The 121,896-nt window shown below is 33.5% G+C and overlaps 17 protein-coding genes and 1 long non-coding RNA gene across 28 annotated transcripts; 12 read left to right on the forward strand and 6 right to left on the reverse strand.

Annotated features, from left to right (window-relative positions):
* The first annotated feature begins 22,776 nt into the window (after positions 1–22,776).
* Positions 22,777–25,290, forward strand: RPS1 (ribosomal protein S1). The gene is made up of 7 exons (XM_012987140.2): positions 22,777–23,202; positions 23,657–23,932; positions 24,032–24,112; positions 24,203–24,484; positions 24,575–24,685; positions 24,838–24,924; positions 25,042–25,290. The coding sequence occupies exons 1-7, from the start codon at positions 22,894–22,896 to the stop codon at positions 25,141–25,143; spliced, it is 1,248 nt and encodes a 415-aa protein (XP_012842594.1). The 5' UTR covers positions 22,777–22,893; the 3' UTR covers positions 25,144–25,290.
* A 95-nt stretch (positions 25,291–25,385) lies between these two features.
* Positions 25,386–39,504, reverse strand: UPL6 (ubiquitin protein ligase 6). 4 transcript variants are annotated; one of them, XM_088820445.1, is made up of 26 exons: positions 39,126–39,504; positions 37,808–37,905; positions 37,491–37,618; positions 36,168–36,279; positions 35,702–35,882; positions 34,768–34,944; positions 34,370–34,549; positions 33,738–33,810; positions 33,467–33,585; positions 33,058–33,362; positions 32,858–32,954; positions 32,165–32,308; positions 31,933–32,016; positions 31,765–31,851; positions 31,475–31,615; positions 31,202–31,327; positions 30,961–31,059; positions 30,448–30,515; positions 29,907–29,973; positions 28,822–28,992; positions 28,395–28,484; positions 27,116–27,196; positions 26,801–26,874; positions 26,377–26,448; positions 26,193–26,282; positions 25,386–26,001 (listed from the first exon to the last, which is right to left on the reverse strand). In XM_088820445.1, exons 1-26 carry the CDS (start codon positions 39,282–39,284, stop codon positions 25,935–25,937), a joined length of 3,090 nt encoding a protein of 1,029 aa, XP_088676571.1. In that variant the 5' UTR covers positions 39,285–39,504; the 3' UTR covers positions 25,386–25,934. The 4 variants fall into 4 exon arrangements, with proteins under 4 accessions (XP_088676571.1, XP_012842592.1, XP_012842593.1 ...); XM_012987138.2 differs by having other exon boundaries at positions 33,732–33,810; XM_012987139.2 differs by having other exon boundaries at positions 36,168–36,282.
* Positions 39,505–51,441: 11,937 nt separating this feature from the next.
* LOC105962811 (transcription factor MYB78) lies at positions 51,442–53,493 on the forward strand. Its single transcript, XM_012987141.2, has 3 exons — positions 51,442–51,751; positions 52,235–52,364; positions 52,490–53,493. The coding sequence occupies exons 1-3, from the start codon at positions 51,586–51,588 to the stop codon at positions 53,196–53,198; spliced, it is 1,005 nt and encodes a 334-aa protein (XP_012842595.2). The 5' UTR covers positions 51,442–51,585; the 3' UTR covers positions 53,199–53,493.
* Positions 53,494–56,553: 3,060 nt separating this feature from the next.
* On the reverse strand, positions 56,554–60,216 carry LOC105962824 (gibberellin 2-beta-dioxygenase 2). The gene is made up of 3 exons (XM_012987160.2): positions 59,702–60,216; positions 57,784–58,123; positions 56,554–57,015 (listed from the first exon to the last, which is right to left on the reverse strand). The coding sequence occupies exons 1-3, from the start codon at positions 60,082–60,084 to the stop codon at positions 56,764–56,766; spliced, it is 975 nt and encodes a 324-aa protein (XP_012842614.2). The 5' UTR covers positions 60,085–60,216; the 3' UTR covers positions 56,554–56,763.
* A 3,539-nt stretch (positions 60,217–63,755) lies between these two features.
* Positions 63,756–64,959, reverse strand: LOC148768936 (uncharacterized). Its single transcript, XR_016032073.1, has 2 exons — positions 64,823–64,959; positions 63,756–64,476 (listed from the first exon to the last, which is right to left on the reverse strand). It is a non-coding gene; the product is annotated as an uncharacterized LOC148768936 (long non-coding RNA).
* A 3,807-nt stretch (positions 64,960–68,766) lies between these two features.
* On the forward strand, positions 68,767–70,277 carry LOC148768937 (uncharacterized). The gene has a single exon (XM_088820378.1). It carries the CDS (start codon positions 68,898–68,900, stop codon positions 70,071–70,073), a length of 1,176 nt encoding a protein of 391 aa, XP_088676504.1. The 5' UTR covers positions 68,767–68,897; the 3' UTR covers positions 70,074–70,277.
* A 2,338-nt stretch (positions 70,278–72,615) lies between these two features.
* SFR2 (Glycosyl hydrolase superfamily protein) lies at positions 72,616–76,431 on the forward strand. The gene is made up of 10 exons (XM_012987135.2): positions 72,616–72,921; positions 73,175–73,559; positions 73,638–73,776; positions 74,458–74,624; positions 74,717–74,938; positions 75,020–75,188; positions 75,286–75,519; positions 75,628–75,777; positions 75,841–75,970; positions 76,050–76,431. Exons 1-10 carry the CDS (start codon positions 72,741–72,743, stop codon positions 76,235–76,237), a joined length of 1,965 nt encoding a protein of 654 aa, XP_012842589.2. The 5' UTR covers positions 72,616–72,740; the 3' UTR covers positions 76,238–76,431.
* Positions 76,432–76,635: 204 nt separating this feature from the next.
* SCPL33 (serine carboxypeptidase-like 33) lies at positions 76,636–79,359 on the forward strand. Its single transcript, XM_088820446.1, has 10 exons — positions 76,636–77,117; positions 77,217–77,324; positions 77,406–77,501; positions 77,582–77,674; positions 77,761–77,849; positions 77,936–78,220; positions 78,350–78,501; positions 78,595–78,690; positions 78,775–78,880; positions 78,989–79,359. The coding sequence occupies exons 1-10, from the start codon at positions 76,865–76,867 to the stop codon at positions 79,133–79,135; spliced, it is 1,425 nt and encodes a 474-aa protein (XP_088676572.1). The 5' UTR covers positions 76,636–76,864; the 3' UTR covers positions 79,136–79,359.
* A 352-nt stretch (positions 79,360–79,711) lies between these two features.
* Positions 79,712–82,400, forward strand: LOC105962803 (agenet domain-containing protein). 2 transcript variants are annotated; one of them, XM_012987131.2, is made up of 4 exons: positions 79,712–80,307; positions 80,649–81,134; positions 81,581–82,063; positions 82,166–82,400. In XM_012987131.2, exons 1-4 carry the CDS (start codon positions 79,858–79,860, stop codon positions 82,205–82,207), a joined length of 1,461 nt encoding a protein of 486 aa, XP_012842585.2. In that variant the 5' UTR covers positions 79,712–79,857; the 3' UTR covers positions 82,208–82,400. The 2 variants fall into 2 exon arrangements, with proteins under 2 accessions (XP_012842585.2, XP_088676578.1); XM_088820452.1 differs by having other exon boundaries at positions 79,743–80,307; positions 82,147–82,400.
* Positions 82,401–82,720: 320 nt separating this feature from the next.
* Positions 82,721–83,972, forward strand: LOC105962800 (F-box family protein). The gene has a single exon (XM_012987126.2). The coding sequence runs from the start codon at positions 82,766–82,768 to the stop codon at positions 83,867–83,869; it is 1,104 nt and encodes a 367-aa protein (XP_012842580.2). The 5' UTR covers positions 82,721–82,765; the 3' UTR covers positions 83,870–83,972.
* Positions 83,973–84,167: 195 nt separating this feature from the next.
* On the forward strand, positions 84,168–90,498 carry LOC105962801 (uncharacterized). Of its 4 annotated transcripts, none has more exons than XM_088820455.1 (17): positions 84,168–84,557; positions 85,259–85,413; positions 87,226–87,497; positions 87,777–87,881; positions 87,998–88,027; positions 88,120–88,166; positions 88,233–88,254; positions 88,332–88,394; positions 88,501–88,551; positions 88,640–88,693; positions 88,801–88,830; positions 88,922–88,968; positions 89,682–89,703; positions 89,842–89,895; positions 90,001–90,030; positions 90,121–90,172; positions 90,262–90,498. In XM_088820455.1, the coding sequence occupies exons 3-17, from the start codon at positions 87,333–87,335 to the stop codon at positions 90,288–90,290; spliced, it is 801 nt and encodes a 266-aa protein (XP_088676581.1). In that variant the 5' UTR covers positions 84,168–84,557; positions 85,259–85,413; positions 87,226–87,332; the 3' UTR covers positions 90,291–90,498. The 4 variants fall into 4 exon arrangements, with proteins under 4 accessions (XP_088676581.1, XP_088676579.1, XP_088676580.1 ...); XM_088820456.1 differs by having other exon boundaries at positions 84,323–84,491; positions 85,208–85,413; XM_088820453.1 differs by lacking the exon at positions 89,682–89,703.
* On the forward strand, positions 84,363–98,764 carry LOC105962798 (Chaperone DnaJ-domain superfamily protein). Of its 3 annotated transcripts, none has more exons than XM_088820447.1 (10): positions 84,363–84,481; positions 94,966–95,853; positions 96,311–96,440; positions 96,559–97,004; positions 97,106–97,186; positions 97,268–97,366; positions 97,591–97,749; positions 97,894–97,980; positions 98,171–98,242; positions 98,326–98,764. In XM_088820447.1, the coding sequence occupies exons 2-10, from the start codon at positions 95,041–95,043 to the stop codon at positions 98,614–98,616; spliced, it is 2,178 nt and encodes a 725-aa protein (XP_088676573.1). In that variant the 5' UTR covers positions 84,363–84,481; positions 94,966–95,040; the 3' UTR covers positions 98,617–98,764. The 3 variants fall into 3 exon arrangements, with proteins under 3 accessions (XP_088676573.1, XP_088676575.1, XP_088676574.1); XM_088820449.1 differs by lacking the exon at positions 84,363–84,481 and adding an exon at positions 93,825–94,153; XM_088820448.1 differs by lacking the exon at positions 84,363–84,481 and adding an exon at positions 93,828–94,167.
* LOC105962802 (beta-mannosyltransferase-like protein) lies at positions 90,731–93,408 on the forward strand. Its single transcript, XM_088820457.1, has 3 exons — positions 90,731–90,966; positions 91,334–91,619; positions 93,013–93,408. Exons 2-3 carry the CDS (start codon positions 91,440–91,442, stop codon positions 93,184–93,186), a joined length of 354 nt encoding a protein of 117 aa, XP_088676583.1. The 5' UTR covers positions 90,731–90,966; positions 91,334–91,439; the 3' UTR covers positions 93,187–93,408.
* A 213-nt stretch (positions 98,765–98,977) lies between the features above and the next one.
* LOC105962799 (Pentatricopeptide repeat (PPR) superfamily protein) lies at positions 98,978–101,730 on the reverse strand. The gene is made up of 2 exons (XM_012987125.2): positions 99,320–101,730; positions 98,978–99,178 (listed from the first exon to the last, which is right to left on the reverse strand). Exon 1 carries the CDS (start codon positions 101,397–101,399, stop codon positions 99,378–99,380), a length of 2,022 nt encoding a protein of 673 aa, XP_012842579.2. The 5' UTR covers positions 101,400–101,730; the 3' UTR covers positions 98,978–99,178; positions 99,320–99,377.
* Positions 101,687–104,124, forward strand: LOC105962796 (Rab5-interacting family protein). Its single transcript, XM_012987119.2, has 5 exons — positions 101,687–101,979; positions 102,441–102,562; positions 102,690–102,885; positions 103,461–103,480; positions 103,839–104,124. The coding sequence occupies exons 2-5, from the start codon at positions 102,471–102,473 to the stop codon at positions 103,867–103,869; spliced, it is 339 nt and encodes a 112-aa protein (XP_012842573.1). The 5' UTR covers positions 101,687–101,979; positions 102,441–102,470; the 3' UTR covers positions 103,870–104,124.
* A 117-nt stretch (positions 104,125–104,241) lies between these two features.
* Positions 104,242–108,670, reverse strand: RWA2 (O-acetyltransferase family protein). Its single transcript, XM_088820450.1, has 16 exons — positions 108,330–108,670; positions 107,890–107,981; positions 107,561–107,701; positions 107,430–107,486; positions 107,272–107,344; positions 106,840–106,998; positions 106,494–106,643; positions 106,153–106,408; positions 105,952–106,070; positions 105,768–105,854; positions 105,606–105,694; positions 105,429–105,491; positions 105,254–105,310; positions 104,962–105,058; positions 104,687–104,845; positions 104,242–104,569 (listed from the first exon to the last, which is right to left on the reverse strand). Exons 1-16 carry the CDS (start codon positions 108,360–108,362, stop codon positions 104,564–104,566), a joined length of 1,638 nt encoding a protein of 545 aa, XP_088676576.1. The 5' UTR covers positions 108,363–108,670; the 3' UTR covers positions 104,242–104,563.
* A 1,000-nt stretch (positions 108,671–109,670) lies between these two features.
* LOC105962784 (uncharacterized) lies at positions 109,671–110,818 on the reverse strand. The gene is made up of 2 exons (XM_088820460.1): positions 110,238–110,818; positions 109,671–110,138 (listed from the first exon to the last, which is right to left on the reverse strand). The coding sequence occupies exons 1-2, from the start codon at positions 110,653–110,655 to the stop codon at positions 110,116–110,118; spliced, it is 441 nt and encodes a 146-aa protein (XP_088676586.1). The 5' UTR covers positions 110,656–110,818; the 3' UTR covers positions 109,671–110,115.
* Positions 110,819–111,156: 338 nt separating this feature from the next.
* FCA (flowering time control protein FCA) lies at positions 111,157–121,576 on the forward strand. 2 transcript variants are annotated; one of them, XM_088820458.1, is made up of 19 exons: positions 111,157–112,254; positions 112,878–112,945; positions 113,410–113,488; positions 116,725–116,807; positions 116,884–116,935; positions 117,038–117,105; positions 117,419–117,485; positions 117,758–117,837; positions 117,954–118,018; positions 118,374–118,433; positions 118,560–118,722; positions 119,123–119,197; positions 119,295–119,813; positions 120,035–120,232; positions 120,306–120,500; positions 120,585–120,623; positions 120,962–121,015; positions 121,124–121,172; positions 121,262–121,576. In XM_088820458.1, exons 1-18 carry the CDS (start codon positions 111,516–111,518, stop codon positions 121,169–121,171), a joined length of 2,652 nt encoding a protein of 883 aa, XP_088676584.1. In that variant the 5' UTR covers positions 111,157–111,515; the 3' UTR covers position 121,172; positions 121,262–121,576. The 2 variants fall into 2 exon arrangements, with proteins under 2 accessions (XP_088676584.1, XP_088676585.1); XM_088820459.1 differs by having other exon boundaries at positions 111,321–112,254; positions 120,591–120,623.
* Positions 121,577–121,896: the final 320 nt, after the last annotated feature.

A 121,896-nucleotide genomic window follows, 5' to 3' on the forward strand; every position in this document is an offset into this window, starting at 1 on the left:
TAATTAAAATTCTGTGGACTATAGTATACAGTTTTTGGTGAATATGTTCGTGAATTTTTTTTTTGGACATTCCACCAATTTTACCAAAAATATGTGTACTATAGTATACATTTTTGGTGACTTTGATCGTGAAAAAGTTTTTTGGTCGTTCCACCAGTTTTACCCAAAATTTGTGTACTATAGCATACAGATTTTGGTGATTTTGATCGTGAAATAGTTTTTGGACAATCCACCAATTTCACCCAAAATATGTGTATTATGGTATACACTTATGGTTATTTTGATCGTGAAATAGTTTTTTGGACGCTGCACCAATTTTAACTAAAATCTGTGGACTATGGCATACACTTTTACACAAAATCAGTGTACTATAACATTCAATTTTTGGTGATTTTGATCGTGAAAAAGTTTTTTGGACTTGTCACCAATTTTACCATAATCTCTGTACTATAATAGTATACAGTTTTTGGTGATTTTGATCGTGAAATAATTTTTTGGGCGCTCCACCAATTTTACACAAAATCTGTATGTTCTGTTTTTGGTGATTTTAATTGTGAAATGTTTTTTGGACGTTCCACCAATTTTACCCAAAATCTGTGTACTACATATAGTATAAAGTATTTGGTGATTTTTTTCGTGAAATAGTTTGTTGGACGCTCCACCAATTTTACCCAAAATATGTGTACTAGCATATTGTTTTTTGTGATTTAGATTGTGAAATAATTTTTTGCACGTTCCACCAATTTTACCCAAAATCTGTGTACAATAAGCATATATTTTTTTGTGCTTTAGATCGTGAAATAGTTCTTTGCATGCTCCAGCATTTTTTTCCAAAATCTGTGTACTGTAGCATACAATTTTCGGTAATTTTGATCGTGAAATAGTTTTATGGACGCTCCACCCATTTTACCAAAAATCTGTGTACTAAAAGCATACAAGTTTTTATGATTTTGACCGTGAAAAAGTTTTTTGGACGTTCCAGGAGTTTTGCCCAAAATATCTGTAATTGTATACAGTTTTTTGTGATTTTGGCCGTGAATTAATTTTTTGGACGTTTCACTACTTTTACCCAAAATATGTGTACTATTATAGCATACATTTTTTTGTGATTTTGATCGTGAAATAATTTTTTGGACGTTCGACGAATTTTACCCAAAATCTGTGTACTATAGCATACAGTTTTTGCTAATTTTGATCGTGAAAAAGTTTTTTGGACGTTCAACCAATTTTACCTAAAATTAGTGTACTATAGTATACGGTTTTTGGTGATTCTGATCGTGAAAAAGTTTTTAGGACGCTCACCAATTTCGTCCAAAACATGTGTACTATAATATACGGTCTTTGGTGATGTCAATCGTGAAATAGCTTTTTAGACATTCAACCAATTTTATCAAAAATATGTGTACTATAGCATACAATTTTTGGTTATTTTGATCGTGAAATAATTTTTTGGACGCTCTACCAATTTTATACAAAATCTGTATACTATAGCATTAAGTATTTGGTGAGTTTGATAGTGAAAAAGTTTTTTAGGCGTTCCACCAATTTTACCCAAAACTTTTGTACAATATAGCATACAACTTTTGGTAATTTTGATAGTGAAAATGTTTTTTGGACGTTCCACCAATTTTACCCAAAATATGTGTACTATAGCATACAGTTTTATGTGATATGGATCGTGAAATAATTTTTTGCATGTTCCTCCAATTTTACCCAAAATCTGTGTACAGTTTTTGTGATTTAGATCGTGAAATAGTTCTTTGCGTGTTCAACCATTTTTTTCCAAAATTTGTTTACTATAGCATACATATTTCGGTAATTTTGATCGTGAAATAGTTTTTTGGACGTTCCACAAATTTAATTTTATCCAAAATCTATGTACAAAAAGTATACAATTTTTGATGATTTTGTCAAAAAAAAAATTTCACGATCAAAATCACCAAAAACTGTATACTATATTGTACACAGATTTTTGGTAAATTGGTGGAATGTCCAAAAAACTTTTTCACGTTCAAAATCACCAAAAATTGAATACTATATTCCACAGATTTTATTTAAATTAGGTGGAACGTCCAAAAAACTTTTTCACAATCAAATAATCAAAAACTGTATGTTATTGCACACAGATTGTGGATGCAATTGGTGGAACATTCAAAAAATTATTTTACAATCAAAATCACAAAAAACTGTATATTATAGTACACATATTTTGGGTCACATTTGTGGAAAGTCCAATAAACTATTTATCGATCAAAATCAACAAAAACTGTATGTTATGGTACACAAATTTTGGACACAATTGGTGGAACGTCCAAAAAACTATTTCACGGTCAAAATTACCAAAACTTGTATGCTATAGTACACAAAGTGTTGGTAAGATAGGTGGAACGTCCAAAAAAAAATTTAACGATCAAAATGACCAACAACTGTATACTAGTACACATATTTTAGATAAAACTGGTGGAACGTCCAAAAAACTATTTCACGATCAAAATCACCAAACATTATATGCTATAGTACACATATTTAGGGTAAAATTGGTGGAACATCTAAAAAAAATCACAATCAACATCACCAAAAATTGTATGCTATAGTATACTGATTTTGGGTAAAATTGATGGAATGTGCAAAAAACTATTTCACGATCAAAATTACCGAAAACTGTATGCTGTAGTACACGGATTATGGGTAAAATTGGTGGAACATACAAAAAATTATTTCACGATCAAAATCACAAAATATTCTTTGCTAGTACACATATTTTGGGTTAAATAGGTGAAACATGCAAAAAAATATTTCACGATCAAAATCACAAAAAAATATATGCTACAGTACACATATTTTGGGTAAAATTGATGGAACGTCCAAAAACTATTTCACGACCAAAATCACCAAAAACTGTATATAGTACACAGATTCATGGTAAAATTGGTGGAATGCCCAGAAAACTTTTTCACACTCAAAATCACAAAAAACTGTATGCTATACAGTACACGGGTTTTGGGTAAAATTGGTGGAACGCCGAAAAAACTTTTTCACGAGCAAAATCACCAAATACTGTATGCAATATAGTACACAGATTTTGGACAAAACTGTTGAACGTCCAAAAAATTATTTCATGATCAGAATCACCAAAAAATGTATACTATAATACATATATTTTGGGTAAAATTGGTGGAAAGTTCAAAAAACTTTTTCATGATCAAAATCACATAAAACTGAATGCTCAAGAACACGTATTTTGTGTAAAATTGGTGGAGCGTCCAAAAAATTATTTCACGATCAAACTCACCAAAAAAAGTATGGTTTAGTACACATGTTTTAGGTAAAATTGGTTGAACGTCTGACAAAAGAATTTCACGATTAAAATCACCAAAGACTATATATTATAGTACATATATTTTAGGCAAAATTGGTGGAACGTCCAAAAAACTTTTTCATGATGAAAATAACCAAAAACCGTATGCTATATAGTACACATATTTTAGGGAAAATTGGTGGAACGTCCAAAAAACTTTTTCACGTTCAAAATTAGCAAAAGTTGTATGCTATAGTACACAGATTTTGGGTAAAATTCGTCGAACGACCAAAAAATTATTCCACGGTCAAAATCACAATAAACTATATACTATAGTACACATATTTAGGGTAAAATTAGTGAAACATCCAAAAAACTATTTCATAGCCAAAATCACCAAAAACTATATTCTATTACACATATTTTGGGCAAAACTCATGGAATGTCCAAAAAAAAAATTCACTGTCAAAATTACCAAAAACTGTATGCTTTTAGTACACAGATTTTGTGTAAAATTGGTGGAAAGTCCAAAAAACTATTTCACGATCAAAATTACCGAAAATTGTATGCTGTAGTACACATATTTTTTATAAAATTGGTGGAACATACAAAAAATTATTTCACGAAAATCACAAAAAACTGTATGCTATAGTACACATATTTTAGGTAAAAATGGTGGAACGTCCAAAAAACTATTTCACGACCAAAATCACCAAAAGTTGTAGACTATAGTACACAGATTTAGGGTAAAATTGATGGAGTGTCCAAAAACAAATTTCACACTCAAAATCACCAAAAACTGTATGCCATAGTACACATGTTATGGGTAAAATTGGTGGAACGCCCAAAAAAAAAATTCACAATCAAACTCATTAAATAGTGTATGCTATAGTACACAGATTTCAGAAAAAAAACTGGTGGAACGTCCAAAAAATTATTTCACGACCAAAATCACCAAAAACTGTATACTATAGTACACATATTTTGGGTAAAATTGGTGAAACGTCTAAAAACATTTTCACGATCAAAATAACCAAAAGCTGTATTCTATATTACACAGATTATGGGTAAAATTGGTGGAAAGTCCAAAAATCTTTTTCACGATCAAAATCACCAAAAACTGAAGGCAATAGTACATAAATTTTGTGTAAAATTTCTCGAATGTCCAAAAACTTATTTCATGATCAAAATCACAAAAAACTGTATGCTAGTACACAGAGTTTGGATAAAATTAGTGAAACGTCCAAAAAACTATTTCATTGCCAAAATAACCAAAATTGTATACTATAGTTCACAAAGTGTGGGCAAAACTCCTGGAACATCCAAAAAACTTTTTCACGGTCACAATCACCAAAAACTTTATGCTTTTAGTACACAGATTTTGGGTAAATTTTGTGGAACGTCCAAAAAACTATTTCACGACAAAATTACCGAAAACTGTATGCTGTAGTACACAGATTTTTGATAAAATTGGTGTAACGTCCAAAAATCTTTTTCAGGATCAAAATCACCAAACATTGTCTGCTATAGTACACATATTTTGGGTAAAATTGGTGGAACGTCCAAAAAAAAAATTCACAATCAAAATCACCTAACATTGTATGCTATATAGTACACAAATTTTGGGTAAAATTGGTGGAACGTCCAAAAAACTATTTCACGATCAAAATTACCGAAAACTGTATGCTATAGTACACATATTTTGGATACAATTGGTGGAAAAAAATTATTTCACGATCTAAATAACAAAAAAATGTATGGTATAGTACATAGATTTTGGGTAAAATTGATGGAACATGCAAAAAATTATTTCACGATCAAAATATAAAAAACTGTATGCTATTATAGTACACATATTTTGGGTAAAACTGGTCGAACGTCCAAATTGGTGGAACTGTATATTACACAAATTTATGGTAAAATTGGCGGAATGTCCAAAAAACTTTTTCACAATCAAAATTACCAAAACCTGTATGCTATATAGTACACAGGTTTTGGGTAAAATTGGTGTAATGCCCATAAAACTTTCTCACGGTCAAAATCTCCAAATACTGAATGCAATAGTGCACAAATTTTATGTAAAATTGGTGGAGCGTCCAAAAAATTATTTCACAATCAAACTCACCAAAAACTGTACGCTATAGTACACAGGTTTTGGGTAAAATTGGTCGAACGTCTAAAAAACTATTTCGCGATCAAAAGTAGCAAAAACTTTATGCTATAGTACACAGATTTTGGGTCAAAATTCATCGAACGTCCAAAAAATTATTTCACGATTAAAATCACAAAAAACTATATGCTATAGTACACATATTATGGGTAAAATTAGTGATACGTCCAAAAATATTTTTCACAATCAAAATTACCAAAATATGTATGCTATAGTACAAAAGTTTTGGGTAAAATTGGTGGGACGCCGAAAAAACTTTTTAACGATCAAACTCACTAAATACTTAATGCTATAGTATATAGATTTTGTGTAAAATTGGTGGAGCGTCAAAAAAATTATTTCACGATCAAAATCACCAAAAACTGTATGATATAGTACACATATTTTGGATAAAATTGGTTGAATATCTTAAAAAACTATTTCACGATTAAAATCACCAAAGACCGTATATTAGTACACATATTTTAGACGAAATTGGTGAACGTCCTAAAAACTTTTTCACAATTAAAATCACCTAAAACCGTATGCTATAGTACACATATTTTAGGTAAAATTGGTTGTACGTCCAAAAAACGTTTTCACAATGAAAATCAGCAAAAAGCGTATGCTATAGTACACAAATTTTGGGTAAAAGTAGTGAAACGTCCAAAAAACTAATTCACGGCCAAAATCACAAAAAACTGTATACTATTACAAATATATTGGGCAAAACTCTTGGAACGTCCAAAAAAATTTTTAACGGTCAAAATCATAAAAACTTGTATGCTTTTAGTACATAGATTTTGGGTAAAATGGGTGGAACGTCCATAAAACTATTATACGATCAAAATTACCGAAAATTGTATGCTATAGTACAGATTTTGGAAAAAGATGGTGGAGCATGCCAAGAACTATTTCACGATCTAAATCACAAAAAAACTATATGGTATTGTACACAGATTTTGGGCAAAATTGGTGGAACCTACAAAAAATTATTTCACGATCTAAATCACAAAAAAACTGGATGCTAGTACACATATTTTGGGTAAAATTGGTGGAACGTCCAAAAAACTATTTCACGACAAAAATCACAAAAAACTTTGTACTATAGTACACAGATTTTGGATAAAATTGGTGGAATGTCCAAAAAATAATTTCACAATCAAAAACACCAAAAACGGAATGTTATAGTATACAAATTTTGTGTAAAATTGGTGGAACGTCCAAAAACCTATTTCACAATGAATTTTGTATAAAATTCGTCGAACGTTCAAAAAATTATTTCACAATCAAAATCACAAAAAATTGTATGCTATAGTAGTACTCAGATTTTGGGTAAAAGTAGTGAAACGTCCAAAAAATTACTTCACGGCCAAAATCACAAAAAACAGTATACTATTACAAATATTTTCGACAAAACTCCTGGAATGTCCAAAAAACTTTTTCACGGTCAAAATCATCAAAAATTGTGTACTTTTAGTACAAAGATTTTGGGGAAAATTGGTGGAACGTCCAAAAAACTATTTCAAGATAAAAATTACAAAAAACTGTATGCTATAGTACACAGATTTTGGAAAAAAAAAAGGGTGGAACATGCAAAGAACTATTTCACGATCAAAATTCCAAAAAACTGCTTCATAATGTACACGGATTTTGGGTAAAATTAGTGAAACGTCCAAAAAACTATTTCACGACCAAAATCACCAAAAAGTGTATACTATATAGTACACAAATTTATGGTAAAATTTGTGGAATGTCAAAAAAACTTTTTCACAATCAAAATCACCAAAAACTGTATTCTATAGTACACAGGTTTTGGTCAAAATTGGTGCAACGTCCAAAAAACTATTTCACAATCAAAATCGCCAAAACTTTTATGCTATAGTTCACAGATTTAGGGTAAAATTGGTGGAAAGTCCAAAAAACTTGATCACCATCAAAATCACAAAAAACAGTATACTATAGTACACATACTTTGAGTAAAATTGGTGAAACGTCTAAAGAATGATTTCACGATCAAAATCACCAAAAAATGTATGCTATAGTAAACAAATTCTAAGCAAAATTGGTGGAAAGTCCAAAAAAACTTTTTCACGATCAAAATCACCAAAAACTGTATGTTATAGTACACAGATTTTAGGCAAGATTGGTGGAACGTCCTAAAACCTTTTCACGATGAAAATCAGCAAAAAGTGTATGCTATAATAGTACAAAGATTTTGGGAAAAATTCGTCGAACGTCCTAGAAAATATTTCACGATCAAAATCACAAAAAACTGTATGATATAGAACACAGATTTTGGGTAAACTTAGTGAAACATCCAAAAAACTATTTCACGGCCAAAATCACCAAAAACTGTATACTATAGTACACAAATTTAGGGTAAGATTAGTGGAATGTCCAAAAAAAAAAATTCACAATCAAAATCACCAAAAACTGTATGCATAATACACAGGTTTTTGACAAAATTGGTGGAACGTCCAAAAAACTATTTCACGATCAAAATCGCCAAAAAAATTATGCTATAGTTCACAAATTTAGGGTAAAATTGGTGGAGAATCCAAAAAACTTTTTCACGATCAAAATCACCAAAAACCGTATCCTTTAGTACACATATTTTGGGTAAAATTGGTGAAACGTCTAAAAAATAACGTCACGATCAAAATCACCAAAAACTGTATGCTAGTAAACAGATTCTAAGTAAAATTGGTAGAAAAACCAAAAAACTTTTTCACGATCATAATCACCGAAAACTCAAGGCTATGGTATATAGATTTTGTGTAAAATTGGTGGAGCCTCCAAAAACTTTTTCACGATCAAACTCACCTAAAACTGTATGGTATAGTACACATATTTTAGATAAAATTCGTTGAACAACTAAAAAACTATTTCACGATTAAAATCACCAAAAATCGTATGCTTATATAGTACACAGATTTTAGGTAAAATTGGTGGAACGTCCCAAAACCTTTTTCACGATGAATTTTGTATAAAATTCGTCGAACGTCCAAAAAATTATTTCACGATCAAAATCACAAAAAAAAAAAAAAAAAAAAAAAAACTGTATGCTACACAGATTATGGGTAAAAGTAGTGAAACGTTCGAAAAACTAATTCACGGCCAAAATCATAAAAAATTGTATACCATTACATATATTTTGGGCAAAACTCCTGGAACGTCCAAAAAACATATTCACGGTCAAAATCATCAAAATTATATACTTTTAGTACAAAGATTTTAGGTAAAATTGGTGAAGCGTCCAAAAAACTATTTCACGATCAAAATTACCGAAAACTATACGTTATAGGACACAGATTTTGGAAACAAATGGTGAAACGTGCAAAGAACTATTTCACGATCTAAATCAAAAAAAATTGTATGCTATAGTACACGAATTTTGGGTAAAATTGGAGGAACATGCAAAAAATTATTTCACGATCCAAATCACAAACAGCTGTATGCTATAGTACACATATTTTGGGTAAAATTGGTGGAACGTCCAAAAAAACTTTTTCACAATCAAAATTACCAAAATCTATATGCTATAGTACAAAAGTTTTGGGTAAAATTGGAGGAACGCCGAAAAAACTTTTTCACGATCAAACTCACTAAATACTTAATGCTATAGTATACAGATTTTGTGTAAAATTGGTGGAGCATCCAAACAATTATTTCACGATCAAAATCACCAAAAGTTGTATGCTATAGTACATATTTTGGATAAAATTGATTCAATGTCTAAAAAACTATTTCACGATTACAATCACCGAAGACCGTATATTATAGTACACATTATTTGGACGAAATTGGTGAACGTCCTAAAAACTTTTTCACGATTAAAATCACCAAAAACCGTATGCTATAGTACACAAATGTTAGGTAAAACTGGTTGAACGTTCAAAAAACTTTTTCACGATGAAAATCAGCAAAAATTGTATGCTATATTACACAGAATTTGGGTAAAATTCGTCGAACGTCCAAAGAATTATTTCACGATCAAAATCACAAAAAACTGCATGCTATATCCCACAGATTTTTGGTAAATTGGTGGAATGTCCAAAAAACCTTTTCACGACCAAAATCACCAAAAGTCGTATACTATATTCCACAGATTTTATTTAAATTAGGTGGAACGTCCAAAAAACCTTTTCACGATCAAATCATCAAAAACTGTATGTTATAGTACACAGATTGTGGATGCAATTGGTGGAACATTCTAAAAATTTATTTTACAATCAAAACCACCAAAAAAGTGTATATTATAGTACACAGATTTTGGGTCACATTTATGGAACGTCCAATAAACTATTTATCGATCAAAATCAACAAAACTTGTATGCTATGATACACAAATTTTGGACAAAATTGGTGGAACGTCCAAAAAACTATTTCACGATCAAAATTACCAAAACTTGTATGCTATAGTACACAAAGTGTTGGTAAGATAGGTGGAACGTCCAAAAAAAAATTCACGATCAAAATCACCAAAACATGTATGCTAGTACACAGATTTTATATAGAACTGGTGGAACGTCCAAAAAACTATTTCACGATCAAAATCACCAAACATTGTATGCTATAGTACTCATATTTAGGGTAAAATTGGTGGAACGTCCAAAAAAAAATTCACAATCAACATCACCAAAAATTGTATGCTATAATACACAGATTTTGGGTAAAATTGGAGGAATGTACAAAAAACTACTTCACGGTTAAAATTACCGAAAACTGTATGCTATAGTACACAGATTATGGGTAAAATTGGTGGAACATAAAAATAATTATTTCACGATCAAAATCACAAAAAAACTCTATGCTATACATATTTTGGGTTAAATTGGTGAAACATGCAAAAAAATATTTCACGATCAAAATCACAAAAAACTGTATGCTACAGTACACATATTTTGGGTAAAATTGGTGGAACGTCCAAAAAACTATTTCACGACCAAAATCACCAAAAACTGTATACTATAGTACATAGATTTATGGTAAAATAGGTCGAATACCCAGAAAACTTTTTCACACTCAAAATCACCAAAAACTGTATGCTATAGTACACAGTTTTTGGGTAAAATTGGTGGAACGCCGAAAAAACTTTTTCACGAGCAAAATCACCAATATAGTACACAGATTTTGGACAAAACTGTTGAACGTCCAAAAAATTATTTCGTGATCAGAATCACCAAAAATTGTATATTATAGTACACATATTTTGGGTAAAATTGGTGAAATGTCTAAAAACATATTTCAAGATCAAAAAATTGATTTCACGATCTACATGACATAACACTGTATGCTATAGTACTTGTATTTTGGGTAAAATTGGTGGAAAGTTCAAAAAACTATTTCCCGGCCAAAATCACCCAAAAGTGTATACTATATAGTACACATATTTAGGGTAAAATTGGCGGAATGTCCAAAAAACTTTTTCACAATCAAAATTACCAAAAATTGTATGCTATATAATACAATATACAGTTTTTGGTTATTTTGATCCTGAAAACGTTTTTTGGTCATTCCACCAGTTTTACCCAAAATCTGTGTACTAAGGCATACAGATTTTGGTGATATTGATCGTAAATTAGTTTTTTGGACGTTCCGCCAATTTCACCCAAAATCTGTGTACCATGGCATACAGTTTTGGTGATTTTGATCGAGAAATAGTTTTTTGGACGTTGCACCAATTTTAACTAAAATATGTGGATTATAGTATACAGTTTTTTGTGATTCTGATCGTGAAAAAGTTTTTGGACATTTCACCAATTTAACAAATAATATGTGTACTATAGTATACAGTTTTTTGTGATTTTGATCGTTAAAAGGGTTTTTTGGTCGTTCCACCAGTTTTACCCAAAATCTGTGTACTGATATACCGTTTTGGTGATTTTGATCGTGAAACAGTTTTTTGGATGTTGCACCAATTTTAAATAAAATATGTGGAATATATTATACAATTTTTGGTGATTTTGACCGTGAAAAATTCTTTTAGACATTCCATCAATTTACCAAAAATCTGTGTAATATAGTATCTAGTTTTTGGTGATATTGATCGTGAAAAAGTTTTTTTGTCGTTCCACCAGTTTTACCTAAAATCTGTGTACTAAAGCATACAGATTTTGGTGATTTTGATCGTGAAATAGTTTTTTGGCCGTTCCACCAATTTCACCCAAAATCTGGGTACTATGGTATACAGTTTTGGTGATTTTGATCGTGAAATAGCTTTTTGGACGTTGCACCAATTTTAACTAAAATTTGTGGACTATAGTATACAGTTTTTGGTGCTTTTGATCGTGAAAAAGTTTTTTGATATTCCACAAATTTTACCAATAATATGCATTATAGTATACAGTTTTTTGTGATTTTAATCGTTAAAAGGGTTTTTTGGTCGTTCCACCAGTTTTACCCAAAATTTGTGTACTATAGCATACAGATTTTGGTGATTTTAACCGTGAAATATTTTTGTCGGCGTTACACCAATTTCACCCAAAATATGTGTACTATGGTATACCGTTTTGGTGATTTTGACCGTGAAATAGTTTTTTCAACTTTGCAACGATTTTAATTAAAAATCTGTAGACTATAGTATATAGTTCGTGGTGATTTTGTTCGTGAAAAACTTTTTTTGACATTCCACCAATTTCCACCAAAAATTTGTGTACTATAGTATACAGATTTTGCTGATTTTGATAGGGAAAAAGTTTTTTGGACATTCCACCAATTTTACCAAAAATATGTATACTGTAGTACACAATTTTTTGTGACTTTGATCGTTAAAAGGGTTTTTTGGTCGTTCCACCAGTTTTACCCAAAATCTGTGTACTATAGCATACATATTTTGGTGATTTTGATCGTGAAATAGTTTTTGGACAATCCACCAATTTCACCCAAAATATGTGTATTATGGTATACACTTATGGTTATTTTGATCGTGAAATAGTTTTTTCGACGTTGCACCAATTTTAACTAAAAACTGTGGACTATGGTACACATTTTTTGTGATTTTGATCGTGAAAAAGCTTTTTAGACATTCCATCAAATTATTTACCGTAAAATGTGTAGATTAGTATATAGTATAGCATACAGATTTTAGTGATTTTGACCGTGAAATAGGTTTTTGAACGTTTCACCAATAATATGTGTACTATAGTATACAGTTATTTGTTATTTTGATCGTTAAAAGGGTTTTTTTGTCGATCCACCAGTTTTACCCAATATCTGTGTACTATTATAGCATACAGATTTTGGTGATTTTAACCGTGAAATTGGTTTGTAGAACGTTTCACCAATTTCATCCAAAATTTGTGTACCACATTGTATACAGTTTTGGTAATTTAGATCGTGAAATAGTTTTTCGGACGTTGCACCAATTTTAATTAAAAATCTGTGGACTATAGTATACATTTTGTGGTGAATATGTTCCTGAAATTTTTTTTTGGACATTCCACCAATTTTACCAAAAATATGTGTACTGTAGTATACAGTTTTTTGTGACTTTGATCGTGAAAAAGTTTTTTGGTCGTTCCACCAGTTTTACCCAAAATTTGTGTACTATAGCATACATATTTTGATGATTTTGATCGTGAAATAGTTTTTGGACAATCCACCAATTTCACCCAAAATATGTGTATTATGGTATACACTTATGGTTATTTTGATCGTGAAATAGTTTTTTGGACGTTGCACCAATTTTAACTAAAATATGTGGACTATGGCATACATTTTTGTGATTTTGATCGTGAAAAAGCTTTTTAGACATTCCACCAAATTTACCATAAAATGTGTAGATTAGTATATAGTATAGCATACAGATTTTAGTGATTTTGACCGTGAAATATGTTTTTGAACGTTTCACCAATAATATGTGTACTATAGTATACAGTTATTTGTTATTTTGATCGGTAAAAGGGTTTTTTTGTCGATCCACCAGTTTTACCCAATATCTGTGTACTATAGCATACAGATTTTGGTGATTTTAACCGGGAAATTGGTTTTTGAACGTTTCACCAATTTCATCCAAAATTTGTGAACCACATTGTATACAGTTTTGGTGATTTAGATCGTGAAATAGTTTTTCGGACGTTGCACCAATTTTAATTAAAAATTTGTGGACTATAGTATACAGTTTTTGGTGAATATGTTCGTAAAAATTTTTTTTGGACATTCCACCAATTTTACCAAAAATCTATGTACTGTAGTATACAATTTTTGGTGACTTTGATCTTGAAAAAGTTTTTTGGTCGTTCCACCAGTTTTACCCAAAATCTGTGTACTATAGCATACAGATTTTGGTGATTTTGATCGTGAAATAGTTTTTGGATAATCCACCAATTTCGCCCAAAATATATGTATTATGGTATACACTTATGGTTATTTTGATCGTGAAATAGTTTTTTGGACGTTGCACCAATTTTAACTAAAATATTTGGACTATGGCATACATTTTTTGTGATTTTGATCGTGAAAAAGCTTTTTAGACATTCCACCAAATTTACCATAAAATGTATAGATTAGTATATAGTATAGCATACAAATTTTAGTGATTTTGACCGTGAAATAGGTTTTTGAACGTTTCACTAATAATATGTGTACTAATAGTATACAGTTATTTGTTATGTTGATCGTCAAAAGGGTTTTTTTGTCGACCCACCAGTTTTACCCAATATATGTATACTATAGCATACAGATTTTGGTGATTTTAACCGTGAAATTGGTTTTTGAACGTTTCACCAATTTCATCCAAAATTTGTGTACCACATTGTATACAGTTTTGATGATCTTGATCGTGAAATAGTTTTTCAGACGTTGCACCTATTTTAATTAAAAACCTGTTGACTATAGTATACAGTTTTTGGTGAATATGTTCGTGAAAATGTTTTTTGCTCATTCCACCAATTTTACCAAAAATCTATGTACTGTAGTATACAATTTTTGGTGACTTTGATCGTGAAAAAGTTTTTTTGGTCGTTCCACCAGTTTTACCCAAAATCTGTATACTATAGCATACAGATTTTGATGATTTTGATCGTGAAATAATTTTTGGATAATCCACCAATTTCACCCAAAATATGTGTATTATGGTATACACTTATGGTTATTTTGATCGTGAAATAGTTTTTTGGACGTTGCACCAATTTTAACTAAAATATGTGGACTATGGCATACATTTTTTGTGATTTTGATCGTGAAAAAGCTTTTTAGACATTCCACCAAATTTACCATAAAATGTGTAGATTAGTATATAGTATAGCATACAGATTTTAGTGATTTTGACCGTGAAATAGGTTTTTGATCGTTTCGCCAATAATATGTGTACTATAGTATATAGTTATTTGTTATTTTGATCCTTAAAGGGGTTTTTTTTGTCGATTCACCAGTTTTACCCAATATCTGTGTACTATAGCATACAGATTTTGGTGATTTTAACCGGGAAATTGGTTTTTGAACATTTCATCCTAAATTTGTGTACCACATTGTATACAGTTTTGATGATTTTTATCGTGAAATAGCTTTTCGGATGTTGCACCAATTTTAATTAAAAATCTGTGGACTATAGTATACAGTTTTTGGTGAATATGTTCGTAAAAATTGTTTTTGGACATTCCACCAATTTTACCAAAAATATGTGTATTGTAGTATACAATTTTTGGTGACATTGATCGTGAAAAAAAATTTTGGTCGTTCCACCAGTTTTACCCAAAATCCGTGTACTATAGCATACAGATTTTGGTGATTTTGATCGTGAAATAGTTTTTGGACAATCCACCAATATCACCCAAAATATGTGTATTATGGTATACAATTATGGTTATTTTGATCGTGAAATAGTTTTTTGGACATTGCACCAATTTTAACTAAAATCTGTGGACTGTGGCATACATTTTTTGCGATTTTGATCGTGAAAAAGCTTTTTAGACATTCCACCAAATTTACCATAAAATGTGTAGATTAGTATATAGTATAGCATACAGATTTTAGTGATTTTGACCGTGAAATAGGTTTTTGATCGTTTCGCCAATAATATGTGTACTATAGTATACACTTATTTGTTATTTTAATCGTTAAAAGGGTTTTTTTGTCGATCCACCAGTTTTACCCAGTATCTGTATACTATAGCATACAGATTTTGGTGATTTTAACCGTGAAATTGGTTTTTGAACGTTTCACCAATTTCATCCAAAATTTGTATACCACATTGTATACAGTTTTGGTGATTTAGATCGTGAAATAGTTTTTCGGACGTTGCACCAATTTTAATTAAAACTTTGTGGACTATAGTATACAGTTTTTGGTGAATATGTTCGTGAAAATTTTTTTTGGACATTCCACCAATTTTGCCAAAAATCTGTGTACTGTAGTATACAATTTTTGGTGACTTTGATCGTGAAAAAGTTTTTTAGTCGTTCCACTAGTTTTAACCAAAATCTGTGTACTATAAGCATACAGATTTTGGTGATTTTGATCGTGAAATAGTTTTTGGACAATCCACCAATTTCACCCAAAATATGTGTATTATGGTATACACTTATGGTTATTTTGATCGTGAAATAGTTTTTTGGACGTTGCACCAATTTTAACTAAAATATTTGGACTATGGCATACATTTTTTGTGATTTTGATCGTGAAAAAGCTTTTTAGACATTCCACCAAATTTACAATAAAATGTGTAGATTAGTATATAGTATAGCATACAGATTTTAGTGATTTTGACCGTGAAATAGGTTTTTGAATGTTTCACCAATAATATGTGTACTATAGTATACAGTTATTTGTTATTTTGATCGTTAAAGGGGTTTTTTGTCGATCCACCAGTTTTACCCAATATCTGTGTACTATAGCATACAGATTTTGGTGATTTTAACCGGGAAATTGGTTTTTGAACATTTCATTCTAAATTTGTGTACCACATTGTATACAGTTTTGATGATTTTTATCGTGAAATAAATTTTCGGATGTTGCACCAATTTTAATTAAAAATCTGTGGACTATATAGTATACAGTTTTTGGTGAATATGTTCGTAAAAAATTTTTTTGGACATTCCACCAATTTGACCAAAAATATGTGTACTGTAGTATACAATTTTTGGTGACTTTGAACGTGAAAACGTTTTTTGGTCGTTCCACCAGTTTTACCCAAAATATGTGTACTATAAGTATACAGATTTTGGTGATTTTGATCGTGAAATAGTTTTTGGACAATCCACCAATTTCACCCAAAATATGTGTATTATGGTATACACTTATGGTTATTTTGATCGTGAAATAGTTTTTTGGACGTTGCACCAATTTTAACTAAAATATGTGGACTATTGCATACATTTTTTGTGATTTTGATAGTGAAAAAGCTTTTTAGACATTCCACCAAATTTACCATAAAATGTATAGATTAGTATATAGTATAGCATACAGATTTTAGTGATTTTGACCGTGAAATAGGTTTTTGAACGTTTCACCAATAATATGTGTACTAATAGTATACAGTTATTTGTTATTTTGATCGTCAAAAGGGTTTTTTTGTCGACCAACCAGTTTTACCCAATATCTGTATACTATGGCATACAGATTTTGGTGATTTTAACCGTGAAATTGGTTTTTGAACGTTTCACCAATTTCATCCAAAATTTGTGTACCACATTGTATACAGTTTTCATGATTTTGATCGTGAAATAGTTTTTCGGACGTTGCACCTATTTTAATTAAAAACCTGTTGACTATAGTATACAGTTTTTGGTGAATATGTTCGTGAAAATGTTTTTTGGACATTCCACCAATTTTACCAAAAATCTATGTACTGTAGAATACAATTTTTGGTGACTTTGATCGTGAAAAAGTTTTTTTGGTCGTTCCACCAGTTTTACCCAAAATCTGTGTACTATAGCATACAGATTTTGATGATTTTGATCGTGAAATAGTTTTTGGATAATCCACTAATTTCACCCAAAATATGTGTATTATGGTATACACTTATGGTTATTTTGATCGTGAAATAGTTTTTTGGACGTTGCACCAATTTTAACTAAAATATATGGACTATGGCATACATTTTTTGTGATTTTGATCGTGAAAAAGCTTTTTAGACATTCCACCAAATTTACCATAAAATGTGTAGATTAGTATATAGTATAGCATACAGATTTTAGTGATTTTGACCGTGAAATAGGTTTTTGATCGTTTCGCCAATAATATGTGTACTATAGTATACAGTTATTTGTTATTTTGATCGTTAAAGGGGTTTTTTTGTCGATCCACCAGTTTTACCCAATATCTGTGTACTATAGCATACAGATTTTGGTGATTTTAACCGGGAAATTGGTTTTTGAACATTTCATCCTAAATTTGTGTACCACATTGTATACAGTTTTGATGATTTTTATCGTGAAATAGTTTTTCGGATGTTGCACCAATTTTAACTAAAATCTGTGGACTGTGGCATACATTTTTTGCGATTTTGATCGTGAAAAAGCTTTTTAGACATTCCACCAAATTTACCATAAAATGTGTAGATCAGTATATAGTATAGCATACAGATTTTAGTGATTTTGACCGTGAAATAGGTTTTTGATCGTTTCGCCAATAATATGTGTACTATATAGTATACAGTTATTTGTTATTTTAATCGTTAAAAGGGTTTTTTTGTCGATCCACCAGTTTTACCCAGTATCTGTATACTATAGCATACAGATTTTGGTGATTTTAACCGTGAAATTGGTTTTTGAACGTTTCACCAATTTCATCCAAAATTTGTATACCACATTGTATACAGTTTTGGTGATTTAGATCGTGAAATAGTTTTTCGGACGTTGCACCAATTTTAATTAAAACTTTGTGGACTATAGTATACAGTTTTTGGTGAATATGTTCGTGAAATTTTTTTTTGGACATTCCACCAATTTTGCCAAAAATCTATGTACTGTAGTATACAAATTTTGGTGACTTTGATCGTGAAAAAGTTTTTTAGTCGTTCCACCAGTTTTACCCAAAATATGTGTACTATAAGCATACAGATTTTGGTGATTTTGATCGTGAAATAGTTTTTGGACAATCCACCAATTTCACCCAAAATATGTGTATTATGGTATACACTTATGGTTATTTTGATCGTGAAATAGTTTTTTGGACGTTGCACCAATTTTAACTAAAATATGTGGACTATGGCATACATTTTTTGTGATTTTTATCGTGAAAAAGCTTTTTAGACATTCCACCAAATTTACCTAAAAAAGTGTAGAATAGTATACAGTATTTTGTTATTTTGATTGTTAAAAGGTTTTTTTGGTCGTTTCACCAGTTTTACCCAAAATCTGTGTACTATAGCATACAGATTTTGGTGGTTTTGATCGTGAAATAGTTTTGTGGACGTTCTACGAATAGCACCCAAATATGTGTACGATAGTATACGCTTTTTTGTTGAATTTCATCGTGAAAAAAAATTTTGGTCGTTCCACCAGTTTTACCCAAAATCTGTGTACTATATAGCATACACATTTTGGTGATTTTAATTGTGAAAAAGGTTTTTGGACATTCCACCAATTTTAACAAAAATATGTGTACTATAGTACACATTTTTTTGTCATTTTGATCGTGAGTTTTTTTTTTTTTTTTTTTTTTTGTCGTTCCACCAGTTTTACCCAAAATCTTTGTCATATAATATACAGGTTTTTGTGATTTTGATCGTGAAAAAGTTTTTTGGACAATCCACCAATTTTACCAAAATTTTGTGTACTATATAGTATACATTTTTTGGTGATTTTGATTGTGAAAAAGTTTTTTGGTCGTTCCACCAGTTTTACCCGAAATCTGTGTACTAAAGCATACATTTTTTTGTGATTTCGACCATGAATTAGTTTTTTGGACATTCCACAAATTTTAACAAAAATATGTGTACCATAGTATACAGTTTACATGATTTTGATCGTGAAATAGGTTTTTGGAGGTTGCACCACTTTTAACTAAAATTTGTTGAATATTGTATACAATTGTTTGTGATCTTGATCGTGAAAAAGTTTTTTGGGCATTCCACCAATTTTACCAAAAATATGTGTACTATAGTATACAGTTTTTGGTGATTTTTGATCGTTAAAGGGGTTTTTTGGTCGTTCCACCAGTTTTACCCAAACTCGGTGTATTATATAGCATACAGATTTTGACCGTATAATAGTTTTTTGGACGTTTCACCAATTTCACACAAAATTGTGTACTATGGTATACAGTTTTGGTAATTTTGATCGTGAAATAGATTTTTGGACGTTCCACCAATTTCATCCAAAACCTGTGTACTATGGTATACAGTTTCGGTAATTTTGATTGTGAAACAGGTTTTTGGACGTTGCAGTAATTTTAACTAAAATCTGTGGACTATAGTATAATGTTTTTGGTGATTTTGATAGTGAAAACAAAATTTTGGACATTTCACCAATTTTACCAATAATCTGTGTACTATAGTATAAAGTTTTTTGTTATTTTGATCGTTAAAAGGGTTTTTTTGTCGATCCTCCAGTTTTACCCAATAACTGAGTACTATAGCATACAGATTTTGGTGATTTTGACCGTGAAATAGGTTTTTAAACGTTTCACCAATTTCACCCAAAATCTGTGTACCACATTGTATACAGTTTTGATGATTTGATCGTGAAATAGTTTTTCGGATGTTGCACCAATTTTAGTTAAAAATTTGTGGACTATAGTATACAGTTTTTGGTGATTATGTTTGTGAAAATTTTTTTTGGACATTTCACTAATTTTACCAAAAATTTGTGTACTGTACTATACAACTTTTGGTGACTTTGATCGCCAAAAAGTCGTTCCACGAGTTTTACCCAAAATCTATGTACTATAGCATTCAGATTTTGGTGATTTTGATCGTGAAATAGTTTTTTGGACAATCCACCTACTTCACCGAAAATCTGTTTATTGTGGTATACACTTTTGGTTATTTTGATCGTGAAATAGTTTTTTGGACGTTGCACCAATTTTAACTAAAATCTGTGGACTATAGTATACATTTTTTGTGATTTTGATCGTGAAATAGTTTTTTGTACATTCCACCAATTCTACCCAGAATCAGTGTACTTATAGCATACATTTTTTTTGATTTTGATTGTGAAATAGTTTTTTGGACGTTCCACCAGTTTTATCAAAAATATGTGTACTAGTATACAGTTTTTGGTCATTTTGATCGTTAAAATCTTTTTTGGACGTTCCATCGATTTTATCTAAAATCTGTGTACTATAGCATACATGTTTTGGTGATTTTGATCGTGAAATTTTTTTTTGCACGTTCCACCTATTTTACCAACACTTTGTGTACTATAGCGTACAAGTTTTGTTGATTTTGATCGTGAAATAGTTTTTTGGACATTCCACCAACTTTGTCCGAAATATGTGTACCATAGTATACAGTTTTGTTGATTTTGATCGATATTGGACGTTCCACAAACGTGACCCAAAATCTGTGTACTATAATTTACAGTTTGTTGTGATTTTGATTGTGAAATAATTTTTTGAACGTTCCACCAATTGCATCCACAATCTGTGTACTATAACATACAGTTTTTTGTGATTTGATCGTGAAATTTTTTTTTTCACGTTCCACCTATTTTACCCAAAATACGTGTACTATAACATATACAGTTTTTTGGTGAAATTGCTCCTGAAATATTTTTTTTTTTGACGTTCCACCAATTTTACCCAAAATATGTGTACTATATAACATACAGTTTTTTGTGATTTTGATCGTCTAATAGTTTTTTAGACGTTCCACCAATTTTACCCAAAATTTGTGTACCACACCCTAATGTTTTTGGTGATTTAGATCGTGAAAACTGTTTTTGGACGATCCACCAATTTTACCCAAAATATGTGTACTATAGCATATATTGTTTGGTGATCTTGATCGTGAAATAAGTTTTTTGACGTTCCACCAATTTTACCCAAAATTTGTGTACTATATAGCATACTATTTTTTGTGATTTTGATCGTCAAAAAGTTTTTTGACGTTCCACCAATTTTGCCTAAAATATTTGTACTATAGCATATAGTTTTTAGTAATTTTGATCGTGGAATAATTTTTTGGACGTTCCACCAATTTTGTCCACAGTCTGTGCACCATAGCATACATTTTTTGGTGATTTTGATCGTGAATAAGTTTTTTGGATGTTCCTCATAGTTTCCCCAAAATATATGTACTATATCATACATTCTTTTGTTATTTTGATCGTGACAAAATTTTTTTTTTTTTGACGTTCTACTAATTTTAAAAAAAAATTATACTATAGCATACAATTTTCGGTGATTTTGCTCGTGAAGTAATTATTTGGACGTTCCACCAATTTTACCCAAAATTTGTTTACTATATAGTATACAGTTTTTTGTGATTTTGATCGTGAAATAAATTTTTGCATGTTCCACCAATTTAATCCAAAATCGGTGTACTATGGCATATAGTTTTTTGGGATTTTGATCGTGAAATAATTTTTTGCATGTTCCACCAATTTTACCCAAAATATATGTACTATAGCATACAATTTTCGGAAATTTTGATCGTTAAATAGTTTTTCGAACATTCCACCAATTTTAACCAAACTTTATTTACTAAAAGCATACAGTTTTTTGTAACTTTGACCGTGAAAATTTTTTTGGAACGGTCATGGAATTTTGCGCAAAATATGAGTAATAGTATACATTTTTTGGTGATTTGGCCGTGAAATAGTTTTTTGGACGTTTCACTATTTTTTTCCCAAAATATGTGTACTATAGCATAAAGTTTTTTTGTGATTTTGATCGTAAAATAATTTTTTGGAAGTTCCACGAATTTTACCCAAAATCTGTGTACTATATATTAGCATACAGTTTTTTTGTGATTTTGATCGTGAAATTTTTTTTTTTGGACGTTCCATCAATTTACCTAAAATTTGTGTACTATTGCCTACGGTTTTTTGTGATTTTGATCGTGAAAATTTGTTTTGGACGTTTCACCTATTTTACCCAAAATATGTGTACTATAGCATACAGTTTTTTGTGATTTTGATCGTGAAATAATTTTTTGGACGTTCCACCAATTTAACCAAAAAATTGTGTACTATAGTATACAGTTTTGATGATTTTGATCGTGAAATAATCTTTTGGACGTTCCACCAATTTTTTGATGACTTTGATCATGAAATAGTATTTTGCACATTCCACTAACTTTACCGAAAAACTTACATTATTTAATCCACAAAAGGGGCATAATACACCGTTTGTATGTTAATGGGCCTTAAGGTAATGCCCGTTAAGAGAATGATATGGGCCCAATAAATATGTATAAGAAAGCCCATCAAATCCCCAATTATCAAGTGGGGCCCTCTCTCTTCTCTCTCTTCTCTCTCTCTCTCTCTCTCTCCCTCACCTTATCTAACCCGATTGATTCTTCTCAACCAAATCTTCTCAACCCAGAAAGAAAGAAAAAATGGCGTCCTTAGCACAGCAATTTGGTGGGCTAAAGTGTCCGCCATTATCAACTGTGGAAAACAACAAATTCTCGACTGCTTCAAAGAACCATTGCTACACGGTGCTGCCGAGAAAGAGAAGTGTAATATCAGCAGCAGCTGTTGTTATTGCAAATGCACAAACAAGAGAGAGAATGAAGCTGAAGGAGATGTTTGAGGACGCGTACGAGAGGTGCCGCACTCTCCCCTTGGAAGGTGTCGCCTTCACCATTGATGACTTCCACGATGCCCTTGAGAAATACGATTTCAATTCCGAAATTGGTACCAAGGTCAGATGCCTCTATGAATTAGATTTGCCATTTTTTATCTGTTATTATATTTTATTTTTTTTTATGATTGAGGTGAATTGGATTTCATATGTTGGATTGGCACCGGCGAATTTGGAAAAATCATGAAAAAAATGAGGGGGTGAAATACAAGTAGGGATTCTATAGCTTTTATAATCTAGGTTTGATGGATAATGCGTTTTGTGGCTTGTGATATAGCTGAAAATATAATGAGCAAATATGCATTAGATCTCTCTAAAGGTTGGTGAGTTAGATTTTATGATGAAGGTTGGCTGTTTGATTATGCTACTCATGAAGTAGTATCTGCAAACGTTTACAGTTTCTTGGTGGGGCCGGAATTTCTCTTTTTATGCTTTTTCTCGGCTATGACAGAGAAAGAAAGACCAGTGAAGGGAGTTGTATGAGTCTGATTGTCTGTTTAATTTTTTTGTTTCAGGTAAAAGGAACAGTTTTTAACGTAGATGCAAACGGTGCATTAGTTGACATAACCGCAAAGTCATCAGCATACTTGCCTCTGAGAGAGGCATCAATCCACGGCCTTAAACACGTGGAAGAGGCAGGCATAGTTCCTGGTTTACGTGAAGAATTTGTAATAATTGGAGTGAACGAGGCCGATGATAGTTTAATCCTGAGCCTTCGTAATATTCAGTACGACCTTGCCTGGGAAAGGTGTAGACAACTTCAAGCTGAAGATGTTGTTGTCAAGGGTAAGGTAGGTTTTTTTACCGGAACTAAACTCTTAACTTTATCCCATTTTATCACTATCCAAATTTGCAAGTTTAACGCGAAGTTTAATTGTATAAACGAGCAGGTAGTTGGAGCTAACAAAGGTGGAGTGGTGGCAGTGGTGGAAGGTCTTCGTGGTTTTGTTCCATTTTCACAAGTCTCCACTGTTAGTTCTTTGTTCTCGCATGCGTTTAGCTCATGTTACAGTTTAATTAGATGTAGTAACTAAGAGAGTTGTTTTGTGAATTGAAATCAGAAATCAACTGCAGAGGAACTTCTGGAAAAAGAACTTCCTCTAAAGTTTGTAGAAGTTGACGAGGAACAGTCGAGGCTAGTCCTCAGTAACCGTAAGGCCATGGCTGATAGTCAAGCACAGCTTGGAATTGGTTCTGTAGTTATCGGAACTGTTCAGAGCTTGAAACCTTATGGTGCTTTCATAGACATTGGTGGAATTAACGGCCTTTTGCATGTCAGCCAGATCAGCCACGATCGTGTCTCCGATATTGCTACAGTTCTTCAGCCCGGTGATACTTTAAAGGTGCAACCACTTCTGCCAAAAAAAAAAGAACCCTACTTACGTTCTGAAGAATTTTGTTACTCATCTGCTGAAATCGAAATTATTGTGTAGGTTATGATTCTAAGCCATGACCGTGAGAGAGGACGGGTCAGCCTCTCGACTAAGAAGTTAGAGCCTACCCCTGGTGACATGATTCGCAATCCCAAGCTGGTTTTTGAAAAGGTAAGTCTTGTGAAATTGTTATTAATTATTTCTTTTAATTATTATTATTAAAAAAATCAGTGGAATTTGGGGTTGGTTCCCAAATAGTACAACTGTGGAACGATAGTATGTTGGTGACGTGTATGGAATGATTTGTTGGTTGTGAGTTTCAGGCAGAAGAGATGGCTCAGACATTCAGGCAAAGGATAGCTCAAGCAGAAGCCATGGCTCGTGCTGATATGTTAAGATTCCAACCTGAGGTAATATTATTATCTGCTTTTCTTTATTATCAGTTAATGACTATTTACATTCAGTCCCACTTATTTTACGTTAATGTTTGTTTAACAAACGGCGCTACATCTATTATCACTGTGCAGAGTGGGTTGACCCTTAGCTCTGAAGGGATCCTAGGACCTTTGACTTCAGATTTGCCTGTTGAAGGTTTGGATTTAGGCGATATCCCCCCAGCTGAAGATTGATGAATGCACCGATTTTTGAACTTTTGAGCTGTATGTAGTGTTTGGCCTCACTTCTACGTTATTCATCCTATTGTATCTCTCTATATTGTTGTCAAGAATTTAGCAGTGGTTGTTGATGTCTATTTATTTATTTATTCAAGTGATCAATGCATCCTCAGTTACTCAACAATTAAACTTACATCAGAGTACACTGAATACATCTGACACTCATGTGAAAAATACAAGTAGATCACACTTCAAAATGAGAGAAATGTATGCAAATATTGATTTCACTGTAGTAATTAACGTCTTTGGGACTCGGTGGAGACAATAACCTGTAATTATAGCACTGTCTGTTACCCAGAATGAAGTAACAATATGGGCTATCTATCTTTCATTAACAGAGGTATACATTACAACAAAACAAGTCTGACAAACAAGACCACTTACGCAGGTCCTGCCCGTATTTCACTAAGACATATACAAAATAGAGATTCCCCAGCAGCATATATATACATACAGCTACTCCATAAAGTAGCAGGTGATAATATCTACATGGTGTCTCTAATGCTGCTCTTTTTATCTGCTACTTTCTGACTCAACTGCAAACCGATCTCGTGAAGTAAAGGTGCTCTATAGGGCTCTCTCAAGATTCATTTTTACCAGCTCACCACCTCGCATGTGAGTTGCTCCAAACAAACTGAGACGAAGGGGGACAAAAATCGGCCTTCCAACTATAATCGGTCAAAGCCAGTGAATGCTCCAGCCAAGACATGAAAGCAATCTTTTGCTGGACGCAAATTTGGCATCTATCAACTTAAGTCGAACCCAGCATCTGAATTTATAGCATACAACAATTTGTCCTCCATATGCTGTTTGCTGTATGAACACATTTCCGATCACAGTTATTACACGAGCAATGAAACCGCTTATGACAAGGCATCAAGAAATACTAATTCGGACTAGTAATGAATAAAGTAGCTAAACACAACCCATGCGGAAATACTACAATAGTTTCCCACAGAATAGCACTTACAACTTCGCAGATATGTGGCTAAACTTGTACGAACCTTTTGTACGGAGGAAGTTTAAGAAGATTCATGCAAGTGGCAGAAGTTGGTAACCGGTCAAGTAATTCTTCAGATGCATTACCAGCAGTCCTGTTGGATGAAGGGAATATTTGTCAAATGCCGAAAGACTGCAAAATTAATATTGATTAATCGCCACTATAAGCAGCACCAGCTGCAGCATTACCTCTGTATGCAAAAAGTAGGTTCCAAGTATTTGAATCCAAGCAAAGGCCCTCGAGAACATCCAGTTACAAATCTGAGAGCAGAAATATAGATACTGTTTAAGAAAACCACAAAATGTATACAACAGGTCAAATCTATACCCCCATAATGTATATAGCTGTCATCAAAAGGTGTAAGCCAACTAAGAATATTCAGATAAAAAGCATAAGGCATAAAACAAGCAAGTGAAATACAAACCAAAGGTGCACATGCGTTGACATTATAAAATGGAGTGAATAACTGCTAAGAGTTCAAAGACAGCCAGAATTAAGATCATGATTACAAGTTAACCATCAGTCAATTCGGCTGTGTATGGCACTCGCAACTTAGCAGGATCCCATAACATTAAATATACTTGAAAACAGAAAAGAGATGACGAGGCATACTTCAAAAATTTCCTCTGATTTGCCAAGCTAAGGCTCCGAATAACTTCCCAGAACATTTGAATAACATAGTGATCCTGCCAAGATAATTTCCAGTTAGACATATATACAGAAAAAAAAAAGTAAACGAAAAGGCACCAGGAACAAGTATGAAAAACCAGCACACAGACCCAACATCATAGAGGAAAGAACCAACAAACAGGTACAAATTGTAATCAAATAGTAAGGGCAGAGAAGAAAGACAGCTTCAATAGAAGTGAAGCCCCTAAACCTTGTATTGCTACATTAGAAATGTTCACAGTACATGTAAGAGTTTACCTCATGATAGCCGCCTGAATAATTAGTATGAGCTCGAAGATCCTCGAGCTCAAATCCATCTACCGATCCAGATATTAGAAGCTGAGGCAGAAGACAAACGAAGCTCTTAACAATCAGATAATTCCAAAAAATATTCAGTCTTAATGCAAATACTGAATACCCAAAACTACCTACATTATAACATGGATGCTTTACTACGTTTGATGGTATTCAGTTTAAATAGATACTTTAGTATATACCTAAACAAGTAATTCTTCTCCCATTCTTGTTATATCAACACAGAAAAGCAGATAATAAACGCTGATCAAAATGAGGAATGACAGCTCTATTGGTCCCATCTGACTTCTTGAAGTGTTCAGAGATAAAATAGAGAAAGAGGAAAGTTCAACTAACCAACTGAGATAGGCGACAAAATATTTGCCTAACGAATCTTACACAATCCAACCCCATTGATATCCTAAACAAGATGTGTATTTCCAGATAAATGTTAAAAAATTAGCCATTCTCTCCTTCAAGTATTTCCAATCTCCTTAGAGGATTCACCTCGCCCTCCAGATTTTCCTAGTCAGCCTCAAACACATCATTTTGAAGAATGAATCCTATATTTATTTCAAGGACTAGTCCGGAGCAAAATTCACACATTTTGATAATTTACTATTTCAGGCATGCACTAGCTCCTGGCAAAATTCAGCATAGCAGTACCAATTCATGTTCAACGGGAAGCAGAATCATGGGTAACGGATTACGCAAGATGAGATAGACTAGTGACATTTATCTGGAGTTTCTCAGCATCCCTATAGCGCATATACCCATGAAAGAAGGGGACCCTCACTTGAATCCCATCATAAATCTCTGCCAAATTACAGTTAGTACAGACCAAGCACATAGATTGCAACAATTACTAGAATGTCTTTCATTATCACCGTGATTCCAGTGAACTGATAACATTAGTTTTTCTTTTTCTTTTAGTTTCTCCTAAAACAAAAACGTTCAGGTTTGGCTAAACTAACTCTATCCTGATCCCTTATCAAGTGTGGTGGCCACTCAGGTTTTCCAATTTCTCAAAAGAAAGATATTATGCATTTGACCTTTCAGTAATTGGTTGCATATCCAGCACATTATTTTTTTATGTTTAGAATCCAGTTTCATCACCACTAACTCAGATATGAAAGGTCTGCTAATGTCCAAGAAATAAATTTATCCATCCTTTTAGAGAGCAGAAGAACTTACTCCAAGGGTACAATTATTCATATTTTTAGGATAATATAACAGTACGTACCTGAAGTTCGTGCTCATTAAACATGTCAATCCAATCTCTCGGAATCAGCTGTTGAAACCCTTTCAGAAAATGAGAACTTTGCGGACGTATCTGCAAGAGAATGTAAGCAATAAATAAATCAAGATATTACAAGAACTTGAACTACGTATTCAGGAGGCTTATTTTGCTTCGGATTGTTGTGGCAGTTCTTTCCCCTATATGTGTCTTGAGGAAGTGGGGAAGTCCTTCCATACTGAGTAGTACACTATCTGACATCTTACCCACTGCCAATTGAGGACTAGCTATGATATAAGTGACAAGCTTGATCTGCTTAGGGAATTGGATTAGCTATCTTACGTGGAGTCAGCTCTCTCTCTTGTTACCCAAAGTATAGCTTCTAATAGAGGTTGGATTTGAAAAATTAGATTTGGTGAGAAGGTTTTACTACCTGAATGTTCAATCGATGGTTGGCTACGAGATGGATAAATGTAATGACATTCTCATTTGTGACTTGGATGTTTTTTCCTCCAGGACGCAGCTCTTCTTCTTTTGCCTCCCCATATTCGTTGTTGATGATTACAAAGTACAATTCTAACTCGGAAACTTGGCCACCATAATGCTGCATATTGTCACAGAGAAAACCCAAAAATAAAAACAAAAAAATATTGGGTGTATATTAAACTCGGTCGTAAAACAAGAGACATATAAAAGTTTTAACAAAAATCCAATTCTAGAGACATTTGAAAGAATATTATAACAACGCAAATTCCGACTTCCATTATTTGTTAGCAAAAGATCATTTGAAGTTTGGCCCTCACCTCCTTGCACCTAAATTGCAGGTAGCTCCAAACAATTTTTTTCCCTCTTAAAAAGTAAAAAAAAATGTTTGGAGCTACTTGTTCTACATATTTCATTTAAACAAACTGAAGTCAAGTAACCTGACAATTCATAGTTTACTTATTCAGGAGAATCTGAAGTGGAGTTCTTAAATCATACTTTATGCCACCTATTTCAATATATGTCTAGCCAATATATTTGCCATCATGCCACCACAGTTCCAGATCCATGTTCAAATGGTTAACTGTTCCACATCATACTTCCAGGCTTTCAAACAAAAAAATCTACTTCAAGTAGCACCACTAAGCCCGTGAAAGACAAAGATCTAACCTCCTCTATCCTCTGCCATAATCTTAAACTTAAGGAAAGTGACATTGCTTCATGATTTCAAATACTTGTCAGCTGTCGCAACAGTATTGCAGAGTGTTAGAAATCATTCTGCTTTTCAGTCTGTGTGTGTGTGTATGTGCGAGTGAGAGAAAGTTCATAATTCATTTTGAAGGACTTAAAACATTTTCAAAATTGTCGGGTTATGGATACAGGTGCGAAGATAACATGAAAAGAGGATCTCTGTGACTGCAATATGTAAAATGAAGGTGAGTTCCTTTTCCTTCATATTGAAGGAAAACAAAGAAGCAGATTTCTAACCAGGAGACAAACATGAGGGTAAACATAAAGGAGATCAAGAAAGTTCACCTTTAGAAAAATTAGATGGCGATACAATTCAGGATCCAAGGAGGGTAAGTCATTCAAGTAGTTATACCTAAAAAGTAAAAACACAAACTACAAGTCAATGAAGTGCAATATAACAAAAGCAGAATCATAACGAATCCAAAAGTTTGGCAGAATTAACAAATAGAGCACAACCTTAAATGATAAAACTTGTTATCAATCGACTACAGCGAAATACTAGTCAAAGTTCTGATGCACGGAGTTGTTTTGAAGACTTACTAATATGCAAATATTTTTTAAGATAAAACAACTACCCTTGATTTAAGGTTAATAGATTGCAAATAATCCAGCCAAATACGCTCATCTTGTGCGAAAAGAAAAAAAAAATCTGATAGTAAAAGAACTGGAGAAACCTACAGCTCCAGCTATATAACAGAAATGCAACACCAAAAGAAGAAATGCTCCGGATAATGATTAATTTAATAAAAACTTGAAGCAAATCTCTTAAATATATAACCAAAGCAAGCAGAAAATTATAGCATGTCCAGCAGAGAAACACACTTACTTTTGTTTCAATTTGCTCAAGAAGAAAGTTGCAAATGGTATATCAACCAAAATTCCCTCAAACATTGCCTGCATAAATAAATTTCGTGTTACAACACTACACCGGCATGAAGAGCACACCGAGACATAAACTAGAAGGAAGTTGCCATTGTTTGGAAAGTTGATGAGCAATATCAATATGTAATTCGAAAAATGATTCTCCAATACATAACCCGATATGAAGATAAATAATTACAATTTCCATCATTTAAATAAATAAATTAACTTTTCTTTTAAAAAAAAAATTAAGAAAATAAGCATTTCTGTTAAAATCTAAGTCAGATAAATAAAATTCATATACTAGATGTTTCTTCAACAGAAGACTGAGTGGGCATATTTATTAATTAAGGTAAATTCAGTTACGAAGAATGCAAATTCACAACCTTCATGGTCCAAAACCCGATTAATGCCTGAATGCATGACAAACTAAATGAAAAACAAGAATGTAGACACAAATAAACCAAGGGACTAATACCTTAGCAAGAAGAGTCCCAAGAAAGTGAAAGAACTGAAGATGTTGTTCATGTACCAGTCCAGATCCAGGATTGGGATAGAGCAGGTGATCCGAAGTTTCCTGGAAATGTAAAACCAAACAAATATGAAAAACAAATATGACTACACAAAAATCAATTGACGCACTAATACGCATGTAACATTTAAACGAAGAGGCACTATTTGAAATAAACATTTTCTTGATTATTATGAATTATCACAACCTTAAATAGTCCATACTGGATATCAAATGCAGCCCGTGTAATGTTTTCCATGAAATCTTTGAAGATCCCTCCACCGTCAATACCAGCCTCCTCAACTCCAAATTCATTCACAAAAGTTATTCGAATCTGGATGCATCAAACGACACATAGCAATATTAGCTAGAAAGGATGCAAAAAAAAAAATTCTATAAATAAACAAAAGAGACATTAGAAGTTGAACATATATTCAGAGCAATGCCGAAAATCAACACAGAAACAGAGAGAGGGGCTCACCATTCCTCGAAGATCCTCTTCTGCTAATGCATTTAATTGGCTAAATGCATCCTCCAAGATATGATCTCTTCTTATTTTGAATCTATGTCTTGTAAAAATAACATGAGCACCGTTTGTTTCTTTCTTAGTTGCTAGCTGTGACTGCAAAGTTCAATTTCAGCAACCGCCAATGGATTAAAGCCATCAAAAGTAATTGGAAAATCCAGATGCACATAGTTCATATACTATGCACCAACAAACGAGGATTAAGTAACATGAAATCTAGGAAGAAAATATAGTGTACCACTCACATTAAATATTTTAGCTCTGCTTGTAAATGGGACCAAGAAAGGAGCTTGTTTTAGTATGTCACTTGCTCTTGAATTCTCTGTCATCGCCTGGAAAAATTTGCACATCATAAAAGGCTAGTCATTGAATATTGTTTTTCAGGAGATCCAACATTCCATCAGAATTATTACCTGAGACATAAATATCTCATTGGCACCATCAGCATTGAAGTCACTAGGGGAGGTAAATTCTCGTCTGTTATTCCAGTCTTGCAACTACAAATTTTCCATGTTAGAGTGATTAAAATGGAACATAATATTTTCAGCTTGAGATTGTTAAGGCTGAGAAATGGAATGAAAATACTCAAACCAAGACTCTAGGATATTTTTAAGCTTTTAAATCTTGTAGCATGTGATCATGTACCTGTGACATGAGCTCCGAAGCAACCATGCAAACTCTGTGCTGAAGAAATTCTAGAGGGTGCCTCTTCATAGCAGAAGAACCATTTGCGGACTTTGAGAAATCAGGTGTTGCTATGGGATTAAGCCAAAGAATCTGCCACAAGACCTAAACAAGGAGCAATCCATGTGTCACTACTCTTGAGAAAAGAATAATACTCAAGCACCAGAACTAAATCAAGCACCTGAAGTAAAGGTGCTTGATTTTCCTTGGGTTACTGCCTAATTGGAATCTATTATTCTGTCAAACCTTCATTTGCATATATTAGAAATAAAACATCCAAACTAAAATAAGGAAGGTTATATCTTCCACACTCAGATATGACATTCTAATTCAATGCTTTTACATATCCTAGAGCCTTCACTCAACGAGGGACTTTTGAGCAAGGACTCATCCCTTGTAATGCTCACAGCATGTAAAACTTGGATGTGCTGCTGCACTTGAGAAAATGTTTGGATCATTTCTTAACTCTGTATGCATCTTTTACCCTACAGTGTGTCGAAACCCATAGTAAAGAAGGTATTTCCTGGGAACTGTTGCCATATATTCGGAAGCTGACCAAATTACAAATTCGACTTTATGGTGCCATGCTAAAACATTTGTTGAAGCTCAATTAATTCTGCAAATATCAAATGAATCATATGGTAGAGGACTTACCTGTCTTAAGATGACAATTAACAATCTTATTTCCGTCAGTGAAAGTGGCTTCTCCTGATCATAAAACTCCTCATTATCAACAATCATTAGCATGTGCCTGATCGAGAAAAAAACAGATTATTAAAGCAATCAACTCATTGAAATTATATATAAGGTCAGAATGATACAATATGCACAAATATATACATCATATCTCTTACTTGTAAACAGGGCAAAAGACTGACAAAGGTAATAGCCAACCAGGTGTACCAATAGGCAGATAAGCAGATTGCTCAGATAAGGAAGACCACATTTCATTCTCATGGCATCTCTTAATAAAGTTCCATAGAATGGGAACCAGTTCTGTCCTATATGCTAGCACAGTCATAATTTGCTCAAGGGGTAAAACGTTGAAAGTCACATGTAGAAAAGAACAAGCTGCACCAACAGCAGCCACCTCTTTATCATCAAGCCTGCCTTTATGTGAACCACTTGTAGGAGAAATCCCCCCAAACAACATGTTTGTCTACCAAAACAAAATATAATAGCACATTCTCTTAGAATACAGGGAAAAACTACTACCATATTTGCCATGACAAGACACAGATACAGCATGATAAGGATGTATACCAATTGCAGAAGAAAGTGTGGATCTAGAGCGCTGAAAATCTGTTGATCCAAATCCTTATTTAGAACTATTTCGATTAGGTCATCACCGACGAGCATATCATCTTCACCCATCGTAGAATCTGTTCAGTTTGCATCAAGAAAAAAGATTGACTGGAACAGCTCACTTATACATGTACAAATCTAAACTAACTCAGCAGTCCAATGATGAAGATAATTTTGAAATATTAAAAACAACAGTGAACTCGTCAATATAAATAGGGCACACCTTTACCTCTTTGATTTGATGTTTGGAGAGGAGGAAGTGCTTGCAATAGCGATGTCGCAACGGTTGTAAAATCTATTGCCTGTAAAATATACATAAGTACCCCTAATTATAAGGATATGAATAAGTTTATTTGAAATTTAAGAAGGCAAAATACAGTGAAATGAAGAAGAGAAAACGAAGCAATCATCATCAGCTACAAAAACGTGATAAGATACAACCCGTAGCAGATTAAAAACACAAGAACAATCTATGGAAATTGACTGGGCGCATTTACAAGGGACTGTTGGAGGAATGACATAGAGTTCATAAGATCATGTAACAGGTATCCGTTTTGGCTTATTAAGGATTCTATCAACTACATCATATCCTTTTGATGAGGCTTTTAAAGACATTTCTACAACCAAATTATGCCCAATACCTTCTTTTCGAGTGATCATTAGAAATTATTATAGGGAAATGATAAAAAAGAAAGCCAAAACAGACGGGAATGTTTTATTCATAAACTTGGTTCCATGAGCAGGTAAAAGAATACCTAGAATCAATCCGACCAAACAACTTACAATAAATACTATGAAGTGTCAATTATAGAATGTATGGAAATCGAAGATCGTGAATATATTAGATACAAAGTCATTTACCCAAGCAAATGAACCAGGCTGAACGAAGGCAGCTCCAGCAGTTTCCAATAGATTTCCTAGAAGACAGGCATAACTGGGAAAGTCACTTGATATATCAGGTGGAAGAACATTGGTATGATCTCTCACACATAACGCCATCTGATGAGCATAATGTTGACTCAACCGCGGTGCAGAAAAAATCTGGACATGGAAGTAAAATTGATGACATATATAATGTTGGATTCACAATCTTACGCAACATATACCAACTATGCAGCATACATTGCATAGGGTTAGGTTCAGAAATTCTGGCATAGCACATAACCGTTAAACATAATCACCTGAATTCATTCTTATATGAATAAGAAGTCAAGAATTAACCATTAATTATTATAGAGACCGTCAGTGAAAAAAAATACCTCTTTAAGGTGTGGAAACAGCCGCCAGAGGAAAGGAGTTGTAAGAATCTGGGATGAGAAGCCCCATCGAGGATCACTATCTGAACAAGTACAGGATGCTTGATCCACATGAGAAATAATTAGGGCAAGAACGCGCTCCAATGAAGAGATACTCCCAGTAGAACCTTGAATATTTTTCTATACAAATTAAAGGATGTCAATTTGTTCTTAATGCAAAAAAAAAAAATCAAGAAATGTAGGCAATATAATAGAAGATAAAGCTAATATCACATAAAAAAATCACAACATCATGTCTGTACACACAGCGAAAGTTAAACCTACAAGTATTGTACTATCGATACACTACTATTCAACACAGACAGGATAATACACCAACCACAGATACCCATTAAACTGTAGATACCCTAGCACATAAGCTCGTAATACCATTGGGACTTCATCAGTTAATCTCTATTTGCACTGCATGGTTCCCACAAATTGAGCAGGAGCAAAAACACAACCTAAGACTACGAAAATAATTGGAAACCCACTTTCTACAGCAAAGTAAAATAGTGTTTTACTCATGAGATGACACCATAAAATTAAGTATTTATTAACTGACAGTGTAAAAATTCATGGAAAGTCAGTTTATTAAACAAGCAAGTTTTTCTTCTGAAGTCCTATACGCTAGTATTCAAGTCACTAAATGCAACATGAACTGGTAATAATGCAATTCCTCCGTGCAACACCTCAGATTTCACCTTAAAAAAATAGAATGAATTAATTGGATATATAATATAGGCACCACCACTATCAGTAAAAACAAATATATTACTTATGTTGAATTACTTGAAGCAATGATGGGCAACATAGATACACTACACCACATAAACCAGTTTCTGCATTGCATCTATCTGAATGGAAGACAATATGTCATATCTAAATGGGAGAATACCTTCCCCAACAGGATTATTTCTCTGAACATAGAGTACATATTCCTTTTGGACAAAAAGCAGACTGTGCTACAAGCCCAGGGATGTCTTAAATCAATCAACAAAATTATTGCCTCTAGTAACACATTTGCTGATGTGTTGGACTTCTCAGGGGCAAAAAATAACTGATCTTTCAATTGGTTCCTGTGAAAACCAAAAGCATAAGATTGGTTTCTATAGAAAGACAAGCTTGAAATTTAACAGGAGATAGCACTATCTTTTCATGGTCATACAAAAATGCAAATATGATTTTCATCAACGTGGTCCGTATTCTGACTAAAAATAACATAACTGGAAGATAGAAATGTACACCTTTGTTAGAAATCTGAAGTGTGGTACAATTAATTACTGGGGAACTCTTAGATATTACAACTAGCATTGATGATGTGAAGTGTGGTACAAATAATTAAAAGGCCCGGTAGAAAAGACCTATTTTCGTAGATTGCACGAACGCAAGCATAAGCGAGACTCTTAATCCTGTACTCCACCAGACCACGCTTAGATGAGTAACCCATGCCTCCAAAGAGGCTAATTAGATCCCCTGCTGCAAGAATATATAATATAAATAACAAGATAAAGCTATTAACTGAAAACTTGAAGGAACAATCTTAAAATAAAAGCAGAAGAGGCAGAAATGCATGATACTCAACTGAATGACAGAACAACTACGTATGCATCCAAAACTAGCACACATGTAAATGCCAAATTACTAAAAAGTCATCAAAGGGAGAAATGAGTTGCTCCAACCATGGTTTTTTGGGTGACTTCAAATATATTTATCACATAAGGTATATAGAGACAAACTAAAAAGGGATACTGCCTCGAGGGAAAGGGAAAGAGGACATCAGACATCACTAGCAGTCTTAAAGCCTACAGTTCAATAATTAACAGGAAGATGGGGTTATCAAGAATGCTAGTTTATGTAAAGAGTATTTATAAAAAAAAAAAAAAAAAACTCATTTTGGCTAGCTGGAAGTATTTCATGTAAGGCAAAATTGACGGCATAAAAGCATTCACCCAACAGAGAAGCACTATATGGGATGAATGCAACCGGCATTTAGCAACTATAAACTCATCTCATCACCCTTACCTTAAACGACTACAAAGGGATGTAATAAATTCATTGGTAGTATTAGACAGCTGCCTCAGGTAAATGTTAAGTGCTTCTGTAAAGGGTACTACGACAGACAACTTTCGAGGAAAATTTTGATGCCATCTTCTGACCAGATCGTTAGAAAGATTAAATTGATAAAATATAATATTTTTGTAATATCTTCAAGAACAACTCCATATTATTCCTCTGGATCAAGAAGCATTGCGATCACTTAATAAAATAAACAAGAGCAATGCAGCTAACTCAAAAGAATCCATCTCAGTTATAGAACGTATAACATTAATGTTCTAATACATCTTAAACTAAGATGTCCACTAACTACCAATTGTTAGCAAAGTGAACAAAACATTTATCTTAGACATTATTCACCCATCCATGTATATGGCAGTATCTGATAGTCATGTTCAGTGAGTAAACCAAATTAAAACTTTCATTAATAATGCTGTGATTACATGTCTCAGACTTGGTAACAGGCAAAGAGGTAATCATGTAAAACAGGAAAAGGACCTAGGTAAGATGAATGTTTTTCGCAGATACAGATAACCACAGGGGTAAAATCCCGATCATGTTCATACTAATCGTGTATGCCCTAATGCAAAACACACAGAAAGCATGTTAAGTTAACCAAGAGAACGCACCACTATCGTGAACAAATTCAAGAAGTAATCGGCATGTCTCCACCAGAGCAGAAAAATCAGCCACGTATCTCGGGTTAAAGAAGAAAAGAAGCTGGTAGAGAAAATCTGAATCTGGGCCAAAGCATTCCCTGAATGTGAGCATGATAATACGCCATTATGAGACCAAGGATGGACCACATCAGACAGAGCAAGAGATATTACATGATTAGACAACACTGAACAGAAAGCAGAGTAATCCAAAGACAGGTACAACTACATATGGAACTTTAAATAAAGTAAAACTTCAAGTAACTCAGAATTTAGACCCAGTCGTGCACCTATTGACATCTTGACAATACTGCCCATAGGTCAAGAAAAACTTTTCACGGACTTTGCAGCGTTCAGCTTCCAACACCCTTCTTCCTCTGAAGCATTTCTGTGATTTTAGCAATTAGTCAAGTTCTATAGTTCACAAAATTGGTCTTTCAGCATATCTCACAAACACATTTTGGAGTAGATGGATATTTTTCCAACTATACACTATTATATACCACTAATCTTGAACTCCATGGGAACACAAGAGGCATATAGTAAGATCAATACAAACACTAATGAAAATGATTCAATTTAGTCTGAGAAATGAACTCTAAGATTTAAATAGGAGTACGCTATCCACAGATAAGGGCTCACCATTAAAAGTCCGACCCTGAAACCATGAAGTTCATCAAATTGGTACTAAGAGGAAAGGAGAATAGAACTACAGAGACATTAACAGTACATAGGTACTCCTCATTTTGTTGCTCATTTTGTTACTACAGGTATTTCTTGTAGTGAACATCATACAGAGAAACTGGAATACATTTTGCATATCCCAGTTCTGTAATTATATGGAAGGATGGTATGTAAGCTAGAAAATATATTGTTTGATGTTATTCAGGTTGACGGGGGTTTTTTAAGTAAATAACTAGTTTCAGTTCAATCGTAGTATAAAGAATCTACCAGATAACTAATCAAATTGTCCGACAGCTAACATAAAATAAAGCTATCAGCCCCTTTCTTAATCCTAAAGTTTTTCCTCTCAAAATCCCATCGCGGAGAACTCAAAGTAAGAACCCTCAACTGCATGAAGCTAAAAATGAAAAGAGAACTATCTAAATAGGGGAAGCTTTAGGGGGGGAAAACTGTATCCCAAATCTCTTCTTGATTATAACATCATCGACATAGTCCTTTTTGCTTTTGCCACATAAAAAATGCACAAAAAACATGTTGAACGTCAAACTACAGTACTTCCGATTCCAAGTTTTCAAGATCCCATTCCCTATAAACTGCTCCAGTTCCACTCTAATTCAAAGCCAACAATGACTTATATCGCGAAGCTACAACTTTACTCCACTACTTTGCTTCTTTTTTTTTCCATTATTTGTTCCGTTTTCCTTGTCTTGTTTTCCCTTTTTTTTCTTTTTTCGGTTTTGATTCAGCCCATATATTCAAAAATGAACTTGTACTTTTATGCAATTAATATTGCAAAAGAAAAACATAAGACATTTGCACAAAATTCGCCAAAAATAATAACTGAGGCTAATAAGTGAATTAAGCAATCATGAAATCACAAGTAATCAATCATGTTGAAAAGCGAAGAATGAAGCGTGGAAAAACCTGAATTTTGAGAGCAGCAGAATTCTGCTGACGCACCCAGAGGCGTCGGTTTCTCTCCAATCGGGTCTGCTCTAGAAGCTTCTGGCGGTCCCTCTCTTTGGAGCTCCGGCCACCTAAATCCACCCGTTTACGCGTGGATGGATCACCGGTGAAGAACATATTCGATTTCTCTAAATTCGAAACCCTAAATAAAAAGTAGGTGAATAAATTTAGTGAGGGTGTCTTCCAATGGAGGATGAAAGGAATTAGAAGAGAAACGAGGAGGGTGTTTCAACTTTCAACAGTGGGAATTAATTATTTTTTGATTAATAATAAAAATATAATATAATATAAAATACAATTAAGACAGTTGATTTTGTGTATACTTGAATATGAAGTTGTTAGAGATCCAAATTCCATTTTCTCAATTAATAAAATCTATTATTATGTGGTTGGACGATGAACAAAAGTTATTGACTGACTATTGGAAAAGTCCAACTTTGGATAATGACAGTTGAGCCCATTAATTTATTATGATTTCTAAATGGGCCATAAAATCAATTATTTGGATTATTGAAATGAAAATGATCAAAGATAATAAGCCCAAATATAAATAATTGTCGTTGTTCTCGTATTTTTATTTAATAAAAAGTATTGGTTTTTGTTGAGGCTTTTGCCAACACACTGTCGATTTCATACTTAACATTACTTTAATCTTATTTTTGCACCATTGATCCTACCATGAATTAAGGTTGTAACTATATTAATTATTTATAGCAACTTAAATAAATTGAATGAAATATAATCTTGATGATACAAGTCGGAATTGGATTTATAAGAACAAAAATTGCTAGTGTACCTAATTCGTGAAAATTGACATAATTGGTTGGTGTGATCTCATCATCAACAACGCAACTCCATGTTCTAAGATAGCTTCATCTTCAATTCTAGAGAATTAAGCATGTAAACGTTTGCTAAAAAAAATTAATTAATTTTTTTTTTTTTAATGACATTTGATACAAATTCCTCTCCAAGAAAATCGGCATTTGATGCTTCGTTCGTTCGTTCATCACAAATTAATAGTAGGGGGAGTTGGTATCTAACTTTGATTACTTTAATCAAATCAGGGTTAAAAATGTTTTTATTTTTCTTACTTAATAGTGACTACGAAGCTTAATCATCATCATATATATGAATAATAGTAATTTTGATATATTGATATAGATAGGCACGCACGCCGTCCGTGGTTGATACCCAGCCACAAAAACAAACACATATCCTAATTAATCAATAATCAACCCCCTTGGAATATTGGCTGCTATATGTAACTATCCAAAGTGACAGTCATTTTTATTAATAATAATGCTGAATGCATCACTTTAATTTTGACGACGAAAATTATATTGACCGTCGAGGAGAAAAAATAAATGTGCACATAAAAATTTAAATTATCAAATGCATGTATATATATTGGATTACTGGTCCCCTCCCTTTCTAAATAAATTCCAAATTTGACTATTAGTATTGCAAATCAATCAATCAAACAAATACAGATATATTTAGTGTACAAAATAAAGTGAAGATTTGAGCATCATTAATTATTAAAACGTATGATACATAATTATCAGGCTGATTTTGTTATTCACTGTAGAGATTTTTTGCTTGCTAACTTGAAAAACTTTAATATAACTCACTAAAAACTTAAATACTTATTATACTAACGCAACAGATTAAATTATACTTAATAGTATATATATATATACATATATATAAAATTAAAGGCAGCTCAGTAAGAACCAATTAATTAATATTAATTAAGATGTGCGGCTTCTTTTTCCCCTTAATTAGCTTTGCTTTTGAGGCCTATTTTTTCATACTTAGCGGCATGCACCAAAAAACAACAATTAATTAATTAAAGGTGATATTTATTCTTTTATAAAAAAATATTTGCAAACTAGTTCACATATACATAAACTAAACCCCACGTGACAAGTTCTATATTCTTAAACTAAAAAAATATGAGCCAATTATGTGACTTTCTTGTCGTTCACCCTCACAGATTAAACAACGTAACTTACTTTCGTTTTTATTTATTTATTTATTTATTGCGCGTTTACATTCAAGAAGTCCGACAAGAAAGAATTATATATATGCTATAATAACCGGCAAGTTCGTCAATATTTGCCTAATAATAATAATAATAATAGAAGTTGAATTTGGTCTTTTGATCTAGATATATCAGCTACTTAAGTGAGGCTTAACGTCTTAATTTATTTGACAACACCAATTTCAATTTAGAAGATAATAATAATTCATAATTTTGCTAATTAGTTTGGTAAATGGTCACTTTAAGAATTTAAACGAGTAGTCGTATATAAAGGTTGATGTATATATATATATATGGTTAAAAAAAGATATATTAGAAATTAGTTGATTAAGATGAGATATACACTAATACCATACCACTCACTCAGCCACTAACAAATTCTGTATACCTAACGTATATACTACATAATCACAATATATACTTAATTATATATTATGGAAAGGAAAATACGCATGCTTTTAATTTGGAGAGTCAATAATATCTAGCTAAGCTAATTTATTTATATTTATTATACTTTAACAAACGAGTCCATATTTGAGTCAAACACGCTTCATTTCAGAATAAATACATTCCCAATTTCCAAATCTCTATAATTATTTATTTTCTTTTAAATAGGGATATACCCACTCCTCCTAATTATATTGCATCATTTACGGACTATTTTTCATTACTTTATTCAACCAAATTTCTGTTAATGGATAATTACGTGCATTGTTTTGCATGCTCTTGTATGGGCAAACTAAACTAGAGCAGAGATTTTTTTTTTTTTATTATTTATTTTGTATTATTGTATATAAATAAATAATAAAGAGATGATCATCATATATATAATAAGACACAGTAATTAAGATTTATCAAATCCTCTGAATTCTGAAACCAACCAATCAAGAAGAAAATTAGTGTTATGATGATGATGGTGATATATATAAATTATTGACAAATATTATTTAATTTAATTTTCTGCAAGAAAACGTTGAAATTTATTATAAACCGTCACATACAGATTACAGAAGGGTTTAATTTGGAGAAAGTGACAAAATGAAGTCTGCTTGATGAAATTAAATTAATTATTTGATATTGTCTTAATTAATGGTTAACACTGTTTAAGATGGTAACTGATGATCGATATTGGAACAACATTTTTGTAGGCCCACTCAATCATTATTACTGCATATAGAAATACTATAATAATTATTCTTTTTTTTTTATTAATATTATACTCCTTGTTTTTCATTTCATTTCAATTTTATTTCACTATATATATCTCGAATTATGTTAATGTGCATGCATCGATCCCTGCCGATGTATATATATAATTTATTTACTATAGAATTTTAAAAAGAATTTTTATTTACACAACTAATGAAATTTTATTTCTCCAATTATCTATATCTAGCCACCACTTTGATTTAATTAGCAAATTGAAACCGCGCACGTAAATTTTGTCGAATGTAGCATTTACCAAACCATTTAATTCGGATACAATATATTTCGAATTGATCAAGAAAAAAAGTTTAAATAATTTGTGAACTCGATGACTCGACTAATTTAGGGTTTCAAAGTCCAAGTTATAAAGTGAAAGTATGTGAATCAATATTTGATAAATGATTAACAAAAAAAATGGGTAGGAATAGTAGGCTAAAAGATTTCAAAAAATAGACCAATGAGGAAGAAGATTAAGAATGGCAAATCAAATTAAAGAGGGGATTAATAATAAGGAAGGAGTTTGAGTCTTGGAAGAAAAGAATTTGTGTTCATCAGACACGTATACGTACCTGTATCTATTATCTCTCTCTCATTAGAAATAATTAAATAATCAAGAAATATACCCAAATTTATTTATATATATTCTTGCACTACTTTTCACCCTCTTTTTGGTGGGATTATGGAATTTATTTATTTAATTAATGTGGAATGAATCCCTCTAGAAAAATTATGATATCATACATCATTAATGTAATCTCTTTCATTATATTTCTTCTAGTTATGAAAAAAAAAATAAAGAAGGAGAAGATATTGTTGGGAAAATTGGTTAAAAATTGAGTCATGAACAATTTTTTATCAATGTTATTGTACGGTCTAATTGAGTATATAAATGAATTTTGGATTAGAACCAATTTTGTGGTGAATGAAAAAATTACTAGTCCAAAATATAAGGAAAGTGGGATTTGAGTTATCCCACATTGGAAAAGTAGAGAAGTACTGAGCTGTATATATATCAAAATATTGGGACGGGCCAAAAACATTAGGTCATGGGCTTTTAACCCATTGGGCTCTTATTAGTCGAAGTCCATCTCGATTGGTCTGACTGGTCTGAATTGGTGCGGCCGAACCAATGCAAACCATTCGGCTCAACTCGAAATGGTGCAACCACTCCCAATTGGCTCAACTCGAAATGGTGCAACCATTCAAACAAAAGGTACCTTTGAAATGGTGCAACCATTCAAACAAAGGTACCTTTTTGCTCCAAAGGACACTACTTTTCGAACCTTATAAATAGACCCTAACTTTCCCACAATTCCTCACTTCAATCCAAAAATAAGCCTACTGCATATTAAGCCTACCCTTCACAGATTCTCTCGAAAAGTTCTACACAAAGTACAGTTCGTCGTACTTGGGATTTGGAGTGCTCCTATTCCAAGCCTTGCCGTTGTATCTTGGGAGACGATTTCCATCTAATCCGTTAGCACCATTGCGGGGAAATTTCGTCTTAAGGACAGAGTCAACTCGCCTCGGCAAATTTACGTTCATTGCAGATAATCTTTTCGTATTTTCACTAATTAATTTGTTCAACCAATATACTAAATTCACTACCCGTTTTATGTATCGGGAACAACAATCTTAAGACGCAATTTTGTGATTTAGTAAATTGTGTTTTCTGCACACGTTGGTAAACGGGATGGAGAAGAAGATAGTCTGTCAAAAATCAAGAAGTTACAAAATACAATTGGAGAAAGTTCATTTTCGGACAGAACATGAAGTCCACATTCCTGCCCCATTTCGAAGGTGTTAAAGTCCGAATATGGCAAATTAACATTTCACAAAAGTTGTAGATAATCAAGTTAGCTTTCCAGAACATGTTAACTCATCACAATCGGAGATCGTACGAAGAAGTTATGACGAAAATACGAAAGGGTGGCAGAACTGCCGATGCACCTTTTCATATACAACCGTTCGTGACCAATGCAACTTGTCGCATATTAAATGGCTCACAAATGTCCAATGCACGAAATTTTATTGATAGAAGACTGAGTCGAAGAATAATGATCAGGTTTTATATTATTTTCGATCCATGAATATTATTTAATATTTTTTTGTGGTTCCATTGTAGGTGCAAATTTACAGCACACACCTATTCCGACTTCGAGGCTTATTTTTGATCATGATCCAGTCGGAATCTCAGAAAACGTAAAAGATAAAAGTTGTAGAAAAATTTGTTGGCTGTTCGGATCATATTGAATCAACAAAATCGGACTTGGGATGGAAGAGATATGAATAAATCATTCAGCACTGCCATAATATTGACACGATTTGGTGCTACCCACAAAATTTGAATTGACGAACATTTAATTTATCGGGTACGCTTTTTAATTATAAGATATCTATTTGTGAAATATATTGATAATGCTATATGATGGTGGATTATTGCATGATAGTTTAATTTTCTATGTGGAAGCATGGTAAACCATATACAATATATATGCTTAATGAATTTTCATTATTTTTGTGTATGTACATTAGTGATATAAATATTTTTATCCTAAATAAAATAAAGTGATAGCGTATGTGCTAATTATTTGAATAAGTTTATCTTAAACCGCATGATAAGTGCTATACTAATGACATTTCTCATGAAAATGCAATATTTATTTGCATAAATTGCTTATAGTTTGATATGGGATTAACTTTCTCCCAATTTTCATTTGATGTGGAACTGTCCGTTTGATTGATTTTCGAATATGTGAGTACGTGATCTTATTAACGTTTTTATTATTGTCTCGTATATTAAGTATGAGTTACTTAGTAAGAGGAATATTATTATACATATTATTATTTGCGTAGCCATACTAATTCCTTAGAATTGTGTTATTGCATGGACATGCATTGATTACGTGCTATAGAATTTTTATCAATTCATTATGTTGGACATGAATTTATTTATGCCATGAAATATTATGTTCAAATTTGATGTTATTATATACTCGTGTGGATACTATGTATATGTTGATATAATATGCTTGATATATTGTTTCTTTCTATGATCAACTAGTATGAAAGACGTGTTCACATGTCAAATATTATGTTTATTATAATATTGATGTACATATGTTTTATATATATGAATCATACTACGGTTTAATTAAAAGCATGATTTGAAATAAAATAGAAAGAAAAGAGAAGCTCAATTCATGAGAGCACACATGAGTAGTTCTTGTCTCAAGAACATAAAAGAAGATCGAGTCGTTGGGTTCGATTTGATTTGATATCACATTTGCAAAATAATGATCTACAATGTGAATGGATGAGATCGGATTTTGATTTTTCAAAGATCCGAAATAGTTGTTAACAACAATGAATGTTTTGTTGAAATAAAATTTGAGCAGTTTAATTAAGAGCTCGTTTTGTAGAATTAAATCGTTGGATTTGACTGAATTTTGAACAGCATGTTTAGGACATGCAATCCTAATTATGAATGATTAAGATTAGAATTTATATATTCTAACTCTAATGTTGAATAGTGGAGATCAACCACCATTTGAAGAGATTAATAGTCTCTTGTTTATTGACGAGATTTAAGTATCTTGACGAGTTTTCTCTTTTGGGAAAAAAGAAGAAATCTTATTATCTTAATTGTTGACAAGATTTAAGTATCTTGAGAAGATTTTTCTTGTTGTGTTTTCTTGAGAGAAAGAAAAACAATACTTTGTAATTAAATCATATTGGTGATCCAAAATATTTTTCTAACTAAAGAAGAAATGTATTTTGTTACATTGTATCATTATTAATAAAATAAAAATAAGGATTTCAAAGCATTTAAATGTTATGTGAATGAAAGTTGGAAAGTGCCAACTTTGACAAATGAATTAAAAATGAGAACCAAAACTTCTGAAAAAAGTTTATGGATATTATATTGATAAATTCTAGAATACATACTCTAGAATTTGTGGGGGAAATTAGATATCCCGAGCTACCACATTAATATTTAGAAATGTGGGGGTGTTTAGGCAAAGGTAAAAAAGTACCTAAGTTAATATACAATGCCTAGTATAGTTAAGTGGATAAAGTACTTAAGCATATTCATTAAATATGCAAATAATGATTGTGCATAAGATAGTCATTCTTGATGCAAATTACATTATATTTTTCTTGTAAAATAAGAAAATAAATAAGTTCTAAATAAGAGAACTAATAAATGTCTAAGTGGTAAATCATCAAAGTGATGAATAACCAAGTTAAAATATGTGTGATTGGTAAATCATCAAAGTGATGAACAACCAAGATACAACAAGATGACAAAGAAAATCAATATGTTTGATTTTGATTTGATTTTATAATTTATGAGTTATAAAATGAACAAAGGACAATTATTGAAATATTGTCTACATTGGAAGAATGTACGTGGAAGTTAGTTTGTCTTCTTCCAAGCAGTAAACCATTAAGGTTTAGATGGACTATTCAAAAGAAGAAGTAAAATGGTGGTCCAATTAAGCTAAATTAAATAGCTATGGAAAATCTTGATTATTTATAACAAGATATTGAAACTCGTTAAGTGATTCTAAAGTAATATTTCATAAAATTGTGTTATCAAATAGTTCTCGTAATAACGAGTGTGACCAGTGTGTTTATATTAAAAGCACATGGAAGTGTATGTCCATAGACGACATTATAATCATGAGATAATGATCATGATATTATTTTGAACGTTGAGAAAATATTGAAAATAAAAATAAAATTATGTTTGATGTCAAAAGACGAGGGTCTAGATGATGTAATCTTATAGATTAAAGTCACTAAGACAAAGATAGTCTTATTGAAAGTCTCATGTTGAGACACTACTAGAAAATTGATCTAGTTGTCTAAAAAAAAAAAAAAAAAAAAAAAAAAAAAAAAACCAAGTGTTTACCTTGCCAAAAATAATGATGAACAATGGTTCAATTACAAATATTTTTGGATAGTTTGGCAGCATAATGAATTGCAAACTAGTAAATATGTAATTCCAAAATAAATAATCATTCAATGATATTATAAGGGTTCTTAGGTAATCTAAGTATCGCTTTTAAATGGATTACATTAAAGAAAATATCCAATTGTATTAGGAAAGTACATTGGATGTATGAGTCCACTAAGATTATGTATCTTGGAAATCCTCAAACAAAATTGAATAGCTCGATTCATGGACGAATTCGAATGTATAACTTCAGATAAGGTTAGAAAAGAAGTTGAATAAAATTCATAAAATTATTGGAGGATGTTCCGTGTTGGACTTAGTCGGTGTCTACAATTATGAATAAATTGTGATAACCAATCGGTTACGTTAAGGGCACAAACGACATGTATAATGGCAAGTATCGATACACTCGTACACATAAGACCATTAGGCAATTGATCTCAAAAGAAATAATATTGATTATGACAATCAATGGTTAATAGCGGATCCGCGACTAAAAGTCAACTAAAGAGATCAAACATATTGCCTATCTAGGGGAATGGGATTAAAACCCATAAATTAAGGACAATCTTGGTGGTAACCCAACCATGCTGACTGGAGATCCCAAGAACTGGTTCAAAAGGGACAACTAAGCTAAGAAAGTTCAGTTGAGCACTAAGGAACTCATTCCTAACTCATTCCCGCGAAAGATAATAGTGCTACCTGCAGAGAGGGTAAAGGATAAGCGAAAGCTTTTAATGATTCCAAAACCTTATAACAAAAGGTGAGGTATTGGCAGGATACCTTTAATAGGAGATCACCTATGTAAGTGTATGAAGTGAGGGCCGCTTCAAAAACTTGACAAACACTTATGAATCCAAGATGTGTGTCCATGGCCAAAACGGACACAATCATGAGAACTAAGGAAATGTGAAAATAGTATTGTGTGGGTTGCATTGTCTTGGTTTACACGAACGGCTGACAGTTCAAGACATCGCGTTCACTACTCAGCCTAGTAAATCCGATGTAACTCCACTACGGAAGGTTCAAAGCTATATGCTACCTATCCCGATGCAATACTATTCGCGGGAACTCTAGAGAGAATCGACGCCCTCGTTTTCATTCATGTGGGGGATTGTTGGGAAAATTGGTTAAAAATTGAGTCATGAACAATTTTTTATCAATGTTATTGTACGGTCTAATTGAGTATATAAATGAATTTTGGATTAGAACCAATTTTGTGGTGAATGAAAAAATTACTAGTCCAAAATATAAGGAAAGTGGGATTTGAGTTATCCCACATTGGAAAAGTAGAGAAGTACTGAGCTGTATATATATCAAAATATTGGGACGGGCCAAAAACATTAGGTCATGGGCTTTTAACCCATTGGGCTCTTATTAGTCGAAGTCCATCTCGATTGGTCTGACTGGTCTGAATTGGTGCGGCCGAACCAATGCAAACCATTCGGCTCAACTCGAAATGGTGCAACCACTCCCAATTGGCTCAACTCGAAATGGTGCAACCATTCAAACAAAAGGTACCTTTGAAATGGTGCAACCATTCAAACAAAGGTACCTTTTTGCTCCAAAGGACACTACTTTTCGAACCTTATAAATAGACCCTAACTTTCCCACAATTCCTCACTTCAATCCAAAAATAAGCCTACTGCATATTAAGCCTACCCTTCACAGATTCTCTCGAAAAGTTCTACACAAAGTACAGTTCGTCGTACTTGGGATTTGGAGTGCTCCTATTCCAAGCCTTGCCGTTGTATCTTGGGAGACGATTTCCATCTAATCCGTTAGCACCATTGCGGGGAAATTTCGTCTTAAGGACAGAGTCAACTCGCCTCGGCAAATTTACGTTCATTGCAGATAATCTTTTCGTATTTTCACTAATTAATTTGTTCAACCAATATACTAAATTCACTACCCGTTTTATGTATCGGGAACAACAGATATGTATTCTTCTAGTTATCATATCTAAAATTCTAAATATAAATATAAGTATCCAAATTATTACAAGTCCATTATGTAATTTCATTGACTTGATATTATAATTATAGAATACCAGATTTTTTTTTTTGTAATTTGTTAATAATCCATTATATTGTTGCCCATTATACGAAAATACTCTCAATCCCTGCATATTCGCAATATATTTTTCATATATTTATACATAATATATGGTTTTAAAACAAAAAAATTGGTTCCAAATGCAAAAGGTATAACTATTTCCACTGATTACGACAAATATATGTACAGTATACTAGTAAAAAAATAAAGAATATGAATCAAAAAAGAATTTGGAATAATAATAAAGAGAATAATGATTGCTGGAATGTAATCGACATGAATATTAAAGTACTTAACTCTGCCGAGTGTCGTGGCAAAAAATGATACATTCCCTTTCTAATATATATATATATATATATATATATATATATATATATATATATATATATATATATATATATATATATATATATAACTATTTTAGATATTATAAACGAAATATATTAAAAAAAATCATCAAAGTTGCAAATAAAATTAGTGAAAAAATAATTTGTGATTCAGTTGACTATTGATGACATTTAGTTTTACACCGTGCATGGAGATGTATATATGTAATAAATTTCTATATTTATTTAATTGGTCCTTAATAAACTTAAATTTCACAATAAATGTACTAACTATTTAAAACCCTGGTAGAGCAGGGTGGAAATGCCCTAGGAGTCTGAATTTCTTCTGACTTTTACAGGGTTATATATATAATAATAAATTTCTATATTTATATAATTGGTCCTTAATTAATATTTGTTCCTCAATATAATTCAGATGGTTTAATAACATTTATGTTTATACATAATATATGCTATCGGATTTTTACAGAGCAATCAAAGATACCGAGTTTTTTCATGAATTAATTAGAAAAAGAATTTGACATTTGAAAGAACGAGTCATTAAATAATATAGTGTGAAAGGATAAATCGTGAATAAATCGATCTAAGTTGTAGAGAAACACTCTATATACGTACGAGCCCCCCTACAACTAAAACTGAATTACTTGCCTTTTATTAATTAGGAGTTTAATTATAAAATAAAGTCCTAAAGATTTTCTCTGATCCCCTTCACAAATTTATAGCATCTACTTAATTACTTGCCTTTTATCAATCCACTGTTAATTGTGTGGATTACAATTTCCTTGTCATCATTTTATGAATATTTCTTCATTTTTATAGTAATTTATTTGTATTTAAAAAATTAATTACGTAGAGTTATTGCCCATTGCATGGGAATGAAATGAAGGGCATCTGCAACAATTTATTGTGTTAATTAATGGTTAACACAATAGATTTGAGACCATCTACTCTGATTTACACAATTAAATCTTCTATTTTGTAATTAATGTGTCACGTGTCCAAATTGCATTCATGCACTTATCCAATCTTAATTAGGAGAGCAATGAACTTCTTTAATTTATGGTTCTAGTAAATTTTATGTATAAATAAATTGTACTTTAATAATAAAAATATTTAAGCTACAATTGAATATTTGAATTATGAGTATAACTAAAAATTATCAACACGGTAATATCACAAGTGATGGAGTCAAAAGTTCCATAGCAACTTGATTGAAAAATAAATAAATAAAATAATTTGGACATAATAAAATCATTTAATTAAAAAAAAAAGGAAAATCAATTTCCACACGTAGACACAGATACATAAGAAAAGTCAAAGTGTCAAACTTCGAAGCCCTCACTCGCTTAACTACAATATTAATATTAATATAATATTAGTTAGAAGCCCCCTCCTACTAAGTTTGTTAGTGTGTGGTTAATGAATAATAATAATACAATTAATTAGCTGCTAGTAAAGAATTAAGATATTAATTAAAGATGAGTCCGAATTGCGGCTTTCTAATTACCACTTCCCCTCTCTCACATGCCACCTCTTTTTTCCACTAATTAATTATTTTCAACTCTCTCCGGTACTCCTCTCTCTCTCTCTCTTCTCTCTCTCTTCTCTCTCTCTCTCTCTAAATATATATGTATGTATGTGTATATATATATAAACCCCATCTCTCCATAATTTATCATCATCATAATCTTACTACTAATCCAGCTCAATAACCCACAATTATAAATTCCATCTCTATATCTATATATTATTCATCAAAATATCTGTGTGAATATTCAATCAATTATAAGAGTCGTTGATCCGATGGATGAAAAGAAAGAAAGAAGAAAGTACGGTAGTGAAAATGAAGAAGAAATATTAATGGAGGACCTAAGAAGAGGGCCATGGACAGTTGAAGAAGACTTCACCTTAATCAACTACATAGCTCACCACGGTGAAGGCCGTTGGAACTCTCTTTCTCGTTGCGCCGGTTCGTATATATATTATGTTTTCTCTATATCTCTTTTTTTTTTTTATTAATTACTCATATCTATATATATGTAATATATGTTTCAAATTAAACGTCGCTTTAATTTGATTTATATTATTTTTATTTCATATTATCTGAATCGGAGGTACGTACGGTAGTATATACTAAATATAGATACATGATTTGGCGTGGGAATTTTAAAGAAGAAAAGTTATTTAAAGATGATGATCATCTTTTATTTAATTTTTCCAAGCTAAGATACATATGGATGATTTATTTAGTCCAATGTCCGTACACGAAAAGAATATAAATTAAAGGTGTTTGTGTGTGTGTTGAGAGTATCGTGTGAAACTTTACCACTTAAAAGTTTTATTATTTTTTTTCTTTTTTCTAATATTTAATAATTGTTATTGTTATTAGGTGATGAAATTAAATAATTAATTAAAGAGAATAATGAAATGTAATAAAAATGAACTACTGCAGGGTTAAAGAGAACAGGGAAGAGCTGCAGATTAAGATGGCTGAACTACTTAAGGCCAGATGTACGTCGTGGTAATATCACTCTCGAAGAACAGCTCTTGATTCTCGAACTCCATTCTCGTTGGGGCAATCGGTACGTACGTACGTACGTATTAATATTTTTATAAATTCATTGATCGATAATATATATATATTTGTATTAGTAGTAAAGGTTAAATAATGAATGAATTGGAAAAATAAAAATGAATGAAAAAACAGGTGGTCGAAAATAGCACAGCATTTGCCGGGAAGAACAGATAACGAAATAAAGAATTACTGGAGAACAAGAGTACAAAAACACGCAAAGCAGCTAAAATGTGACGTCAACAGCAAGCAATTCAAGGACACCATGCGCTACCTTTGGATGCCCAGATTAGTCGAGCGTATCCAATCCCAATCCCAAGCCCAAGCCACCGGAACTCCCGCCTCCGCCGCCACCACTTACAACGTCGTCATCAACACCCATCAGAACGCGGATATAATTAATCTTGACATGGGCTCCGCTCAAATCTCATCAGTTCCCCAGCCACATGATGTAACTAATATCATCCGTGGTGGTGGTGGTGGCAGCTTGGAGAACTCGAGCGCCGCCGTGTCGTCAGATTCTTTTGGGACGCCGGTTTCTGACATGACGACGGACTGCTACAATAACTACGTCGTCCCTCTTAATCATGATCTTAATCAAGATTATTATCCACCTGCTGCCGCTGCTGCTAATAATAATAATATTAATTATTATCATCATCATCATCAACACCTTTCTTCTTATAATAACGATGACCAATCTTTAACCAGCCCCTCTGGTTACTTTAACCAAGCTGGCGGGATGGATTTCGTTGATCACCAAAACAGCCAATGGAATATGGACGGTGGAGATGTCTCCGACAACATCTGGAATGTTGATGATATGTGGTTCTTACAACCGTAATTCTTCTCTATATAATAAATATCAACGTACAAGCTAAGAACATACACATACATAAAACCCTAGAAATTAATTACTTAATTACACTACTCGTTTTTATTTTTTTATTTTTAGCATAATTAATTCTTCACATAATTTGTGGAGAAGCCAAGGATTTTAATTTTTTAATAATTTATATGCTTTGTATTGTTATTTTTTGGTTTGATTTTATATATAGTGTGTACGTAGTTTGTGTCGATTAATTAATTAATAGAGACAAATTGTAACTTGATGAGGGTGAATAATTATTTAATTCTACTAGCTAGTACTACCTCTTTAATTAATCAAACCATTGTATATAGTTAATTAATTACCAGGACTTTTTATAATATTGAATTTCAAAGTATGCTAGCTATTAAATTGAATAAGAAATTAAAAAGTGGTCCGAGTATCAGTACTATCATACGTATGAAACAGGGTGAACAAGTTTTAGCTATCGTTTTATAATTAAGCAACATATTTAATAAATAATTAATTAGCATACAATTATTATTTCAAATTTTTTTTTTTAAAAAGAGGCAATTAAGTGAAAAGAAAGCGTAAAGGATTAGCTGATACTAACAAGTAGCACTTTTAGGATTAATTGGTACATTAAAATATTAGGTGTTGTAGGTGTGCATAATTGATTCCACTATCTTTACATACACAAATGTCGTTGTTACTTGTTATTTTAATCTGATCCCTCTCTTTTTCTATATAATAATTTTATTTCTATTTATTTAATTGAGTTGTGGAATTTTGGAAACATGGCATTGGGGCGTGAATCCACTGTTTTAATTAGTAGTATATATATTTAGTTTGTAGATATATACATATATAAAAGTAAATCCAACAATGATTTAGGAATATTCGGAATTTTATATTGCAAAATCTCACTTTTTTTTTTATATTTATTTAATTAACTATATTGTGGGTATGTATGATCTTATCATGTTAATCAAAATGTGCCACGTGAGTGGCTCACAAGCTCACACATTTGAACATAAACTAAACCTATTAAAAAACCTTATTTTGGTTTGTTTTCTTATTTGCCTAATTTGTACGGACATCGATCAGTTTGTCTTGAAGCCATATAACTGGACATTATTCTTCCTTGTCTTCCAATCTTAGATTCATTCTGCTTTACCAATTATTTAATTTAACTGGTTAAATACTACCAGATATTATATTCTCTTATTTATTTTTACATGTATACATAATTGTATGTAAATCGAATCCGAAAATATATTTATTTTATCATCTAAAAAATCGACGGTGGTAATTTGTAATTATCTATGGTTGTGAATGCAATTAAATAAAAAAAAATGATGGGGTGATTGCGTATTCCGTTTTATTTGAAGGATGTGAATGCAATAAAATAAAAATATAAGAAAGAAAGTGTATGGCGGCGGGAATCATTGTAGGCCGCGTGCCTTTTAGAGAGAAGTCACTAGAAGTGGTCCCGAATAGGTGGTGTTGAGGAACTTCCACGTGTAATTCCATTTATTTATTTATTATTAGTATTATTTAATTGAGATAATTATTGAAACTAATTAGGAAATGAATATATATTATATCTGATTAGGCTTCCTTGACGGAAGCACTGACAGGCAAGTAGAGAGAGAGAGAGAGAGAGAGAGAGAGCCGCAACCATTGAAATATTTGTTAGCCACGTCTTCTAAACTATTCAATGAATTAATTTAAATTATCCAAAATTACTAATGAATTTTGTATATAGTTTTAACCAAACAGTGGATATATATATTATTCCGCTTCTAGATTTATTTATTATTTAATTAAGTTTTTTGAGATAATTATTGAAACTAATTAGGAAATGAATATATATTATATCTGATTAGGCTTCCTTGACGGAAGCACTGACAGGCAAGTAGAGAGAGAGAGAGAGAGAGAGAGAGCCGCAACCATTGAAATATTTGTTAGCCACGTCTTCTAAACTATTCAATGAATTAATTTAAATTATCCAAAATTACTAATGAATTTTGTATATAGTTTTAACCAAACAGTGGATATATATATTATTCCGCTTCTAGATTTATTTATTTTTAAAATAAAAACAACTCGTTATACAACTGGATTCCATTAGTAATTAGATGACTATTTTGCATGATTGAAAAAGTCATCTTTAAATAGTTGTATATCTAGTTATTAGTTGCAAATTTGCATTAATCTGACTTTGAAATAGTGCCACATGTAACTAGGTGGGCCCACCTAAAGTTTGACGTGGACTCACCTGAGGTGACCACATATATAGGCATCTGAAAACGCTGTTAGTTAGTTACCATCAATCATATCTTGAAAACGTTGTTTTTGTTTTGGTAAACTCGTTATTTAATTCCACTCACCCCAAATCTCACTGTTTAAACTAAACTGCCTTTCATTATTGATTATTGGTCAAATTTTTTTGGGGATTTTCCACGTTGGAAAAATATCATTTTGGAATTCCTAATTTGGAAAAATGTTCTTAAATGTGTTCTTTAATTTGGTTTAACTAATATAAAATACTACATTTTTACATGTTCCATCAATCAATCAACAAGGAATTATCAATTATATTTATACATATATATAAACCCCACAACTTTATTTTTCCTTTGAAGGAAAATAGAAATGGTGGTCAAAGAATGCCAATCTTTAATAACAGTCAAAATGAACTAGTTTGCAATCCTAATCAATCACATCAATTACCAAATGAGAACCAAATCAACGATAATTCATTTTTAGTCAAAAAAAATTGTTCTCAATGTAAAATAATAACAAATTAACAATGAATTACAAATATGGTCAATCCAAGAGTTCGATTTTGTATTAATTGGAGAAAAAAATAGTCGAGAAGAATAAATATGCTTTTTTTTTTTAAAATAAATCGTTCTGCTACGTACGATATTGCTAGTACAATTTTATGTGGTGTTCTCGATAGTTTGCTATATCTATTCTCTTCCACTCCGATTTTGCTTATTGTCAAGGCATTATGATGAAAATGATTTTCAATGAAGGCATCTAATTCTCAGCCACAAATTGATTTTGGGGGAATAAAAAGGGAAATAATTGAATAATCTATATTACAAAATAAATTGGGAAAGACCTATTTATGTGAGGAATACATTGGCTAGGCGTAACAAATTAAGGAAATGATAGTGATCACATTCCATTATTATGATGTTTGCATCACTATCAAATTCACCCGTGTGAGTTTTATTTGAGCTTTGAATGTATATCTATCATATCTCATACTATATGTGGGTGTTTGTATGTATAGATGGGGTTTTTGGGCTGTTTTAGTTGTATGTAAAATATATGGGCTATATTGTAAGGTACCCAATTCTTATATTTGGGCCTGCAAACAAAGTTGAGAATTTTTTGTAACATTTATAGAAATTGAAAATTGCATGAAACTAGGAAGTCTAATAGAACTATTAATAAGCAACGTAACAAACAAACCGATTAATTAATCGTACACAAAACTCCCATTTTGGGGTTAAAAACAACACTAATTAATTAAACGAACTAATTAAGAGACATTAAATAAAAATCATTCATGATCAGGTGGGAGGAGTTTAAATAGATTAAGACGAGTGTTATCGCCTAATCTTCGAGCGTAAGTAGCTTTCTTGTACTCAGCCCAAGTGAAGCTTCTATACAGCGGTGTTGCCGCCAATCCCGGCAGGCAACTCACGGTGGCAGTGAGCGGCGGAGCAGCGAAGTAGGCCATTGAAGTTCTTGTTTTGTACGAGTTCACCACCGCTCTGTGCTTCACACTCAAGAACCTTCCATTTGTCATCACCTGATCATCAAATATTTTAAATCAATAATAATTAAAAAAAAAAATGATGAGGCAATTGGATGATGAGATAAATGTAGAAGAAAAGGGGGGCGGGGGCCCCCCCTCTGCAGAGATTGGTCAGTGGTTATAATAACTATCTCTCACACATCAACACGAAAACTCTGAGCAAATTAAAGAAAAGAAAAGAAAAAAGGCAAAATTTCTCTTTAAACATATATATGTCCATCAACTTGGGGAGTTGGATTTATTATTTATTTAATTTTGTTGGATAATGATTTTACCACTTGTCAGTCTTGTGCCAACTTCACTTTCTAACCTTCTTTATTCTATGCTTACTTGGTTTCTACGAGTCAAATGGATCGGATCGGATCGAATAAAAGTTTTTTCAAAAAAAAAATCACAAGGCTAATGAAATAGCACTGGAGTTTTAATTTTAGAATTTTCGTAATTAATTCAAAAATTTAATTGGAATTTTTTGAAAATTAAAATATCACAAACTCGATAAAAAAAAAATGGATATCACGATTGGATTAGAAATAAGAATTTCTAAAATAATATATATGCAATTCCAATCTTCATCCAAAAAACGTCATGCAATTCGGAAAATGGGAATATCGACATAGAAATTAAATTAAAACAAGAATTCGAAAATTTTCGTTCCAACTTGCAACCAGCACTAACAATTCTACACACGTAATGTTTTTTGACTAAGAAGTAAATAAATAAATAAAGAGAGAGAGAGAGAGAAAAAGGGAGGGGGGGCCCTACCTGCAAGACGTCACCAACATTGACACAGAAAGCAGAGTGAGGATAGGGAGTGACAGGGACCCACACACCATCCTCCAAGGAGATTTGGAGTCCTTGTACATCGTTGGATCTAAGTAGGGTCAAGATCTGAGGGTCAGTATGCTCTCCGAACCCAATCTTGGATTCAGACGAACAACAAGGGTAGTGGTTTAGCCTGAGTAGCGAGTCAGAGTTAGGTTCGTTGATTAGCCCACTCAGCACCTTTGCCCCATCTCCTTCTAACTTCAGACCTTCACCAATCATATTCACTATTTCACTTGCCAACTCTCTAACCGCTGCCACGTATTCACCCACTGCACACCTGTCCATCAACAAATAACATTTTTTTATTATTTTAAATAAAGAGATGGTAATGGTAAAAACTGTCAGATATGGTAAATATTGTCACTTGGGTTTTCCCCCATTTATGGGAACTTTGTCATGTTTTTTTTTTCTCTTTTATAATTAAATAAATCTTTTGATTTGATTGGTCGAATCAGATTTCAGACTTGTCACCCGCCCCTAATTATTTATTTTATTTAGTGTGCAAGAAGAACTGAAAAAGGGTACATATTATACTGTATAATATTCATATCTATCCATTTCCACTGTTTGAATATTATATCTAAATTCATTCATTCATTCTTTTCTCTACTGGCCGATGAATTAATTAATGCATTTAATCCTGAAACTGCAGACTCTGTTAAAAAAGACTGATCAGAAAGCTAAAGCTAATAATACCAATTTGCACATTTCTAACATTTATTTCATTTATTCACTTTTATTTTTTGTTGGTCGCATGATTTCCTATTTAATTAATTAATCAATTAATTAAACTATAATAACTTTAATTTTTTTTAACTGATACGTGGATGATTATGATTAGGGAATACTTATAGAATTCAAACAAGCACTTAACCCCACTCATTAACACTAATTCATATTTAATTAATGTCAATTCCCAATTGGTAACTCAGTCTTTTCGGACAAGTTGAAAGTTTAAACTAAGAAGTAATAATTAACTTAAACCGATCGAGGATCATTTCTATTGGTAATCACCTTAAAATCCCATGTGAATATAATTAAAATAGACACAATAAGAGTTGCCTACAACTACAATACCATGATTCTTCCTTAAACAAAACCATAATACTAATTGCTACACTTATTTGTTTATAACAAAATTAGTTTAAAATCCTATCAATCCACCAATAATAAACTACTAATGTGATGATTAGTACAAGTGGGAAGAAGAAGTGAACAAAGTTTTGAGATGACCCGAGTTCTATATTAAATATAAATATTAAAATAATTATATATTTTTCAAATATTACGTACAAGGGTTCTAAAGTAATGCAATTTTAGAATTAAATGATTATTAAAAATTAAATATGAAGAATATAAGAATCTAAGATGGTGAATATAATGAATGAAAGAAGCCAAACAATGTTTCGCTGGCAATTTCTGTCAAAGAATTTTAATTCAAATATATATATATATATATATATATATATATATATATATATATATATATATATATATATAGTGCAAGAAGAACAAGGAACAACCTTGGAACTAGATTATTTTTTTTTCACTAGTCTGCAATTGACCCCATTCTACACCACTTCCATAAAGCTTGTCCTAATAAAAGAGGTATTTCCAACGGTATACGCAATAACTAATATTTCTTTTTTCTTTTTCTTTCCATATTAATAATTATTGCACGTAACAAAATATATTATATAGTACTATATATCTTATATTAATGAATGAATTATTAATTAAAAACAACCTTAAACTAATTGAATAATATATGTCTTGCATGATATATATACATACATACATTATATATACATATATTTTGTTTTGAGAGATCGAGAAGAAGATTTATGTAAAGTACCTGAATTTGTTTGGATCATCAGAGGAAATAAATTTAGAGAAAAAGTGATGATGATGATGAGGAGAGTTAGTGGGTGGGAGGAGGAGATACTCGACATCACCCTTGTCACCATTGAACCCTATATTCTTGAACCCGTATCCGAAAGGGTTGGGGGGTCCGGCCCGGAGCTTGTCGGATCCGGGTTTGGAGAAGAACGCGTGGGCCTCTTCTTCCATGCGGGTAGTAATCTCCTGCGGCACACCATGGTTTATCACTTTGAAGAAACCGTATTCTTCACATGCTTTCACTATCTTCTCCGATCGCTCTGGGGAGAGAAGGTCTATGATTGGCAGTTCTATATCTTCTCTTATTTTCTCTATTTTCATTGACGCCGCCACCACCATTCTGTCTTTGTTTTTGGAATATTATAATATTATATTTATATATAAATATTGCAGCACAAGTAAAGCAAAGGTTTTGTTATGGAAGGAAAGGTTACAATGGGGACCTTTAATTTATATAGAGGGAGAGAGAGTAAGGGAGTGAATCGTATTTTAATTTTATTCAAGGGGTTCAGATATAAATATATGCAAATTGCACGATTTTTTTAATTCTCTACTTTTTTATTTGCTTTTATTTATTAATGGGATGAAAACGTAAACGATATAGCAAATTTATGACAGTCAAGAATGTTGACTTTTTGGTATATTGGATTTTCATAATATTTTATGATAATTTTTTTTTTCATCTTTATATTTTAATTTATTTTTTAAACAAAGTCGTAACCGAATAGCATAAAGATAAACTGCCATAATTTTCACGGTTTGGCAGTAACTTGCAGATATATATAATATGTTTGACAAACTCGACCTTGAAACTATTTACAAGTAGATCTGGGTATGAATTATTTGAGATAACACTTTCTCGCTCAATCAACTAGTGCTATATTTCAACAGTTTGTTATTTTAGTGTGATACATCTCTCGTATGGTTTGCAAGCTATTATACGAGAGTGTAGGTTTACCCAGTGCACCTATATGGTTGGCTGCGGGTTCCTGCATCATCAAAAAAAAAAAAAAAAAAAAAAAAAGAACTGCGCGCGTGTAAGGGTCCTCACCCTAATGCCCCTAACTATCTAACAATTGTTGATCATTCCATTCTCCCACAATGTGTCCTAAATTTCTCTATCTCTTATTATTTTTTTTATTATTATTAAATATTAATTATTAATTAGGTTTATCCTATGTAACATGCATGGGCACATTTATGATCTCATTTTCTTCATTTATTTTTGTGGTCCAAACTCATCCGTTGACCCTATACATACACTCTACTAATCCAGTTGAGCTGGCACGACAAAGAATTACTCGACCCCATTTTTTATTCTTTAATTATGAAATATATATAAGTGTCATGCATTAATTATAGTCTCTCATTAATCAAGAGTTTCAGCTAACATATATGGCTAGTGTATCACACAATCAGCTCGACGCATGAGTTTTATTGGTCTTGACTAACTTTTAAAAAAGGATACAATTGTCATTTTATTTTCACATGAGGGCGCTTTCGACAATTAAAAACTAGACATGGGTGGTTCTTGAAAAAAAAAAAAAAGAAGGCTACACATAAATTTGCATGCCCCCACAATTAGTCACAATTGATAAATGGGACACATATAATTCGGTCCAGACCCATATACCCTCTTAATCGAAGGTCCGTGATCAATAATTCAATTAATCTTGTCAACAATTTATAATTGGCCCCTGTTTATAATTAGCTATAGTATAGTGTGGTCACTTTACTTTTATTTATTTATTTCTTTTCAAAACTTACGTAGTACTATCTATTATCAGATTGACACAATTATTGTCATCCAAAATTAATTAATTAATTAATACTTCAAAAAAAGTGACATCTACTGATAAAAGGACTCAATTGTTTTCATCAAATAGCAGCCATTAGATTCTGTTAAAAAAAATATTAAAATAAAAAAATATATATAGAGAAAGTGTCACCTAAATATGTTAAACTAGAGAACCAGTGGTTCAATAATTGGACACAAATGTATATATGTGATATATAAAAATAGATAAAGTGTGTAAATGTGCGTAAAGTGTGCGTGTGTGTGTGTACGAATGTGTATATATTAATAATAATAATAATAATAATAAAAAAAAAATAGTTGGGATGGGGTAATATGTCCAGAATTCATGCTATCAATTTCAGGGAGAAAAGAAACCCCACTAATAATAGTATAGAGCTGGCCTAGCTCCTACTACGTACAGTTCTAAATTCAATTAGGGTAATATTTTTTTTTTATATATAATTCCGTCTATTTTTTTTCAAGCTAAGTATATATGTATGACTATTTATGCTACATTTTATAAATACTAAGCTTTATTTAACTATTATCTGAAAATATATAATCATCCAGAAAATATATAATTCCTCCTTCCGGTAGGTGGGATTTTCATGACGGATAAGCTCGTTTGATTCTTACATAATTTACGAATTGAATTAAATTAAATTAAAATGATATTCCACTTTAATTATAAATACTTTCTTTAAAAATTTACACGGACTGAACCGCAATTCACTATAATTTTTATATTTCGTATGTTGATCTTGGGCATACGGCATTTATATTCTTAAAAAAATTGAACCGCAATTCTTTATAATTTCGTAACATTTTTACTTATATTTAGGTGCAACGATTAGATTTTGATCTTGTAAGCTCATTTGGGCCTAGCCTTATTTGAAATCTTTAAGCAGAAAAAGAGATTTCATAAAGGGCCCGTTAAGTAAAATAACAAAGAAAAACTATGACAAGGCCCACTTTAGTTGAACAAGTACTTTTTTATTTTTTTTAATCCAAATATTTGGAAATCGAAATTTCTATCTTTTACTTTTATATGATATATATAAAATACACAATGATACTACAAGTATACATAATTTTTCTGTTGGAAGTTTTGGGATTTCTTCGGGATTAGAAATTTCGTATATATTTCAATTCTGATAAAACAAAATAAAAATGAAATTTGGAATTCGAATGTAATGTGAAAAATCATGTCAAAGTGTAAGTAGAGTAAACACCTAATTGATAAAAAAGGCATTTATTATTTAATGAGAGTGTGTTTGACAATATTTGAAGAGATGTCTTAACTTTAGGAAAAGGTCCTTGTGATGAATCATTTTGTTTATAAGTCCTAATGAATATGACATACCCCCAAATCATCACTCTCTTTTCACCTTTCTATACACTTTACTCCTGTATTTAGTATTCCTTCTTAAACACACAGATACCTACACTACAAGGGTATTATGGTCATTAAAATTGACTATTATACCCCTGATACACAAAACTAGTTTTGTTGGTTGTTTGAAAGATTTATAGATAATTAATTGTATAAGTAGTTATAGTGTATTTATTACTATTGACTAATTTGTCCATGCTTTAGAAAAAGTAAATCATTGAGAATATCTTTCAGTAAATAAGGGAATAATTAATGTATGTCTAAAGCTTTCATTGCCCAACTTGGAAACATCATCATTTCATCCATAACTATATGTATATATTATTTTATATATTCACCTTGAGAGGGGTAGTTTTGTAATTTGGTAATGTGTCTGAATAATTACAAAAGCAAGAAGTTCCAAAAATCAAAGACTCTAACCTCACAAAAATGCTCAGAAAATGTTGAAACTGAAACTAACATTAAATGGACCCCCTATTCTTAATTCTCAGTCTTCAGACAATTTATTTTATTTATTTATTTATTTTAAACTGAAATAATAACACATAAATGATAAAACACACCAAACTTGCAGAAAATTCTGAGAAGCAGATGAAAAGTTGTACATAACCAAAAAAATGCACCAGGTTTTTATTCCTGACCGTTTGATCATTGCATGAAGTGATGTACCCTTTCCATTGAATGGTCATGATTAATTAAGAATATATGGTTGAATATATACATATATGAATCCAATAATAGAGTGTATATTAATATAATGAATAATAATAATAATTAAAAGTTGTACATGAAAGCAGTCACGAGAGAAACAAAGGAAACTGCAAGAATATTTATTCTCATTACTACTTTTCAGCTCAAAAACATATAAAACAACAAAAATTGAGGGCCTCCATTTTTCCACACCAATTTCTATATTTGGCTTATTTGCCCCTCTAATATTATTACAACTCAATTTAATTAAATGCTCCTACTACAACATATATATATATATGTAATTACAATCAAAGTGATTACTGTTTAACTAATTAAAAACTAAGATACATATATAATTCTTGCACTAATTAACTCGAAAATACATCCGAATAGCTCAGGAGGGATAGACAAGGAAGGAGAACGTGAGTTGGACGGGAACGAAGAAAGAAAAAGGATTAAACCAACATCAGAAAAGCGCTGACGTGGCATCCAACACGAGATGAAAAACAAAAAAAGAACACAAGACTCCGGGTCTTACAAGGTCAAGAAAAGGTCTTACAAGGTCAAGAAGACACGGGCTTGGAGAAAAATAAAAGGCAACAAATCAAAAAATTAAAAAAGAAAAAATCGAAAAGAAAAAAAGAAAAAAATAAAAAAAGTGAAAAGCTCAGGTAGGATAGCACCCAAATAAAACGAACACCACTTGCAGAGAATTGTTCATCGTAGAATCATTAACCGGGATTTTCTCTTTTTGATCAAAGCTTCCGGTTTTTTTAACCCCCGGCCGGATAACAATATTTGTATTGATGCTCCCATGAAAATCGGAATGTTCTGTCAAATTCATAGCCTGCATAAATGAGCATACTTGTGAATGAGTTATTTATATACATGTATATATTATATAAACACATCAAGAAAATTATGGTTAAATATGAAGGCAATTGTACTACAGTCTATAGATATATATAACAAAGAAAAAAAAAATATAATTATGGCTTGATTAGTACTAATATATATATATATATATGAAGAAAGAGATAAAGTTAAACATGTAATGAACTTATGTAACTTGCAGAAATGGTCATGCATATATAGTTTTGCCAAATTTGTAAACTCGGTAGTGAGTCATAACTCATAACTCATAAGAGGAGTTCTTGTTGTGTGTGTGTGTGTGTGTGTTTATACATACATACCTAGTAGTACTGTTGTAAAAATTGCAGGTTTTCTTCCTTCTTTGCATCCTTTTCTCTCTCTAACATGGGGAAACAAGTGCAAAACTACACACACACAAAATGAAGAGAGAGAAAGAAAAGGAATAAATGAAAGAAAGGGGGGGAGAGAATGGGCTTTTTATGGACAGTTAGTGGGCCTTATTTATGGACTTTACTGTGACAGATACAAGGCCCATTAAAATATTATTCAATTAAAAAAGTACCACGTGGTAAAAACAGATCAAATCAACCTCATCCTTAATCACACTTATTAGTGGTAAAACTGGTAATAATTGTATGCTTAATTGAAACTTGTTGGAGATTAGTTTTTGCTTCTTGCATTAATAATTCATGAATTCCATGAGAAACTCTATGTAAGAAAACATGTACAAGATTCCCCCATCAATTCTATCGAGAAATTTTGGGGTAAATTACAATTACCTCCCTGAGGTAAAATTTATTTACAAGAAAATCCTAATTTTGGGAAATTACATCGAGCTCCCTGCACTTTGTAGATTTCTTACTCCACCCACTACAAAAGGGTGTTAAAATAATTAATCTAAAAATTATAGGGATGGTGCAAATTGGGAATTATGTAAAAATGATGGATTTTTTCGTAAATAAATCTTAACTCCGGGGCGATTGTAATTTACCCCAATGTCCATAAGAATTCACTAAATATAATCAAATAATTAATATGATGCTATATGGGGCTTATCTTGGTATTAAATTAATTAATGGGGAAATGGGAAACGGAGACAAAAACAAGAATATAAAGATTATAAATTCTAGGTCTAGGTAAGAGTAATCCACCTAAATGTACACAATGTTGTGCTTATTTAATTAAATAAATAATCACTTGTTTTTAGTGTTAATTGTTAATTTCCACATATAAAATTTTGGGCTTGTGAGGGAATTAAGGCATCTCATTTCTCAAGGGTAATTTAATTTCAATTTTTATGTATCACATTTTCCTAAGACAGTCAAACATGTAATTATTGCCAATAATTAATTACAATATTATTGTTCTAGAATAAATAATATGTGAATTTCTTTAAAAAAATTAATTAACTAGGTACAATTTTCTTTAATTATTTTGAGGACAAGAAAAAGAATAACAATTTTTTATTTTAAATATAAATAGTAGGTATGGTGATGCATGTGATTTTTGTTGTTTGACTAAATTTTTGGTTGACTCAAATAGCCTTTTAATGCCATTCCTCTGATGCTATGACCCATATAAGAAGCATCAGGGCCATTTTCTTTTTTACTTCCCATGTCCTTTTTCACTTATTATAATTTATTTATTTATTTATTTATGGTTCAATTAATTTCTACAATTCTTCGCTTTCCTCGAATTCCTTTTTTTTTTTCTATTATTATTATTGCAAAAAGCTCATAAATATATATATATACACTAAATCATGATACATATATGTGGTGAGAGTGCAACGTTAATTCGACAATAGGGGGTCCAAAATTTCAGGCCCCCTCCTGCTTAAATTATTTCTAACACTGTGTAGGTAAATCTTGAATTTTGTTTTTCAAGCACGAATATATAAATAAATAAAAAGATTGCAATAATAATAAATGAAAATTTAAAAAATGAGTGTAATAAATAGTCACAACTATATTGGTAGGGGCATGATGCCTACAAACGGAATGTGAATGTGAATGAATTATTAATGTTCTGCACCTTGTTGATTTAATGTGAAAGTAGCCTCTCATATCTCAATATATATATATATATATATATATATATATATATATTTTATTTATTTATTTTTGTCCCTACAAATTTTATATATCTATATAAGATAATTAGGATCCGCCAAAACTCCAATTAAATATTGTTAATTTTTATAGTATTAATAAGCAACCGGCAACAAACGATACTACCCAATACCCATGCGTCCGTGCTTGATCACGAATCCAAGTTTTCGACAAAGTTAAATTACATTGCGAGTCGAAAATCATCAAATTTATCGTACATAAACTTTAACTTCGGAGTAACATGAAATTTCAATAAAAAAAATAATGAGCCTAATAATACATCGCCAGTAGATTTCTCGAAATTCGACAATGACCATAAAAAATACTATATTTATTTCAATAAACCTAAAATAATCCAAAATATTATCTAGTAGGAGAGTGTAACTTTCAATGTTTAGACCTATGTCAAAACAAACCTAAGGGTATATATGGAAATTCCCCTTTGTCTCATCGTAAGTGTGAAATTTCAATTTATTAGTAATTACAAAAAAATTCTATCATGCTTCCTCGTCTCAATGATTAACATTATATTCGTTTTTTATTCTTTAATTTTTTAGCCAGTGAATGTGACTCTTTTAGCCCTATCTGCATTTTAGGAGGTTTCAAGAAATTGATTTATGACTATGAAATATGCCAAATTTTCATAAATGATAATATTGTCAACAATATAGTTCCATGCGGTCCTTTTTTATTTTTTTGAAATGATGGTTTATTTAATAATAATAATAATAATAATAATAATAATAATAATAATAACAAATAATAATAATAAATAATAATAATAATAATAATAATAATAATAATATTGTTGGTGGGTTAATGATGTATGGTCCTACAATTTGTAGTGAAAAGTTAACTATAGTGTGTAGTCATTATATTTACTACTCCCTCTGTCCCTGAATAAATGACGTTTAGAGGGTTTTCACACATATTAAGAATGCAGTTAATTCACCTAAAAAGTAGGAGAAAATCTGGTAATATGGCCGAAAATATCCTCTCCACTATCTATCCATAATAAATTGATTTATATTCCCTAATCATTATATAATTTCACGCGGTTTATTTATGCATATTAGTATTCCACGTGGCTGCCTTCTCCAAATAACTTTTCAATTTCCATTCCACTAAACCACAGTTTTTTTTTGGTAAACAAACCAAAAAAAAGTTAAAATTTTGAATTGAGGCGAATTTCGGGGCGAAAATTATTCCCCCCGTTATTTTAGACGAAAATTTGATACTCTATTCCCTCTAAGAATTTGATACACTTTAAAACAACAAATTCAAATGTTTATGGATTCCCACCAAATTTTTTCTATAAATAAAACTAATCTTATTCTTCGAAAAACAAAAACAAAAAATGAATACACCTTCAATTGAAATAGAAGTATCAGATTTTAGTCATTTTAACTTGCCAGATCTCAATATCGATATTACACGTTCCATTCCCGACCTTAATGTTAATATATTTTCGTTGGAAAATTCACAAATAGACTTAAACACTGAACCCCATTTCGAAGATGACAACACGCATACAGAAATGGGAGTGCAAACACATCTTGATTCTCACCTTATAACTAGTACTGGTATGTTTTTTTTTTTTTATGTTTATCATAATTTGTATGAGTTTCTTATTTAGATATCAACAGTAAGTTGAAAGATTTTGCCAAAATATTTTATTGGAAGTTGCATGGAGAATGAGTTATGGCATTTTAATTATTTTGCTAGTGGAATACTCCTACACATTCTTATGCTCCGTATTATGCTTTATATATATATATATATATATATATATATATATATATATATATATATATATATATATATATATATATATATATATATATATATATATATATATATATATATATATATATATATATTCTCATTAGCAAAACAATTTTTGTCCATGTGTGTTGGTGTATAATTTTTTTAGGGATTTTCTGAGTTTTTTCAATTTTTTAATATTATTCTCCTTGAGTTGTTGATATGTGAAACTGTTGAATTTATTTCTTGACCAAGTACCATATTACGGCATTGGTCGTTTGAATAATTGAACAAGTGCCAAAGTATGTGTTTTTTGGAATTTAGTTTCTCATAGTCTCATTACCTTTTTAACCATTATTTTTGGCTTTTTTTGTTAGAGGAAAATATTATTGAAGAACAACAAGCAGTATCAAGTGATATAAGGAAAAAGAAAAATTTAACCAATGATCAACGACAAGCCATATATAATACGCTACAACAGAAAAGCGATAACGGCCGTTTGGGAAAAAATGTAACAAGAATGGTTGCATCTCAATTTTCAGTATCTATGCGTACAATTCAACGTATTTGGAAACAGACAGAATATGGTCATGCATATGCTAATCTATACCATCGAAAGACAAAAAATTGTGGTCGAAAAAGAGTTCAGATTCCTTTTGAGCGGATTCGTGAGATCCCTTTACATAGACGAACAACTATCCGTTCTTTAGCTTGCTCTTTGGGAACTAAAAAGAGCACATTATTTCGGCGTTTTAAATCAGGGGAAATACGCCGACATTCCAATGCTATAAAACCATTTCTCAAGGAAGAAAACAAAAAAGCTCGACTCCAGTTTTGCATATCGATGCTTGAAAGTGACAGCATACCATATGATCCGGTCTTCATTGGAATGTATAACATTGTTCATATTGATGAAAAATGGTTCTACATGACAAAGAAGTCGGGTAAATATTATTTATTGCCAGACGAAGAAGATCCATTGCGCACTTGCAAAAGCAAAAATTATATTGGAAAAGTCATGTTTTTAGCTGCTATAGCTCGTCCAAGATTTGATGCACAAGGAAATGAGATTTTTTCTGGAAAAATTGGAGTGTTCCCTTTTGTTACATATGAGCCAGCTAAGAGAACTAGCATAAATAGAGTTGCGGGCACACTCGAGACGAAACCAATAACTTCAGTGAACAAAGATGTTATAAGGTCATATTTAATTGAAAGAGTTTTGCCGTCTATCAAGGAAAAATGGCCGAGAGAAGATGTTGGACGTCCAATATTTATTCAACAAGATAATGCAAGAACACACATTAATCGAAATGATGAGCAATTTCGCCGAGCGGCTTCACAAGATGGGTTTGATATCCGTTTGATGTCTCAACCTCCAAATTCCCCAGATTTGAATATCTTGGATCTTGGGATTTTTAGTGCTATCCAATCCTTGCAAACTAAGGAACCTGTTAAGACCGTTGATGAGCTTATTGCTGCTGTCGTGAAGTCTTTTGAAGATTTTCCATCGACGAAGTCCAATCGTATATTTTTAACTTTACAATCGTGCATGATTGAGGTCCTGAAAATCAAAGGTTGTAACAAATATAAGATTCCACATATTAAGAAAGCTATGTTAGAGAGAACGGGACAACTTCCTACTCAATTGAAGTGTAATCCTGAATTAGTACAAGAAGTTATTAACTATTTAAGTTAACTTTGTTTGTATTGGTTTATTTAATTTGATGATGAACTTGACTTATCAATTTTTTTTCAAATATATAATTGTGGTCTTCATGCACTCAATTAAATTTCAAAAGTTGATTATCTTACCAAGTTGGGGTTGAAACAATATCACTTCTGCATAATAGGCTCGTTCAAAAAAAAAAAAAAAAAAAAAAAAAAAAAAAAAAAAAAAAAACTTAACAGGGTTGCTGTAACAAAGAAAAAGAAAACATAAGAAATCTTCAAATACAACCACAAAGTCAAATTAGTACAAAATAGTCATACGAATTGGTGGAACAAAGGCCAACATCTCCACCATGGGAACTGACCAATTCGACACTATCGACTCCAAGAACTTTTACGAACATCCTTAATAAAATTTATGAAGATAAATTTTTAACATAATCCTAATAATTTTACGAACTTCCTCTTGCTCAAAAGTTGTTTCTTCTTCTTCTTCGGGGAACTTATTCAAATCGAAACCACGATTCACAACTACATTCAAATCAAAACTTCCTGCACATTTTTGTTTTGGAGGGACAATCGCCGGAGCTCCGAATTTGAGATTCTTGAAATCATGAGCGAACATGTAGTTTTCTTCAATTTTTGTTTTCTTCTTTTCCCTATCATAATTCTTGAAATCTTGAACGGACTTTGAGATTTCTTCACTCTGCCTTTTCTTCTTTTTCCTATCCATTTAGAGAAAATATGTTGAAGAGATTCCTCCATTGATTTTCTTAAGTAGGGTTTTATAATTTTTTTGTTTTTCCGCGGAGAAGACAAAGAGTTTTTTTGGAATCTGCTTCTTTCCTAAACGTAGGAATTAATTGCAGAGAATTAACGCTGGAGAAATATTAGGGGTAAACATGGAAAAAGAAAATTATGAGTCCATAGGGAGTAGAGAACGACATATAATCTGGGACAAATTAATCTGCTTAAAACGACATTTATTCAGGGACAGAGGGAGTATTTCTTTGCAAACTCCAATAACCTTATTGACAAATATAGTATTCCCAAATAAAATTAAAAAAGGGACACTTGTCAAACTCCAATTAGTTAAAAAAACAGAGTCAAGCAATTTTATTATTCCAACTAAAAGTAATTCGTTAAAAATTGACTCAGTAAATGGTATGGATGTATTAATGACGAGTCAACAACTCAGTAATCCAATTAATAATAGAGGATCAAATAGTGGTTACTTGTTTGAGTGGAGGATGAAAAAAGTGAGAGTAAAAAAGAGCTAAAATGGTGAAAATAATTTGGTGGGAATAATTAATATTGGAGCAGAAGGGAAGGTTTCCTCTGCTAAATAAATTAAATTAAAAATAAAAATGATATTAATAAATAATAAATAAAAATGTAGAAAGTAGTTGTGGGGGCAGAAATAAATGGAATTTGGAAGAAAGAATTTAATCTGAAAAAGATGGATCAGTGGATGAACAGTTACTTTCACACCACAGAATTTTCTGAACCATGTAATCATTATATAAGATATTACTCACTCTGTTTTTCTTTTTTTTTCTTATATTATGGACCACATTCAATTATTTATTATTATTTGTTTTGTTACCAGCAAGTTTGACTTTGAATACATATATTTCCGAATAATAAATAAAACAGTTTACTTAATCTATGTTTGACTTAGGGGTGGTAACCGAGGGAGCCGGCTCGACAAAGGCTCGAACTCGAGCTCGAGCTCGAGCCCAAAATTAGTTGTTCGACAGCTCGCGAGCCGGCTCGCAAGCTGCCTTCTATTTTTTTATTATATATATATTATTATTATTATTATTATTATTATTATTATTATTATTATTATTATTATTATTATTATTATTATTATTATTATTAACTAAATAGTAAATAGTTTATAATAATAAATATTTCTAGTATTTAAATAGAAACAAATCTATATTACTTAAATAGTTCGTAATAATATAATAAAATATAATAATGATAGAAAAAAAATATATAACTAGAGTTCATTATTTACTTTATAATTTTTTTTTTATTTTCTTATAAATAATTTTTAATAAAAAATCAAATGATTTAATAAAAAAATTAAATAATAAAAAAAAAAAAAATTAAATGAGCTCGAGCCAAAAAAAGTTGGCTCGATGAACTCGAGATCGACAACATGGACTCGAGCTGGCCAAAAGAGCCGAGCTCGAGCCCGTTCCCACCCCTAGGCTTTGACTTGTTGGTCTGTTTTTGTATTATTGGGCTTAACTATTTGGGTCATACTATCTTCGATACTTGGGCTTCCTAATTATATTCTTAGCAGCGAAAATAAATGACATTATTTATTTGAGAAACAAATGCAATAAAATTTTGATTTTGACTTCTAACATTTATGGATCAAGGGCTAAAGGCCCAACCCAAATTATATTAGGCTTTTCATTCGAAATACCCAATTGCAAAGGTAGATCCAATTTATCAATTTCAATTTAATTATGGGCCATCAACTTTTTTTATTCATATAATAATAACATAATAATTATTTTATTATTATAGAGATATAATACTACATGCAGCAAGTGTTGTACCTGGAATCTCATTATTTTATTTCCCGGAGATTCGGTTCAGGTGTCCGACACGTGTCGGCTCTCATCACCTCAAATATCTTACGCTACCCGTTCTGCTTTTGGAAATATTCACCAAAATGACACTGGCCACGCTAATCGTAACGGCAACCAAACTTGCCGGAGCCTTAGCCTCCGTCACCGTCGCGGCCAACGCCTTCTCATTCTCTCGCTTCAAACGGAACAATCTAACGCCGTTTGACTCCCCCGTCGACGATTCCGCCGATGTTCTCGCCCAATTCAACACTAATCCTACCTCCGGTAATGCTGCTTATCTTCAACTCTGCATTTAGGGATTCTCTTCGCCAATTAATATTCAATTGAACGATGCAATTTTACCGGGAAACTGAAATTTTGTTGATGTAATTTAAGATTTGATTTTGTTTTGATGATTTCATGCTTTAAAATAAGGGCTGTACGTTGGGTGAGATTAATTAATGATGTTGTACCAAAGCATATGAATAAATATATGTTTAATTTAATCTTTTTTTTTTTTTATATATAAATTAAATAGAAGGAGAAAAGGGGTTTTTTTTCGGATTAGCTACAGCACCAGCACATGTAGAAGACAGGCTGAATGATGCTTGGCTTCAGTTTGCTGAACAAACACCTTGTGACCATCCAGACTCCCAAATAGCTGGTGGCACCACCGAATCAGCCGATGCAATTCTTGCCTCCGCCGGAGCTGACGGTGGTTCTCAGCCAGCGGCGCCACCACCACCACCGCGTCCGCCGCCAGATAGAGAAGCCAACAAGAGCTTCAAGAGAAAGAAGCAGCTCAGAATAGCCATGGAAGCCAAAATACGAGGATATGAAAAATACGAAGAAATTGATGAAGAACCTAACCCGATCGAAGAATGTCATCACTCTGTTGCATCTTGGCATAATGTTCCACACCCGTAAATAAATTTCTAACATTATTGAATTAAATATAAAATTGCATTAAATCTAACGGGAAAATGCATTTTTTTTAATAGGGAAGAGAGGCTGAGATTTTGGTCGGATCCTGATACAGAGCTAAAGTTGGCTAAAGATACCGGAATTCAAGTCTTCCGAATGGGGATCGATTGGACAAGAATAATGCCCGACGAGCCAATTAACGGTCAAAGAGACACCGTAAGTAATGCATATTTCTTAAAGACAGATTCTATATGGAGGATTAGCAATATGAATTGTGGTGTTATTAGGACTATTCTTTTGTCGTTGCTATCGACGTGATACTCAAACTTTTTTCATTATTGTTTGAATATTTAGGTATTTATTGTCTTAGAATAGGAGTCTATTTTATTAGGTAATTTTTCTCTATCTATGTTAGTAGATTTTTGTGTGTGTTGTATCTCTATATATTATGTCCTACTATTCTGCCTAGGGGTGCAAATTGAAACGGAATATCTGAATTCCGCCGATTTCGATCCGAATATTTCCGATTATGGAACAATATTTTTCATTCCGATTTCTGTATTTTTTCGATTTTTTTCTGAATTATAATTTACGAAAATTCCGAATTTCGCCGATTATGTCCGGAATTTTCGCTTTTGGAACAAGTTTTTTCATTCAAATTTCCGAAAAATCCGTTTTTTACAATTTTTCCGAATTATTTTGGGACATAATTGGAATTACTTTTTTCACCTAAAATGATTTTTTTTCCGAAAGTGCTAATTTAGATCCGTTTCCGTCCTATTTATACCTCTTATTCTGGCTATTCTGTAATAAAACTGTATGGCAGTATGGCTGGCTTTCTCTACCTTTTCTATTATAATTTATAACAACTATATTATGACTACGTTCTTTGTTTAGATCAACTTTGCAGCACTAGAGCGATATAAATGGATCATCAACAAAGTCCACTCGTACGGAATGAAAGTAATGCTTACACTCTTCCATCACTCTTTGCCGCCATGGGCGGCTGAGTATGGAGGGTGGAAGGTAGAGAAAACCGTCGATTATTTTATGGAATTTACCAGGTTAATTCTCCTTTCTTGTCAAATTAATTATTATTATTATTTTTGAAGTGCCTCTTGTTGCAATTGATTTATTTTATTAATTTATATTACAGACTTGTCGTGGACTGTGTATCGGATTTGGTGGACTATTGGGTGACTTTCAACGAGCCACACATTTTTTGCATGCTCACTTATTGTGCTGGTGCATGGCCAGGTGGCAACCCCGACATGCTCGAGGCTGCCACGTCAGCACTGCCAACTGGCGTCTTCAACCAGACCATGAATTGGATAACTATTGCACACTCCATGGCCTATGATTATATCCATGACAAAAGGTATCTTTTTTTTTTTTTTAAATTAATTAATCCTATGTTACAAATATCTTGATAATATTTATTTATTTATTTTTGGTTCAGTGAAATTTCGACTGCGATCGTTGGTGTAGCACACCACGTCCCCTTTATGAGACCTTATGGAATATTCGATATAGCTGCTGTGTCAGTATCTAATTCGTTGACTATGTTTCCTTTTATGGATAGTATTTCCGAAAAGTTGGATTATATTGGGATTAATTACTACGGACAGGTTTTGTACCTTTTTTTTTCTCCTTTTAATATTAATTAAAACATGGTTTAATATTTTCTTGGATTTAAATATTAAATTTTGGAATGCTTTTGTGCAGGAAGTGCTTTCTGGTGCTGGATTGAAGCTAGTAGAAACCGACGAGTACAGTGAATCTGGACGTGGTGTTTATCCAGATGGATTGTACCGCGTTTTACTACATTTTCACGATAGATACAAACATTTAGGGTTGCCGTTTATAATTACGGAAAATGGTGTTTCTGATGAGACGGATTTGATCAGGCGGCCGTATATTTTGGAACATTTATTGGCAACTTATGCAGCAATGAGCAAGGTTCTTTTTTTATTTTATTTTTATTTTTTATTTTTAATTTTATTATTTAACTTCATTGTTGTTTTTGTGCTAATAATAATATAGACCTAAATTTGGTTGTTTATTTAGGGTGTACCGATTCTTGGTTATCTTTTCTGGACAATATCTGATAATTGGGAATGGGCTGATGGATATGGTCCTAAGTTTGGGCTCGTTTCAGTTGACCGATCGAATAATCTTGCCCGAATTCCGAGACCCTCATATAATTTGTTCTCGAAGGTAACAATTCATTAATTTATTTTTCGTAAAAACAATAATAATTACCGAGATTGAAAATTGCAGGTAGTAAAAACGGGTGAAATAACACGGTCAGATAGAGCTCAAGCGTGGAATGAACTCAAAATGGCTGCTAAAGAGGGAAAAACGAGACCATTTTATCGTGCAGTTGATAAACGTGGTCTCATGTATGCTGGTAATTATTGATCCTCAATAGTTTTTTAAATAATTATTATTACATTATTTTTGTTGTCTTAATATCTCGGTATTTATAGGAGGGCTAGATAAACCGATAATGAGGCCTTATACTGCACGCGATTGGCGATTTGGGCATTACGAAATGGAAGGGCCTCAGGACCCGTTGAGCCGTTTCTCAAGATTTATTCTCAGACCGTTTTTGTTTACGAAGAAAATAAAACCTAGTACTGAGTCTGATGATGAATTGGTTCTTGACCCTATTTAAATGGAGTAAGAAGAAGAAAGATATTACTGCAAAGGTGATCCACAAATAAGCACAACTTCCTTTACTACATGTATGAATTTGTAATCTTCACACTTTTGTTTTATTTATTATATTTGGATTTGTGTAAATAAATGAAGTCTAATTTCAATACTACCTTTTCGATTAAACTTTGAATGTGCAATTTATTAACTGTTATGTTATGTATTTATTATTGATGAGAAAAAAATAATATTTGACAGGATAAACAATCCCACGTGGTCCACCACAAGTTATTTGGTTTTTAGTACAAGGTTTGCAGTCCATTTATTTATTTATATATAAATATAAATATCATAAGCATGAAAAATTCAAACATGCAATAATAATAAACAAAACCTCAATAATGTTTTCTTCACTTCCTTCCAAATTCCTTCCACCTTGAAAAAGTAACATCTTTGTATTCTTGGACTACTGCTTATCTCTATCTCTATCCTTTCACTCTCTCTCTCTCACACACTCAAACACACACACACACACACACACACACAGAGACAGTGATATATATATATATATATATATATATGAGTGTGAAGTAAAGAAGAATGGAATCTGAAAGTGTAGTTAATTGACAAGAGAAGTAGTAATACTATGTTGTTATTTATGTTTGTTTTTGTGGTAGCATTAAATAGATGCTGCATTAATGGGGAAAATATTGGATATAAATATGAATATGAATATGATAGAGTAATAAAATTAGCAGGTCAACCAATTAATAAGAATATATCACAGTTCTCAGGTTACATTACAGTTAATGAATCTCATGGCAGAGCCCTTTTCTATTGGTTCTTTCCAGCTCAATCTCAACCAATCAACAACCCTCTACTCCTCTGGCTCAATGGAGGTACATATATACTTACATACATATCTATATTTATTTATTTATTTATTGAATAATTAATTAATTAATGTGTTCTTTCTTTTGTGGTAATTATTAATTAAGGGCCTGGTTGCTCATCAATTGGTTATGGAGCAGCTGTGGAGTTGGGTCCTCTCAGGGTTGGTAAAAATGGAGCTAATCTTGAATTTAATCCCCATTCTTGGAATAAAGGTCCCTTTTTTTTTTCTTTTTTTTTTAATAAATTATCCCTTGAAATATGTTTAATAATTTAAAGATTTGTTAATATTGCAGAGGCAAATTTGCTGTTTGTGGAATCTCCAATTGGAGTTGGATTCTCATACACCAACACCTCTTCCGATTTCGCCCTTATAGACGACGAATTCGTCGGTAATATCCGCCGTTCATATAGTGCTACCATTATTCATTTTATATATACCAACTATTTCATTTTATTTTCTAATCTACAGCTGAGGACACTTACAATTTTTTGGTAAATTGGCTGAAAAAATTCCCACATTTCAAGAATCATGATTTTTTCATTTCAGGAGAGAGTTATGCAGGTTAATCATTTTTTTTCGTTCACAATTAAAAAAAAATCGTTGTCCGATTAATTAAAGTTAACGATGATTCTCTCTCGGTTTTGTAGGTCATTACGTACCTCAGCTCGCCGAACTCATTTATGACAGAAACAATAACAGAAATAAGTATCCTTACATCAACCTCAAAGGCTTCATAGTACTTACTTGCATCCCTCCGTAAATATTTTATCCAATTCGCAGTTTGCATGAAATAAATTAAATCATTTAACATTTAATTTGAAGGTAGGAAATCCCGAAACCAATGATTACTTCGATTACAAGGGATTGCTCGAGTATGCTTGGAGCCATTCAGTTATATCAGATCAAGATTATGATAACGCAGTAAAATCGTGCGATTTCAAGATCGAGAATTGGTCCACTGCATGCGTAAATGCAATGACTATAGTATTTAATCGATACAAGGAGATTGATATATACAATATATACGCCCCTTCGTGTCGTCTCAACACTACCTCGTCGTTCACCTATGATATTGCCACCGAAAAAAACGACTTCTCAAATACTAAGGTAGTATTTTTTAGCTGTCTCTAGCTATTTTATGGATTTTTTTTTTTTATTAAACGATAGTAAAATTACCATAATACCCCTGGAACTATTAAAAAATGCGGTGCTCTATGTTTGATTTCTTACATTTAGGCACAAACGAGTCGAATGTGGGGAAGAATGAAAGTGGGCCCGGGGGGCTACGACCCCTGCTACTCTAAATACGCAGAAGCATACTTCAACAAGATCGAAGTTCAAAAAGCTCTACATGTGACGAGTGGTCGCGTGAAATGGACCGTTTGCAAGTGAGCTTCGCTATTACGAGACTAAATTTACATATTGCGATAGTGTTATTACATATCATTTATTTACAAACTGTCTGAAATTTTATATTGTAGCGATTCGGTGTTTAGAACGTACAACTACACTGTATTTTCCGTCTTGCCTATATACAAAAAACTCATCAAAGGAGGCCTCAAGATTTGGATGTATAGGTACGCCCTCGAAATTCCAATTTTGCCCTCTGCATCGAATTTTAATACTAAAAAATTGTCGTTAATATTTCGTTTGCGTAACAGTGGAGATGCAGATGGTAGAGTACCGGTTATAGGAACACGATACTGCGTAGAAGCAATGGGATTGACTATCAAGAAACCATGGACTTCTTGGTTCTACAATAATCAGGTTTTATTTTATTTTATTTCAATTTTCAATCACATGCATTATATGAATTGAAGCAAATAAAAATATTTATTAAATGTTTTTAAAGTAATGATGATGTCATAATTACAGGTGGCAGGGAGGGTGGTAGAGTATCAAGGGTTGACATTAGTGACAATAAGAGGAGCAGGTCATCTTGTACCTCTAAACAAGCCTAATGAAGCTCTTGCTCTTATTCATGCTTACTTGTCGAATCACCCTCTTTCGACACGTCGATGAAGTCTTTCTTAAGAGTTTTTCCGTTGGTTTTTTTAGGCGGCACCACCAGTTCTCCGGCGGCGGTGACTGCCGGAGAAATGAGGTGGAATCCGTTTGTGGAAATGTAGTTGAGGTTGATCATGTAATCTTTGTTTGGATAATTATATTTTCCAACATAATTCTCCTATAACAAGTTGTATTTTATTTCACTCTTCAAAAATAATTTAATCGTTTTTATAAGTAAATCTTGAAATATCTACTGATTTTTAATGTAAATAACATGAAAAATCAAATTTAAATATATAATTTCTAGTTGTAGTTGTAATAAAAACTTTAATTTTTTAACTAATTGTTGGTGAAATATATAAATTGTCTTAATAAATAGAATTTCTAGTGTTGCAAATATGAAAACAATTGATTATAAGAAGAAAAAGGAAAATCATAATTAATTTTCAAAACCCTTTGCAAAAAATACCTATATATATTATTTAATTAATTAATGATGTATTGATATAAACATATATATTGTTTTTAATTGTTAATTACTCTTCGATTAATTAGACTTACTAAAAAGATATGTTAAAAATTAAATAATATGCGGAAATACAATTAATTATTGCATAGTACAATTTCAATACTGTACTGTACCACCTTTATCTCTCGCCATAGCCACCACCTTCACTTTCTCTCTCTAGGGCTCACTCTCTCTCTTAAATCCTTTCCGCACACTGAGGCTCTAGTACATGCAGCTGAAAATGTCATCTGAATTACTCAACAAAGGTGCCAAAATCGAGGTCCGGATGCAAAACGACGGCGTAATATGGTACACCGCCACCTTCCTCCGCTCCTCCACCACCAAAATCTTCGTGCAATTCGATACCTTAAGAGAGAGTGCGGAGGATCCCGAGTCGCCTCTGCGGAGGGCTTACGTCAGTCCCGGCGATATCAGGCCGGCTCAGCCGCCGGAGATACACAGGTACTTAAAAGTAGGGGAATCGGTGGAGGGTTTTTGTAGAGAGAGAATGGGTTGGAGGAGAGGGAAAGTTGTGGAGATACTGGAGTGTTCGAGGTATACGGTGTCGTTTGACGAGGGCTCTCTTGCGGAGATGGAACAGTGGGAGCTGAGAGCTGTTAGGGAGTGGATCGACGGTTCGTGGGCCCCACCTTTTCGTCTTCAACAAGTATTGCAGCAGGTGTGTGCGTGTGTGTGTGTTTTCTATGTTGTTTGTTCTTTCTATGTTCAATATTTGTGTTGTTTATTACTGAAAACGTGCCTTTCTTTAATCGAATTCATTTGAAGCTAGCTATCGCGTAGATTTTATATTAGACTGATGCAATGATCTGATTGTAATTAATTTCTTGATTTTTAGTTTCTGTATATACTGGTTTAATCTTCACAGAAGCAAAAGAAAGAGGCTCGCGTGATATATTTTTAGATCGAATTCCTTAGTCGTACAACATTCTCCGTTTTATACAAAAGTAGTTTCTGAATTTCGAATGGGGATATATAATCTTGAAATATGTGAAATTGCAGAACAAGTCATCAGATTCACAAGTGAAGTCGAGGGGTCTAGTACTCAAGATAAAGTGTAGTAGAAAAGCACCCGAGGCGAAATTCAACGAAGGGATGTTGGTGGAGGTCAAAAGTGACGAGGAAGGTTTTCGAGGTTCTTGGTTTACTGCAGTTATTGGTAAAACCCTAGGAAATAATAGCAAGTTCTTGGTGGAGTATCGGACGTTAAAAACAGAGGACAAGACGGAACTTCTCAAAGAAGAAGTGGATGTTTCTTGCATTAGACCTTGTCCCCCTGTTATCCAACAGGTCAAACCCTATGACTTTCTCGAAAGGGTCGATGCTTGGTATAACGATGGTTGGTGGGAAGGCTACATTGTCCAAGTTTTCAATGCTTGTAAATACATGGTTCGCTTTACGAACATGGAAGAAGAAATGGTGTTCGAACATTGCAAGTTGAGGCTTCATCAAGATTGGGTTGATGATAAGTGGCTTGCAGCCTCTAAGGTATGCAATATTTTTTTTTCTTGCTTTAATTAATTATGGTTATTTTTATCGATTTTGGAGTTCAGTTTGCTGAAAATGGGGCGTAATGCGGACTAATGTTTCTTAAATATTTTTACCAAATTTTTGTGACGACTTAAAAGAAAACTCTAGGAAAAATCATAACGATCGAGTCTCTATTCAACAGAGTACTTCACTCTTTGATATTAAAGTTGGTTTCTAGACGAGTCTCGAAAATAAAATAATATATGGAGGACTCGTTTTAGAATACTCAATTGTGAATGGCCTAATGAGGAAAACATGTGTGTAGGCCAAAAACAAAATGTGGGCAAAAACAAAAAAGCACGCTTATAACCAAAATGCTTGAGGACTTGTCGATTACATTTGAAACTAAATAATGGAAGTAATTTTGAGATGAAAAGTAAAATTCGTTGGAATATCAATTGCAGGTAAATTTAGCTGATGAGAATTTGAAATCGAGAAAGGGAAAATTGAAGAGGAAACATAGTGGGAATGCATGGGAGCCAACTTTCTGGAATGGTATGACTGTGGAGGTCAAAAGTGACGAAGAAGGTTACCAGGGTTCATGGTACACTGCTGTAATAATCGGCTCCTTGTGTAATGACACGTTTTTGGTCGAGTATAAGACACTGAAAACAGAGGATGAAACCGAACTGCTACGAGAGAAGGCATTTGCTTCGTATATTAGGCCTTGTCCCCCTGAAATCACACGTGTTGATCGTTACAAAATGCTCGAGAAAGTTGATGCGTGGTACAATGAGGGATGGTGGGTGGGCCTTATTTCCAAAGTTCTCGATGATTTAAAATACTCTGTGTATTTCTGGACAACAAATGAAGAAATTATACTCGAGCATAGAAGTTTGAGGCCACATCAAGAATGGGTCAATGGAAAATGGATTGTCTCTTTCGGGGTACGATTTTTTAACGAAAAAAAATTCTCTACTTCATTAATCCTTTTTTTTGTTTTTTATATATTTTTTATTTTATAATTTAGGATCTTTTGGAAAATGCAGGAAGAGCCGAAGTTGGTAGTACAAGAAAGAAGGGAATGCTGAAAGCTAAGTAGTGTAGTGGAAATCGAGTATTAAGAATGTAATAAAAGTAGAGGTGAGAGTGTTTTTGTTTTTTTTTTTTTTTGATAATTCGAGAGTGTTTTTGTTGTATGCATGGGAAGCAAGTATATATATTATATATATATTGCGTAGGTTCCGTAAAGCTAATCTATAATCACTTGTGTGGTTTGGTTTATTCCATTCAGCTGTTGTTTGCGCTTTTCAAAAGTGATTATGACTTTTTTAATGTTTAAAAAAAGTTGATTTTGACCAAAAAAAAGTTAATTGTTTAAATAATTGTGAGAGAGAAAACATTTTTTCCTTCTCCAAATTTCGGGCCTTCTCTAATCGGGCCCAAGCCCAAGCCCATTTCTTACACTATATGCTCAAGCTCAACAAAAGATGGCATTTTTATTCCCAATTAAACGCGATAATTAATCCGAAAGTAAAAGGGAAAGAACAGAAGATTTATTTCATGAAGAAATTTCGCTTGTTCGGATTTGAATTAGTAAGTATTTCTTGATTATTTAATCCCTCAATTCCGTGAATTATTATTATTACATGATGAATTCGTTCGATTCAAAAGATGGGTTCTTCCCCGACGAAGTCATAATCCAGATTCTGGCACGATTGCCCATCAAATCCTTATTCAGAACCAAATGTGTCTCCAAATCATGGTACAACCTAATTTCCGACAAATACTTCACAAATCGATACAACGAGGTTTCCATTCGAAACCCTATGGTCCTTGTAGAAATCAACGACCCCACTCTAAATTCGAAACCAAGTTTGATTCTTGTCGATAATTCCAAGGGCGTGTCTGAATTTTCCTTGGATTTTGTAAACGATAGAGTCAAAATCAGATCTTCTTGTAATGGATTGTTGTGCTGCTCCAGCATACCTGATAAAGGTGTTTATTACGTATGCAATCCGATGACTAAAGAGTATCGATTGCTCCCGAAAACCCGAGAGCGGCCTTTTTCTCGATTCTACCCCGACGGTGAAGCTACTTTAGTCGGATTAGCTTGTGATATATATACGCAGACGTACAACGTTGTATTGGCAGGGTACCACCGCTCGTTCGGGCATAGGCCAGGGAGGACTTTTACATGTATGGTGTTCGATTCCGATTCGAACAAGTGGAGTAAGTTTGTGACTTTGCAAAATGACAATTTTACCCATATGAACCGGAACCAAGCTGTGTTCGTGAACGGTGCGTTGCATTGGCTGACCGCGAGTTGCTCCTCGGTTATGGTTCTTGATTTGGGTACCGAGATTTGGGGGAAAATCGAGCTGCCTAGTGAGGTGACTTGCGAGGCAAGGAATATTCGGATTTATTTGTTGGAGTGTGAGGGGAGATTGTCGGTTGTTGAGATATCGGATGTGTGGATGAGTATTTGGGTTATGGTTGGGGGTGATTATCGGGTGGGGGAGTGGTGCATGGTTGATAGGGTGAGCCTGCGGTGCATTAGAGGGATGGTGCCAGGTGTCTTTCCGATAAGCCAGACGAACGAGTGTGTTTTTCTTGCGACACATAAGCAGGTGCTTGTGTATCAACGAAGGAGTCGGGTTTGGATGGAGATGTATTCGGTGAAGCATTCTTCGGTTTTGCCATTGTGGTTTTCTGCCCATTCTTTTCGGAGCTCTGTTTTTTCTTGCAAGTAAATTGTCTGGACATTGGTGTGTACATAGTAATATTAGTACAGTTGTTTATTTTGTATCTCTCTGTTATTACATTCAAAGGTTATTGCATTTCTTGTGTTGTGTACATGGCAATTTTTAAATTATTTTGTTGATTGATTTTATCAATTTATTTGAGTAGGACAATTGGAGAACGTTCGTAACTTTGCAAAATGACCAATTTACCTATTTGAACCGGAGGACTTGCGGGGCAAGGAATATTCGGATTTATTTGGAAGGGGTAAAAAAGTTATAAGTTAGTTATTTGGGCTTCCGTCAAATCAATGTATGTGCCAATAGAGTCTAATTTTGGATGCCAAAATAAGATTAGGGCGATTAGCCTAAAGTACCCCCAACGAAGTGGTGACTAATTAGAGATTTGTAATGATAAATGGGGTTAAATCGATATTAAAAGAAGTTGGGGGAGCAAAACGGAGAAGACAATTTTAGAGAGAGAGAGAGAGAGAGATAGATACACGAACTGCGTCTCTCTTTACTTCTGTTTATAGGTTGCGTTTTTTTTTCTCCCTTTGTTTTCCTGTAATTTCATTCTGCTGTTCATCCGTTCTGCGACCTCTGTTCGGCATCCTCTTTCAGGTAGGTTTTCGTCTGCTTATTCTTCGATTTTGCCGGCGTTCGTTTTTTTTTTGTTTTGACGTAATTTCATAGTTAGGTAAAGATTTAGGCAATTTTTATTTTTCTGGTTAATTTCCGTTTGCTTGCGAATTAGGGGTTTTAATGCTTAAAAAGAACTAGAGGCTTATAACCCTAGAAAATCATTCATCTTGTGTCTCTCTCTCTGCCTAACTGAAAAATCTAGTTCATATGATTATCCGAGCAGTCTCGCCTCAGCAGGGCGAAAATTGCAGTTAAAATGGCGATAAGTGTGGCTCTGATTAGTCTGGATATCTTGTGCGTGGGCAATTGTTTTTATGTTGTGCCATTGATGAATTGGAAATGAATAAGATAGATAGGAATTGGCGGTGATGAATTGGAGATGTATAAGATAGAGAATACATGTTTGTAATCTGTTTTCAGTGATAAATGTTGGTCCGCAATGATTGTTACTCTGTGATTGTGTTCGTTCTCAAGACTTATATTCACATAAATAGTTTTAATCACTCTCTTTCTGCTTGCTGTTCCACTGTCATAATTCAGTAATACGATGATGTTTATATCGTGGCGTACTCACTATGAAATGTACTCAGCTTCTGCATCAAATGATCTTTATATAAAATAAAAAAAATATCCCTAAGGATTCCCTTTGCCCCTTCAAATTTGTAGTTTATCTTTTTTTGCACCAACTTACTTTTTCCCTCGTAGATTCAATATCAATATCAAGCATTTCATTGCGGGAAAATTAATTTCCATTAGTTACTCGATATACTTCTGTAAGAATAAATTAAAAATTTCCTCCGTTTTTTATTGTGACAGGTTTTTTTTTCTAGTAATGCCATCAGCAATGAGCTAAACTCAATTCCTAGCTGACCTCTAACTGAGAACATTGTATGTTCGGCATCCTTTTTCAGGTAAGTTTTCGTCTGCTTATTCTTCGATTTTTCCGGCTTTCGTTTTTTTGTTTTCGTGTAATTTCATAGTTAGGTAAAGATTTAGGCAAAAATATATAAATTATGGTTAATTTCCGTTTGCTTGGGAATTAGGGGTTTTAATGCTTAAAAAGAATCAGAGGCTTATAACCCTAGAAAATCATTCATCTTGTGTCTCTCTGCCTAACTGAAGAATCTAGTTCATATGATTATCCGAGCAGTCTCGCCTTATTAGTAATACACCACTGCCAGCTCATCACAAATCCTAACAAATCTGCAAGGGGAATATTTATTTTGTTGAGAGACACGTGTTGCTCTTCTAGTGATTTGTCCATAACAGATTTTGTCATCTTGTGTATCTATAAAGATCACTACTTTATCTATTTTATGTATTCAACATGGTAATCAGAGCTACCTAAGACTAACGTCTTTTTTTCTTTGCTGGGAATTCTGCAATAATGGCAGATTCGTCTACTCCTATGGTCATCCCCACCTCGTCTTCTTCACCTATTACTCTTCCCCCTCCTTCCAGTTTGCTCACCATTAAATTAACCAATGATAACTATCTTTCCACCTCTTCCCTCCACCCCTCAAGTCCACCTCAATGAGCGTGTCTCTTTTTCTGAATAGCACAATCGTCTTGTTCAAAATATCATAACTCGGTAGTCTCTTCCAATCACTACTACATCCCCTAAACAACATTCGTGTCCTGCTTGTTGTCGTGCTAAACTCCATCAACTTCCGTATCATTCTCGGTCTCACGTTTCCACTGCCCCACTACAACTCGTTTACACGGATGTTTGGGGACCCTCTCCTCTTCTCTCTAGGGGTGGTTATCGATACTATATTTCTTTTGTCGATGATTTTAGTCGTTTTACTTGGTTGTTTCCTCTTAAATGCAAAGCCGGCGTGGCTAATGTATTTCTCTCTTTCAAACTAAATGTTGAGAATACTTTTCAGCATAAAATTATTGCTTTACAATCTGATTTTGGTGGTGAATTTCTTCCTTTTACACGTATTTTGCAAAATTTTGGTATCACACACCGTTTGTCTTGCCCATATGCTCACTCTCAAAATGGAACCGTTGAGCGTAAACATCGTCATATCGTCGAAACGGGGTTAGCTCTTTTAGCTCACTCTTCGGTTTCTCAATCTTTTTGGTCTGATGTTTTTTCCACGGCGGTTTACCTCATCAACCGTCTGCCTTCCCCAACACTTGCTAATCGATCTCCTTTTGAGGTCTTGTTTCAGCGAAAGCCTGATTATCTTTTTCTCAAAACTTTTGGGTGTCTTTGTTGCTCAAACCTTAGGCCGTATAACAAACACAAGATGGATTATCGGTCGTTGCCGTGTCTCTTTCTCGGTTATAGCTCGAATCATCATGGTTATATTTGCTTTCACAAACCCACATCCCGAGTTTATATCTCCCGAGATGTTGTTTTTGACAAACAAAATTTTCCCTTCTCTGCCAAAAATAATCCAGATTCATTATCTCCACTAGCTCAGTCCAACACCATACTTCATTTTTCCCTGCCCATCTCACCAGCAAATTATGTTCAAACTTCCTCATTCACTAACTCCTCTCCATCACAGCCAAATATGACCAATGTCACTCCTCAATCGAACCAAACAAATTCCATAACTCATTCTTCTTCACCAGACCTACCTCACTTCTCACCTGACCACAAAAACCTACCGCCTACTACTATTTTTTCCCCTTCGACTATTTCCGTGTTTGTGAAGCATAAACAAAAAGAATTGTATACGCAATGATACAAGTATTCCGTGCTGCAGGTGTTTGTAAAATTGTCTGTGAGAAGAGAAGACCGTAGAGTGTGTTCTTACACCTTAGCTAGAAACTATCAATTGATTTACAGATCAGAAAAAAGGGGTATATTTTAATGTCTCTGAGGATAAAAGCAGTCGTAGATAAGTTTTTTCAAGAGCTAAAGGAAGCTTTAGATGCTGAGATACAAGACAGAATTATGAAGGAAAGGGAGATGGAGAGTTACATTGAGGAGCGTGAGCGTGAAGCTGCCTGGAAAGCCGAACTCTCTCGTCGTGAGGTACTCATTTTCACCTTCTATGTGTGCAAATTGAAATTAATCTTTTCCGGGAATTTTTGGTTGTTAGTATCGTGAGAGATACACAAAGTCACGAGAATAGTTTCTTGATGTCTATGTTGTTAGGGAGCCGGTAAATTATTCATTCCAATCTGTTTCTTTCAATGTGCAAGGCGTATATTTTGTACTTAAGGTATTTTATGTCGAATGGTGGGAATCTTGTCAGTAGTTTATTGCTTCTTTCTCTATTATGTCAGCCCGTAGTATTCATTTATTTTACAGAGTGAAATAGATGAAAACGAGCGTGAGAAGGATTTGCTGGTGGGGGGCACATCGTGTAATCTTGGTGATGCAGGTGCTTTTGAGGACCTCCGTGCTGAACCGAAGGTGTTGAGCTTCATTTGTTTTAAATGCTGTTGAGCTTTTTATGGTCTATTGAATCTAAATTTCTTAATTGTTAGCCAGGGTAATGAAGTATTTTATTGCAACTTTTTATTTCTCAGGAATACAAAGACACTCTAGCCCGGATGAGGGTTTGTTATGCCACCCCACCCCACCACAATATATTTTCATTTTTTTCATCAATTACTGTTCTCTTGTTTATTATTATTAATTTTCTTTTCAGGTTACAATGGCTCATCATTTCCTCGTACTTCTTAACACAGCAACCGAGTAAGTGCTATATTAAATGTATTTTTATAAGATAGGTTGTTGATGTTTTGCTCTTCTTATTTGCAGGGACAACTTGTTTAAGATCAAGGTATGTTAATATTTCTTTTCATGTCTGAAATTATGTTGGTACCTTTTTTCTTAATCGGTCTATATGTTTTTATGTAGGGTGTTGCAGCCGACAGGGTACAACTGATTCTTACACTTCGTCAAGTGTCTCCAATTGAAACCGTAAGAATTTGTATCCTCGATATTAATCGTTTTAGGTCTATGTTTGCAATATTTACCGCCATTCGTAACCCTTATATTTTTTACTTGTATAATTTTTTCTACACAGCTTGATGATGTGGCTCGTATCTGTCCAGCGACACTGTTCTCCGAAAGACAGGTTAGTGATTTAATTCTTCACCTTTCCAATATAATGTTTTTGTTTTATCGAAAATTTAGTTAATTGTGTCCAAGTCTAAATTTTGCAGGTCCAACGCTTGTTGAGAGACCTATTTATAGCCCTATACTGTGTTGAGACGGAGGTTGTGATGCCAACAAAACCATATCTTCGTTTATAGACTTATTTAGATTAACTATTGAATCTAAACTTGGTAAATGAATTAATTTCTTGCTATTTTTGATATCTCAGGAATTGGAAGACTTCCAAGTCCAGATGAGGGTTTGTTATGCCACGATACATCTTCATTTCTGTCATTCATATATTGTGTGTTCTCTTGTTTAATTTTTATTTTTTTCAAAAAATATTTCAGGCTGACATGGACGATGAATTTCTTGATTTTCTTAACAAGGCACCCTGGTAAGTGATATATTGAATTTATTTTCCTAGTATCTAATACCCTTATTATGGCTCTGTTTGGTTCTAATTCTGCATCAAGGAAAAATGAAATTATAGAAATTTAAAATCCCCAAGTATGTTTGATTTTAGGAAAAAACGGTGGTGAAATTGAAGTTTTTATTTATTTTTGGAAAATCATTTTCTTCAGCTTTGTTTAGTAGTTATAGTTAAAGATTGAAACTAAAATGATAAACACTGTACATTAATTTGTCTTCTATCAAAATTGAAATAAGATTGTTTACCTTATAAAAATCGAATTTTCACCCAAAACAAGTTAGCATGTAAAAAGTAAATTTTCAAATAATTTAGAATAACATCAAACGAAAAAGGTGATAACACGAAATTCAAACTACAATTTTCCAACCACAACAACAAATTCTGGCAGAGTTTATGTAAATTTCTTGCTAAAGTTGTCTTTATTCTCCAAATTTTTTAGCTAAAGTTCAAAGCTTTAGATACAGTTTTTTTTTTTTTTTTTTTTTTTTCTTCTGTATCTATCTGGTTATCTATTAATCCCTTTAATTTTGTATTCAATTCAATTCAATTCAATTATTATTTGGCATAGTTTCTGTATATTATTTATTGCTTGAATAATACCGTAGAAGTTTCACCTTTTTACTTACTATTTTCTGCAAACGAATTACAGCTTATTGACTTTTTGTTCTTATTTGCAGGGCAAACTTATTAGCAGTCTATGTATGTTATTATTACAAAAACTGACCGCCCTAGTGTTTCTTTCTTTTATATATAATAATGATTTTCATGTCTTCAATTATTTCGGTACTTTTGTTCTTATCAGTATATATGTTTTGATGTGTATAAGTTTGAATGCAGGGTATTGGACATAAAATGGCCGACAAGATTCTTGAACACCGTCCATCTCACACTGTAAGATAATTTATTCTCAATATTAATCTGCTATATTTGTTGTCTCAATATTTATTGCCATTGGTCTCCCTTATATTTGACTAGCATAATTTGTTTTCGGTACAGCTTTATGATTTTGGTTTGGGAAAATCAAAGGTTAGTAGTTATTCAATTTTTTTTTCACCTTTCAAATGTTTTTGGTTTACTTGTGTCGAAATCTAAATTTCGTAATGTTGTATGATGCAGATCCAGAGCATCATGGTGGGCATGGCTCGGTTTCAGCTATACCCGGAGATTTGTATGTAATTCGATATGATTTAATTTGATTATTGCTATGTTTGTTTTGATCTGATTTAACGTTTGTAATTTGTTTGTGTATTTAACCAGATTCTCGACGGACACGCACCCGAGGATGACAGTGTAGATAAAACGACGATAGTGTAGCTGTGATTAAAACATAGTAGAATGTACATTGTAACAAGGGTTTCTTTTTGTGATTAAAACATATTATTGTTTCTTAACTCTCTAATGCCATAGAGTTGAAGTTGGAACTATGTTCTATGATGTAAATGTTTTGGGAGGATGCAATTTATATTCCATGGGTGCATTCTGCTATTTTTGCAATTTAAGTGTGTTCCAATCGTGTCTAATTTGAGGATGCAAATTGCCAATAAACCCGTTTTGGTTAAATACACAAACAAATTAAATACAATAATTATTTTTATACATATTATTTTAATATTGATTTATTTCATCCAAATGAAATTCTAAAATTACTAGATACACATAAATTATTATTATTATTTTTCTTTGAGAAACATAAAATATATTTATTAAATGAGAAAAAAAAAAAAGCAATTTTATGTGTTGTTTGCCCATGTTCCCTCTACATTCTAAAGTCGCACTTCAGCTAACCAATCTCTCTCTCTCTCTCTCTCTCTCACACACACACACACACACACACACACACACACACACACACACATAATTCAATCTCTCTCACGCGGACGCTTAAACCATGTCTGTATTCTCTGAGCTGCTACAGGCCTATCTATAATCACAATATTTTGATGATCCGTTAATCTTCCTAAGGTGGGTTCTTTCATTTTACTGATTTATTCTTATCCTGATCATTTTTTGTGTTTCTCACATGATTATGGTTATCTTTGGGTTTTACATGTATTTAATTGTTTGCATATCAACATGGTTTTCCTGTCACATACCAAAAGAAGATTAACAAAAATTGATTTGGGTTTTTCAATTCCAGAATTCTTGACCTATGTCAATTTGAGTCCTTATTTATTTCTGTTTCTGGATTTTTTATTTTTAAGTCAAGCTTTTTGTTGCCTCTTTAATTTGGTGTATGCACTTTGCAATTTTTAAAAAACACTTTCCGTGTTTGTGAAGCATAAACAAGAAGAATTGTATACGAAATGATACAAGTATTTCCGTGCTGCAGGTGTTTGTAAAATTGTCTGTGAGAAGAAGACCCTAGATTGTGTTCTTACACCTTAGCTAGAAACTATCAATTAATTCACATATCAGAAAAAAAGGGGTATATTTTAATGTCTCTGAGGATAAAAGCAGTCGTAGATAAGTTCGTTCAAGAGCTAAAGGAAGCTTTAGATGCTGACATACAAGACAGGATTATGAAGGAAAGGGAGATGCAGAGTTACATTGAGGAGCGTGAGCGTGAGGTTGCAGAGCGTGAAGCTGCCTGGAAAGCCGAACTCTCTCGTCGTGAGGTACTCATTTTCACCTTCTGTGTGTACAAATTGAAACTTATCTTTTCGGGGAATTTTTAGTTATTAGTATTGTGAGAGATACACAAAGTCACGAGGATTGTTTCTTGATGTCTATATTGTTAGGGAGCCGGTAAATTATTCAATCCAATCTGTTTCTTTTCAATGTGCAAGGCGTTTATTGGTTATTGTACTTAAGGTATTTTATGTCGAATGGTGGGAATCTTGTCTGTAGTTTATTGCTTCTGTCTCTATTATGTCAGCCCATAGTATTCATTTATCTTCTGCAACAAAAAACCGATGATCTCATGGATTGATAGGCATCTAAATGTTCATATTTTCCTTTGGTACAAGTTCTTGATTTGTATGCACGCAGTGATGTAAGTTGACGAGATTCCCCGTGAGATAAGTGTGCATACTTTTTGGTCAAAGTTGGAAGAATAATAGTTCCAACAGTGAATATCGTAGGGCACAATTCAGTTAGGTTACATATACAGGTTTATTGGTTTATACATGATATAGTGTGTGTGTGTGTGTGTGTGTGTGTGTGTGTGTGTGTGTGTGTGTGTGTGTGTGTGTGTAATCAAGGTCTAGATGGTAATTAATGTGTTGGATTGGCAGAGAACCAGCTCTCAACCAAGTATGTAGATGTCATCTTTCATGGGAAGGTGTAATATATATTAGGAATCTCTAAACACGAGATTAAGACTAACAAGCCTTCTTCCTTATTTAGGAAGGTTAAAAATACTTCCGAGGATGAAAAACGAAAGCAGAAAGACAAAAATTAGTCCATAATGGAACATATTGAAAGGCATTATTCCTACAATGGAGAACTTGTTGGTATTTGCATGTATTGTATATATATTTTATAATTAAGCTTATATGCAGATATATATATATATATGCACACACACACACACACACACACACTGGCCTAGACCGTGTATATCTAACGGTGTTCCAAAATTCCTCACCACTCGATGCTTTAGATGATAGGAGTTATGACCGGACTTACTGAAATTAATCAGCTTCTCACTTATGTATGGAGTTAAAGTGAAATTAGTTAATGGATTTCGTTTTCCGTTTCTATTATATCTAGATAATATAGGTGGCGGTAGAAGATGAATCCATTTCACATATCTTCTAACGCATCTTTCGATTCTTATTTGCTTACTCTGAGTTTCTGTTAGATTGATCGGATACTGTTAGAAATGCTCCAAATGAACCTGTTTTTAGCATTTCATACATCTTCATAAATCCATTGCACATCATATTTCTGTAATAAAACTCGACTTACACTTGATGAAAGTCAACTTTATCGAGTATTTGATGGTTGATTTTTAACCTTGTTTCAAATTGGATTAAGAATCTTATTTCGAGATTGCTCAATATTCAGGCAGAGATTGCTAGGCAAGAAGCAAGGCTAAAGATTGAAAGAGAAAATCTCGAGAAAGAAAAGAGCGTGCTAATGGGGACAGCATCAAATCAAGACAATCAAGATGGGGCTCTCGAAATAACCGTCAGCGGTGAAAAGTACCGTTGCCTGCGGTTTGCAAAAGCAAAGAAATGACAAATTACATAATCGAAGCTTCCAAATTCGCAACTGCTTTCGATTATTTAGCAAAATCAATCGATGTTTCTAGTCTTACATATATATTTCAAGAATGATGAATAGAAGTACTCATTATTGGGACTTTTGAACCATAGATTTTTCAGTTCCTCCAATTGTAAATAATATCAGTTGAATTCTTTGGTTAATTTATTCTTTCTATTTTAATTAATAATTTATATATGTGTGGTAGTCCTTGAGACAAGTTTACTTTTAATTTCCAACACAATATATATTATGTTGTCATAAATTCCTCTATAAATGTCATAATTATTCAATTTGGAGGTATAATAGCTTCATTAAAAGCCTTCAAAAATCTAAGTTATCAATTGATCGAACCATCGTTTGTTTTCGATTGTCGGCCCACAACATAATCAAATCGTTTAATTATAAAAAAAAAATCTTTATTGCAATGAACACTATGGAAATATTAGAACTAATCCTTGGAAATTCTATTTTAATTTTCTTAAATATAAATTTTATGAGATTCTTTTTCTTTTTATTGGAAAATAAGATTAGGGCGATTAGGCTAAAGTACCCCCAACGAAGTGGTGAATAATTAGAGATTTGCAATTATAAATGGGGTCAAATCGATATTAAAAGAAGTTGAGGGGAGCAAAACGGAAAAATAAAGAAAAGTATACCCAGGTTTAGATTCAGTAATGTTGAACCGATTTTGGTTGGCTGGTTGATTTGCTTGTTTGAGTTTTGCTGACTGCTCCTTCGTCTCCGCGGGCTCCACCCATCACCACCCAGGAAGGGGAAGACAATTTTAGAGAGAGAGAGAGATAGATAGATACACGAACTGCGTCTCTCTTTACTTCTGCTTATAGGTTGCGTTTTTTTTTTCTCGGGCTTTTTTGCCCTTTTCCCCCTTTGTTTTCCTGTAATTTTTTCTGCTGTTCATCCGTTCTGAGACCTCTGTTCGGCATCCTCTTTCAGGTAGGTTTTCGTCTGCTTATTCTTCGATTTTGCCGGCGTTCGTTTTTTTTTTGTTTTGACGTAATTTCATAGTTAGGTAAAGATTTAGGCAATTTTTATTTTTCTGGTTAATTTCCGTTTGCTTGCGAATTAGGGGTTTTAATGCTTAAAAAGAACTAGAGGCTTATAACCCTAGAAAATCATTCATCTTGTGTCTCTCTGCCTAACTGAAAAATATAGTTCATATGATTATCCGAGCAGTCTCGCCTCAGCAGGGCGAAATTGCAGTTAAAATGGTGATAAGTGTGGTTCTGATTAGTCTGGATATCTTGTGCGTGAGCAATTGTTTTATGTTGTGCCATTGATGAATTGGAAATGAATAAGATAGATAGGAATTGGCGGTGATGAATTGGAGATGTATAAGATAGAGAATACATGTTTGTAATCTGTTTTCAGTGATAAATGTTGGTCCACAATGATTGTTACTCTGTGATTGTGTTCGGTCTCAAGACTTATATTCACATTAATAGTTTTAATCACTCTCTTTCTGCTTGTTGTTCCACTGTCATAATTCAGTAATACGATGATGTTTATATCGTGGCGTACTCACTATGAAATGCACTCAGCTTCTGCATCAAATGATCTCCCTTTGCCCCTTCAAATTTGTAGTTTATCTTTTTTTGCACCAACTTACTTTTTCCCTCCTAGATTCAATATCAATAACAAGCATTTCATTGTGAGAAAATTAATTTCCATTAGTTACTCGATATACTTCTGTAAGAATAAATTAAAAATTTCCTCCGTTTTTTATTGTGACAGGTTTTTTTTTTCTAGTAATGCCATCAGCAATGAGCTAAACTCAATTCCTAGCTGACCTCTAACTGAGAACATTGCATGATGGCTAGAAAACGAAGCCAACAAAAGAATGGGTTGGATCAGCCGTCACAAAGCCATAATAAAGGAGTTGCAGATCCTGGCCCTTCACCTTTAACTAGCAAAGATAGAGGTAATGCGAATGAAGAAAATGTGGGTTTAGACAAAGAAATTCCAAATGGTACCCATTCTCCGCCTCCCACAAAGAGCATTAATGACATGGATCATGTTCAAGATGGTAAAACCAGTAAGAAAAAATCTAAAAAATCTCACAAGAAAGAGAAAAAAGTTGCGGATGAGACATTTACAGGCCATGCAATGCCATGTAATGATGATGCTGAGGTAGACAAGAGTGGTAAATCTGCAGCCGAAGCTTCGAATGTAAGAGATGAAAGTGAGTTGTCTAAAGATCATGGTTTAGAAACTATGAACAGTTCTGGCAATTTATCGCATAGAGATGAAGGCTCAGAAGATGTGGAGTTCCCAGAAACTATGGTTTTTAAATTCATAAGGACTGCAGCGGTTTCTGTAGCAAAGTTATCAGCCGAGTGGGTACAGAGGCATAAACCTACTGTTGCTAACCTAAAGTCCAATACTCTTAAGGCTTGTGATCATGTCCGAATGAAGATTCGGCATGCACAACCTATCGTATTCAGGTGGATTAAGCAAATTGGAAATATAATGCTTCTTCTGTTTATGGTTTGGTTGGATTGTAGTTTGAGGGGCATTGATTCGTTTATCCGCATGGGGACAACATCAGTTTTCACAATTGTATGGTGTAGTGTTCTTTCAGTAATTGCCATGGTTGGAATCGGAAAGTTTCTAATCACACTGGTATGTTATTTCCCCCCTTGTAAGTCATATCAATGACTCGTCTATGTATACACTATTCGTACTGGAAAATCTTGTAAAGTTATTTCGGGCACAGCATCTGTATTTCATGATTTTCTGAGATTTGTCTAGGCATATAGCTTCTATTTGATTTATGAAATTAACTTGGTTGTGTTCAATGCTATTAATCATCAGTTATATCTGTCATTGTTTTGAATGAACTCCAAATTGAAGGTGTTTTTCTTTTCTGTTCGATTTTGATCCGGGAGTATCATCTTTTAGTCTTGTTATTTTTTGTTTTTAAATGTCAACTTGGATGTGGATATGTGTGTGTGTAAGAGATAGAAAGAGACACAGAAAGATAGATTTATGTTTCAAGGATTCAGTAACATCCGCAGCTTTTCAGTTGATGCATAGTAGTTTGGTTGCTTTTCTTATCTGTTAATCATGGATATTGCAGGCTGTAGTTGCTGCGGTTGGACTATTTCTTGGGTTCACGCTTGCATTAGTACTGACTGTCATCACTGGAATAAGTTTCTTATGGTTTTATGGAAGCTTTTGGACTACAGGGCTTGTTGTAGTCCTTGGAGGTGATCAGAAATCATTTTTCATTATTTATATGCTTTTTATTTTTCTCCATGTGGAGGTCTTTGGAGTTTGTATTTTGAGTGATATTCACATCGAGTTTGCAATCTTGGGAAAATGCAGGCTTGGCATTTCTAACAAAGCACGACCGCATCGCACTCTTTCTTGCAAGTGCGTATTCCATATATTGTGCAAAGAATTATGTGGGATGGCTTGGCTTAGTTGCGGGACTGAACTTATCATTTATATCAAGTGATGCCCTGCTTTTAATCCTGAAGAATATCATAGATGAGCAAAGAATGCCAAACAGCTCTCCAGAACAAGCAGCTGGATTTCAAGGCCAACCTTTCTTTACTCCCGACGAGTCTTCACCGAATGGCATCGGCACTGCTGGTCTACGGGCTGATCGTAGCCCGGGAGTTCCTTCAACTAGCGGATCTGATTCTGAAATAACGTCTGAAAATGAAATTGTCAGATTGTTGAATTGTGGAGATCATTATGCAGCATTGGGATTGACCCGGTTTGAGAATATAGATGTATCAATTATCAAGAGGGAGTATAGGAAAAAGGTGAATGTCTACATAGCTTGACATCATTAAAAGTTTAAAACTAGTGCTTGACAAACTACCAAGAATTTTAAATAAAATTGACCGATTACTTTTGGTTTTAGGCTATGCTTGTTCATCCTGATAAAAATATGGGCAATGAAAAGGCTGCTGAAGCTTTCAAGAAACTTCAAAATGCATATGAGGTATGTAAAATATTTTCTTGGTAGTTGAAGTTGTTTCTTATTGTAATTCATGTATATGAGAAGGGATTTTTGTTTCCATAGGTGTTACTTGATTCCTTAAAGCGTAAAGAATATGATGACGAATTGAGAAGGGAAGAGCTGCTGAATTATTTCCGTAAATTCCAGAACACTTCCAGCGAGGTTTGCTCTCTTACCCTATTTCACTTTTCTAATGTAGAACTTCCAATGGATTCCATTTTCTGCACTTCTTTTGGTAATTGCATTTTGTTGTATTAAGGAGCACCCGAGAACTCCTAAGTTGTGTATGGCTAAATTTCTTGCTGTTCCAACGTAACAAGCAGAATAAATGAGATACTTCAGTTTATAGTTTGCTTATGCCTTTTTTTTTCTTGTTTTTTCACCAGAATAAAGGGCATGGTTTGTTTAAGTCCAGCTTTGCTCGCCCAGAAGGTGATGGAGAGGATCCATTGGGAGAGTCCAGACATATCGCATGCAGAAAATGTGGCTTCTTTCATTTGTGGGTATATACTACAAAATTAAAATCTAAAGCAAGATGGTGTCAGGTATTTCATCCTCCTTTCGATCTCAACTAATTAAGTTATAAAAAAAAACAGTGTATTTTACATAGACGCTTCTTTGGTTTAAACTAAATGGAACTAGATCTTACATGATTCTGATAGTTGGGTTTTCTGGTATTATATTGAAAGGAATGCAAAGATTTTCATCAGGCTAAAGATGGGGATGGATGGGTTGAGCAGTCATCACAGCCCCTTTTCTTCGGAATTCTACAGCAGGTATATATATATATATATGTGTGTGTGTGTGTGTGTGTGTGTGTGTGTGTGTGTGTGTGTGTGTGTGTGTGTGTGTGTGTGTGTGTGTGTGTGTGTGTGTGTGTGTGTGTATCTTTAAAAAACGTGACACTTTCGAATTCTTAATACCCTAAAATATTGCTACCAATCATTATTAATCAATATTTATTAGGTACAAGCTCCCTCTGCGTATGTGTGTGCTAGTGGCAAAGTATACAATGCAACCGAATGGTACATTTGTCAGGTGAGATTTTCTTTGTTCAACGATTATCAAGAACGAATATTTTTTTGCTTATTCTGATTGAATACGATTTCTTTCGTATATAGGGAATGAGGTGTCCTGTCAATACACACAAGCCTACTTTTCAAGTGAACACTAATGTTGTCTCTAAAAACGGGAATGCAAAGGGTTCGTCTAGTTCAGGACAAAGACAAAATATGGAGGAGACAATGACAGAGGAGGAATTCTTCGAGTGGCTGCAAAACGCAGTTCAAAGTGGGATGTTTGAGAATTTTGCAGGCACTTCGTCTGAGAGTTTTAACCCCAATAGTGGTGGAGGAACTGGAAACAGCAGTGCAAATAGCAAAAGAAAGAAGAAGGGAAAGAAGCAATGGTGATTAATAATTAATAATACTATCCATGTGTTCTTTTTTTTTTTTCTATCTTATCCCCTTTTTAGCCTACAAATCGAAAAAGTACTCGTTAACTGCTACTAATTGTGTGCTGACATGAGTTTTAAATACATGACTGCTGTGTTGATTATAAGAGATTGTATAGCATTCCGTCCCGCAATTCTTTTTTCGGACGGTTTTGCCCCCACGAAGATCTACCGAAATATGGCCATCGAGTGGACTCGTGGCATATTTTTGTTCCTGAGTTTTACGAGCAGTAATTTTACGTGGTTGAAAGATAATCTTTTGCACCACAATAAATACAATGTGATACTATTTCATTTTATTTACATTCTTGCAGATTCTGTTGTGGGAAATGATCCAAATAGTAAACCAAAATATAATTAAACAATTTTACAAGTTATTGAAAATCATTAGTCTGTAACAAAATTATATATACATTTACATATCATCACTACTGAAATAATGCAAAGGACAAATGTATAATTTGTCATCTATACGAAGTGTGCATTGCAAAAACCTAGCCTTCCTCAGTGTAATTAATTATCTGCAACATTACAGAAAAACAAAGAGTTAACTCATGATCAAGAAACCATCAAAAGCAGAAATAACCGACTATAACACGAGCAATTTAACCTTCAATTGATACGTAACGAATTATTTTCAATAAAATTGAGGAGACGCTTACTCAATGAATCTATCTGAATGTGTATTACACCGTTGATCTGAATTTCTTCCAAGGCAGATCAAGGGCCGAGATTCTTTTGAACTTCTGCATCGGATAAACTAGCCAACACACCATTCATACGATCCACTGCTCCGAAAATTCCAATCTTGCTAACAAAATTCCGAACTAAAAAATTCCACAACGAAATATTCGGTAATATCCCATCACTTATCATTCTTTCAAGATAAAAATTAGCTGCTTCCAAATCAATCTGCTCACTTATCCCACATATAAGACTAGTGTAAGCAACTATATCAGGACACAACCTTTTCTCTCTCATCGATTCCAATAACCGAGTGGCGCATTCAATCTTACCATACTTACAATACGCATGGATTAGCGTATTTAATGTAAAAGCATCAATCTTTATCCCCTTTATTATCATCCTCCCCACGAGCTTATGTGCCTCGTTAAGCTCACCACACGAACATAAACCGTGTATAATCGTATTGTACGTCACTAAGTTAAACTTTACACCTCGTTTCTCCATTTCACACACAAGCTCAAATGCAAGTCTATTGTTTTTCGATTTATACAAACCGTCCAACAACTCGTTATACGTAGTAACATCGGGCCCGCACCCGTGTTTCTCCATTTCATCGAACAACTCCACAGCCCATTCGACTCTGCCTTTAAGACACAAACCTTTGATAAAGACATTGAATGTAACTGTATTTGGCGGGCACTTTTCCGACACCATAGTTTCGATAAGATTATACGCTTCTTCGAATAAAGAATTCCCACATAGTGCGTCTATCATGCATGTATACGCTACAACGTTTGGACGACAATTAAAAGATACCATCTTGTTCCATATTTCAGATGCACCAACCAAATCCCGTGATTTAGCAAAACCATCGATTAGAGTACTATACGTTGTTATATTTGGATTGCATCTATTTGCCTCCATTTTATCAAGAACGGACAAAGCACCATTCATATTGCCAGCTAAGCAGAGGCCATGAATAAGTGTATTGTAAGTAATTTCATTCGGAAAAATTCCATCTTTGGACATTTGAACAAACACATCGTGTGCTTCGATCAATCTACCTTTCAAAGATAGCCCCTTTATCAACGAAGTAAACGTGTGGGTGTTTGGATTACATCCTCGCACGAACATTTTAGCCAAGATCGCGAGAGACAGCTCAATATTACCCGAACCAGACAGAAAATTCAAAATCGTAGTGTATGTAATAACATTCGGAGCAATTCTCCTTTCATTCATCTCATCCATCAAATCGAACGCTTTCTTGATTTTCCCCCCTCGACAATATCCATTAATCAACGCATTATAAACAGGCACACTAGGGGCAAATTTGGACATCAAATCTCTTGCCTCTTCCACCTCACCGTATTTACACAAAAACGAAACAATAGTTGTACAGCTCACACTATCAGGCTCACACCCCTTATTCGACATCTCCTCAAGCAACTTGCGGGCCCCACTCAAACTATTGTTCTTACAAAGGGCCTTCAACAGAATATTATACGTATACACGTTCGGCTCCAACCCATCTTTCTTCATATTACCGTATATAGGATTGATCATAGAAAACCTATTCTCACTAAGCAATGCATCCAATAAATGGTTATACATCTTAACCGTCGGCACACAGCCAAATTCACGGATCCTATAAAACGTTTTCAACGCTTGCTCCGACGTCCCACACTGACTATAGGACTTAATTATACTAATGAATAAATCTTCCGAACAATTTACGCCTTCCAATTTCATCTGCTGCAAAAGGTACTGCACGGAATCCATTTCACCGTTGTGACCGAGTTTTTCGATCATGGTTCCGTACGTCGAAGGGGTGTGCTTAAAAGAGCATGAATTGGATATTGATTTGAAATAATCCAATGCTACAGTGATGTCATTTTCATTTTTCAATCTTTTCAAGACTTCGGATTCTTGAATAAAGATCGCAGCTTTATCATTCTGCGGCCGAAAATCAAGAACTGGGTTTGTGCTAAGGACAAAAGGGATTGAAGGCTTATGCATTTTTTTTAACAACAAAGAACAACCCTCCTTCAAATACATAATTGCTAAATTTTAAAATAAAAAAAAACAGCAATTTAAAATGAGAACAAGCTATGAAAAAAAAAATCAATAACAACTCAAATTTATTGGGAAACAAAAAAACAAACACAGAAGCTAAATCTTAAAGGATAAATCTATGAGGTGTTCTTGAGAAGTGGGGTTTAGCTCAAAAGGCGCATACATGAACACATTTAAATAAACAGAAAAGGTTGAATTTTTTTGATAAATAAACAGAAAATTAGTTAGAAATTACCTCAAAAATTAAATAAATTGAAATGGAATAATCAAATTTAGGCACTCCCTCCCTTGATTCTGCGCTCAACTGAATTTTGGCCAAGAATTTTTGTTCATCGTTAATGGGCCTTGTTTTTTAATAAATAGTAATGGACCGGGTTATGGGCCTAAAGAAGCCCGTGAGAATATGACCCGGTTTGGATTCGGATCTTCATAATACAAACCCGGGTCAACACCAAACTCGATTTACAAAACAAGTTCAACCCGTATATCACTGAATCCGGAGTCTTTTACAAAGCGGAGAAATTTTCACCGATCGCTCTCGTCTCCAGCTAAATTTCTGAAGGTATTGCTTACGCCCTAGATTAGATTCTTGTACGCATATTTCGTATATCGACTTCGTAATTTTCAGCTTGATTTATTTCTTGAACGCCATTTTTTTAGTGTTAATAGCTGCTCCGTTTATACACAGATCTGTTTAGCTTCTGAATTACTGCCTTCCGTTTTTAATTACATATATTTAGTTGATTTCGTAACCTAATTGAAATTTGATACGTTTATTATGGGTTTATGGTACTAGGATTTTGCATCTACGTTTTTGTTTGGCTTGAGAAAATCGAAAAATACCTATTTTTAATTTTTTTATTATTTACAATTACATATGTTGTTAATAATGGGTTGGAATGTGGGGGATTTGTATGTGGTTAAATTAATTTTATGTTTGTTACTGATTCCATAATGACTCATGCTTGCTTGTTATAAGTACAATGTTCACTGAAAAATTCATGTTTTATCGAAACTTGGAAGCCTCGTCAGAAATCGGACGGAGCAAAAGGCATGGACAAAAATAAATCAAGTGATGCCTTGGATGAGATACCGACTTTCAATGTCGATAATATTCAAAACAACACGAGAATTATTAATTACAGGTTTGCTCGTTACCTCACTTTTCTGTCATTTCATTTGAATCGCTATTTTCCGATTCCGGTTTTATTAGAATTTAGAGAAGTTCTGTTAAAAAATATTCTGAACCACGGTCATTTTATTCTGTTTCAGCCGCACATTTATGTCAATTATAGGCGGAGTTATTGCCGGAATTTTGGGAGTCAATGGGTTGACTGGAATTGTATTCTATTTCCTTGTCATGGCAATTACTACCGCGGGACTTGCTGCAAAGACTGAGTTTTCTGTTCATTCTTATTTTGATAGCTGGAACAGGATTGTATTTGACGGCATTTTAGGCGGACTTATGGTATGCAATTCTTCTTCTTCTTTTTTTTTTATTTTTTTCTATTATTATTTTTATGGATGTTCCCAGCAATGATTTATTAGCTGTTTATACATGAACACGTTACATTCTTGTATTATGCTAATTTCTCATATTGATATTTTTGTTTTGATTTTGGGCTACTATAGTTGACTCTATTGGTTCTTTACGGGCTTTAATTTTTTTGCTCAAGTCGGAGATTTTATCTTAGATTGTGGTTAGCTTATAAATAGTGGCTAGTCTTGCCTAGGATATAATTCCTTGGACTATGACATTATTAATATGATACACTTATCGTGCTCGCATTAGTGTTTGCTGTAGTTCTAGTTTGATAGAGTTAGCTTTTATCGGAAACTTGTGTCGATTTAAGCGTATACGATAAGTGTAGGTTGCAAAAAATAAACATCCCCAGTAAAGAATGTATCTTATCTATTTTCTTGATCTGTATTTGATACCCATTGTCAAATTACATCATAATGCATCTATTCCTGTCTATTTTCATTCCCGCATTTTTTTATATTTTCTTTATCTAATTCTAGCTTCTTTTTTGTCTCGTGCAGTCGTTCGTGCTATTCTGGACGTATCCTTATTCTCTAATGTCTTAGATTTGACAATTGTAGCTTATTATATTTATTTTTCTCATGTTTTAGACTAACTTTAAAACTGTAGTATAATGAGCCGATCCCTTAATTGCATCGACCTCCACATTGCTAAGATTTAACCATCAAATTCCTACTATTAGAACTACACTAGGTGAAGTTTTTTTCTTAGTTGAAGACCACGTCGCCTTAATCGCAATAACTGGATTTAGTGCACAATCGAGTGCAGTATCTTAACTTCTCATGCTGATAAATACTACTCTTTATCTTTTGATTTCATTTTCGAGATTAATTCCGCATTCATATCGATTATTGCTTCATTTCCTTGACGTTGAAAAGATTTGCCTATGACATGGTTCATATTTTCTAAAGAATCCACAGCGAAGATTTGGAAGCTGACAACAATGGTACATCATCTACTTGTGCGTTGAAGCCCTGGAGCAAACGAATGACAACTATTTGCACACGAAGCAGTCGAGCAAACCCAAAGAAAAACTTGATTTTTGATTTGTTATGCTTTAGTGTTAGGACATTTACTATATCCGAGTTTTGAACTTCGTAAATTTCTACTGATGTATGACTTCTCGCATGATTATTCGGTTATTTGACTCGTGTTTTTCATGTATCTGCTGTGTGATTTACCTTAATTGTTGCCCATGTAGTGGTTTAAGTATTATGTTTTTTTCTCAGGACCTTTGAATTTGGATGGTTTGCACGTGAATTAACCATCTCGAAAACAGTATTACATAAAATCTGTATTTCTTTCATCAATTCAAAGATGATTATCCAAATGGTGCCAAAAAGAAACATTAACAAAATGTAGAAAAACTTAAAGTCGAAAACCCTCAAATCATCGGATCAAGGACAAGGTACTCAAAGATTTTACAAGTGTGAAATGAAACCAAGTGGTAATAATGGCTTCAATAGGCCATTTTCCTATACAATTTAGCAGCAACTCCACTAAACTTCATTCAAGATTCGTAACTTCGTATACCGAATCAAACAAGCCTCGTCTGCATCGAGTCATATTTGTAGCCTTACTTCATTGTACCCCTCCAACAGTTTCACACCTGCAATTAACAGTTTTTACCGATGCATAAAAATTGCATTATTCAGTTGATTTTCTGTTCTCGACTTCGTGGGCATCAAAAGTAATCAAGAACTCTTATACGTGACTAAAAACTTACTATCATTTGAGGAACTTTAATCAAAACGACTGCCAGAATGTATAAAATGCTTGCAATTATCACAGCTGCAATTAAATTGTGTCCAAGACGCTTATTGTCCTTGGTCGGCACAAATGCTGATTTTAATGTATTTGTAAGTTCAAAAAGCCTGTAAGACACCTGCAGAAAAGGTACGAGTACAATGATACAAAAGGCAGATCAGCAATAATTTTGGATGCACTAGTTTACGGGAAATAATGAACATAATAGAGGCAATTAAATGGAAGAGATGTTACCGCAATGTATATGGAAGCTGTGAGCATGAAATTTAATAATGGGTAATTTGGAATCAGTGAGAGTAACAGCTTTGGCTGACCATTTGGCACACTCGACCTACATTCAATCAGATACAGTTCAACAGCTAAGAATTATATCGAGGAGTGCCAGAAATAATTTTTAAATAACTTTACGTTTCTTGGAAATACTATAAACAACTTATCAAACAATGTCACTATTAATTAAGTAACCAACTAGATATTTTCAGATGTTTTTCGAAGAAATGGAGATTTGATTAAGTATGTCACATACCTTAACCATATATGAATCTGTGAGATGTAAGTTTCCAAAGTGACTTTCCCAAGCCATCTATTCATCAAAAAAATCAATGTCTGGTTAAGTGATCATTGTGAACAAAAACTTTTGCATTCTTACAAAGATTTCAATTCCTGTCACATGATAAATTTAAGAATTCATGGATACTTACGCAAAAAGTGTCAATGAGTAGCAGCGGAAGTGCTGGGTCACATTTCGTAGGCATATGTATACACTGGTAAAGCAGTAAAAGAAAAATCCAGATCAGCATTAAATTCCAGAGCACTTGCAACAATGGATTACAGATACATTAATTATACATGCTAAAGAGAATGGTGAATGAACATACGTTATTGGAATCCACGAAGTATAAGGATGATATTTGTTGTATGTAATCTTTGGAAGCTTGTACACGAATTCCACCCACAGATATCCAATCTGAAAAAAAAAATTATATACATTGGACACGAACTTGAAATGTTCAGGAATGAACTGAAAGATTGATGCATACTGTCAAGGAAACAATCCCAACAATCGATTTAATCAATATTCTGCGCTTTATTTCAGCTTCCTCCAATTTTTCCAACCATCTCTCCACCTGAAAAATCATTCCAAGGGTTTAAACTAAGAAAGATGTATCTGAAGTAAAAATCCAAACTCGAAGAGAATGAGTACAAGCATGCAGAGAAACTTACTGTGGGATGGTAATATGCATATATCATTCCAATTATCCAAATGTACCGATCAAGGCCTGAGCGGAAATGCCATTCATGCAAAAGGGAAAGTTTAACTTTTGAAGCTGGATCGGTGTACCCTGAAACAAATTCACATTGAGAAAGAGATGTACATTTTTCAAACTCAAAAGGTTTATTAATAGTAGTACAAATAGGACTAACCAAGCAGGAAAGTGAAGGGACTCCAGAAAATTTCAAATACACCGGGCACTTCCCATAAAAGAACGACCACCAAAAAGCAGACCACTATTTTTGCGGCTATAACAATTCCACGCTCATTGTATTTGTTGAAAATACCAAGGGCTCCATACACCATCAGAGTGAAAAGAGTGTGCATGGGGCATATGTAGTATAGCATGTAATTGTTATTAAGTACAACGCAGCAAAAGAACACTAAGAAGTTAAGCCTCCACATCATCTACCAATCAAAAGTAATCTTTCGTGATTAGTATCTGAGTCATAAAATGGGATATTACTTTAAAAGATGGGAAAATAAATCATACCTGAATAAATCTAGCAAGGCTAAAATCCTTGCGGATGTAATAATATGAGAAATTCCCAAACCCTGTCATCCACACATAGCCAGCGATGAAGACTCTTATTGCATTGTAGAATTCTGTTGCAGCGAAGTAGTGATACATAAGAAATAAGACCTGTACATACGGAGAATAATTACCGCCATATCAGTGGCCTCTAAGCTTGCATAATGGATAACAAATATACAAATGAAACAAAAAACTGTTTCTCGTGAATTTCTTTGTTTTGGCTTCAGGGAGCATTCACTGTTATATGAAAAATATATTCAATTAAAATGAGAAATTAATAGAAAATATTTTGAACAAAATTTACCTGCATCCAACCTTTCCACTCCTCAGTTTGATGCCTGTTTAGATACATTATTGACTTCCCAGATAATGGTGATTTGTCATTATGTATCTTGAAAGAAGTCTTTGCTGAAACTATGATGAGAAGGAAGTACAGGAACAAGAAAAGATCCCGGTTATAACTCTGCCAACACAAACGATAGTTTGTTGAGAAAGCTTATCAGCAAATACATATGCAATATCTCCATTGAATAAGTATATAAAAGCATATAAGAAATAAAATATCATATGGCTACAGTTCTCTGTCTTATTCTTCAAATTTAAGATATAATATTCCTTTGTCCCATTTCCCGTGATCCTCGCACAACATAACAACTAAGTACATGGTCCTAATTTAATATAAGACACACATAAAGCCCAAAAAGAAAAGGAAAAACAAAGACACTCAGGTCCTGACCTTTTTCGCTTCACCAAGAAGATTTGTGCGATCGCATATGTAGAAGTAGATTAAAAGGGCTCCAAACTCCGACCTGTATAAACAAAAATAATATAAAACAAAAATCCTAAAACAGAATATCTACAGATCTATGGTTATCGATGAAGCTGTACACATACATGGCTCTCAAAATCAATCGATTTTCCAGCAAGAATGACTCATCCAGCATTAGAAGCCTGATAAGACGGTGAATACAAACACGTTAAGTTATAAAACGACCCGTGAAAATTTAAAATTATTTTTCACAAACCTGGTGAGTTGGGATGTTACTGATGAATTCCGTAATGTAGGAGAGGCTGAGTGAAGGCCACCTCCTTCCAAAAGAACAGCTCTATCATCTTCTTTAACTGTTCCGGCCAACTCAACTAAATTGATATCAGAATTCCTGCCACTAAAGTACAAGAAATTTAGAGGGGCCAACTAAAATTCAGTGAATCAGCAATTCATTTTCTATTTATTAAAAAAACAACCACTAACAAATTTCACCAAGACTATTCTCCTATGATATTCAAAGTGTCATCTCCATATAACATTGCATAAACATAAACAAGTCCAGCACGAGATATCGCTTCCACTTACTGCTTGGGCAATGATGAACTCTTCGCATTCTCCAAATATTCCGAGTATAACCAAGCAGCAAATACCGGTACTAGTCCCAGGAAAAAGGACACCTGCATTAATCAAATCAAGAAAACATGTAAATAATATCACCGAATCTTTTATTAAAATACTGATCTAATTAAATCAAGATAAATCGTAGAAATCGAACAAAAATCTCGCATTTGCACACTGTTCATTGCCAAGCAGTAGCCAGTGATATCATAATTTCAAGCATTTTCCACTACAACCACTTCCCAAAATCAAAAACTCGCAAAAATACACAAATTACTCCTAAAATGCTACTTGAACACTCGTGATTCACCAGAAAAACTAATTACCCAACCAAAAAAAGATCAATTTGCTGCATAAATTCCACGCATGTGCATAATTAAAAAATAATAAGTGATCAATCAACTGACCTGCCCAGGCGTTAACGGTCCATAGATCAACATTTTCAAATCACGGCTACTTCACTATGAATCAATTAACGAACATTTAGAAGCTCTGAAAATGGTGAATTGTGTGTGCAGAAGTGTGCGTATACACGCGGGAAAAAGAGGTGATGAAAATCAAAGTAAGAAAAACACAGATCTGAGTGAAAATAGATTAAAAAAATATGGCGGTGGGATAAGAAGAGCAATATTCTAAATATTTAAAATAAAATAAAATAAAAAGCAGCAGCAAAAGAGATCATTTTTGGGTTGGTTGGAGGATCATTGTTCTATCATTATTATTATTTTATTTTTTAATCCCCAAAATTGAAAATTCTCTTTTATTCTTATTAATTTAAACATTACTTATTGGTAGTAAAATATTGTTCTATTTTTGCATAATTATTATTATTGTTCTTTTTTGTGCTACGTGTAAAAATTTAGTACAATATTATATTATAACCAAAAAAAATACTTTACTTTATAAAATACAATAATAACAACTTATATAAAATAATCCATTACAAATGGGGCATACTACACCCTTTGGTCCATTAATAGAGAGTAGCAGAAATAACAGATAACTATACTAAGAGTGTGACTCTATTTATTGCGTCGGTATAGGCTGCGGCATTTGAAGCCAAGCCACAATCTACTTTATTTCCTACCAATAATTTTTTTGAATTATTTAGACAAAATTAGAGTCCTGAGGAATTAACTATGGTAGTGTTCGGTTTGCCGGGTGTGATGTCCGCCTGCTTATGTTACGTCAGCTTCCAACTTTGCCGGAATCTCGATCGGATGCCGTTCTTGCACCATCGGGAGGAGTTTTCTTGACGTAGAAGCTCCGGCGATCAAGTCGTAAAGAATATTTGAGCGCGCATTATGTATTTTAGTAGAAAAATGTTAAATTACTCATAAAAGTTTTTTAATAGACTTTAAGGTTGAGTGAGTGCTATCTCGTTCAAATCCCCGATTCAAGATCATGTCATAGTTTCTAGAGCTCTGCGTCTTCACCTCGTGTTGCTGCGCGACGTAAAGTAACGGGAATATACAACGACATCACCATTTAAGGTTGGTTATACTCTTAATGGGATTGGGCCTACCGCTTCGGGCTGCCCTGGACTGCCCTTCTTGGGCTTTTATGAGTAGTTTATATATTATTATTGTTTACGAGGTCCATATTTGCGACTTACTCCATATCAAGATTATTATTGTTTACGAGGTCCATAAGCTCGTTTGTTTAGATAATTTTGTATTAGTATTTCATTCAAAAATTCTAATTAAGTGATAATAAATAAACAAATAAAAAACGTGTATAATTAATTCTTATCACAACAAATCTTCACTTGAAAAATATCTAATCCTATGGTCTAAACTCTTCTCAGATGACCCCATTACAGCACAGTATATATATATATATACTGTCTGAAAGCTTAAAAAACACACCAAAAAAAAAAAAAAAAATTCAAAATCAGAAAACCAAATCCAAGAATTGGCTTTAATTTGTGAGGGATGTGCATAGGACTATGGTGGAACTATTGGTCAGCTTTCAGGTGGCCGGAGTTTCATCTTTCCACCATTCTCCGGTGGCCGGAATTCGACTTCTCCTACCTATTCAACGGCGCCTGGATTTTCCGGTGGTTTGACATATCGGTCGACGATGTTTTATGGAATCTAACTTATGTGTTTGAGTCCTTAGCTTTAGCCACTATGCTCTGTTGTTTCTTCCTTTTTTGTGGTTGTACTTTATAATTAATTCAAATTTTTTAATTCAAATCCTCCAAGAGTGACAACCTAAATAATAAATCAACATATATAATTTATCAATTGTCAGAAAAAATATTTCAAAATTCAATATAAAATGAACCAATATATATACACATATATACATACCTTGAGAAATCATGGCAATGCAAAACACAATAGTGAACACCAACGCAACCAAGTTGGTCCCGCTCGACGAATTCGAATTCGAATTCGAAGCCTTTGCAGCAGCTAATTTAATTTTCTTGATCCGCTCGATTCTCGACCGTTTGATCGCTATCAGCTCAGCAATCTCCTTGATCAGCTTTACATCAGCCGCATCCAACGGCAGTACTAATGCTTTCTTAGGGGGGCGAGGGGGCTTCTTAGCACTGAATTTCGGAGAAATATTATCATCGACATTATTTCTCGGATCAATTAAAATGCTCACCGAATTATTTCCAACATCGTCTGAAATCGCAGGAGAAATTCCTACTTCTTCGCTCGTTTTATTACAGCAATCGATATCGATGATTGTGTCGTTTGCATTCAACTGTATAGGATCCATATTAGCTATCCTTACAGTTGACAACTGTATATATACATACACATATATATAGACTATATATATACACTGAATTATTGATATGGAAGAAAAGGAACAAATTAGTAGTCAATTAGGATGTACATTAGGGGAGCATAAAGAATGAATCACCAAACTCATTCAGGATGATAAAATAAAGATTAATGATTAATTAAATATTTGAAGAGGGATTAGTCAGTAGAAGATGATGTAATTAATAATGATTAATGACTAATTAGGATGTCTGAAAGCGACAACATAATGGGACTGAAGTACTGAAAGTTAAGGAGTCATCATATATATATATTGCCTTCTCTTATTATTTCTTTTTATTTAATTATTATTTTTGTTAGTTACTCCACCGACAAACAACCCACCCGGTTACATTTAATTCTATATTATTTATTTTGGATTACGATATACTATTATTTGCTCAAGATAAAATATTTAAAAATATATATTTATGTAAACTTGTTACGACGTGTTACGCATTTTCACTTGTTCCGACGGCCGCCCGGCCGGCAAGTGAATACAATTTTATTACGCATTTTCACTTGTTCGGGGATATTCGTTTTAGTTAAAACAAATAAAAAACTGACAAGTGTCCTATTTTCTGCAGCAAAGTCACGCGCGAATTGGAATCAGCTGCAGCATCCCCACGTATAGCTGGAATCCTCTGTAGTAAAGTCCACTGTTCCTTAGACTGGGACGGCGTCGTTTCATAGAGTCATTCAATTCACTTGCAAAATCCCCAATTCCATCACGCGATTTCTGTGAGCCCTAGCACTGCGTCTAGATCTTCTGCCCCCAGTCCATAACAGGTTTATATACGATTCTGTATTTCCATGGATAAATACGACGAAGAAGCTCATCATTTCCATTCAAGTGGCTGGCAGCCCCGCGGTGGCGGAGCTCCTCTCCACCAACACCAGCGTCACGATAATTTCCCAGGCAGGGGAGGAGGAAGAAACAGTCCTAATAATTACCCCAGTGGGGGTGGCCGGGGAAGCGGTGGTGGTGGGAGGGAAAACCACAGGCCTTATGATAGCCCGCCGCCCTACCCTCAGCCGTCTAGTCGGGATGGAGGGGTAGGAGGATTGAGACCAATTGGTGATGGAATTGGAGGGTTTCGACCTACTGTTGGTGGCGTGGATGGTGAAGAAGGGTTTTCTCCGATGAGTGGCGGTGGTGGAAGAGGAGGGTTTCGACCAATCGGAAGAGTTGATGGGGGAGGGTATCCACCAATGGGTGGTGATGGATTTCAATCGATGAGGGGTGGCCGAAGTGACGTTGGAGGATTTCGGCCCATGGGTGGTGGCGGCGGCAGCGATGTTGGAGGGTTTCAACCAATGGGTGGCGGCGGCAGCAATGGTGGAGGGTTTCAACCGACAGGTGGGAACAGACGAGATTCTCCAGTGTTTAGACCAATAGGTGGCAGTGATAGTGATGCTGGAGGGTTTCGACCGATGGGTGGTGGTGGCACCGACGGTGGGAGTTTTGGTTTGGATAATTACCATGTGCAACCTTTTCCTCTCACGGGCCAGAAGCGAGGGTACCCTTTTCCTAGTAGAGAAAGGTCTCCAGGTACTTTGGGTTGGAAACATAGGCCGTTTATGTTAATTGTTTAATTGTTAATTGCTTTCAATAGTCTAGTTATTCGGCATGGTTACGAAATGATTGTTTTGTTAGTTTGCTTGGTTAGTAATTGCTAATCAGTTACCCAGTCCTATTAGTGATAGTATTCCGGTTTAATTTTAATTGTAGTAGATTAGATGAGTTGAAGTCAGATTGGGTAGCTAGTTAGATAGGTATTTAAGGTCATATCACATGCTGTAAACATTAGCTAATATAGTATGTCCTTCAATTTTTTCTTATCTTGGTAGGAAAACTCTCTTGTCTGCCTTGAGATTACATCACCCTTCTATAACATTATTGTTACTTGCAGCATTTTGTAATTAAGTTGTCTATGACTTAGTGTGTTTATTTGTAACTAACAGCAGTTTCCAGCTTTTATCTCTTCACGTTCGTGATTTTTTTTTGACCATATTGCTATTATTATGAATTCTTAAGGAATCTATAAAGTGGTAATGTATGTGAAGCAACTTTTTATTTTTGTATCTTGATTTCATGATCTCCTTGATTCAGTGCTGCCTGCCTGGTGTAGTTTGTATTACTTGCATTTATCAAAGTTTTCTTATTTTATTCAGGCAGAGAAGGAGCTAGTTTTGCCAAACTTTTTGTTGGATCTGTTCCAAGGACGGCCACTGAGAACGATGTAAGTTGGTTCTACTGTTGAACTCCTTTGTCAATGCTTGAATTCAAATCAGATGATGACCTTGTAAACATAGATTTTCTTTGCCTTATGATTTTATATTGACTCATAGTATTATGGCTAGCCTTGTGGCTTTGTAGCATGAATATATAGAATTTGTTATGTTTTTAGGAGGCAGGGTAATGACTTGGTTATCCTGAAGTCTCGTCATAATATTTCCAATGCTGGATTATGAGAGGGAAGACAATTTAGTTAATGGATTTTTATGTGCTTTGACTACAATAAATAATTTTCTGTTAAGATGATACATTAGATTGCTCAATCTCACTTATCCAAGAAACAGTGGAAGCTCAAGTTTTTATTGTAACAGCATCTTATTCTAGTTTATTATATGTGTTAGTTCTCTTTCTTAGCTTGCTAGTTCGTTAACTTTGTATATTGTCTTACTTATGATCTCATAATTCTAGATTCGACCTCTCTTTGACAAACATGGACACGTTCTGGAAGTTGCTTTGATCAAGGATAAGAGGACTGGAATTCAACAAGGTATGTGCTTTTGCTGTTCGTAACAATTATGATTTTCATGTAAATGTGTTTTTCAGGTCTTTGGGGGGCTGAAGGAAGCCACTTATGTTATGTTTCTCGTCAGTTGTCCATTCACCCTCATCTTCTGTTCATACTCCATCCAAGAAGAGGATATGTTTAAATATTCTATAAACTGATCCATGTACAATGATCAGAAAAAAAACATTTCTTCCTTGTATGTTCCTCTTTAGTGGCCTTGTGGTATAGTCTAGGACGGAGTGCGTTTATGTTGCTTTTCACTTAGTTGTGGGACAAACTATATTGTTTTAGAACATGGAGACAACAATATGATTCGTTTCTCATCAATGGCTTTTGAATCCATTCTTTATAAATTCCAGTAGTTTTTTCTTCATCTTGGATGCAATTAAATTGATGCAGTGTTCATATTATGGAATTCATTTTTGAGAACATGTTATGGGATTATCAATAGAATTGGCAGATTTGTGTTTAAGTACTAGTTTCCTTAATCTCAGCGTCTGTGTGATGAGATTGCAATTGTTTGCTGCACTGTGTGCGCTATTGTACCTGTTATCCCCAGCACGTAACTTAGTTTCTTGTGTTTTTGTGCAATATAAGTTTAATTTACAGAAATTGATTGATTAGGAAGTGTTAGGCATAATAGGCTGTGGGATCTTATGATGTATCTTGTGTTGTCATGGCCAATATTCTCATTTTTAGCACTTGATCCTCTTTTAGATATATCTGATTAATGTAACACATTCTTTAATCAGTTGTATCAAGATTGTTGTGTGGTTTCTTAAGTTATCTGTAACCTCACTATATCTGTTCTACTGAAGATTCTTGTTAACTTCTCTGGATGCTGTTTTTTCATAGAATTCGAACATAGATCGAATTATTCTTTGATGAAGGTTGTAGTGCTATCTTGATTGGATAATATTGCTGTAGTCTATGCGTGATTAGTCCATTTCTCAGTTAGATTGCTATATGATCCTTTGTCACGTTTCTTGTGATGTTATTTTTAAGTTAATGAAGCTGTGCTTGTTGACCCATTTGCGTCATGCTTGATATCAATGCTGTGCATGTATCTTGTGGATGTTTAGCTGTTTAATTTTTATTCGATCATCATTAAGCTTCTTCGATTTTTCGCACCAGCCGTCATTATCAGGTTTTGGCTTGTCTATTGAGCATTTTCTTAAAGATGTTGGTTGTTGCAACTTTATGGATTTGTTGATTGGATGCGATGTGAACTTTAGTAGTGTAATAATGATGCTTATGTAGAAGTGAGCAATATTAGCTTCTCCAATTTTTGGATTTGTTAAATGGATCCGATAATAGCTCATGTGGTGCAATGATGATTGTCGTGTAGATGTCTGGATGAGCAAAAACTTGTGTACTGATGGGTTATTTTCTTCACCAATTTCTCATGGTGCTGTGAAGGGTGGCATTGGCAGATTGTTCAATGTTATGATGGGAGACCATACTAAGTAGTTTTTAGATGTGACATGTTTTAGCCTCAAAATGGAGTTCCTTTATGTACTCGTAATTACCCCTCTTATGGCGGTGGAGTTACTGATGGAACGTTTGGTTTGATACGTGTGTGTCTCTTTGCATTCTTTTCATTTCCAACCGTGATTGGTCTTACTTTCCTTTGCACTTCAATCTTGTTATGCTGTGTGGTTTACTTATGAATGGAGGCAGATTGGCTTTTCGATTTATGGCAAATTCCTTGGATGGGATTTTATAGCTTCTTCCAAGTTTTTTATCATACCTGTTTTTAGTGGTACGCGAAGAGCATTTTGTGGCACTCAACCAATGAAGGTTCATTAATTTTTCTTCACCATTGTTTTTATCTTTTCATGTCAATCAGAATTTCTTTATCATGCCATCTGTAAAATGTATCTGTTTGTCTTGTTTGATGAGCATTGTTGATCCTTTTGTCCTAATAGCAGGTGAAGAACTAATTTACAGCTGACTGTACTTTCCACTTGGTGTTTAACCTTTAAAGTAGTTAATTGTGTTTCTTATTTAATTATTGGTGGTGTTTTTGTTTCAACCTTTTCTCTGTCCAATGGATTGTTACATAATTTTCTTGTTCTTTTCTCCCTCTTTTGAAGTATGAGAGGGAGCAATGTAAGTTTGGGTATGATTCAGGTGTTATTAATGTTTGCACATTATATGATTGTTGTGTTTCCTTTATCTCGATGGGTTAAATATGGTGAATGCAGTGGGAGCTTGAGTTTTGAATATTGATACGTTGATCTTGGTTTATGTACAATCATTAATCTATGTTTGCAGTTGCAATTTCACTGTTTTTTTTGGTATAAAGAAATCTTGGATGCTATTTATTAAACTGTTCCCAAGTTGTCAATGGTGTATTGTAATTGAGGTTAGTTACGATTCAGTGGTAGAAATTGTCAATGGCAATGATTTAGTGTATGATGGCTACTCTGCGATAATAAGTAGCGTTGGTTGAATTGGAGGGACATATGTATGTGGTAGAAATTGCAGACAAAGTCTGCACCAATTGATTTACACTGATGTTACATTGGGGAATACATCAAGTATGTTCTTGAGTTCAATCAGTTTAGTTGTGAAATTTTGTAAAGCATTTGACATTATGCTTAATCTCTGGTCGTCACTAATATCTTGTTTTAATATCCACAATGATGAGTATTATTCTGTTTTGTTTCATTCTATTAATTTTTCCTTGGTTTATATCTTGTTTTAATATCGTATCGGTCGTGTTCACAGACACATCAATAATACTTATTCCCTTGGTTTGTGGTACTAGTTATACAAAGTTAACTTCATATCTTGAAAGATTGTTGAATTTGAGAATGTTTTATATGTTGGTGGGATTTAGTTCCTGCTGATGATTTAGGTAAGTATCAAGAGGAAGTTGTTATTTAAATTCCTCTATTTTGTTAGGGTTTGCCTTAATATTATTGCCTTGAGTTATGAAAGAATGTAAAGTTCGCTGTGGAAGTGCCTTTGTCCTTCGATGTAATCATGGATACTAGTTGTCTAAACATGGATGGTTTTGGAGCATTGTTTTTGTGTCTCAATCCATTGAATGCATCCATATACGTGATGTGCTTAAGTCTCTATTAATTTATTTGAGCTGAAGTCTTTACCATAAATAATTGTTTTAAGATGTAATGTCACCACACCTCTGTTTTGTCGTAGTAAAGGTAGAATATCTTGATAAATTTGGATACCAACTTTGACCTACGCAGGATGCTGTTTCATTAAATACGCTTCCTCTGAAGAGGCCGATAGAGCCATTAGAGCACTGCATAACCAGTATACTTTACCGGGGGTATATTTTTCTACTCCGTTTTTTTGTGCTGAAAAGTTGTGCTCCTATATTTCTTATTTATTCATGGGTTACACAGGGTATGGGTCCTATCCAAGTCAGATATGCAGATGGAGAGCGTGAACGTCTTGGTAATAGTTTGTTCTGAATTTCTCTTCTTGTTGACTCTTTGCTGCGGAAGTTCTTGGGAGATTCGGAAGTTCTATTAATCTTTTTGCTGGTCCTGATCGCAGGTGCTATGGAATATAAATTGTTTGTTGGGTCGTTGAACAAAAAAGCTGCTGAGAAGGAAGTTGAAGAAGTATTCTCCGAGCTACCTTTTCTTTTCTTTGTTCTAGAAGATAACCTTGCACGTTTCTTCCTTCTATCATTATGTACATGCATACGATTTTTTTAAGGCCTTGGTACTGAAGCTAGAGAGTGGGTTTGTGCGCTCAAAATTTTTAGTCCTTTATTATTGCATTTCACCATGCATACAAATTTCATTTTTTGTTGCTATCGATTGAATTAAGTGTCTGTAAATGTTATTTCATAATTATTAGCGGTATTTTTGTTGAACGAAACTACTGTGATGCACCACCTAATTACTTGTACTACTGATTTTGCTTCTCCAGATTTTTTCACGTTATGGAAGAGTTGAAGATGTCTATCTAATGCGTGATGAAATGAAGCAGAGCCGTGGTACGAGCACCCCCTTCTTTAGTCCATGGCTGTGTTTCAGTTTTCTAGTAAATATTCAATTGAAAGTTAGCCACCTATTCCTGGCATCTACCTCCATTTCTAAAATGTGGCTGTCTTGGGATTTGAGTTTGCAAAGATAAAAATGCACTTCTTTTTCTTATTATATCACACTACTATGGTGCGGTGGTTGTATGACATGTATGATCTATCTTTGGCACTGACATTTCATATTTAATTTTTCCCGTGGTCATCCTAACTCATGCTATTTGAAGGATGTGGATTTGTCAAATACTCTCAGAGAGAGATGGCACAAGCAGCCATAAATGCTCTTAATGGAACATATACTATGGGAGTAAGCTCTCTCATTTTTTTTTGCTAAAAGAAAAGCTCTTACACTTTTCTTAATGGTGCTGTGTTTAATTACCTATCTGATAGTCAGTCACAATTTCATATGTTTTTGTATCACAGGGCTGTGATCAGCCATTAAGTGTTAGATTCGCTGATCCTAAAAGACCTAAACCTGGAGACTCAAGGTATCTTTTTGCACATAAGCCAATCTTTTCGTTAATTTCTTCATTTTTTCTTTGTTTTTGTTTCTGGTTCTTGTTTTTTATGCTCATGTTGCAACTTTTTTCCTTGTTTCGTTTCTGGATTATGTTTTGATTGTGGCGCTTATTGATAATCAACCATGACTTTTCTTTTATTAAGAACTATTAATTTCTCAGTTAGGTGTGTTAATGTTGATATTGTTATTCAACCTTGCTTGTTTTTATGGGGTGGAACTTTCATTTGTTGTTTCTGACTGTTCTGTAAGATTAAAAATGCTGATGTCTTTCTGGCGTTATTTGATTAAAATTTTGAATCGATATTATTTTTCTCGTTCCCCAGAGATGGCCTTTCCTTCAGTGGACCTGGTTCTGAACCTCGTTTTCCTGCCCCTGGTAATAGGTAGGTTTCCCTTTTTCATGTTTGTTATTAGCTTCTTCTCGCCAATGTTGTTAGCTTGTACATTCTAACATTGTTATTTCAAAATTTGGTCTGGACTTGATTTTTTTTTTAATAACTTTTTCGTAGACCACCACCCAACCAAGGCCAGCTACTTTCTGGCCCTATTCCTCCTAATTCCTGGCCTCAAATGAGTCTGCATAACCAAGGACCGGCCTCTCATGTTGGCAACCATGGTTTTGGCAATCAGTTTCAGGCTAGATCCGGTGATATGGCTGTCTCTTCCACTCCAGTAAGATTATTAACAACTTTTTTCTGCTGATAATTGTTAGTCTGAACTACTCTTGGCTGTAACATAAGGATGCAACTTTCTGGATGTCTTGTCCAATATATGCATTGTTTCACTCCGGACATTAAATAAAGGTCACACTAAATCGACATGCTTGCTGCTTTATAAACTCGATCATTTCCAAAAAGTAGCAGTGTTCATTAGAGGTTTTGCTCCGCAATTTACTATAGGGGATGCATATTTTGATGCATTCATTATGTTGGCATGTTGGTCTTGGTTTCTGGAGTTAGTGGCATTACTTCTCGTATTTGATTCAGGTGTTGAATAATTTTGGAGTTAAATGACTATGGCTGTTCTTTTGACTTCTAACTTGTATCTTGGGTTTTTCGTGCGCAACTCTTAGGATCCTGTTGGAGGTCTTTCTGGCAATGCAGTTTCACTTCCTGGACCCACTGGTTCTTCTGCTCCCGTGGCACATGTAGTAAATGAAAGATTAGCTTCACTCTTTCTTTATTCGTCATATTCTAGAAAGTTACTCGATTTCTAACTCTCATTCTTTTTTAATTTTTCTCCAGAATCTTAACCAGCCCTTGCCACGAACTCCATCTTTTGGCTCAAAAATATCACCTGTACAGAGACCAATCCAGTCGCCACAGGATATGCCATCTTCCATGCACTTGCAGCCATTTAATGCAGCATCTTTCTCCAATGTTCAAACTTTGCAGGGATCACATATGCAACAGGGTCAAATGCAAACACCTCACTCTTCTGGTCGAAGTCCTTACATGCAGGCTCCATCATCACAACAGTTGCCTGGGCGAAACGCGACCGCAACTCAAGTGCAGCATAATGATGCATTAACAACTCCAGGACAAACACCTGGTGTGGCAAATCAACAACGACCACCTTCTCAGCAGTTTCAACAATCACCATCACAGTTGGCTCAGATGTTGTCACAACAGAAACAAACTCTACAGGCCACTTTTCAGTCATCACAGCAAGCACTGAATCAACTACAACAGCAGCTGCATCAGCTACAACCATCAAATCACAATTTAACACCACATCAGGGTCCACTAGGTGCTAGACCGCAGGTATGACCATGAACAACCTTCATTTTGGTCACACAGTGGCCCACATAGAACTGAATTTGGAATTGCTATTCGGATTAATTTGATATATTTTGTGTTTTTTTAGTGAAAAGTACTTAAAACTTGTTTGTGGTAGTGTTTTGATAGTTCTTGCTGTTATGACCATTTAATTTGCTTTAATAATGGGGTGCTTGTCAGTAAATAAATTGTTCTTGTTCCTCCAGTCTCATTGGGCCGGAACATATTCACAGCCAGTTGCAAATCCCAAGCCTACAGGAGATTTCGCTACGACTACCTCTGCTTCATCCACTACCTCAGCCGTGACTCCCGCTATTACTTCTGTTAATAATTGTAATTGGACGGAGCATATGTCACCCGATGGATATAAGTACTACTATAATGGCTTGACTGGTGAGAGCAAGGTAAATGTCTTATCCTGTTTAACTAAGCTTATTCAGAAGAGTGTGTATTCTTATTATCATTCGGTTATTGCAGTGGGAAAAACCTGAAGAATTGATGCTATATGAGCAACAGCAGCAGAATCCGTCCAAACAACATAATCAAGTGCAGTCTCACCAAACAGAGCCATCTACACAGCAAGCTCCTCAGATGCAAGTTCAGCTTCAGGGTCCACATCGGGCGCAGCTACATAACCAGGCCAAGCCATTGCAGCAGCCTTCTCAATCTTCGGTCAGTTTTTGTTTTAAGCATCGATCCTTGAGTTGTGAAATTCTATGATTGGTGTTCTTACCTTATGTGTTGCATATTTTTCAGTACCAGGTTCCTGTGTTCCCAGCTAAACAAGGCACAAAGGTATGAGTTCTTCTTCTATGGTTGTTTACGGGGGAACTTAATTTACTTCCTTCATACCAATTTTTATCTTCACTAAACCGAGTTATCTGAGCTTGTTTTGCCATCAAGTGTCGATGTATATTGTATTGTGTTTAGGCTTAGAAAGTATGCCAATGAATATGAAATACCCTATTACAATGATAGTGCGCGTGCATGCCTTGGTTGTTTTTTAAAATCGATGCATTTGATGTTCAACGATGTGAATAACTGATTCTGATTGAGACCACTGTTCGTAAATGCATTTAATGCCCGATTTTGTTGAACTAAAGCTTATTTAACTCTTATTTTTCGGGTATCAGGAACTTGGCTATGCACAAATACCTCCGGTGAATGATCCTTCTAGATATCAGCAGGTTAGAGTAGAGAAATTTAACATCCATTCACCATTACTGCTTTCCAGTTTTTTTAGTTTCCCTTATGTTATTTACTTGGTTACATTCTACTTACATTCTATTTCACAGGGTGCACAGGGGGGGTCTCAAGAATGGATGTGGACGAATAAGAATTGAGGTTTCTTCAACTCTTTAAACGCCTTTGTTATGTTTTGCGTGCTAACAGTTGCTCATCTCGTATTTTCATATTTTTGGTTTAATTTGAAGGAACTCGATCCAGATTAGATGGATGCATTGAAGTGAAACTAACTTCATTAGGACCAAGAACATGAGATGGAGCTGGGGAAGGAAGACACTGACTGAACGTCGTACTGTTTGGTTCTTCTTCGGCTGCAGCAGCTTCTCTTGACAAATATGGCTAGTAACCTGTTATTATACGCATGTATCATAATGTTATTAACTTAGAGCTTATCATTCTAAGATTCTCTGTATTTCTGTATTTCTGCTGTTGTATAATAGATATAGATATTCTGTGTGTAATTGTTGAGCAGCTAGCAGTACATTTTATTTGTTTTATTTTTATTTTTTCTTCTTGGGTGAGCCCTATCGTTCTACGTGTTCTTCATTTGTATGATTGTGTCGTGTTGGCGATATTTTTCTTCGAAAATGACTCTTTCATTATAGGAGTGATTAGTTAAAAATAATCTACTAATATATGGTTTTATCACGTGGCAATTCCATTAATTAGGATATTTTTTAATCTATGTACTATATAGTTTTTGGTGATTTTGATAGTGAATTTTTTTTCGACGTTCCATTAATTTGATCCCAAATTTGTGTGCTATATAGTATGCAGTTTATGGTGATTTTGATCGCGAAAAAGATTTTTTGGTCGTTCCACA

This window comes from Erythranthe guttata, chromosome 7, assembly GCF_056151865.1.
Source record: "Erythranthe guttata isolate IM_541 chromosome 7, IM_541, whole genome shotgun sequence".
Lineage (NCBI taxonomy): Eukaryota > Viridiplantae > Streptophyta > Magnoliopsida > Lamiales > Phrymaceae > Erythranthe > Erythranthe guttata.

Coding starts and splice junctions, on each gene's coding strand:
- RPS1 (XM_012987140.2), top strand. CDS start 22,894: ATGGCGTCCTTAGCACAGCAATTTGGTGGGCTAAAGTGTCCGCCATTA. Junction 23,203..23,656: donor ATTCCGAAATTGGTACCAAG/GTCAGATGCCTC, acceptor TTTTTGTTTCAG/GTAAAAGGAACAGTTTTTAA. Junction 24,113..24,202: donor CATTTTCACAAGTCTCCACT/GTTAGTTCTTTG, acceptor AATTGAAATCAG/AAATCAACTGCAGAGGAACT.
- UPL6 (XM_012987136.2), bottom strand. CDS start 39,284: ATGTTCTTCACCGGTGATCCATCCACGCGTAAACGGGTGGATTTAGGT. Junction 32,955..33,057: donor GTCTTTTGCCCTGTTTACAA/GTAAGAGATATG, acceptor TTTCTCGATCAG/GCACATGCTAATGATTGTTG. Junction 30,516..30,960: donor TTGGGACTCTTCTTGCTAAG/GTATTAGTCCCT, acceptor TTATTTATGCAG/GCAATGTTTGAGGGAATTTT.
- LOC105962811 (XM_012987141.2), top strand. CDS start 51,586: ATGGATGAAAAGAAAGAAAGAAGAAAGTACGGTAGTGAAAATGAAGAA. Junction 51,752..52,234: donor CTCTCTTTCTCGTTGCGCCG/GTTCGTATATAT, acceptor GAACTACTGCAG/GGTTAAAGAGAACAGGGAAG. Junction 52,365..52,489: donor CATTCTCGTTGGGGCAATCG/GTACGTACGTAC, acceptor ATGAAAAAACAG/GTGGTCGAAAATAGCACAGC.
- LOC105962824 (XM_012987160.2), bottom strand. CDS start 60,084: ATGGTGGTGGCGGCGTCAATGAAAATAGAGAAAATAAGAGAAGATATA. Junction 58,124..59,701: donor GATGATCCAAACAAATTCAG/GTACTTTACATA, acceptor GTTGATGGACAG/GTGTGCAGTGGGTGAATACG. Junction 57,016..57,783: donor ATGTTGGTGACGTCTTGCAG/GTAGGGCCCCCC, acceptor TTTGATGATCAG/GTGATGACAAATGGAAGGTT.
- LOC148768937 (XM_088820378.1), top strand. CDS start 68,898: ATGGTTGCATCTCAATTTTCAGTATCTATGCGTACAATTCAACGTATT.
- SFR2 (XM_012987135.2), top strand. CDS start 72,741: ATGACACTGGCCACGCTAATCGTAACGGCAACCAAACTTGCCGGAGCC. Junction 73,560..73,637: donor TGGCATAATGTTCCACACCC/GTAAATAAATTT, acceptor TTTTTTTAATAG/GGAAGAGAGGCTGAGATTTT. Junction 75,520..75,627: donor CTTATGCAGCAATGAGCAAG/GTTCTTTTTTTA, acceptor TTGTTTATTTAG/GGTGTACCGATTCTTGGTTA.
- SCPL33 (XM_088820446.1), top strand. CDS start 76,865: ATGTTGTTATTTATGTTTGTTTTTGTGGTAGCATTAAATAGATGCTGC. Junction 78,691..78,774: donor CTCAAGATTTGGATGTATAG/GTACGCCCTCGA, acceptor TTTGCGTAACAG/TGGAGATGCAGATGGTAGAG. Junction 78,881..78,988: donor CTTGGTTCTACAATAATCAG/GTTTTATTTTAT, acceptor TCATAATTACAG/GTGGCAGGGAGGGTGGTAGA.
- LOC105962803 (XM_088820452.1), top strand. CDS start 79,858: ATGCAGCTGAAAATGTCATCTGAATTACTCAACAAAGGTGCCAAAATC. Junction 80,308..80,648: donor TTCAACAAGTATTGCAGCAG/GTGTGTGCGTGT, acceptor GTGAAATTGCAG/AACAAGTCATCAGATTCACA. Junction 81,135..81,580: donor AGTGGCTTGCAGCCTCTAAG/GTATGCAATATT, acceptor TATCAATTGCAG/GTAAATTTAGCTGATGAGAA.
- LOC105962800 (XM_012987126.2), top strand. CDS start 82,766: ATGATGAATTCGTTCGATTCAAAAGATGGGTTCTTCCCCGACGAAGTC.
- LOC105962801 (XM_088820453.1), top strand. CDS start 87,333: ATGTCTCTGAGGATAAAAGCAGTCGTAGATAAGTTTTTTCAAGAGCTA. Junction 88,167..88,232: donor CTTCTTAACACAGCAACCGA/GTAAGTGCTATA, acceptor TCTTATTTGCAG/GGACAACTTGTTTAAGATCA. Junction 90,173..90,261: donor TCAGCTATACCCGGAGATTT/GTATGTAATTCG, acceptor GTATTTAACCAG/ATTCTCGACGGACACGCACC.
- LOC105962802 (XM_088820457.1), top strand. CDS start 91,440: ATGTCTCTGAGGATAAAAGCAGTCGTAGATAAGTTCGTTCAAGAGCTA. Junction 91,620..93,012: donor CCGAACTCTCTCGTCGTGAG/GTACTCATTTTC, acceptor CTCAATATTCAG/GCAGAGATTGCTAGGCAAGA.
- LOC105962798 (XM_088820447.1), top strand. CDS start 95,041: ATGATGGCTAGAAAACGAAGCCAACAAAAGAATGGGTTGGATCAGCCG. Junction 97,367..97,590: donor TCCAGAACACTTCCAGCGAG/GTTTGCTCTCTT, acceptor TTTTTTCACCAG/AATAAAGGGCATGGTTTGTT. Junction 98,243..98,325: donor CCGAATGGTACATTTGTCAG/GTGAGATTTTCT, acceptor TTTCGTATATAG/GGAATGAGGTGTCCTGTCAA.
- LOC105962799 (XM_012987125.2), bottom strand. CDS start 101,399: ATGTATTTGAAGGAGGGTTGTTCTTTGTTGTTAAAAAAAATGCATAAG.
- LOC105962796 (XM_012987119.2), top strand. CDS start 102,471: ATGGACAAAAATAAATCAAGTGATGCCTTGGATGAGATACCGACTTTC. Junction 102,563..102,689: donor ACGAGAATTATTAATTACAG/GTTTGCTCGTTA, acceptor ATTCTGTTTCAG/CCGCACATTTATGTCAATTA. Junction 103,481..103,838: donor TCGTTCGTGCTATTCTGGAC/GTATCCTTATTC, acceptor GACGTTGAAAAG/ATTTGCCTATGACATGGTTC.
- RWA2 (XM_088820450.1), bottom strand. CDS start 108,362: ATGTTGATCTATGGACCGTTAACGCCTGGGCAG. Junction 107,702..107,889: donor AGTTCATCATTGCCCAAGCA/GTAAGTGGAAGC, acceptor CTTGTACTTTAG/TGGCAGGAATTCTGATATCA. Junction 104,846..104,961: donor CAGCTTCCATATACATTGCG/GTAACATCTCTT, acceptor CCTTTTCTGCAG/GTGTCTTACAGGCTTTTTGA.
- LOC105962784 (XM_088820460.1), bottom strand. CDS start 110,655: ATGGATCCTATACAGTTGAATGCAAACGACACAATCATCGATATCGAT. Junction 110,139..110,237: donor CATTGCCATGATTTCTCAAG/GTATGTATATAT, acceptor TTTATTATTTAG/GTTGTCACTCTTGGAGGATT.
- FCA (XM_088820458.1), top strand. CDS start 111,516: ATGGATAAATACGACGAAGAAGCTCATCATTTCCATTCAAGTGGCTGG. Junction 117,486..117,757: donor TGAAATGAAGCAGAGCCGTG/GTACGAGCACCC, acceptor TGCTATTTGAAG/GATGTGGATTTGTCAAATAC. Junction 119,198..119,294: donor CTTCTGCTCCCGTGGCACAT/GTAGTAAATGAA, acceptor ATTTTTCTCCAG/AATCTTAACCAGCCCTTGCC.